General features: G+C 34.5%; 15 protein-coding genes and 1 pseudogene across 19 annotated transcripts; 10 read left to right on the forward strand and 6 right to left on the reverse strand.

The window, feature by feature from the left end:
* Positions 1-2052: 2052 nt before the first annotated feature.
* LOC120256058 (GDSL esterase/lipase At5g45950) lies at positions 2053-3886 on the forward strand. The gene is given in 6 exon segments (XM_039263822.1): positions 2053-2374; positions 2505-2635; positions 2865-2882; positions 2884-3099; positions 3188-3437; positions 3578-3886. Coding segments are annotated over 6 exon segments (1059 nt in total). The 5' UTR covers positions 2053-2115; the 3' UTR covers positions 3763-3886.
* A 2561-nt stretch (positions 3887-6447) lies between these two features.
* On the forward strand, positions 6448-7294 carry LOC120256059 (annotated as a pseudogene).
* Positions 7295-8816: 1522 nt separating this feature from the next.
* LOC120256071 (50S ribosomal subunit assembly factor BipA) lies at positions 8817-21068 on the forward strand. The gene is made up of 19 exons (XM_039263837.1): positions 8817-9137; positions 9424-9498; positions 9599-9749; positions 10173-10241; positions 10349-10521; positions 11124-11261; positions 11402-11527; positions 12356-12454; positions 13332-13455; positions 13693-13756; positions 15028-15082; positions 15164-15288; positions 16596-16669; positions 18307-18356; positions 19283-19369; positions 19463-19513; positions 19606-19689; positions 20485-20535; positions 20624-21068. Exons 1-19 carry the CDS (start codon positions 8817-8819, stop codon positions 20705-20707), a joined length of 2001 nt encoding a protein of 666 aa, XP_039119771.1. The 3' UTR covers positions 20708-21068.
* A 3166-nt stretch (positions 21069-24234) lies between these two features.
* Positions 24235-28029, forward strand: LOC120256067 (ras-related protein RABA1f-like). Its single transcript, XM_039263832.1, has 2 exons — positions 24235-24715; positions 27357-28029. The coding sequence occupies exons 1-2, from the start codon at positions 24498-24500 to the stop codon at positions 27787-27789; spliced, it is 651 nt and encodes a 216-aa protein (XP_039119766.1). The 5' UTR covers positions 24235-24497; the 3' UTR covers positions 27790-28029.
* A 909-nt stretch (positions 28030-28938) lies between these two features.
* On the reverse strand, positions 28939-34192 carry LOC120256074 (probable E3 ubiquitin-protein ligase ZFP1). 2 transcript variants are annotated; one of them, XM_039263841.1, is made up of 6 exons: positions 34067-34192; positions 31930-32898; positions 30961-31343; positions 29887-29985; positions 29470-29637; positions 28939-29269 (listed from the first exon to the last, which is right to left on the reverse strand). In XM_039263841.1, exons 2-6 carry the CDS (start codon positions 32237-32239, stop codon positions 29123-29125), a joined length of 1107 nt encoding a protein of 368 aa, XP_039119775.1. In that variant the 5' UTR covers positions 32240-32898; positions 34067-34192; the 3' UTR covers positions 28939-29122. The 2 variants fall into 2 exon arrangements, with proteins under 2 accessions (XP_039119775.1, XP_039119776.1); XM_039263842.1 differs by lacking the exon at positions 34067-34192 and adding an exon at positions 33849-33958.
* Positions 34193-35402: 1210 nt separating this feature from the next.
* LOC120256073 (28 kDa heat- and acid-stable phosphoprotein) lies at positions 35403-40274 on the reverse strand. 2 transcript variants are annotated; one of them, XM_039263840.1, is made up of 8 exons: positions 40063-40274; positions 39052-39089; positions 37935-38003; positions 37731-37814; positions 37555-37589; positions 36788-36871; positions 36165-36232; positions 35403-35642 (listed from the first exon to the last, which is right to left on the reverse strand). In XM_039263840.1, exons 1-8 carry the CDS (start codon positions 40127-40129, stop codon positions 35608-35610), a joined length of 480 nt encoding a protein of 159 aa, XP_039119774.1. In that variant the 5' UTR covers positions 40130-40274; the 3' UTR covers positions 35403-35607. The 2 variants fall into 2 exon arrangements, with proteins under 2 accessions (XP_039119774.1, XP_039119773.1); XM_039263839.1 differs by having other exon boundaries at positions 36165-36230; positions 36785-36871; positions 40063-40270.
* Positions 40275-41573: 1299 nt separating this feature from the next.
* Positions 41574-45304, forward strand: LOC120256060 (RNA exonuclease 4). The gene is made up of 7 exons (XM_039263824.1): positions 41574-41876; positions 41957-42041; positions 43737-43845; positions 43955-44043; positions 44134-44198; positions 44294-44372; positions 44725-45304. Exons 1-7 carry the CDS (start codon positions 41635-41637, stop codon positions 44899-44901), a joined length of 846 nt encoding a protein of 281 aa, XP_039119758.1. The 5' UTR covers positions 41574-41634; the 3' UTR covers positions 44902-45304.
* A 1293-nt stretch (positions 45305-46597) lies between these two features.
* On the forward strand, positions 46598-48226 carry LOC120256068 (trans-resveratrol di-O-methyltransferase-like). The gene is made up of 3 exons (XM_039263833.1): positions 46598-47348; positions 47433-47706; positions 47788-48226. The coding sequence occupies exons 1-3, from the start codon at positions 46840-46842 to the stop codon at positions 48157-48159; spliced, it is 1155 nt and encodes a 384-aa protein (XP_039119767.1). The 5' UTR covers positions 46598-46839; the 3' UTR covers positions 48160-48226.
* Positions 48227-49163: 937 nt separating this feature from the next.
* On the reverse strand, positions 49164-50183 carry LOC120256069 (protein N-lysine methyltransferase METTL21A). The gene is given in 2 exon segments (XM_039263834.1): positions 49164-49999; positions 50001-50183. Coding segments are annotated over 2 exon segments (660 nt in total). The 5' UTR covers positions 50141-50183; the 3' UTR covers positions 49164-49479.
* Positions 50184-51726: 1543 nt separating this feature from the next.
* Positions 51727-53594, reverse strand: LOC120256064 (zinc finger protein NUTCRACKER-like). Its single transcript, XM_039263829.1, has 2 exons — positions 53201-53594; positions 51727-52523 (listed from the first exon to the last, which is right to left on the reverse strand). The coding sequence occupies exons 1-2, from the start codon at positions 53283-53285 to the stop codon at positions 51748-51750; spliced, it is 861 nt and encodes a 286-aa protein (XP_039119763.1). The 5' UTR covers positions 53286-53594; the 3' UTR covers positions 51727-51747.
* A 7254-nt stretch (positions 53595-60848) lies between these two features.
* Positions 60849-63758, forward strand: LOC120256072. The gene is given in 5 exon segments (XM_039263838.1): positions 60849-61314; positions 61874-61983; positions 62148-62252; positions 62676-63033; positions 63035-63758. Coding segments are annotated over 5 exon segments (1395 nt in total). The 3' UTR covers positions 63391-63758.
* Positions 63759-64406: 648 nt separating this feature from the next.
* On the forward strand, positions 64407-68258 carry LOC120256065 (E3 SUMO-protein ligase MMS21). Of its 2 annotated transcripts, none has more exons than XM_039263830.1 (7): positions 64407-64551; positions 64636-64707; positions 64785-64895; positions 64981-65091; positions 67046-67185; positions 67862-67938; positions 68006-68258. In XM_039263830.1, the coding sequence occupies exons 1-7, from the start codon at positions 64438-64440 to the stop codon at positions 68146-68148; spliced, it is 768 nt and encodes a 255-aa protein (XP_039119764.1). In that variant the 5' UTR covers positions 64407-64437; the 3' UTR covers positions 68149-68258. The 2 variants fall into 2 exon arrangements, with proteins under 2 accessions (XP_039119764.1, XP_039119765.1); XM_039263831.1 differs by having other exon boundaries at positions 64639-64707.
* A 676-nt stretch (positions 68259-68934) lies between these two features.
* LOC120256063 lies at positions 68935-80337 on the forward strand. Its single transcript, XM_039263828.1, has 8 exons — positions 68935-69770; positions 69832-70159; positions 71514-71659; positions 71747-73464; positions 74471-74697; positions 75584-76554; positions 77195-78665; positions 79664-80337. The coding sequence occupies exons 1-7, from the start codon at positions 68935-68937 to the stop codon at positions 78375-78377; spliced, it is 5409 nt and encodes a 1802-aa protein (XP_039119762.1). The 3' UTR covers positions 78378-78665; positions 79664-80337.
* A 799-nt stretch (positions 80338-81136) lies between these two features.
* Positions 81137-89518, forward strand: LOC120256061 (guanylate-binding protein 1). Its single transcript, XM_039263825.1, has 14 exons — positions 81137-81573; positions 81880-82041; positions 83250-83315; positions 83521-83664; positions 83784-83900; positions 84029-84130; positions 84232-84417; positions 84983-85072; positions 85156-85290; positions 85825-85947; positions 87103-87188; positions 87454-88066; positions 88174-88251; positions 88326-89518. The coding sequence occupies exons 1-14, from the start codon at positions 81256-81258 to the stop codon at positions 89367-89369; spliced, it is 3264 nt and encodes a 1087-aa protein (XP_039119759.1). The 5' UTR covers positions 81137-81255; the 3' UTR covers positions 89370-89518.
* A 198-nt stretch (positions 89519-89716) lies between these two features.
* LOC120256062 (NAC domain-containing protein 10-like) lies at positions 89717-91919 on the reverse strand. 2 transcript variants are annotated; one of them, XM_039263827.1, is made up of 4 exons: positions 91902-91919; positions 91516-91730; positions 91166-91361; positions 89717-90453 (listed from the first exon to the last, which is right to left on the reverse strand). In XM_039263827.1, exons 2-4 carry the CDS (start codon positions 91669-91671, stop codon positions 89900-89902), a joined length of 906 nt encoding a protein of 301 aa, XP_039119761.1. In that variant the 5' UTR covers positions 91672-91730; positions 91902-91919; the 3' UTR covers positions 89717-89899. The 2 variants fall into 2 exon arrangements, with proteins under 2 accessions (XP_039119761.1, XP_039119760.1); XM_039263826.1 differs by lacking the exon at positions 91902-91919 and having other exon boundaries at positions 91516-91806.
* Positions 91920-95622: 3703 nt separating this feature from the next.
* On the reverse strand, positions 95623-98828 carry LOC120256070 (receptor-like protein kinase HSL1). Its single transcript, XM_039263836.1, has 2 exons — positions 96233-98828; positions 95623-96126 (listed from the first exon to the last, which is right to left on the reverse strand). Exons 1-2 carry the CDS (start codon positions 98805-98807, stop codon positions 95741-95743), a joined length of 2961 nt encoding a protein of 986 aa, XP_039119770.1. The 5' UTR covers positions 98808-98828; the 3' UTR covers positions 95623-95740.
* Positions 98829-105102: the final 6274 nt, after the last annotated feature.

Raw genomic sequence — 105102 nt, forward strand, 5'->3', positions numbered from 1 at the left:
GTGTGTGTGATATTATGAGGATTTGTTTCGTTTTGTGGGAGATCTAATTTTTTTATTGAGTGATATATTTTTTTTAATAATAAACAACAAACGTTTTTTTATATGAATATAAATAATACCGAATAGTACTGAAACCCGGATGTACAGTATATGTACAATATGAGAATAACATAAGAATCCCGGGTGAACAATGTATGAACAGTACGGTGAACAATACTTGTCGAGGGAGAGATTTGAACCCATGACTTTCCCCTTATATTTTTGGTGTTATATCATTGGGCTATCCAATGGTTGACTTAAGAGAGATATTTTACTTTTTATTTTCAATTATTTTTTTATTTCTAGTGAATTATGTGGCTGCCATCCATTATATATATATATTTAAGAAAAATAGATAAATCATTAATTATTGAAAATTAAAGCCAGTACAAAGAAAAAAACAATGCAAGGCAAAAAAATACAAAAATGAAAAGAACAAAGGAATAAAAGCATAACAACACAAGAATAAAAACAAGCCTTTCATAATTAATTTTAGTTCTTTTAGTTTTTTTATTTTACATGTTACTCTTTGGTTTGATATAAAAAATTTGAAATTCACTATACCACAACTTTTTTTAATCATGAGTTTGTTTTACAAATAAAATAAGGGTAAAACTCATAAAGTAATTTAAGTACAGTGTATTTTTTTTTTTTTGTATTAAAAAAGTGTTGGTATAAAAATATTACCAAATTACAAGGAAACTCAAAAAGATAAAACTTTGAGTAAAATAAAAATGACCAGGACAAAACATAATAAAAATCTTGTTGTTAATATATTTTTTGAAAATGCTCTGCATTGTTGATTAAATATCAAATATAAAACAATAATACGAATATTTATATTGTAACTCTGCTTTGTGTTATTCTCATTTGTTAATTAAACATGCCATCTTTTATCTCCTTCCATTTTTAGGCACCACTTATCCATAATTATTGTCATTGTATTATAAATGTTTTTAACAAAAATATTGTTTATCCACTTCGATTAATATATAATGTCATGAAATATTATATATTATGAATCAATGTATTTAATATATTTCTCTCAAGTCTTTTTCCTTGTTTTATTTTAGAGATTTTTTTGGGTCTTTTTCACTCGTCCATTTAGAAAATTTATGAAGTATTAAATATTGTTTTTTTATAATTTATGTTTTTTGTATTTAACATATTTTTACAACTTCTAATAAATTATATTTAACTACATATTTTTTAAAATATATTTTAAATAAGGGTAATTTAAAAAGTTAATATAATTTATATAAATTTTAAATTACCAACTAATTTTAACTAACTTTTTAAACTTTATATGATTTAATTACTATGAACAAATAAAAAAAAATAGAATGAGTAAATTGTAAATTAAATAAAGGAAAGAGTGCCTTCTGTTAAAATGCGAGTAAATTTTTTAGTAGGTCATTAAACTTTTGATCTTTCCACTTTGATCACTAAACTTCAATTTGCATCAATTTAGTCATTCAACTTTAATTTGATTTCATCGGGTAGTAAATCAAAATATATCGGCCCCCAAATAAATGATGTGACTCTTTATGGATAACATGGACACCTTCAATAGATTTAATAATGTGTCCGATTTTCAAACAACCATATAATCAATTAGGGGTTAAAATCCTTAATTTATTGTTCAGTGATATCAAATTAAAATTAAGCGGCTAAATTGATTCAAATTGAAGCTCGGTGATCAAAATGAAAATGAACCAAAGTTTAGATCACATAATAAAAAATTTACCCTTAATTTTTAACTAGTTCCAATTAAGGAAACCAACAATGCATTGAAATGCACATTAAATACCGAACTTTCGGGATGCATTTTAAAAATGGGTGTTAGGATTAATGAATGACGGCCACATGATGTGAATTATCATGTATTCATATAATGGCACCTGCCAACCAAACCCAACGGATAACTAAACGTGTTCTAATGGGACCATCACTTTAATAGTTTGGTCATCAATTTACATATGCATGATAAGCCAGTGAAGCAGCTAGCATGAACTTCAGTGTGTGTTGCAGTATATAAGCCTGTTAAGTCTGATAACAAAGAGAGGTTAATTTTCCATGAAGATGATCAACTTGAAGTTCATATTGGCTCTTGTTCTTCTTGTAGTTTCTTCAAATGCTAGCATGATAAATTCCGGTGAGATGACCGTGAACACGACGGCATTGCTAGTATTCGGAGATTCAACAGTCGATTCCGGCAACAATAACTGGTTGATTACGTCTTCGAAGGCGAATTTTTCGCCTTACGGTCAGAACTTTTTCGGTCATCATCCGTCAGGAAGGTTTTCTAATGGAAGACTAGCCACTGATTTTATAAGTATGATATGTTTTGTTTAGATGTGTATGTTAATTTGAAGTTTGTAAAATTTATATTAATGTGTATTTAATTCTTGGTAGATGTTAAATTATGCATGAGTGGTTAGTGAATTATGTTTGCACACATGCAGTGGAGGCTCTTGGCATCTCTAACAACATTCCAGCTTTCTTGGACCCGAGCCTTACGCCGGAGCAACTCCGGCACGGCGTTAGCTTTGCATCGGCTTCTTCCGGCTACGATGAAATGACCGCAAGTTTTTCGGTATATTAATTATTCTTATTCTTTTCTCATTCTGAAAATGGAGAGAACACATCAACTTCAATATATAGGCTTTAGTAGCATAAACATCATGTATGAATTTTCTAATTAAGTTTGCAATGAAAATTCAACCTTAATTAATGACATGTGACAGTGTTAAAAAGGAAAAAAACAAAAACATGAATTTAAAGTGAATTTTGATTCTGTGAACATATATAATTTATGGATGCAGAATGTGCTGTCATTCTCCCAAACAATTACAGTATCTGATGCACTACAAAATCCATCTTGGAAATCTCATTGGAAAAAAGAAAGCAGAAGAAACAATAAGGAATGCAATCTTTGTAGTAAGTGCAGGCACAAATGACTTCATTGCAAATTACTACCTGGAACTAAACAGATCAACACAGTTCACAGTACCTCAATATGAGAACTACTTAATCAAATCCATGTCCAAATACATCAAGGTCTTCCTTTGATTCTTTCATCATCTTTATATATTCAAATTAAAATACACAGATATGTAAATGAACTACTTCTTTTAAACTGTTGCAGACAATGCATAGGCTCGGCGGGAGCCGGTTCGCGATCGTTGGCACTCCGCCGATGGGCTGCTTGCCGGTTGTGAGAGCACTGATTAGCACTGATGGACAATGCTTCGATAAATATAACAATGTCGCAAAATCTTTCAACTCGAAGATAGTAGCACAAGTGTCTACTCTTGAGAAACTTTTGCAAGTGAGAATGGTATATTTAGATATTTACCATCCTCTGTTTGAAGCTATACATAATCCCATCAAGTTTGGTAAGTTAAATTATATATCTTGATGACCAGTAGCTACTTAGTTCAAAAGAAAAAAATTATTGATCAAAGATATATATATATATTGAAGTATTTATTTGTTAATTTTATTGATTTTGTTTATTATTTGAGAAAATTTATAGGGTTCAAAGAGACTTCCAAGGGGTGTGTTGGGTCAGGGACAATGGAAGCTGGAGAAGCTGCAAAGGGTATGAAGACATGCAAAGACCCTGCAAAATATGTTTTCTGGGACGCTGTTCATCCTACAGAGAGAATGTATAAGATTATTGCAGATGAGGCAATGAGAGACATTGTGGTGAAGTTATAATAAGCTTTTGTTATTTTGTCTCTTCATTTTTATCCAAAAATAAAGAAAAAAATAAAAAAATTTGTTAGTGTTTGTTATCTGCATTTTATTTGATACAATTCGAGAAAATTGATGTTTGTATGTATCGGGTTGATCCTTTTGTTACCATGTGAGGGATGTTCAAATTTCACCTTAAAAAATAGTAAAATCATATTATGACTTATATTGAATTAAAATCAAACAGATCACTTGTAATCGATTTAGGGTCTATTTAAATATATTTTGAAACTTTATTATAAAAAAAATAATTTTGATAAATCGAATCGCTTTTATTGTGGTTGGTTTTCAACATAGTAAATTTTTTTTTTTGTCATTGGTTTCTTTTATTATTATTATTATTGGTTATTTGTTTCAAATATATTAACTACTATGTTCAAATTAAAAAAAAAATTGTAAAAATCTCAATTGTGTGTCTCAGATATCTTATATAAAACATAATTCTGTTTATATTATTGATTTCTATATAATTTTAGAAACATTTAAAAATTATAAAAAAATGAATTATTCATTGTATGGAACTAATTTTTTAATAAAAATATTTGAAACTTATTAAAACATAAATTTATTTGAAAAACCCATCAGGACTTTGGGGATATAACCATATATTCAGTGATAACTGATAAATAATTATTTACATGTGGAAAATAATTTGTTGTCAAAGAAGGTTGGTCAAATTCAATACAAAGTTAGGTAGCTGCCTCCCTTATTTAGGAAATCTATTAAACCTCTGCTTTTCATGAACTTTGAATTCACAATAATTGATTTCCTTTTGTAAATAGGGAACCGAACTTTGGCTAAGTTTTTAAAAAAGAGAACATTGAAGACAAGAGGTTTTGTATTTGCTTGTATTTTAGTCACATATCTACTCCATTATTTACCACATGGTTTACAACTTAGGATTATAGATCATTTCTATTATTACAAAAAAATAATTAATTATTTGATATAAACATAAATGTAAAATTTTATATATATATTTTTTTAACTAATGCAAAAGGAAGAAAATAAAATACCCTGTTATATATGGATTTTTTTTAGAAAAACGGTAAGTGCTAAATTTCAGGGCATGCACACATAGGTCCAAACAACCATGGAGTTAACTTCTCTATATGAGATTTAAATTTGCGTTTCTTTTTTTAATGGGAAACCCAAAAATGGTATCACTAATTATCGATCTAAGTGGTTTTCGCTATTTTCTTCTATTGTCAAATGATATTTATAGTAAAATGATTATAACTAATTTTTTTATTAAATTTAAAATTTAAACACAATCAATCAAATCGATTTGCAAAGCCTTGGAAAGTGAAAAAATTAAGTTAATGACTTTATATCAATAATCAAATAGAGCCTCAATTGGCTTGACTTTCTCATTATTAACCATGCTGAAATGCCTCTAATATTGCTATCATTTGTCTCGTGTAACTCTGGAGAAAAGAATGCGAGGTATTTTTCACACAAAACTCTTGTAAGAGATTCAGAAAATAAATTGTAATATAAGAGATTCAAACTCAATACCTCTTAATCATAAGTCCGGGTAATTACTATTGGGATCACCCACAATTTTTTGTTTATCCATTTTTATATAAAAAAAATATTGAATGAATTAGATTGGTTAAAATGAATTTAAGCAAATTATGAAAAAGAAAACCATGCCCATAAAATAAATGCATCTAGAAGACCAAAGAACAATATTGTTGGCGGAAGGGATAGAGAAGTCCACCTACACCGCGGCACCGCCACCATCCACCCTTTGCCATTTGGGACCCACCATAACTTGTCTTTATCCTCTTGATTTCCACATAAATCAAGCAATCTCAAATATCCAATAAATAGTCCAAAGTATAAGATCTCATTGCTTACTTCATCTTTCCGTATATATATATATATATTTTAGCAATATAAATGTCACAATTCTTCATTAAATTAACAATTAAACCCAAAAAAACTAATATCACAACATATAGTTTCACGTGGGGCGGTCACTAGCAATGAAATTCACCCAAAACATCACTCATTTTATAATTTGTTAATTAAATTATTATTCTCATCAAAATAGTCCTCATATTTTTAAAATTACTTTTTTATAAGGGTATATACAAGGAATGTATTAAAATAAAAAATAAATACAAACACTAAAAAACACAAGAAACTAAACACATAAATCCACATGATATAAATCCACATGATGTAAAAGCAAAAGGGGAGAAAAAGACAAAAGACAAAAATAGAGCACAATATAACAAAATAAACACAATAAAAACAACAAATAAGAAAGATCGATCATGATAGGATGTCTATAGAACTAGATCTCCTACTCAAGTAAAAACATCAATTCTAAACTACATATTTACTGGCGAATTTGTCTCCTCAATACTAAAATCATGCACATCGAGAATTACATGCTTCGCCTGATTGCTTCAACTTTTCGTTTTATTTACAAGAGTTATATCTATCTAAAAGAAAAATACATGACTACTTTTATAAATAATTAAAATAAAAAAATAAACATTTATAATTGAAAATACATTCATTTCTGGCAAACCAAATATACCAAGAGATAGCTTTTACTGAAAGACCCCAAAACCGTGATTGTTGGATCAGTCACAAAGTTTTTCTAAAATCTCACCAATTGAATTTGAGAAATAAAAATAAAATTTAACTCAAATTTAAAAATCATAATATGAAAAATCCAAGGGCAAAAGTGGAAATATGATCGTGTTTTAATTTAACACATCAGACATCACAAATACCTTCGACTTTGGCATCCTCGACGCACACCACCTGTTCGATGAAATGCCGCACAGAGAACCAGACCAAGCTCTGCCCATGGCTCTGGCTCCATACTCCGCCCAAGAAGGCCTTCCTCTCAACGAGAATGATTCTCAGGACATGGTTCTCTTCCAGGTATTAACCGAAGCATCGGCCATGGCCGTCACCGCGCAAGCTCCACCTGTGATCTCCGCTCGCAAGTGCGCCGAGCCGGGCGGGCGCGTCGCTCGGAAGCAGTACCGCGGAGTGCGGCGACGGCCGTGGGGGAAGTTTGCTGCGGAGATTCGGGACCCGTCAAGGCACGGTGCGCGCTTGTGGCTCGGCACGTTCGAGACCGCGGAGGAGGCCGCTTTGGCGTACGATCGCGCCGCGTTTCCGACTGCGCGGCGCCAAGGCTTTGCTCAACTTCCCGCCTAGTGTTGTGATCCGTGGAGACGCACACGGCACCATGCGCGTGGACGGGGCGCGTGCTCCGGTTGGGGTCGGTGGAGATGATGGCGCCCAAAGCTCGACGAACGCTACCTGACGGTGAAGATAGACGAAATTTTTTTTTTTAATAAATAAATAAATTAATAAAAGGAATAAAATTTGGAGAGAAATATTAGTAATGTCTGTGATTAATTATAGAAAAAAAAAAGAAATCAAGTTTTTCTCCCTTTTTTAATTTTTTATGTAATAGGGTTTGCTTTCTCCTTTTGGGATTTGAATGATTTGCTTCAGAGTATATGTGCTTTTTGTGTAAATCCATTTTTGGTCCTATAATTTTCGGTTATTAAAAATAAGATTTTTTTTAATTTGTTTGGAAGAATTTAATATGCCCAGCACAATAAAAGCCCATGGCTCATGGGTAGAGAGGTGGAGGGGTTCTTCGGTGAGAATGCTATAAGTAAAAATTGTATAGCATTATTTATTGGGTCTCCAGATGAGTCATATTTTTTTAAAAGATAGTAGAGATTTATTATTGTGGGATTATGATCTATATATATTTATTTTTTTACGTCTTTTTATTAGGTTGCGTTTGTCATCTTTGTTAAAAGATAATATAAATAAATAAATGTTACAATTATATCCATTATGTGTTTTAAATTTGGGAATTCTTCTATGTATGTGCCTATATATGTACTACTTAAAGTTACCTCTTAAGATCAAAACTTTTTATTGATAAAAATACGAAAAATTAAAAAGTTAGCTGGTTGAATGAATTAATTTTTGTTAGCTTTATTATTATGTCCATAAAATTTATTTTGATTGATGTTAATTAAACGTAAAATTTAGTTAAAAAAAGGGTTTTTTAACATAGTTGCAAAATTTTAAACTTCTCTTATCCTAACCCATTTATCCTTTTTTTTTTCTTTGTTGTTGGTAAAAATACAGTTTTTTTAACTATATATATACTTTGATTTTTGAATTCAGTAAATTCATTTTCTTTTAATTTTTCACCTAAAACCATTTGTAAATAAAGTAATTTATTTACTATTAAATATGAAACATTACCTTGAACATTAATGCTAATATTTTTTATTAAAGTTGTGAAAGTAATTTTGATATACTTTATTGGAAACAAAGTGAGGGATGATAATGGAGTAGAGAATTCTCAATCTCCGTTGAGACTTAACATAAATGGAGATACCCCCATTCTTCTTTATAGATAGGGATGGAATGTGGTGGACATTGAATAAAGCATTTTTTATCTTATAAAAATCCTCACTCAATAAAATTATGTATTAGTTTTTAAAATTTTATATAATTATAAGTTAAAATTTCTATATTTTAATTTATATTGTTAAGCACATGATGGGAGTTTTTTTCAAAAGTTTCTATACAATATAGTTCGTGTTTAATTTTATAAATCCTATTCAGTTTAAATTCAATCTATACAACCAAAGAGAATCAATATTATAGATATGTATTTGTTTCTAACACGTGACTTGTCCATATATTTATACGGGGACGGGAAATAGTAAGAGCTCCCCCTCTGCTACTCCCCGTCTCCGCGCCATTATCAGTGACCAGTTACCACTCAATTAGGGTTATTATTATATTCCGCAGGAACACTGGAGCATAACAGATTCAATCACATCACAGTAATCCCAGCCGTCAAAACGCAGGTACTACTAAGCTTTCCTTTATTGGAAAGCTCCTAATTTCTTGTACCCGCGAGACATTATACCAAAGCTCAGAAACCCTCGAAGCATAAGCCCATTTCTCTGAGAAAGGAGTCAAAGCAGTCGAGCTTCTTTGTAGGAATGGCGGGCCTGCTGCTCCGCGGCCTCCGCTCCGGGGCGCGCACGGCCTTCTCCTCCTCTCTCTGCTCTTCTAGAGCTCTCTCTTTTGCCTCCCCCTTCCGTCGCTTCTCCGCCGCCCCTGCCGCGGCAGCGGCGGCGGCGTCGGCGAACGCGTTAGACCCTAGCTGCCTTCGGAACGTGGCCGTCATCGCTCATGTCGATCATGGAAAGACGACTCTCATGGACCGCCTCCTCCGCCAGTGCGGCGCTGATATTCCGCATGAACGCGCCATGGACTCCATCAGCCTTGAGCGCGAGCGTGGCATCACCATCGCCTCCAAGGTTCCTTTTTTTAAACAAATAAATCAGAAGTATATTGTTTTTCTACAGTTCGACTTTCTTTTCCATGTTTTGATTGTCGTTAGGAATTGGTAAATATTAACTCATACTGATGAAAGATTGAACTGCTAATTTATTTAGCTTGGTTATATACCACGGATCTTGAATTGTTTGCTGTCCGGCATCTTGTACTTGGATGAGTTTTTAGCTTGGCTTAACTTGCTTGTTATGGAAAACTATAGCTTTAGCATTGGTTTTTAAACTTGATTTTTGTTCCATGTGTTTTCAGGTTACTTCCATCTCATGGAAGAACAGTGAGCTTAACATGGTCGATACTCCTGGGCATGCTGATTTTGGTGGTGAGGTAAGCTGATTGATTTTTTTATAAGATCCTTGCAAGGTTTCTTTAATCTGAGTGACTAGTTGGAATGATATGATCAGTATATCTAATGTTACGTTTGTAGGTTGAGCGAGTTGTCGGAATGGTTGAGGGGGCTATCTTAGTTGTTGATGCTGGGGAAGGCCCACTTGCACAAACAAAATTTGTCCTTGCAAAAGCATTGAGATATGGGCTTCGCCCAATTCTCCTTTTGAACAAGGTTGATCGACCAGCAGGTACTATTTATTTTTTAAGTCTAAATTTTGATGTAGGATTTGATATGATATTGCAAAGGGCACACACTCATGGAATGATCACTATTTAATTTTAATTTGGTAATGCATTTACACTGTTAATGATTCAGGAAAATTCTGTCAATGTTTTCGAAATGTGGATCACATTTTTTGTGGATGGTGTAGTTCAGAAGCATTTTTTCTAAAGAAGAAAAAGAAAAAGAAAAAAGGAAAAAAAATAAAATAAAAAGCATAGTTCGAAGAAATGATGTTTAGTTAGACCATCATACTCTAACTGCAGTGTCTGCACTAGACTGGCTAGATTTTGAACACTGGTTACTGGACAGATGTCATCTTTTCAGATGTGGAGTGCACTCTATGACCCAGACTTGTTAATTATGTTTAATCTCCCTGCTCTATCTGCAGTATCTGAGGAGACATGCAATGAAGTTGAGAGCTTGGTATTTGATCTTTTTGCTAATCTTGGTGCTACAGGTGTAGTAAAAAGAGAAAATCTCAATAGTGTCCTTTTTATTAGAGAGGAATTAGTTGAGCACATTATTAAATATGACTATCAACATCGCCTTGAATTTGATTTATAGAGGAACAACTAGATTTTCCGGTTCTTTATGCATCTGCAAAAGAAGGTTGGGCTTCCTTAACATTCACAAAAGCTCCACCTGATGATGCAAGAAACATGTCAGCTTTGCTTGATGCCATCATAAAACACGTACCTCCTCCATCTGCAAGCCTTGATGCTCCTCTTCAAATGCTGGTCAGTAGCTTTTTGTGAAAATTTATATTGCAAGTATAATGCGATTTATTTCCTTTTCTGCCCTTCTACTTCAGTTAGCATTTGAGAAGGGAGGTATTTTGTATTTTAAGTAGCTTTTCTTTAGCTGTTGTCTTAATTACATTTTCTTGATCTTTCTATTTGTAGTTTGCTGTTCAAATATTGTAAGCTAAAATTTTTGCTGGGACCTCGATTGCAAATGCAAGATATTTAATGTGTATGCAACCAAGTTTTAAGTTGCAAGATAAATTTTAAATTTCACCAAATGATTGAAATTAATTTTGAAATAGTGTACCATTATTTAGATTGAGAAACTTGCTTACTTGCCCTTTCTGTATTAGCCTAATTATTTGTGTTGCTTGTAACTTTACCATTATTGGTGAAGCGGTTCCAATAAGGACTGGAACAAATTTCCTTCCATTCATTAACTGTTACATATCTTCTAGTTGAATGGTTATTGATATCATCTATTTAGAATAACCTTGTCATGTACCTAATGAAAAGGTCTCTATAAGATTTTTTTTCCTTTCCTTTTTGGTTCTTTTGAGACAAACTTTGAGATAATTATTTATAGTTTCTTACAGGTTTCTATGATGGAGCGTGACTTTTACCTTGGGCGAATTTTGACAGGACGTATATCGTCAGGAATTATTCATGTTGGAGATAAGATACATGCTCTGCGTAACACAGAAAATGGGTTTGAGAAAATTGAAGAAGGAAAGGTTTGCTATTGTTATGTATCACAGTTTTTACTTGGGTGCTCTCTATGTTTATTGATGCCTGATGATGCCACATTTGTCAGATGCTTAATGTTTAACTACGGTTAAGTCACTATATGATGTGAGTTTAATGAATCTTATAGGTGACAAAACTTATGAAAAAGAAGGGGACAAATATGGTCATGATTGATAGTGCAGGTGCTGGTGATATAATTTCATTGGCTGGATTAGCAATGCCATCAATTGGTCACACTGTTGCGAATGTTGAGGTAAAATCTTAATTTTACTTGTCTTTGGTGACAATTTCTTTATGATATTCATGTTTGATATCTAATGTGATTTTATGTTATTTGACCATGAGATGGTGAAGAAGATGTGCATTGTGCTGTTGATTTGATAATGATTACATAATCCTGTTCCTACTAGCATAGAATGATATGTAATAGAATGCTACTTCACAGAGTATTCTAGCAAGTATACCCTTTAGAGAATATTTTCTTTTATATAAGATTTCTTAGGTGCTTTCCAACGTGATTTCTTACAATCCACTTGTTACATGTCAAATCTTCCAACAAAAACTTCCTTAAAAATATTTTTCACCGTGATTAATCTCTGTGTTATGTGATTTTCTTTTGTTCACCCTAAGTGAGGAACTCCTAAGTGGCAGCTTGAACATTCAGTAAATACTAGAGGATTTTAGGTCTTGTGCTCATCCTTTTTCACTGATATGTTAATAAATCAACAGAACATCCTCTATGAGGTCCATTTGATGCTTGTTCCATATCCTTGAAATGTTCTTCTGCAAAATGTCTGTGTTTCCACATGGCATATCTCATTACCTTTTTATATGCTCGGCTTCACTCTTATATACTGCTCTTTTCTTCCAGGTGGAAGTGAATCACGAACTTTGCTACTTGACTGATTTGTTTGTTTTTGGTTAAGGCATATACTGGAATGCAAGATTTATATATGTTATAATGGCTGAGCTCTATTCCTTGTGATTATTTAGATGCTAATAAGTTTGCTTTACTCAAATTTGTAACTGTCCTAATCTTGCCATACTACTGAGTCAACCTGCAAAATGCTTGTCCCATCAGGTTATGGCTGCACTGCCGACTGTTGAGTTAGATCCCCCTACAATTTCCATGACCTTTGGTGTCAATGATTCTCCATTGGCTGGGCGTGATGGAACTCATGTAAGTTTGCGAATATGTTTTCAGTGTGTTTATTTTGTTTTGGAACTGGTTATTTTCATTTTATATTTTCACCACATAACCTTTCTCTTATTTAAGATGGAATTGATGGTTGTTAAATTCTATGTGTACCTGACGATTGTTAACTCTCAACGAAAGCACCAATATTGTGCACATAAGGGTGGGATCCACATCCCAAAAGACCGGTCCAATGGTGAGGGTTAGCCCCACCCTTATATGCACATGGCCACCCTTTCGATTAAGCCGATGTGGGACTATACATGGGTTCATTACATGCATCTCTTGCCTTAAGATGCTCATTTAGTTTTACTTTATGATTCTCTTTGTGGTTGTTTCCTGGAAAATGAAGGAGCAATTGCTGTTTTTTTTTTTTTTCATTTTAAATTAAGTGAAAATTGTGAAATGATTTTTTGAATTATTTTATTACTACATAAAAAAAAAAATTAAAAATAGGAATTGCCCATAATGATTTTGACTGTTCTTTGAATTCCAAAATTTTCATCACCTTCAATTTAAGGTTTACGTGAGGAGTTTTTTCCCCTTTGTTTTTGCAAAAAAGAGAAACTCTTGTGGATTTTCTTCTTACATCTGAATGGATAACTTCATGCTGTTTTGTAGTCTGGTTGTCTATTCAAAATTTAGAAGCAAAAATTCTCTTTATTGTACAATATTTATGTTCTGATGACACTAAACAATTGCGAAGTGTTGCTGTTTAGGTGCTTAGTGGCCAGAGGAGGGTCAGTGGCATGTATTGCTTTGTAATATGTGTTTTGTGCATGTTAATGTCAGTCATTTTATCATGTTACTTTTGGATTGTTTGGTATGCTGCAAAATTGACCAGAAATCATGAATTTATTAGTTGACTGGGGGGAAGATAGGTGATCGACTAATGGCAGAAGCTGAAACAAATCTTGCTATCAATGTGCTTCCTGGACCACTATCAGATTCATATGAAGTTCAAGGGAGGGGCGAGCTCCAGTTAGGTTTGACATAAGTACCTTGTCTTAAATTTCCATCTTGTGTTTTTCTTATATGGCTTTCCGGAAGCTTCTTGATGATCCTTTCTAGGCTTTCATGGTTGCTTTAATATTTTCAACACTGACCTCATTACCATTCTATTTAGATCTACTAGCAGGTGTTTGGACTGGACCACTAGTTTCAGGAGTCCTAACCTTAGGCAGTTACACCCCACTTATATTATTTCTTTTGTGAACCTACAGGTATCTTAATTGAAAACATGAGACGTGAGGGTTTTGAACTTTCTGTTTCACCTCCGAGAGTAATGTAAGTCTTCTGTCACATTAATGACCAGTTTTGGATAAGTGACAATTTTTGCCTTGCAATATTCTGTCATTTTTCTTATTCCCCAGCTGAATTTCAATTTCCTGTTTGTACACCATGCTTTTCTGTGTTGTCTCATAAAATCTCATATAGGCTTGCTGGCTTCATAGTTTCATAGATCTACACAGATTAGGTAAGAATTATTGGAAGTTTAGCTTCAAAGGAGCTCTTTATTATTTTCTAAACACCATAAGTGATAAAAATCAATTAAACAATAAAGTTTTCAAATCAAGGTTTCAGAATTAGGATTAGGGCTCCCTAGTTTTGTTAATGTTTTGCCTGCTTCTCTTATTGCAGTCTGGTTTTGGTTGACTTCATATACTAATTGTGAAAAAATAGCTGCAAAATCAAAAGATAAGAGCACCTGTTAAATAGGTTTTAACTGTATCTGTATGAAGGCTGCTTTAAGATGTTATATGACTAATAGCATTTAACTATACCTTCACCAGTGTTGATGTACTTGGGCCCTTATTCCATGACAATGCCATTAAGTTTTCAAAATTTCTTGCATTATGGTGATAAGATGTAGCTTTTCCCTGATCCATGATTTAATGGTTAGAACCTGAGAGATGGTTTCAATTGAACAGATGGTGAAATTAGGAAGGTGTTGTGAGACAATCAGGAAGGAAACAAAGCGAAGAAAGGGCTGCATAGGTTGAAAATAGGCTTGAAAACATCCTGAAAGGGATTTAGATTCAATGAGGATGACCTGTAAGCCTGGAAATGAATTTCACTTATGCGTGCAACCTTTTGGTTTCACTGCAATTGTTTCCTTAAAGCAAATCATGTGACTCAGAGGCCTATAAAATATAAAAATGCAAAAATAATACAAAATAAAACTAAGCAATTCTTATTACCATTAAACTATGTCTTTTATAAAAATTTAGTGGAGAGAAGCAAGACCTCACATTAAATTTGTACTTATTATCTTAATGACAGGCATGACAATTTTTTGCTCAATAATGCGTCATTTGCTTTGGGCATCTCCATCTTCAACTCTGAGAATACCATATTTCTGTTAATTTTTATGTATGTCTATATGTTTATGTTGTTGTTGTTGTTTAAGCGAATCCATAATGCATGAAGGAAAAAAAAATTCTATATTTACCAGTACTTTGTTCTTATTTTCATGTGTAATATCTTTTCATTGAAAGATTTTGTTGCTTGTGATGTTTATTCTAATCTCGAATCTAATTTCATTTCCTTGGCATCAGGTATAAAATTGAGAAGGGTGAAAAACTGGAGCCTATTGAAGAAGTGACGATTGAGGTGCTCTTTGGTATAGGGATAGATGTCAACACAACTGATTTTTTAAATGATTATTTGTTACATAATTGTTTTGAATATCAGGTGAATGAAGAGCATGTGGGTCTTGTCATGGAAGCCCTTTCGCATAGAAAGGCTGAAGTCACTGACATGGGTCCTGTTCCGGGGAGTATTGGCAGGACAAGGATGTCTTTGACCTGCCCCTCAAGGTTGGTACTATAATTATCTATTTTTGGGTTATGCTTATCCATCATTACTGTTTTACGAACTAAATGATTGGTCTTTCTTGTTTATATATTTTTATACTTATATAGAAACTCATGCATTTCTCCTTCTTGACGGTCTAGTTTTTGATTTATTTATGAAAACTTGTGTATTTTCGCATGTTCAGTTTGTTATGTTGTTGGTATGCATATTTTGTTACTTCCTGAAAGCAAATGCATATGGCTGAAACTGCAGCATGAAGTAAATAGTTTGAAGTAGAACCTCTTGATGGTAATAAGATATTTTCATTTATAGCTGAGACTCCTCAGAACATCAATCTGAAAGCTAGTTATAGAGTTGCATTTATGAATCATTGAAAACAGCTTCTTTGTTCATCTTGTGATAATGGAAGAACTTGCTTGATTACAAACAGTTCAAATTTGTTGATAAAATAGGCCCCAATTATAACAATTGAACTACTCTTACAAGCTAAAAATATAGAACTTCACTTTTGTGGGAAGTGAAATTCATGTGGCCACATAGCTTCTAATTTTTAGTTTTCTTCCTGGATGGCATTGTCAGATGTTTTAAACTTGAGATTTTTGTATCAAAACCTTTTTATAAAATTTGAAGCTCCTTAAGATTATTTTTTTCAATTGATCAGATCCTTGATATGCTAGGCACATAAATTTTTTTTTTTTCAAACTGCTGAAGAAAAAAAGAGAAGAGAAGAAAACAAAACAAAAGGAAACTATTTAATCATGCTCCTATCACTAAGATCTTAAATTGCATTTATAGATCATCTTACTTGAAAAGACGGTTCCATTGAACAGATAAAACATGAAAGTAGCAATGCGTTTCTTGCATCTGTTTCTTTGCCTTGTCTGAAACCTTCTATGACAAATATTTATATGTTCCATATTGTTTGGATTCTCTTATTATCTTGGACTATATGCTGACATGGTGGACTTGTTCTAATGAAGTTCATTTATTTACTTATGATTATATAATTTTAAGAAGTGGTTTGCATTTATACCTGTTCAGCCTGCTGCATTGTTACAGATAGGTGTTACAGATAGGCATTTACTTGCCCGTGACTTGTTATAGATCTATTATAGCTCTATCCGCTATATTTTTCATCTGATGTGTGCACATTCCATTTTATTTTCCTTTGATTTTACCTTTGTGATACTGCAGATGTCATAGTAATTTTTAGTCATGTTAGTGATGGAGATCATTTTTGGATCTCGATTTTGCTTAGTCTGTAATATTTCTTAGCTGACCTCAACCACAATTTCAAATGCTTTTGCAGAGGCCTAGTTGGATATAGAAGTGTTTTCAGTAGTGATACACGTGGGACCGGATTTATGCACCGGGCTTTCTTAAGTATGTATATTCTCTTTATGAAGTCCTTCAAACTTGGGAAATTCTTCAGGCAGGATTGCCATTTCTCTATTGATTTTCATAATTTTGCAAATTTTGATTTAATAAGATAGCTAAATAATGACCTCAAGAATAGTTAGTTTTGAATACCTCCTCTAGTGAAAAATGATTTACTTATATGTGAAATATATTTATGTACATAATTATGTAGCTCGGCAGTATAATTTTGTTTCTTTTGATGCGGATAGTAAAACCCTATCACTTTATCGCCCCTTTATCAAGCTTTCTAGGATGACTCTGTTTCGCACCTGTATTCTTTTCTGAGCTGACTCCCTGTGATTGCAATGCCTGAATATTATATGCAGAAGGAACATTGGAGGATGCGCAAGACATTTGTGATGCATAGTCAAATTGTTTTTTCTTAGGAAAAATTATAATGTATCTATAAAGAAAGCTAAGTAGCCCTCTGATATAAGATATGTACTGGGATCTATAATTTTTTTTTTCCTGTTTTAGGCAGTAGATATTTTTTCTAATTTTTATGGTAATGACATAAAACCTCTACTGCTGATTGGATAGCTTATAGGACAACTCATACTGTGCAAGTTTAAGATAATTGTATTTGAAGCTATTTGTGCACCTAGCAGACATATCTCTTCATTTTGATTCCAATGGAAGCTTTTCTAATTCATCTTGAATGGTAGAAGAGAATCATTGAAAGCTTCAAAATATGGCAATCAAAAGTGGATAAAAAACTGGTTAGTATTATTATAAAGCTGCCCGCATTCAATTTGAATTAGAAGTACTAAAATTGTCATCAATAAGGAAGATCTATTCCTTATGGTACCATAATAATAACCTATTTACTCCCTGACATCTGCAAATGATTAGGAATGAGTCAAGTCTGAATAACAGTGCATTTTTTAGTAAATCCTGTTTGCCTAAGTATTTCCTTGCTGTGTATAAGGAAAAGGAAAAGGAAATTAGACAATATAACTAGCCGTCCACTATGATGGTGTGCAATTTATCATAAATTCTAGGTAAGTTCACTTAAATGCATTCATGTGTTATAAGAGGAAAAAAGAATTTTATATATTTATGTAATGAATTAAAAGGTTACAACATGTGAAAGCAGGGCAGTTGAGATAGTCTATGCCTTCGGAACTTGCCTTGGACATGGATAAGTGGTGTGCTTTCACTTGTTTTACTGAAAACTTGCTTAACATAATATTATCCTGGTGGACTCATAATATAGTGAAGTGAGTGCACTTAAACTTCTCCTAACAATGAGAACCAATATATTAAATAGTTGTTTTTGCTCATTAAAAATTTAGAGGAGAGGATGCAGGAGGATCAAATCTAGAGACCAAGATAGAAGTGCTTGGTTTAGATGCCTTTTTCTGGATATGACAGTGTATATAATGTGATAAATCTTAATTGTTTGGCTATTGAAATTGTAAATTATCTTTTTAATCAGTTGAAAGTTTTCACCTGAATGTCTTTTTGGAGAACTACGGAATTGTGGTTAATGAGAATCAGGCATTAACTTATATTATTCTATGGACTTGCGGAATCACCGCTTGTGTGAGTTTTACTTATGATGGTCTTATTATTAATCTGATTCTGTATATTGGTTGCAGTGTATGCAAAGCATCGAGGTTCTCTTGGAAACGTTAGAAAAGGTGTACTGGTATGTCATTTATCCCCTAGGTACTTGCGTATCTAATAAATGGTATTAGCTTTAAATCTTTGTGCCATTGAAGAAGTTAATTTGGATATTCTTGAAGAGTCTAAAATTTCTAATTTAATGTTGTGTTTAATGGAAAAATCATGTGAGTCTGCTCTTTCACTTTTCTCTGTTGTGTCTTTCTGTATCTCTCTTGTATTATTTTGTATATTCAAAGGTATCTGATGGGTATTTTAGGATCCACAGAATTACCTACTCTGCACTTTTCTTTGGTGCTGGTCCCTTTGTGCTGCTTTTGTCATGTTTATCCTATCATTCCAAATGTACCTATGTAAATGATGGGTAATTCTATTGTCACTTTTTGCATATCAAGACCTTAGAAATGTTGCATCTTCTTGATTATTGCAACTGAGGCATAAGTTTAATTTTCTCTTTTTTTATTAAAAATTGATGAAAGAAAATTTCACGGCAATGTTCCTGATCTATTTCAGGCAGCAGCATATGGAAGTAAGAGTGCTATCTTGAAAATGTCAACCGTGATATCTTATGTAAATTTAGCAAATAAAATACTTCTGTTTTGGTATGTCATCACTGTTATGCTTGAAAATATTGATGAATGTCTAGGTCATAGAACTTGTGAATGTAACTAGAGACTCTAGTTTACATGGTTAGCATGCTGACTTGCTGTAATCAAAATTTTTTCATTGTGTGTTATGCTAGGCATTCAGTAGAAACAACTTGGCATTTTTACATTTATGTTTGTAGTTTTAATTTTTATTTACTCTGGTTTTTATCTTTTTATTGTTCTTAGATTTCATCTTCTAAATGAATGATAAGCACTGTCTGCATAAATCTGACCGCCTTTCAATAGTTGATGTCTTCATTTCTGATTGCAACTCATGAATTCTCTTGAATGTTTTCTTGAACAGATATCAGTAGGGCATGGTCTTATCACTGCACATGCACTCATGAGCTTAGAAGCTCGTGGGACACTATTTGTGGCGCCAGGGATGGAGGTTCATTTTCTGAACTTCACTTTTTCTGCTTTTAGTTTGTTTTCACCATATATCTAGCATAAATTGGCATCTTATTTTATTTCTTCTATGCAGACATATGATGGCATGATTGTTGGTGAACACTCTCGCGATTCTGATCTTGATGTAAGAGGGAAGGCTTGGGGCTATTGACATGATTATTTTATGTTTTCATCTTTGTATATTCATAAATTTTTTCACTTGATAATTTTATCTAGGTCAATCCTGTAAGAACCAAGGAACTGACAAACATTCGTGCTCCTGGTAAAGATGAGAATGTGCGCCTATCTCCTCCTCGATTGGTATGTTTCATTCGTACATTTGCTCATCTTTTATAAAAATGTCCTGATTTTCCCCATGCTTTCTATTTTTCTGAAGGCAATCATAGTTTCATCACTAAGAATAGTCATGCACCATGGCATCTGTTTCTCTTGAGCACATGGCTATCTATTTTCTAGTCTTAACCCCTCTAATTGCTTCCATGACTTTTCTGATTACCAAGTTTAATTGATCTGATTAGATGTTACTGTTGGCATTTTTTTTTTCTATTGAACACAAGGCTATTTATTATCTAGTCTCAGTCTCAGACCCCTCAAATTGCTTCCATGAATTTACCAATTACCAAGTTTAACTGATCTAATTTGATGTTACTCTGACTCCCTCACATTCCTCTGATTGGCCATTGAATTTGAAGCAAGAACTCCTTTCATTGACCGTAAGAGGAGCAACGTGACAATCTTTATGAAAGTTTTTTTGTTGGCTGTATTATTTTCATTTTGTTGAATTATTCCAATTACATTGCTGTCATATATGATTTTTGCCTGCCTTCTTGTCTTCCTTGAATCATTTAACCATTCCATGCATTTCTCAGAATGTCTTAAACCTCGAGCCTCTGTTCTTGTTCACTTTGCCATTCAAAGCATGCATAATAGTTATACTTATCCAAAATGCCGGACATCCAATTAGGTTGGAATGCACAAATGGCAGTTTGGTAGTTCTACAAATCTCATTTATTTATTTTTCAAAAGGATTTCTTATAATTAACATTTTAAAATATTTCTGCCCATAACTGAACTGTCTTTGAACATGCTATGCAGATGTCCCTAGAAGAGGCCATTGGATATGTTGCTTCAGATGAACTTATTGAGGTAAGTCCATGAAGAATCAACTCGGGGAATTTATATTGATAATTTTTAATTTAATGCCATAATAATCAAATATCCATGTTTACTCTAGGTTACCCCTAAAGCTGTGAGGTTGAGAAAACGGTACCTTGACGTTAATAAAAGGAAGATGATGAGAAACAGGCCTAAAGAGTAAAAACTCACTGCCGGGTCAGTTTTGTAGTCTTTTACCAATGAAACAAGCAAGCATCGATAGATCGGTTCTATTTTATTATTGTTTTTTTATTATTAAAAATTTTCATACAAGAGGAGTATCTATAATGGCACCATGTGACACAAAATGTAGCAATATTGTGCGACGTAATCAACAAGAGCTGCAATTATTTTCTAGTTGATATTTATCGAGGCATTATAAAAGGAAAGGGAGTAATAATAAGTTACATGATATCTCTGTATCACGTTTAAGTGAAGGACTCTAAATCAGAGGCTATTTGTTTTGAATGTTTATTGATCTTGCAACCTTTTGCTGTTCTTGATAGTTGATGCTTTTTGACCAATCTCTGTTGTGTTAATTATTATTCTTATATTTGTGTTTTTGTTATTATGTCTATAAAATAGCTAAGTTTGCACCTCTCCAAAATTTTTGAACATTTTTGGCAGTGTTATGTTAATGTTGTTGATGATGTTGATGATGTTGATGATATGATATTAGTCACAAATGAAAGCATGTTTATAAACTAAATGGTTGTTTTAAGAAAATTATGTTTTTATGTAACTGTTTGAGAAAGCCTTATCTTCAAAATCGAGCAGAAAAGTAGAAACTAAAAACTTTTTGGGAATGTTTATTTATTTATTTATTATTTTCCAATGTAATTAGTTTGTCATATTTATGCACAATTTATCATCATATTATGCATTGGAATTTCTATCTTGTAACTACATTTTTAGTTTATTAAATTTTATTTTTACTCTTTGATCTACAATGCTATTACTCATATGATATTATTATATCATTCTCCACTTAATTTGTTTCATGTGATGTGTCAAATGGCATCTAAAAGCATAAGAAACATAAAATTTTTGCATGCATGCTTACTTATACTATTTAATTAATTCGGATCATTAATTTGGACTTGAGGGTATATAGTACTATATATTTGAAGAATTTTAATTTTGGTGGTATTTGAGAATATATATATATAAAGTAATTGTGATGTCACGTGAGGTGGGGGCATTGAAGAAGTGCATGTGATGTTGGAGCATTGAAAGGCATGCACGTTGTGTTTAAACACGTAGTACATGATACACATCTGAAACCCGCTTTTCCCGGCCCACTTCAACATGCACCATGTGATGACCTTTCTTGAGTTGTGCCATCAATCTTATTTTCTTTACATATATTTACATTATTATTATTATATATATATATATATTAAAAACATCTTTTTGATTTGAAATCTAAAAATATTTTAAATCTAAGCCGTTGAATCATCATTCGATGGTTGATTGTTTATATAAACAATATACATTTTTTTACTGTTTATGATAAATGTACAACACTGTAGAATGCGGTTTCTACTGTTTATTATCATGAAAACTGTTAGATTATCATTCGACGGCTATTATGGACATCTCTAACCCCTAGATGATGGGTCCTCATATATAAATATATATAGTGTTTGATCATGTCATCAATAAATCTTTCTGAAACTTTGTGGTGTTAGAAGGAGATAGAATTAATGAGTGCATCTTGATTAATGAATGATCATATGTGTGAGCACAATCCTGGTTTATGGAGTATTTTGCATGGTTCTCCTCCTTTTAAGGGGGCATCATCTTATGTCTGTATTTTTTTTTTTTAAAGTCTTTTTTGTTTTTCATCTTTTTCATTTTCTGCGGACGTTAGTATTCTGTTTGTCTTTTTATTTTTTTTGTTTTTCTCCTATTTATTTTATTTTATTTTTTGTGGACGCTCTATAAGTGTCGTCTACGGAGAATATATACCCATATATATATATATATATATGGTGTCTATGTTTTAGATTGTTTAATTATATATTTCCAATCAAATTCTGTCTTCCTTGTTCTCAATTCCAATTCTTTGTTTTTTTCTAATATTGATGTTTCTCTTGGACTTTCAAACTTCCTATTCGCTCTCATTTACTACTGCAACAACCTCCTCATTAATCATTATAATAATAATGATCCCACCCTTGGCCTTGTATGTCTCCTTTGTACCCCATATTAATTTATTACACCACTTTGCTGAGAAAACCAAGTTACACTTACACACACACACATTATAATTATCTAATTAAATTTTTTATAGAGAAAATTTTATTTAGTTTGAAAACTAAGCAATTTCCAAGAAGGAGGAGTTATTTTCATGGTTTTCATAAATATCAAAACATAATCGAAGAACATGTTTTAATATTTATGGAAAGCCATGAAAATAACTACTTCTTGGAAATTGCTTAGTTTTCTAGAATTCCTCTTTGCAGATTTGTGGAATGAACTTGAAACAAACTCTTCATTAAATGAAACTCTAGTTATACATGTTGTTTCTTGGACTTTTCACCAAAATTTAAAACTCATTATTAATTTTTTTTTAAAAAAAAAGTTTTATAAGCCAATATTAATTTATTTTCTTTCTTTTATTTCATTGCTTCCATATTTTCTCAATCCAAACACAGGGTCAAATGTTGAGAAACTATTTAAGAGTTGAATACCATTGAAAAGAATATATATATATATATATATATATATATGTACACACACAATATAATAAGCTTTAAATTAAAAGGACATTTTTAAATTTGCTTAATAAAGAAGGTAATCCAATGTGACCCGGCAAATCAAATGAACTCACGAGTCATGCACGTCACCTACTTATTGCCATTCCCGTTTCCCATCTCCTTTGTAATCAATAAAAATGGTTAAGTTTTCTTCTAATAATTATTTTTCTACAATGCTCTCTCACCTGGCTGACACACCCAAAAAAATTACAGTGGCCTGTTCATGTTATTAAAAAAAAGTTATTATCATTGAAACAGAATAGTGATACTATAATTAACTTTCGATACAAAAAATTAAAGATTTATTATTATTTTAATAAAATGAATGATATTGTGATTAACTCCAATGCAAAAGATCAAGAGTTTAACCGTCTCTCTTCTGAAACATAATTGAAAATAAAGTTTATGTAAAGTGTCTCATCTATATTATTAAAAAAAGATATTAATAAAATATGAAAACAATATTTTTCTAAAAACAATCTCACATATATGTCTCACTAATTTTGTCCATCGTTTCTCTCAATACTTCTTCTATGTGTTTTTACTTTTTATTTAAATATTTTATTTTTTTTATAAAATATAAATTAATAAAATTATTGTACTAAATTATTTAAATATTTAAATATTTTTTATATTAAATAACAAATATTTTTATTTAAAATTTAAATTAAAGATGTGTACAGATGTGTGGAGCACACTCATACACTCAATACATCTTAGTCTGTTACTCCGAAATGTTGGTGAGATATTCTAATGTTTTAATACATCAGTATATATATATTTTTTTAATAATTATTTATATATAAATATATAAATAATAAAACTACTCCATATTTTAGTTATGTATTTTCTTGGGATTCGTTTCCCAGTGAAGCGGAGGCTTTAAGATGTCCCGCAGGAACAACGTAAGACGATCCGCGATTCCGCGTCGAAGCTATGTCTCGCAAACAACAATCAATAAAATGGAGTTGAGATCCTTCTTCTTCTCCTTCTCCTCTTCCTCTCCATCATCCCCTTCTTCTTCTTCTCCTTCTCCTTCTCCTCCGCCCGCCTTCTCTCCGGTGATGCCGAGCATCTCCAGGCGCCCCGCCTGAGAGCGAATCCCAAGACCATTTCTTGTGCGAGAGAGAGAGAGAGAGAGAGAGAGAGAGAGAGAGAGAGATCTATTCATTGTTGTTCGCGTTTGATCTAATGGCGTATAGGGCGGATGATGACTATGATTATCTCTTCAAGGTGGTGTTGATTGGGGACTCCGGCGTTGGGAAATCCAATCTTCTATCCAGATTCACACGCAATGAGTTCAGCCTTGAGTCTAAATCCACCATCGGCGTTGAGTTTGCCACGCGGAGCATCCATGTTGATGATAAGGTCGTCAAGGCCCAGATCTGGGATACCGCTGGTCAAGAAAGGTCTTTCCTTTTCCTGATTTCTTTGGCTTTAGATCTTGATCTGATGCGGATCATGTGCGTTTGGCTTTGGTCTTATGGTCTTGGAGCTCGGTGGTTCTTGTGCTTTTGGGGAATTTTTTTGCTTGAAATCCGTTGTGGATCTGTTTTTACTTTTTATTTATTTATTTATATATTTTGTTGCGGTGGTTTTCGTTGTTTGTTCTGTATTGTTTTCCTTGATTGTTAGGTTGAGTTTCGGCTATCCATTGTTGCTTGTTTGATTGCTTTGCATGTGATTCGGGATTGAGGTTGTGGTATTTTGACGAACATCATTTGGGTATATTACCTTGTTTTTCCATCAATAATATTCAGCTGGTTGATTTGGGTGAAGGTAAGGTAAGCTAAATGAATGTTTGTGAAATTTAGAAGGAATTCAATGTCTCTGAGAGTTCATATTTTGGAAAGTCATTGGTAAAGACATGATATTTAGGGCTAGGTATTATGGGACTTCACCCTAGCTATTATAGAGGTTGAAGTCATGGAAGGCATTAGTTTCAAACAGCAGGGCTTGGTGCAGGGGCAATGGCGGATAAGAAGTTACTCATCAATGAAGAGTTTTGAGTGTCACGAAGGTGGTAATGTGGTTGCATGATTTAGAGAACCTTGTGGCTTAAGATAGCTATATAATATATCTTCTAAAATAGCTTTCAATTGTTGCCTTTTTCTCCAGCATCTCCCTTTTGAACTGAGGTGTTGTATAGTTTCCTAATATTATATTTTGGCGCCTATGTTGTGTAACAATCATTTTTCCTTCTTTTCCATTTTCTCATATTTCTTCTTCTCTTTTGCATATACATTTTGATTGACATGATACATATAAAAACATGTTCATGTATTAGAACTTCTAGTTGCAAAAGATCTGTTATATTTTAGAAAGTTTAATGAGCCTGTTAACTTACTATTTAAGGATCAAAATGTGCGATCCACTTAGGTAAAATCTAATTCAACTTCTATAGTCATTGTTAGATTCCTTAATCCTTTTAAACTCCTTAAATTTTATTATAATAAAGCCACAACAACCTAGTGTTCGAACTCTGTATTGCGCACTTTGAAGATGCTATAAATTTAACATGATATCATTTGAACATTGTAGAACTGTAGATCTGCATCACCATAAGAATGCAGGAACTAGGAAGATCTTTTTGGTCCTATAAATCAAACTATTATATGAATTGTAAATGCAATGTATGGGAATTTTTGAGTAGTTGACGAATGCAATTGACCAATTTGAAATGGAATAGTTTACTATCTTCCATCTGCACTTCTAATGTTTGTCCATGTTTCATCTATCATTCTTTGATAAAGTTTCTGTTCTGCTGTTTCCTATTCAATATACTGTCAAGTCTCAAGCTTCTGAGACTACTTTCTCACAAGGTTCTAGCTAATGAAATGAATAGTTTTGGCACAAGTTCTAGTTTGTGTTTGCACCCTTCTCCCTTCCTTTCTGATCCTTGAATGACTTCTTTTGTAACTTTTATTTTAACTTTTTCACTTTAGTTTTGGCTTTTAACTTTTCACGAGGCTCTTTTAAGGCTCTTTATCACCTCGTTTTCTCCTCTGCTAAAATTTAATATTTGGATATTCTATTTCTTCTTTTCTACATTTTATGGCCTTCTGACTAACATTTTATTAATTATTGAGGAATTTTGATTTAATATTCCGTTCTTCATACCACACACCAGCTTTGCTAACCCAGAAGATAGCCACTTCTTCATAATCCTCACAGTATGTTTACTATTGATGAATCTCTTGAGTATCACTTTTACTAGTCAAGCTTAACATAGATTGGCCAAAACTTGAGTTTTTTGAGATTTTACATGTAAAACCTGTTCTACTATTATCATCTAATGACTATGTTCATGGTCAATCTACTATTTTTAATTATTGCCTTGTGGGTTCATGTTTAAGTTTTGTCCTTATGTGGGAACTCTATTATCAGGTCCTTCTTTAGATAGGTGCATTTTTGACTTGTGAAGGTGAAGCGCTAACTGTTCATCTTGTCTGGTGATATATTCATTATAATTCTGCAGTAAGCTTATGCTTGCAATAATTTGTGTCAGTAGTTGAAAACAAAATATTAATCATGTATTAGGAGCTATGTTCTTTAAATAGCTTCAAAGAATCCACATGAAACCAACCCCAACATACTAATAAAATAGATTATAAAAATGCTGTTTGGAAGCAATTTTGTTTTATTTTTAGAAGCAATGGAGGGTCATATTTCCATTAAAGAACAAAGGCTATCAATCATGCATACTATGTTAAACGATACTTCTGGGCTTGTCTTTTGAACTTATATTTTAAGACTGAAGATTGTCATGACTTTAGGCATAACTATAAAAGTGTTATAATGTTATTCGACTCTGCACGCACCAACTTCAAGGCATTATAATGACATGTTTGTTAGTTTATATTATTAAGTATCTGATTTAGTTAGTTAGTGATCCTCTACTCCATTGCGTATTATTACTTATGTTTGTCCACTTCCCTGGTTTGTGCTTTGTTGACTCAATTTTCGTGTGCTTTTATATAGGCAAACTTATTGTTCTTTCACAATATATAGTGTTGAAATTTTCATCCGCCCTCATTTACTTATTAATAGGTACCGAGCCATAACAAGCGCTTATTATCGTGGGGCTGTTGGTGCGCTCCTTGTCTATGATGTCACTCGTCATGTCACATTTGAGAATGTGGAGAGATGGCTGAAGGAGCTGAGGGATCACACAGACTCTAACATTGTGATCATGCTTGTTGGTAACAAGGCTGACTTGCGCCACTTGAGAGCAGTGTCCACTGAGGATGCCACAGCTTTCGCCGAGAGAGAAAACACCTTCTTCATGGAGACATCTGCCCTGGAATCACTAAATGTGGAGAAGGCCTTCACTGAAGTGCTTACCCAGATCTATCGCGTGGCCAGCCGGAAGGCACTTGATGTCGGTGATGATCCCGCAGCTCTGCCAAAGGGGCAGACAATCAATGTTGGTGGCAAGGATGATGTATCTGCTGTGAAAAAAGCTGGTTGCTGTTCAGCTTAGTTCCATATTTGAAGGACACCAGTTCTTACAATCTTCAGATAGCGGTTTTGATAGTATTTTTTTGGTTGAATTTGCTGGAATTTCACCCTGTTAAAGTTGTTCTACTTCTCTGAACAGTGTGGTAGTTAGTTTAGCACAACTTATGTGGCATATACTTTTTCTTGCTTCAGATTGTACCGAGTAACAATGTTCTTTTCTTTTCACTCTTTTTTGTTCAGTTGATTGTTTGTTCTTGTTTCACTTTTATTGCCTACTATCATTTAGAGATTTGTTTTTGAAGATTTTATTTATAAATTATAAGTTGTTATTACAGAAGTTGATTTGGTACTTGTTAACGTATCTCATTCTTGGTTTCTAGATGTGGTACTGTTAAACAGGAGAGGTTTTTCCATATTGTTTTTTTTTTTTAATTATTTGACAAAGTGGTCAAGCGACAGAGTCAGGGGCATGCACCCTCACTTGAAGACGTGGGACTCGGGTGACAAGTCTGAGCCCCGCGTCAGTGCGATTTAATTTCGGAGAAATGAAATTTCTCTATTTCACTCAACCTCAAGGTGGAATTGTGTTACTGAGCTATGAATTCATTGGTTTTTTTTTTATTTTTTTTATTTTTATTTTTTATTGGAATAAGTAAACTAGAATAACATAATTGTGTAGATTTCTTCATTTTTATTATATATATATATATATATTAATTTTGTTTAGTTTCGTTTGAAATATGACCCACCGTCGATTATAAAAAATGTACAGCAAAAGAAATTATTTCTTAAGGGAGACAAAAGCATACGATTGTCAAATATTTTGTTTATTTTTTATTTCTACTATTAGTACCAAGTGGTGGGAAAAAGAAAAGAAAGAGAAAATAGTAGATAAGATACATATGATTAAAATAATTTGAAAAGCTTGTCTCACAACGGATGCAGCCGAGATGTTGACTGAAGATAACAGTTTTGATTTTTTTAGAAATTATATAGTTTAAATTTTAAAACAAAACAATGAAATTTATTCCATAATTTCCAGCACACTGAATTCTTCCATTCAATGTCTAAAATTAATTCTTGGGTTACTCTCCCAGAGGATTTATATTCATTAGTAGAAAATGCCATACAATTCTCATCTGTCAACAATTTATGAGCATAAAGTGGGTGATGAACCAACAATTTCTGTGACAATTGAACCAAAATGTTTTCTATACACAGCAAATTTTTCACCCTCAAAATTTTTGAGGGTCAATGTATGAAGGGACAACAATTTTTGTCCACTCAAAGTATTTACAACATTTCATTGAACAAGTTCATCAAACAAATACATTAAAGATAGTTCATGAACATCTTCACTTATCTCTTTTATCTGTGTCAAGAGCTGATGTTTTGCAGATTGGGCATATGTTCTTCACCAACAGCCATTGTTTTACGCAATCCGCGTGGTACTTGTGACCACAATCCAAAGTTCCCAGTCTCTCATTTTCCTCGAACTCCACCTGACAAGCCGAAAATCATCAATCCATAAGTGAACATCAAATCATAATATAAATTTGAAGTTCATGTGGTTCTATGAGTTGTTTTGTGATACTTGGATCTCTGAGAACACATTAATTCATTCCAGGAGAGCAAGCAAACTCATATACTAGTAAAATCATCATTTCATGGGTATAAATGATCCAAAGGATTCCGGAAATACCTGGCATATAGGGCAGGTTTCATTTTCTGGAGTGAAATTGGACAATTGATCAGATTGTGAAGACGCCAACTGCGGTGTGTGCATACTTGTCTTCAAATTATTTAGAATTGACTGTTCTGTCAAACCAGTGTTGACATCACCAATCCGCTCTTCCAAGGCTAATAGTTCCTGAAGTGGTAGGTAGTTGATGGCTTCGATAAGAAATTTAGAATAACAAAAAGAGACAATTAAGTAGCTTTGTTGTGTTTCTTATGCAAGCTCGTTCTATAATCCTTAATTTGAAGTCAGAGTTGCCAGCAATATATTTGAAAAGAAATGGTACAGGGGAGATCAAAACTACAGCAAATGCATCTTCAACGAAAAACATGTATAGGCAACAAGTAGAAAGACCTAAGACAGTAATTTATTTCTGTTTACCTCGTAAGTCATATTGTCTATATCCAGTCTCATATCTCTGTGCCGATCAATAGCATCCTCAATGCCATAAATTTCTGAAAACTCTGCCACTGCAGCATCCTGCGAGAACAAAGGAATAAATTTCAACATAGGCATGACCAAGGGCACTCAATGGTATAACCTCTGGAACATTTTATTCAGTATTCAGTCACAAGCATTTAACAGTTCATTGAGAATAGTTTCACGTTCAACGGTGTTTAAACAGTATCTTGTTGTGAAGAAAGAGAAGTAGCAGTTAGTTAATGATGGTGTTGGAAATAGGTGCAGTAGCATTGGAAAGGATAGTATCCTAAATAACACTCTTGTAAATACAAGATGTAATTATTCTTTCACATGCATAAATTCCAGCCTGCTGACTACCCAATCACTGCAGCGATTCTTAGAAATCTCTCCTAAGTCTCTAGTCTATTCTCAAGTGTAGCAAACTAGAAAATCAACTTAGGAACTGAAATTCAGATTCCAGAAGATAAATTCTAACGTTGGTTTGCTGCTAGTTTCATTCATGTTTCCAGAAAGAAATGCTAGTTTCATTCATTTTTTTACATAAGAGAAATTTATTCAAATTTCAAATAAAAGCCTTCATTTTCATCAATATCACAATATGACCTGTGAACCTAACGTTTAAAAGACCTAGACAAGGAGTATTCTATGCAACAGAGACATTAAATGATACCAATTCTATTAAATATGAAGTGTAAACAATGAGGAAAAAAAATATTTGAATTGGCTAAAATTATGGAGAAAGTAAGCAGCATATCTCCATTAATAAATTAAGTAAAAAGGAAGATATAGTGTATAAAACGTTTCAGAGCAAAAGAAGGCAATGTGATGGCCGAAGGTATATCAAAATACATAAAACTTTTCCTAGTTAATGTGTAACGATGTCAAAGGTACTATATGAAGAACATGACGAATACTATATCAGAAATGATATATAATGCAAAATGAAGAAATAAGTAGAAATTTTAGGAAAGATTCAAGACATGTTTTAATCCACAAGGCATGAAATGAAAAGTAAATAAATTTAAGGTAAACCTCTGGTGATAGAATCCTCAAATTTCTCTGGTTGACTTCCACAGCTGTTGGGAGTTGCTGCCAAGAAGTCCTATATATCAGCTCACTGCTGGATGGGAAAGGCAGGAATCTGTAACTGGAATTCAGAGCATCCAATGAAGGATTTACAAGGCCAGGGTACAAATTATGAAATGGGAGTTGATATGGAGATCCAGGGATATGTGTATGATGCCCAGTACTCTGCATTTGCACATTTTGTGCAGGAACTAGTCCAACTGGATGATGGAAGTTAGGAATAGGTGCAGGATGGGGAGGAATGGCAGCATTTTCACCAAGTAGATTTCTCTGATGTCCTTGCACGTCAAAATTCACCATCTCTGCATCCCTTGAGTTAGGACATCTTCCTGAAGAAAAAGACATACCAATCAACAAAGTCATTTACAAGTGAACTTATAATTTTTTAAGGAAGTTCTACAATCCACTGAGATAATTCAGTCAGTTAAACTGAAGAACATCAGTTCAGTACAAGTGAAACAGAAAAAACCAATACTTTCTATAGATTTGGACAATGGAAGAGAGGCATATAAAACAAAAGGTCTCATTCAAAAAAATAAAAAAAAGGGCGGGGGGGTGGCAAACTTCCAAAAGCGAGAAAGATCAACAGAAGCTGCAAAGAAGTATCCTGTCCCTTTAGCAAAAGATCAATCAGTTGCTTAGCAGACACATTGCAATACCATTAATGCAAAGATGGATAACTATTTAAGGAAGGCATCAGACAACAGTAAATGACTTCAAGCAAAACTCAAGTCAGAATCTATACTTCAATTTTAAACATATCCTAAGGAGTATGAACACAACTATCTTAACAAATGATGAAAAAGCAAATTTAATGGACACCATTTTGAGTGGAGCATGTAATTGAAAATCAAAATTCGCCTGCAGGGAGACTAACAATAAGAGCAAAAGCTTTCTTAAATAAAACTTACTAACCTCGCAAATGAGTCATTAAATGAGGATTGGTCCAATTGGAATGCCTTGCTTCACCAACATAACCCCCATGAAACTGTTCAACACATGAATTGTTGGTAGCTTGGAAAGTCTGACTCATAAAATCCCCTTGAACTAAAATAGTTATTATGATGTAGTATGGCAAGCTCAGGCTGATGGCCGTCAAAGGTAGACCTGGTCCGCATACTTCTGTGAGATCTTTCTGCGGTTGGTAAAATGACATTCCCCATGTATCCAGGAGGGGTGACACAAGTGGAATTGGACAAGTTGAAGCAGTATTCATGTGTCCCATGCCACTGCGGTTGTCCAGAATTTAGAGAAAGATAAGGCGAAGAAACACTTACACTTGAGCTCATACACCTATTGATATCAGCATAGTTTCCAGGCATCATTTCTGCATTCTTTCTTTTGCAGGATCCTCTGTCACTATCAGCAAAATAGTTCTGCATACCAAAGCCACTTGCATTTACCCCAACCAATCTACTAGCACCTGAGTATGGTATGCCGTCAGCATTTCCATCATTCTGGAAGGCAGAGAAAAATCTGCTAGAGGATGAAGGATGACTATCAAAATTCGATGGAGAAGGACCAGCAAAAATCATATTTGCAGCATGACTGTGATTGTGAAGAATGCCATGAGAATTTCCATAGAGCATGTCTCTATCAACATGGTCTCGGACTTGGTTATGATTAGGATCTGGATTATGCCCTGCGATTGTCATTGCTGGACACATACTTTGATTTGGAAAGTCCACAGTACAGCTTTGAGATATGCACGTATCTTGATAAAAATGGAGTTGGCCATGCTCTGCTTCCAAAAATGGCATCTGATAAGTACAATGCATGTGCCGTTGCCCCATGCTAGGACAGAAGTTTTCAGAACTCCAAAATAGAGAAATGATCCAGCTGGAAATAGATGGTATTCTAATCTTGGAGACTTAAAGCTGCTTCCTGATGCAAACAAAAGCAAGTGACACAAGACTTAGGATGATTACTAAAGAAACATTACAAGTAAAGATATGCAGCAGCGACATTTGCTGCACCGTGTATAATTGAACCTGTTCGACCACTACAAAAGTCTTTTTATACCAATTCATAAAGTTTGCAGAAACCTAGCTCTTTGAAGAGTTGATGAGACTGACACACTAAACTTTTTAATCTAAGAGACTTCTACGGTTCTGCCATGAATATTCCACTCATTCAAATTCCTTGGCTCTATCTAACACCACAAACAAAAAAAAGACAACAACAATAAGAACACTTTATCATCACCGACATCACTGATAAACAAGGTTACACTTTACATTGAGTATCCAAGGCATCAGAATTCGGAGCTATAAAAAAATAAGGGAGTGCTATGGTTCAACTGTTTTATTGTAAGGGAATTTCTAAACAGAAGTTCAAACAAAAATATGAAAGTATGCTTTTGTTAAAAATCACTTCCTAGGCATATCATTCAAGAGCAAAACTTGATTTTTCAAGGAAGAAGGTGAAATTAAGACTTTTTCCTACTTTCATAACTAAGTAATTGATGACAAATGACCAAGAATTGCAGTGCAATAAATTTAATTGTCGCATTTTACAATGATGTTTCAATAAGAATATCTACTAAAACCATTGACAAACCGATACATAGCTGAGACACTGCTCTCAAAACCTCTCAATTATCCTATATTCTTTCTAAAACAAAAATTCTCACAGCATAGTCATCTTCATCCAAAAAAAAAACTTTGATCCACTTGCTCTAATTCAAATCACCCACAACTGAAAACACACAAACATACAACATAAGAGCACCAATTATTGTTTAGAAACACAAATTAATCCCCATTTTCTATCTACCAACCAAAACAAAACCAAAAAGCGAGGAGAACATCAATAAAAAAATTCAACAACATTACCTCAAAACAGATTCCAGTTTTCAAATGAGGCTCATTCTCAAACCAAAAAACGAAACATTGTCTCAATCATACACACATCGAGATCGCACTTCTCAAAACAAAGCAAGAAACCAAAATCTCAAGGTAAAAATAAAAAAAATGAAAATCAGACACGCAAATTTAAACAAAAAATCAAACACAAAATAACAAGTAAAGAATCTGGGATCGAGAGTACTCACGGGTTTCCTCAGCACCAAATCGCGATTTCGTGATAGCATCCCCCCCAACGAGAAACCCAAGCTGGAAATTCGTTCCGTATGGCGGGGGTGATTCACAACCAGGCAACGAAGCGAATGGGGCGTGGTTTCCAATTATTATTATTTATTTATTTTATTTATTTATTTTTTTGGGTTTTTTTAGAAAAGAGAGAAAAAAAGAAGAAGAGATTAGTTTTTTAAGGGAAACAGTGTTTGTGATTGGATAAACAATTGCATGCCAAAAGCCCGGGATTGCCACGTCGGATGAGGTGGGCCCACACAAAGCGAGCCTTTTACGTCCACATGAAAGAAATCGTGTTGTTGTTTTTCACGTGTAACAGACGGTTGGGATTGCGTCTCCAACTCCCCCGCCCATGCTTTCATGTTTCTTTTCTTTTTTTTTTAATATGTATATTTTTTTTTTGGTTGAAAGTTTATGTTTGATGGGTTTTAATTAAAAAAAAATATAGTTTTAATCAATTAAAACAGTCTCATTGTTTATGGAGATTTAAATGGGAGGTTTTCCAAAATTTCCAGAAAAAAAGTCGCTCGGAAAGCCAATTTTATCAACGAGTTAACGAACATTTGAACATTTTGCGATTTTTGGAGGGTAAAGTATCAGCTAGTAGCATGAAACGTTTCAGTAAGTATAACGTTAGTAATACATCATTTTTTTGAACGACGTGGCTAGTAAAAACTTATCTCCGGTCGATTACTCGTACCACATTTCATATTTGGAGGGCTTCCCGACGAAAGTCTCGAAGTTGACGTCCGATGTGGATGGGCTCTATAATTAGCCCACCCTCAAGACTTTCGTCGGGAAATAACCCCCAAACATGAAATCGTGGCTACTGAGATGACGAGAGTTTTCAGTCGCTACCACATCGTTATAAAAAAAGTATGTGACCATAACATTATACTTACGAAACATTTGTGGCCACCACTGATACTTACCCCAATTTTGGATGTTTCCCATATCTGTGGATTCATATTCTCCGACATTATCATCTTTAAAGAGACAAATGGACCAAAACTCATGGGATATGAGCAAAGTCCTGTCTAAATAAAGGGAGAGAAGAAGCACATAAGATGGGTGCCAAAACCAATCTATTTATTTTGGGAACAAAACATACAAATATGAAAATATATCATGAACTGCAGATGCATGCATCCTGTCAAAACAAGACCAAATGCAATGTTTGCTTATAATCATCCAAGTCTTACCAAGAGAATAAGTCATGTCTCCAGTACCAAAGCTAGGTAGGCTGTGGGGGTATTGCATTTCCTCAGCATACAAATACTAAATTAACTTGATACGTGATGATAAGTCACAATCCATGCATCATTTGTCTCGCATGGAATGTTCATATTAGCGTTTGAAATTCTTAAAAATTCTTAAGTATAAACATATTACATAAACACCATGACATTTGTCATTGTTATTTTGCAAACGGGTGCGAGCATACTGTGTTCAATACATACCCGTGATGCATACACAATGTTTTGCGCAAGGTTGAGAGTGTTCACTTGCGAGCTTCTGCCTTCTTCAGTTCTTTTGCTGGAAAGATGTAAGAAGTAATTAGTAACACATTGTGATCATCCATACTGTCATATTTTCTTATCTTTTTACTGGCTAATAAAAGCATATTCCTTGGTATAACTACAACACAAGGCTGTGTTGCAGTTATTGAGATGCCAAGATAGGCACATTAATGTGTTTAATAGGAGAAGGTTTCATGCCACTAATGAAGAATCTTCAATAAAGAATTGGTAGTTGCACCAAAATGGAGTCAAGTTACCAACTACCAAACTACATATCATGGACCACACCAAAAAGTAAATTGACATTCTATGAATATTTAGAGGATCGAAAAGCACTTACGAAAATATAGTGCAAAATAAAAACAAAATGGTGAACTCTAGTGGAGAAAACATAATGCATGAAAAAAATATCAAATCACTTACCCTATGCTAAAGGATGAAAATGGTTCATAAAGAAGTTGAAATATCATTCTTGCAAAAGGCTAAACAGCTACCATAGTACAGATACAAATGATTGCCATGAGAACATAGAATTTACCAGCTTTCTCTTCTTCTCTTTTCTTTGCAGCCTCAGCTCTTTGCTGCCTTATCAAATTCAGACGCTCTGCAGCAACAAGCTATCATCAGACAGTTGGCTCAAAATTTGGTGTTAAAATGGTACTTTTAAAAGGATACTGTAACTCAGTAATGGGCTATAATATATTGATATTGAAAAAAAAAACCTTTTAACCTCTACAGATGGGACTGACAGATTCACCCAATTTAAATAAAACCTTTTTAACGGTAGCTGTTTCTAAGCTTGATTGCTAGAGATCCAACACAAATTTCCAATCAAATTTGAACCAACACAAAGTTCCAATCAAAATTTGAATAACATATAAAAAAGTTGAATCGGTAACATAAACACTAGTCACATTAACTTGAATTAGAAGAAACTCAGCACACCAGATAATTATTTAGCAACCACTATTTTATCGCCTTCTCTTAGGTTCAAATGTTGGTAGTATGAAGACAACATCTAGTTTCAATGTATTGATAAAAAAAAAGGCCCACTCAACCTCTGAATCTGCCACCACTATTTTAATAAAACACAATATCAAACATCACACTGGAAATATATGGAGAGATGGAAAGTAAGATAGTTCCTCAATAATTTACCTAAATCTTTTACGGGCCTGTTCTGTCTTCCCTTGTTCCTGCAGCCGCATATAACGTTCATGAGCTTTTTGTTTCTCTATTTCCTCTCTGTGAAAAAAACCAGAACCAGAATGTTAATATGATTGTCTAAGCCAAACAATGCAGGTAAGACATAGCATCTGATTAAGAAATCAGGGAAGAACTCAAGTTTCTATTGAAATGCTTTTCTGAGAAATCAATGAAGTTCAACATCAAGAACAGTTCAAAGTTGCATACCAAATTGAAAGTAGAAACCCAGAAACAACCAGGTAACCTTTGCTTTTCAAGAAATTCAGCAAATAAATATTCACACCACTGAAGATAACTCCACAAGGAGAAGTCCAGGTTCCAGGTTATTCATTGAACAATAAGGATATTCATAAAAATAATTATTTCATAAGTCAGCTGGTACTGGAAACATAAAAAATTGTCAATAGCTAAAATTGATCTAATAGACCAATCACCAGCTCAGCTTACAGAAGATGTTTTGTAGGATAGCCTCAATAAATCTTTATTTTGTTTTTTAATCATTAGAATCACTGGATTAAATTTTCAGAAATAGGTTTTGGGTATTTATTTGTTGTTCTGGTGTGTGCTTGCGTTATGACTTAAACAGCACATATGGCATGGTAGCAAATGCATCAAGACTCAGGAGGTTCAGCCTAAGTCACAGTTAAACAAGGACAAACGAAATACAAGACTTTTAACACACAAAAAAGCACAAAAGCACACAGATAACAGCTTCTGCATACCTTTCACGCCTAGAGAGCTCTGGTGTTTTATCAAGCTGCAGAAACACAACATTTTTTGGTCAATTAAAAAATTATTTTCTTCTTGTAAAAATAGAAAAAATTAAGAGCCCAAAGTACTATAGGAAATCATTGAACTTCGAGTCAGAGAGAAAAAGAAAGAAGATAGTCTAACTTACATCTGCATCTTTGGCTTTCAAGTTTTTTGGTCTTACAAGGTTTGGATTTGCAGTTTCAATAATACCCTGTGTCCCTTTACTCCTCTGTAATGAGAAATGTTATCATGCAGATAGTGAGAGCGACATAACTGCATGACTGCATGATGGTAATGTATCAAGTAAAACATTGCAGGAAAACATCATGATTACTGAAAAAAAAGGAACCTCAATTTCTTCTTCTTCGGATTCTTCTTCCTCTCCTGATTCATCTCTTACTTCATCTTCTGCTTGTTCCTGTTGGATGTTATAAAAAATTAAGCCCACACCACTGCTGACATGGCATTGATAACAGACAGATTTTAAGATTTCACAAGAGAGGTATAATTAAATCCTCAGTTAGCCATTGCATATGTCGTACACTGCTCATTTTCAAAACCAAGCATGCTCTTCACCATCAACAATTAACAAATGGAATAACCTAACCGCAATATTTTTAGCAAATAAAAAAAAACATTTATCCATATATATCTCAATCTGGGAAGGAAACAAAAAAACCAGTTCTGAGTTAGATGACTACTATAGGCAAAAAAATCTTATGGTAGGAAGCATATCAGTTATTCAGGTCGGACTTGTCCAAAGGGAGACAAATAGAATGATGCAATCAAAAGTAAATGATGTTTTCATGAGCGAACACTGCTGGTTTTTCTTTTTTTTTGTTTTTTCTTTTGTGTGTGTCTGTGTGTGTGTGTTTGTAATGTACTGGTGTAAAGGAACACATTTCATACTAATCACTGTTAGAAAATTCAAGTATCTTGATGTACTATCCATAAAAGTCAATGCTCAATAGTAGGTTTTGTGTTTGCCTTCAATGGCTTGTCTAGTTATGCTAGTTAATTAGATGACCTACAACTTTTGACTTTGTTTAAAGCCACATTTTCCAATAAGCTGATGTTTTACTCAGAAGGTTCGCAAAGAGAAGTTGAGCAATTGGTTTCCATGCATTTATAAGTCATCCTCTAATGACTAATACTGATGGTCATAAATTCTTAGAGATTGCATTCACTTTGCACTTAAAACCAAATCCAAGTAATCCTGAAAATATAGCATTTAACAATGAAAGTTGACTCCCAAGTATAATACTGGCTTTTTTGAGAATCAATTCCGACCCAGTTTGACACTACTCAAGAAAGTTATTACACAAAAATTAATTATGTTATGTAACTAAAAATATTATTTTGCGGTTGAGCAAAAATACAAGCTAAGGAAATGCAAATACTTGATATCAGTCTGCAATTTCAGCATGTAGCAGTTAAGATTAATACAAAAAGATAAGAATGCTTACTTGCTTAAATGTGCGAGGACGGGCTGAAGTACCAGCAACTGCAATTATTTGTGACCATAATAGTAAAAATAAGCAAAAGGGAGCAAAGATTTATATCTAACTGAGATGCAAGAAAGGGGAATCATGTTAAAAAAAATGTCTTTCAAGACCACAATTATTTTTTTGTGTAATGAGAAAATTGGAGAATGTTTAGACTTTGTGCCTTTCATGAAGACAAAAGACAAACTTATGATATATCTTTCAAGGCATATATACCAAAACTCATAATTAAAAGAGACAGTTCAAACAAGATGGTCATTTTCTTCCTCTTTTCTTTATCTTCCAATGAGGTGGTTTATTGAATGAATTATGTGGCATCCATCAAGCCTTCTAACAATTACACTCGCCCTGCCCACTGTGCCATATATTCTGTCTAGCATGGGACTTAGTGTAATTATTAGCATGTTTTAGATACCAAGGGGCTCTCCACCACTGATAGTGGGCTCTTTGAACTCAATAATATTCCACCATAACTGAGATTCCATACCAAAGCATCTTTACTTGCATACCAAATTCCTTACCAAAAATCATCACAAATCCCCTCCACAAATCCAAGCCTCAAAAGTAGGCCCCGGAAATGCCCGAGCTTTTTCCTTTTTTTTTTTTCAATAAAATTCATGTATGCATACTTGCTCCCAAGGTTCCAAGCTCCCAATTAGTCTCGCTAAATGAAAAAAAAAAAATTTGCGAGCAAATAACATCGCCGAAAAGCACAAGCTACAAGCCGAGCAAAAACAAATAAACTCATCAAAACAAAAACATCAAATCAACCAAAATAACCATCCATCTACAAAGATTTGTCGACAAAACAACTATTCTAAGATTATCACCACAGAAAACTCAACAAAAGCAAATCCAATCCAATTGGCAAACAAAAACAAATCAAGAAATTGAGATCCAAATCAAAACAAGAACCCAAGAAATCACAGGTCCAATTCAAACAGAAATAAAGAGATTAACCAAGCATCTTACTCATCTCCTCCGGGGTAGAGAAGTTCCTGCGACCCGTGGGCTTGCCCTTGAACTTCCCCCTCCCCATTATCGAGAACTCGTACTAAAGACAAAGGATTCGAGATCAAAGAGAAGGAGGAGAAGAAGAGCTCGTCTCGCTTGGCGTCTCAAACCCTACTGCGCCTCTCGGGAAGGGAACCTCTTTCTTTTTCTCGCGCGAAGAATCTGATCCGAGGGAATCGCACGAATCTTAAAGCACTTTTCCGGAGGGTTACTAGGTAAAGTTCTGGTAATTGATAACCGTTGAGATAGAGATTGTTGGCTGATCCGACGGCTCTGATACAAAGGGAAACTTGTGACTAGAGCTATTGACTTTTGCACCGGTTATTCATAACTGAATTGATTTTAATCCATGTCAAAGATAATAGTGCAATTTTTCACACACTATTATGATGTTTACTTTATGAATTTAGTATATATGTTTTTATTATTAATGAAGAATGAGAGGTTATAAATTTATTATGAATTTATATGTCTAAAAAAAAATTTTTCAATTATACGATCGTGTATGTATAAAATCATGTGACCATTCAACAATTAAAATGATCATTATATAATAATAATCTATTGTAAAATAAATAATTTAAATATTTTTTTATTGTCATGATTTTTTTATTAAAAACATTTGGAACAATACCATACAATATGTACTTCACAAACCAATAATTTTTTTATTTATTGAAATAAGATTCATTGTATAAAATGTTTATGTTCTACTAGTGAGGTAGTTTGGAACCTTAGCTCAAAGAAAATAAAAAATACAGATATTAAGAAAGTACTTTCACATATGTTAAAGTTTTTAATACGTAATTATTCAGATTTTATCAATATACACATACTACATGCAGAAAAAAATCATTATATCTCTATCGAGCACTACAATCATTAGACATGAAATGAGTTCATTCAAGTAAACAACTTCAAAATGTATACATGCATAAAAATTTATTATATCTCTATCAAGCACTATAATCATTAGACATGAAATGAGTTCAATTAAGCAAACAACTTCAAAATGTATACATGCATAAAAATTCATTATATCTCTATCGAGCACTACAATCATTAGACATGAAAATGAATTCAATCAAGCAAACAACTTCAAAATATAATAAATATTAATTAAACTAATAATTTCTCACTAATTGAGATTACTACAAAAAAAAATATTTAATATAATTTTCTTCATAAAACAAATTTAAACTTGAATTTCCCAAATTTATTAAGATCCAATCAATTTCCAACCATTTAAACAAGAAAAAAAAAAAAAAAAAAACACCTATTCATATTAATAATTTTTTTTAATCCAAAAACAAATTCAACATCCACTTCAAACAAAATTTTCCCTCCTCTATAAAATTTTTAAATACGTGAAGAAAAAAATATATATATATAAATATGCCTTTTCCTCAAAATTTTCAGAATATTTATATATATATATATTTATTTATTTATTTTTCCCTTCCTGCCCTTCTTCCTTGATATCGATCAAGACTTCCCAGTGAAGCCAGGCGGCGGCGAGGTCTGAGAGGAATGGACAGCCGAGCAGCAGAGAGGAAGAACCCTAACCCTAACCCTAACCCTAACTGGGCGCAGCTCCAGAAGAAGCTGAAATCTCATCGCCCCAGACCATCCCCCACCACCAACTCCACTGCGGAGGAATCAGCGACCTCATCGGTGTTGGGCAAGCGCAAGGAGAGGCCGGGGTCGGAGCCGGAGCCGGAGCCTGAGGTATCTCCGGCTTCCGTTCTATCGCCGACGTCGGATGATTGCAGGTTATCTCGGCTTTTGTTCGTGATCCTTCCTGGTTTTTTAATCTTGTTTGTATTGTTGCTTATATTGTGTGGCTTGGCAGTTTGACGAAGGCGTTAGCTATGGATTGTGAGATGGTCGGAGTGAGCTCCGATGGTAGCAAGAGCGCTCTTGGGAGGGTCACTCTGGTGCTTTATCCTTCTCCCATATAAATTTCTCAGAATTCTTTACTTTTTTATTGTTTTGAGTATGATTTGGTAGTGACATGCTTTTTGAGATTGGAAAGACTAACTCGTGTTATTAGATATAAACCTGAATGTATATGTTTGTTGAAGAAGAAGGAAAGGCTATGCATTGTCTTTCTATGATCAGAGCAGCAGTAAGATGCATTTTGCAAGCCTTAAACAATGTTCGGGAATGTATTTTAATTTTATCTTAGTGACATTAGATGTTTTTTGGGATATTCTTCATCTCATGAACAATGATGTCATTGAATTTTTTTTTGGAGAAAACATGTACATTAAATGTACATTAAGCCCAAAATGGCCTTTTGGATCAAATTATCAGAGAGCAATAGCATGCTTAAGTAGCATACTGATGGTTATCTTGAGATAGGCTTGTATAAACCTATGAAAACAAAAGTTTGATGGGTGACTAGTAGGCATACAACTATCGGATTATTGAGTTAGAGGAAAATGATTTGGGACAATCTAATGTTCCATCAGAGATGGTTCTTATTTGAAGAGTGGGCTGTAATATTCAAGTGGCTTAGCGATGATAATCTTGGTTTGATTATCGGAAAGCTATGAAAGCAAAACTTACTTGTAAAACTAGAGGGAATACTATAGAATTGAGTGGTTTATGCAAGCAAAGACTAATTTGAGATACGTTGGTTTGCCGGCAAGGATTAGTGGCTTACATTTGTGTTAAAGGTGGAGAAAGAAAATGAGAGAACCAAAGTAGTGAAATAAAGGTCTTCATAAGAAGTTCAAAGAAGCATCTATAAATGGTTGTATTGGAAGGCAAAATTATAATAGCTGAACATAGTCATTAAATTAAGTTGTAATAATTGGAAGAGCCATATTGGTTAAGCTGGAAGTAGCTCATGTTAATTTTTCATTTATATGGGCGGGTATTTTCTTTTCTTTCATATGTTTGGGTTGCTTATGATAAATTCTCATCTTCCCAGTAGGGTGCTCGAGGCTGGGTCTTTATAATCCATTAAAGCTCCTTGCCCTGGTGAACCAAGATATCAATGAGTTGTTGATAAAATGCCTATGAAGGATAGGTACACTTAGAACTGTTGGTTTCAGGGTTTTACCACATAGCGATCAATTCCTTAATCAATTTGTTGCTAGTTGGGCATCCAGAAGAGTGTCCTTGTGCATTGATAAGAATCAGCTGATTTATAATTGGAAGTATATCTAAGCATTAATCCGCATATCCTCAAGAATTATCGGTATCATACACATGCATGGAGAAGTTCTGTTGCCTCCACTGATGAACCACCAATTCAGACCTCTAAAGGAGACCTTTTGCAAGGGTGAAGCATGTGATAGTTTCATGAAATTCATTGTTAAAATTTCATGGCAGTTTCCTGTGTGCATGATAATCATCAAGATTCTTTATTCTCAGGAACTGTCTGGATCATAGTGTTATATCATCCGTGTTTTGTTGCACGCCACATGTATTAACCTATCTTCATGTCATTTTACCTGCCAACTTTCACTTAAAGAAGTTTAGCAGATCATGTGGCTGCTTTTAAATATTTATTTTGAATACCTGAACTCTCCAGTTGAATTTCATTCTGTTAAAGCACTGCTTATCTGTCATTTCATTTTTCTCATGTGTTCTTCTTTGTGATTGCTCTGTTTTTCATGCAGGTTAATACATGGGGTAATGTTGTGTATGATGAATATGTCCGGCCGATCGAGCGAGTTGTTGATTTTCGTACAAAAATCAGTGGGATCCATCCCAGTCATTTGAAGAAAGGTTTAAATTCAGGGCCTCAATTTTTTTATTTTTTTATTTTTTATTTTTGCTTTGGTTAATTACTGTTTAATTCCGAGTGATCTATAATTCCTTTTTAATTTGTTGGCAGCTAAAAAGTTCTGGGTTGTACAGAAGGAAGTAGCAGACATGATCAAGGGAAGGGTCCTTATAGGCCATGCTTTGCACAATGATCTCAAGGTTGTAGTCACCTAGGTATCTTTTTCACTGTTATTCTTAGTGAGGCACTCCTAGCTGAAGTATTTATGCTTTTACAATTTTCATCTTCAGGTACTATTATTGAGTCATCCAAAGAGGGATATACGGGATACATCAGCATATCAGCCTCTACAGAGGTGCCTCTTTCTTTTAAAACATTTTTCTCATATGATATGTGAAATTTTCTCTAGGTTCCATTCTGTTTTAATAATTTGTTTAACTATCAAGTCAGGGAAGGCCGAAGAAGAGCACTCAAGGATCTTGCAGATGAGGTTCTTGGTGTCAAGATACAACGGAGACAGCACTGTCCTGTAAGTGAAATTCTGTTGATTAGTGTTCTCTAACTATCATTCTATAGTTTTACCTGATAAAGAACTCCAGTGAAGTACTCTATTACTACTATACTGTCAGAGCTCTCTCTCTTTTTAATGTATAATGCTATAGTGCATGACTGATTATTTAGTTTTACCTAGTGAAGTTCTCCAATTACAATGATTGCACTTCCAGGGCTCTCTTTCTCTCTCTCTCTATCTATATATATATATATCACACATATATATTTTTTTTCAAGGTCCTTGATCCTTATCACATTTAGCCAATTACATTTAAGACTCCTATAAGTTTTGGATAATAACTTGCCAATCTGTTTATGTGACTATTCAGATAGAGGATGCCCGAGCAGCCATGCTCATCTATAAGAAACACAAGAAAGAATGGGAGAAGAGTATTAAGGGGCACTTCAGGTTGAAGAAGAAGAAGCTTAAAAACAAGAGCAAGAAGAATCCAGCAAATAGAAACAAACTTTTTATGCAACATGATGGTGAGACTACCACAGGTTAGTAACTCAGCATGGTTTTTGAAAGATGCACCAAGCTACTCACCTTCATAGCTCAGGCATTGTGTTCAATATTAACCATTGTTCTTGCATGCCCACTTGCTAGCAAGTAGCCAAGTTTGTTTTGGAAGATGCACTAAACTATGCTCTACACGCCTTCATAGCTCAGACATTGTTTTCAAAGTTAATTATTGTTCTTGCATGCCCATTTGCTAGCGAGTAGCCAAGTTTTGACCACTGATGATTTTGTGTTTTCTGTGCCACATGTGAAAACCGAATGGTCAATTGGCATAATCCACACTTCCTAGTCATGTGTCTTTATCAGGTTGTATTTTGTAGTATCTATTAAACTCTCATAGTTATGCATTCATATCGGCTCGGAAATACTAATATATCGATACCAATCAAGTTGATTGTTATTTTGTCGTAATATTGAGGGTGTATAGTGTAAATGAAATGACTATTGACTAATCTTAGATATGTGGAATTGACAGATATAAGTGCCTAAATTGCTTATTGATCAATTCTACTGATTTAGACAATTAGTCTGTGATAACAAGAATGGTTGTATTAGTGGTCTTGTATTATTTGCCTTGGTAATCTTCATTGTTTTATATATAATATGCCAATGTTTATATGCGTATATATTAAAATTGCATGTTCAATATTCGGTTATAAATCAGTGCCATAAAATAATTTGTCATTTTTAAATTAATTTATTCAATTATTTTTCTCCAAATCAACTATGGCCTAAAAATCTTATTCTCTTCTTTGCTTTATATTTCCTTGAATTTTGTGTCTGGGTTAAGCTAAATTTGATTTGATTAATATTAATCAAAATAAGATTATATATTAATATTATTATATTTAAAAATTATTAGTTAATAAATTTATTTGTTGATTTATTAAAAATGGAGTATTTGCTAACCTACATTATTACTGGATAACCTGTGTTATCATCCAACTAATTGCACTTGTGTTTGGCCACTAGTACGACTCTTTGGTTGAAATTTTGAATTTCTTTTGTGGAATGAGATTTAATTTTTGGTCAAGTATAGCCAGCTAACTTCAATAAATGGCGTGAAGACCAGAAGTGATGGTGGGTCTGGTTATTATGTGGCTCACATTGGGCAAACTGTTAGATGATTTGAATGAATGATATGAATGAATTATTGGGTTTGAAATTTCAATTAAAACGTTTAACACACGTGGACACCTTCCGGGAATTCGGGAATTAGGGTGTTTCTCTGGAGAGAAACGTAATGCTAATAATTTGATGTTTAATGTCTTGTCAAAATGTATTGGAAAAAACTTCAAAACTGAACTTTTTATTGAATTTTCAGGTAAATAACAAATAGTTCCGGAAAATTCACTTTCACCATAAGAACTAAAAACTAAAATTAAACAAATCCTAATGAATCTTATTAACTCCTAATATAGTACACACTATAGTGGCTTAATTATTAATGTGCTCAACTATGTATGTTCTACGAACGTTTTTTTTTTTATGTTTCTTCTATATATTATATTTATATAAGATCCACAAATTATAAATTTATAACCACACTATTGACTCAGAATTAATTCAACCTTTTTTTAATTTTATATTCATCTATGCTAAAGACCTAAAAATCACTTGGAGAATATTTTCATTGTAAAATAAATTACAAATTTATAAAAATAATTTATAAAAAATATTCTAGAAACCAATTAAAAATATTTTCATCAAAATAATAGCCTCTCCACAAAGAATATTCAAACGTCAAAAAACACCATCTGGACATCTTAACAAAATTTCAGAGAACATTCAGTAACTAATCAAAAAAATTCCATACGACCAACTAAATCAAGCTACCAACTCAGTGAGCTCCACTCTATAAATACATGCACCCACTTTGGCAACTCCATGAGACAGCTTTGCAGAGCTTAAAACCATAATAACAATGGCAACACCAATCAAGAAACAAGAATTCACAGCTGAAGAGCTTCTCCAAGCTCAAGCTCAAGTGTTTCACCATGTCTATGCTCAAATTGGCGCTATGTCCCTCAACTGTGCCATTGAGCTTGACATCCCGGGCATCATCAGCAAGCACGGCGGTGAGCCAATGCCGCTTTCCAATCTCATCTCGTCTTTGCCGATTTCTGCAAAGAAGGCGGCCTTCCTTCCCCGCTTAATGCGAATACTTACACATATGGGTTACTTTGTTCAAGAAACAGCAAGTGATAAAAAGGAGGTGGCTTATACAATTACTCCCTTATCAAAGGTCCTTCTCAAGGACAGTCCTACAAGCTTATCCTCTTGGGTCATGGGAATGCTTCATCCTTATTCCAGGGTGTCTTGGCATCGTCTTAGTGATTGGTTCTTGGAAGAGAGGTATGAGACGCCGTGTGAGCTTGAGCATGGCAAGTCACTTTGGGACCTCGCCAGTGAGATACCCTACTACAATCACAGGTTTGATATTATAAAATTTGGCTTTGATAGCATGAAAATTGATAGAAAGATAATGATGTAATTGTGCAATATGACTATGTAAAGGTTCAATGAGACAATGGCGGGAGACTCACGGTTGCTGATGAAGGCGGTGGTGACAAAATGCGAGGAGGTGTTCCATGGAATGAGGACACTGGTGGATGTCGGTGGCGGGACTGGGACATCGGCAAGGACTATTGCTGAGGCATTTCCACACATTAAGTGTACCGTCTTTGACTTGCCACATGTGATTGCTGATATGCCAGAGAGCCCTCTTGTTGATGCAGTTGCAGGAAATATGTTTGAATATGTCCCCAAAGCCGATGCTATTTTTATGAAGGTATGATTTTATGCTTATCTAACATATTATCCAAGACAAAGTATGACACAATTAGAAATATAAAAATTTATTTCATTACAGTTGATTCTTCATGACTGGACCGATGAGGACTGTGTGAAGATATTGAAGAAGTGCAAGGAGGCAGTTTCAGAAAGAGAAGGGAAGGTGATCATTGTGGATATAGTTTTAGACTCGAACAAAGAGGATCCAAAAATGACTGAAACACAGCTCTTTTGGGACATGGTGATGATGGCATTCACAGGTGGATTAGAGAGGAATGAAGATGAGTGGAAGCACATCTTCAATGAAGTGGGGTTTTCAAGCTATAAGATTACTCCTTTGGGGGTGAGGTCCCTAATTGAGGTCTTCCCTTCAATTATACATAATTATGGGGCATCCAGTTCTATGTATGTCATGAATAATCTGTTGAAAAAGGCATCTAGTTATATGTAATTTTTGAATAATTTGTTGAAAAACAAATACTCATCGAGAATAAAAGTTAGGAAATTTTTCTTTTCAATCGCTTATGATATGATCAAGTTGCATGACCTAGGGTTTCCCCTATCATTTTCCATAGCCGCTTGCAGGAAAGGGATCATGACTAGTGTGTAGATTCTTTGCAGGTATCCTGCTTTACTAAATGGACAGCTGCAGCTAGGCTCCTCGACATTAAACTAACACCTTAAAATGTCTAACTTAGTGAGAATCCAATATGATTTAGAGACAAAAATTAATTGCTGCATGTTAGCATATCAATAAAAAAGATGAAACAGGCTCTATAAGCAACTATATCTGAAGCAAAATCTTTGTCTAGAAGTGCAAAATACTTGCATTGACTTTGTTTTTCCAAGAAAAAATCGTAAAATTAATCACACAGCTCTATTTCAAACTCTGAAATTCATGGTACTACTAAGAATACAGCTTACTGCCCCCTTAGATAGTAATTAACAGTTGACCTCTAATTTACACAGAAAAAGACATGCTTTCTTTGTGAATAATTAAAATGATCCCACTACTCTTACGGTAGCATTCTTTTCTGTAGAACTCTTTCACCGAAAAAGCACTTCAACAACTCATTGATAGATTTCTCCAACACCATAAAGAGTTTCCAGTAAAGATATAATGAATAATGGATTTTTTTAATAAATTTCAAGATAGAAAAGCATGCTCCTAAATGCATTAGCAAGAAAATTTAAGCCCAGTAACACTATCTGTATTGAGTTTTCCGGAAAAGCTTTGAATTTCCAACACTGGATCATAACAGAAGTTCACAACATTCCAAAACTATTCTCAATGGGAACTACATATTGCATGAGAGCAAAGATATCAAGCACTTAATAAGGCCTAAAATCAATATAACGTAACATAAAAAACAAGGATAATTCTCATGCATAACAAAGGATATAAAACACAGGCATGATGATCAACAATGATCATTCAACAACAAGAACAACATCTCAAGAAGCCAACAACTCTCAATATATATTATATAGATCTTAAAATCTGACAAAGCAACAATCCAGAGCACTCGTCATTGCAAACAACATCTGCAATGACACCTAGTTCCAATAAAATCAGCATTCTTCACAATGCTTGCAAGATAATCAAAATTTCACAACCCAAAAAGACAACACTTTGCAGTCAAACGCATAACAGGACACTCTCAAGCATCACATAATTGGAAGGAACTCAAACCTTACTAATAAGAAAGTTCCAACTTTTCATGGATTTTATGAGTAGAAATGCATTAAAAACTTCATACCTTAGAGAAATTCACTTCCTTTTTCGGAGAATAAACAAATCAGTCTCCTCGTAGGCATAGTCGGGATGGAGATCCTCATGCGGCACCTTCTCAATCACCGGAAAAACCCTTCCACAAACCTCCCAAAACAACTGATGCGCCTCCGGAGACCTCAACTGGTACCCAAGAACGACAGCCCCGTCTAGCTTCACGAGCTGCTCCATAGTGGAAACAAGAGCCTCGACGGATTCCTCCAAGTAAACGACATCAGCAGCGATGACAAGATCAAAAGGGGGTTTTAGTGCTTGAATTTGAGCTTGATTGCTCCAATAGAGCTGGGCGATCTTGGGGGTGCGGGGAAGGCTAGGGCGATTACGCTTGAGGTTACGGCGAAGGGCGGGCATGACAGGGGCGGTGTCGGTGAGGACTACCTCGAGGCCGAGGCGGGTGAGAGCGAGGCCAGCAGGCCCACAGCCGGCGCCGAGCTCGACAGCGCGCTTACCGGAGAAGGAGAGGAGGTCGGTGTAGGAGTTAGGGCTGGGTAACGGAGAGCCAGCGATCGAAGAACTTGGCAAGGATGAGGGAGCAAGGCCAGACGGAGGTGCCGACATGCATGGATCCATTGTCCTGCTCGAAGACGAGGTCGGCGCCGCCGATGGCGAGGGTTATCGCCGGCGAGTCGGTGAAGCGCATTGGCGGGGAGTGAGAGAGACCGCGATGGAGAGAGATGGAGGGAACGGGCTTTTATCGAGCTGAGCTTGTATTGGGCCATTAGCCCAAGAAAAGTTTTTGAGGCCCAGGTTTCATTGCTATTAAATTAATATTAATATTATCTAGACTACCTAAATTACGGTTATACCCTTAGTTAGGATTATATAATGAGATGTTAAGATAAATTTCAAAATTAAGGTAAAGTTTTCATGATGGTGTGGCATGCATAGCCTTGAAAGTTCTTTTTGGTAGAGAAATGAATAAATATTAACAAACTAAAAAGGTAGAAAATAAATAGTACTTGAGATTTTTAAGGGCACGATAACTATCTGTGGTTGCGATGGAGAGGTCTCAAATTTGAACCTCTTAGATTATAAATTCTGTGTGAGAATAACCTCTTGTTCTCTCTCAAAGATGCATAGTGGAGGTTATTTTTAAGAGATTAGTCAAGTCACCATAATTAGTGTATTTTTGTACCAGCTTATTTTTTATTTTGTTGTTTGTTAATTTTGTTAATTAAAAAAAAAAAGATTTTTAGCGTCTTGAGGATATGATCCATATCCGAAAAATTAAAAAAGTGTAATCAACTTTTAGAAGGATGAAAATGATGGGAGAAGGTATTGATTGAACATATGGATGTGCTTTTCGAGCCATATATTCTAAAAATTAGTTTCAGTGAGGAGATCACAGACATATATATATCCATTTGTATATGGAAGAGAACATTTATAGTAATATTAGTGCAGTGAGTTTTAACTTATCAAATACCTCCCCAAGTTCCTCTTTAGAACACTTTCTTGCCATTGCACATCATTTATTTAAGTTGATGTATGTTTGGGTTCATTTACATTCAATCTGAAATTATTTTCATGTCATTAAACTCAAAACTCTTGCACTGTGTTTCTTTAATAGATCATAACATACACTGTTTATGTGAAGATATAACTACTACACAAATAATTAAAATTCTAATATATGACATTAATTAGCTAACATCATCCCAAGTTCTAATTTGCCATTGCTCCAAATCAGTGCACACTTCAGAGAACTCAGAGACATCATGATCATCAAACATATTGGCCCCATTACTAAAGAAAGAAAAGACACAAAGAAAAAAAAAGAAGAAGAAAAAAAACAGAAAGCAAGAAGAACATGAATGACATATAAACCATGCTCATGTCCAAAGATCAAATCAAGTCAATGTAAACATTCAGACAAACTCTGTCACCATCAAAGTTTCACTTGCCCTGCATTGCATGCATGTTTTCATTAGATCAACAAAGAACTAATGAACACATACATATATATAAATATATATATATATAAACATGCAATAAAGAAAAGCAAATTAGTAATAGCAGACCTACAAAAGAGGATTCTCCTTTGCCTGCCTCCCAAAAAACAAAAGCAGTGAGCATCCTAAAGTGAGTGCCTTTTCATGGTCCCATGAGAGAGTATATGCATGGAGATATCTATCTTTCAAGATAAATAAAGCATTGTTCAAACATCCTTTCTTGCACTCATTGCACCTTTTCATCACTTCATTTTTTTACTTCCTCTTTTCCATGGATAGATAGAGAGTAGTGGTATCAAATCCATCCATTGATTGATGGTTGGCAAAGAGTTTGGAAGCCACCAACACCTAAGAAGTCCCTAGTTTGTCCTCCAAGATCATCTCTTGCAATGGCTCTCCGTTTCACCGGATATACATCATCGTCTTCGCCGCCGTTCATGAAGCCAACACCATTGTTGATAAGGCTCTCTATGTGAATATTTGAATCCATGTTCTGGTTCATGTTAAGCAATGTATCAGGCATAGTACTACCACCATGGTGACACTTCATGTCAATGCTTGCCGGAAAAGATTGAACGGTGCTTTTCGTAACGCCGATACTCGCAGCCTTCTGTAACAACGCAGTCGCCGACATGTCGGCCGATGTCGAGTGACTGTGAAGCTGAGCAGTAGTGAAGAGTGAAGGCACAGGCATGCTAGTTAAAAGATTATGTATTGTATCGGCTTCTTTGAAGCTGCTCTCCGGTGGATTGCTAACATTTGGTAGCTCACCGGAGTTCGGAGACGATAACTTATTGTTCCCATAAATCCAGCTCATGTTATAGTCGGAACAAGAAGTGAAGGGATCAGCACAAATCATGTTGTTGCTCAGCGAAAGACCGGAATCTCCAGCAATTGACGGTTTGAACAAAGAAGAGAAGTTGTGAGCCATGTTAGGCCTCATCAGGCCACCATTGTAGTTAAGATTAGTTATAGAAGGGAAGCCATTGATGCCGGCTGCGGCGGTGATTCTAGCCGTCTCTTCGGCTAAGGCATCACAGAATGCTCGGTGAGTGATGAAAGCTATCTCTCCTGTATTCAGACCAGAGACATTCATATAATTAACAATTTGTTTAAGATGGAAAGATGGATGAAGATGACAATGTTAATTTGGCAATATTAGAACATTAATAAGAAGGGGAAAATTAAGTTTGTGGGGCTTGTCCTTTTTATGGTAAAAGCCTAGTGAAATGATAGAGTTTATTAGTGGTGTTTGTCATGTAGGAAGAGAACAAGAAACACTGACTAACAACCAATGCTTACCTTTTCCACAGTTCACTTCCCATGGAGATGTTTGTAGTTGATGAGAAGATAGAGACGAATTGGAACATATCCATCATGCATCTCTCTCTCTCTCTCTCTCTCTCTCTCCCCTCATCCTTGTCTTGTTCTTATCCTTTTTTTTATATTTTATAAAAAAACTAAGTGTCTATCATGAGCTCTTATATGTATATGTACAGACAGAGAGTGAGGAACAACTAATGTCCTTCATTTAACTATCACAAATAACTTTAAAAAAATGCCAAATAACATGCCTAACATGAAGAAGAAAGCCTAAGAAGAACAAGAAGAAGAGATCATGACTTCATTAATTAATTTGATCGAGTCTAACAAGTAGGAAAAGCTTATTTCTTGGTTAATAAATAATTTGATCCTCACTGTAAACTCAAACACAGAGCTAAGAACTCAAGATTACTTGATGAACATACCTTGAGAAAAGAGTACCACAATCACAGCGATACTCACGAGTACCACAAGTTTTAGAGTGAGCTTTCCAATCTGACTGAACAGCATATCTCTTTGCGCATTTGTCGCACTTCCACTTCTTCTCACCGTGCTTCCGACAAAAGTGTTTCTTGATTCCAGTCAGATCTCCAAGAGCTCTCGACGGGTGATTATGCACACAAGTCTTCTCCGGACAAACATAAACCCGTTTTCTCGGCTCCTTCGTGCTTCGCTGCCGGAGTTTCCATGGCAAGTTATGGCCTCGACGATGAAGTTGGAGATTTTGATCTCTCTGAAAACCTTTCCCGCAGATCTCACACAAGAACCGGTTTGTTGCAAGAAGAGTTTTCGGTGATAAGGCTATCACTTCTGCTTCTGGGTCTGTTCAAGATCACAAAATCATCAATACATTAAAGGTTATAAACTAAAGCTAAACTATAATATATCTGTATATATATGTGAACTATAGTGACATTTAATTCATTGCCTGGAGTTCCTGGGAGGTTTCTCTTCTTCTTTCACAAGTGGAGGGTTGGAAATGGTTTGATCTCCTGCCATTGCTTCTTCTACTCCTTCTCTTGATGTTCTTTTCTAAATACAAAGACACCTTCTTTTGTAGTTGTGTGAAAGTATATATCAAGGAGAGTAAGGAAACCAAGAGTAGTGATGTTTAATAGACAGGAGAGAAGAACTTTATTGTTTTTTTTTTTCTTTATTTTTTTATGTCTTTGTTTAATTATTTGGGGAGTAGTGAGGAGATGAATAGAATAGAAATGGATGTGTCATGAGAGGTGGTGAAAAGTGAAAGTTGGGAGGGATTTAGTATTAGTGGGGGGAGGGAGGCAAAGGTGCATGATGACACATATGATGAGGTGAGAGAAAAAAGGTGAGTTCAATGCCTTTCCCTTAAGGAATGATTATCCCATAATTTGCTTGTTTGGCTTTTTGCCTAATATGTATCTCTTCAACTTAACCTTATTAATATATATATATATATATATATATTTTTTTGTATGTTTGTTAATGCATGGAGATTGAAAAGGGCTTTGTATGTAGATTGTCCTTAATTGGTTTGAGTATAGCTTCATTTGTGAAGGATTAGGATATTAGTATTTATGATTTAACGTTGTTGTTAATTTTTATTTGGTGTTTTTGTTGTCTAGTGTTGAGATAGAATCCCTATGATGTGTGACATTTGGGCTCATGATCTTGAACATTCACTTGGTTTATAAGTATGATTTATGTCTATATATATATATATATATATATCTTTAGCATGCATTAATTAATCAAATGGAAAAATAAATCACATATTTTTTACTATGTAAGGGTTTTGAATTTCTTTTAAATTAGATTAATAATTTATATTGCTCATTTTCATTGATAATAAGAGTGGATGATAGGATTAATGTCAAAATGTCAAGAAAATTCTAAAAGAAGCTCCTAGCTAGGTTTATCCACTTTTTCTTTAAAAATATATATATATATATTCTAAAAGAAGCTCCTATTTGTACTTTGATTCTAAAAAAGTTCAAAATTATTAGTAACAATATGCGATTAAAAATATATTGTAAAAATAATATATGCCATGGTCATTATAGTTGAGTTTAATTACTTGCAATGCCCTAAAAAGCTTTTTTTCTTCTACAAGTAAAAACACCCGTAAACGAAGAGATAAACTTTGTTTGAACATGTTTTCCAAGCATTCCATGTACCATTGAAGCCCCTAAAACATAAACATGAATAGTCTTTTGCAATAAATTGAACTAATCCATATTTAAAAGTAATTCAACCAAAAAAACAAAAAATAAAAGTAAAAATAAAAATCATACCAACAATGTCTTGGTCAATCTATTATCATAGAATTTCTTGCGTGTTTATGTTCAACCTGAAGAAATTAAAAGAATTCAAAGCTCAACTCACACATAATAAGAACACAATTACGTGGAAACTAACTTTATATTTAATTATGTACATCTTAGTATTTAATTGTTAACATTTTTAAAAAAAACACACAATCAAAATCATAAAAACTATTATGTCACTTGACAATTTTCTAAAACCTCCAAATGATTATGCTTACATAACATTATGAGAAGACCACGCCTCAAATGAGAGAGAGTTTGTATTTCATTGCTCTCTCATGCCAAAAGTCAGTCCGCACCACTCTCAACGCAAGAGATGAGTGTTACTGTCTTGTCTATATATATCAATAAAGAAAATAATAAATATATTATGAAGAAATATATATGACACTATATGGCCGGCTAATACAGTTAATTAATGAGAGATATATATGAATGATATATTTAATTAAGTTAATATTACATATTTTATACTAAACCTCAATACCAATATTGAGCATCGGGGAAGCAAGAGAGAAATACAAGGACATAATGCAACCAAGAAAGTAAAATAAATATAAATCTCTTGGAATGTGCACTTACACAAACGAGGAGAATCAAGGTGATAAACCCAAGGCAAATAAAGAGAGGATTAAGGGACAAATCATACAAGTTAATTAATAATCAACTAAAGGTATTAATACTTTAATAAACACGTACAAGATCATTGTTAACTTAGATCCATAGGAAAGACTAAAGTCTAAAGAGGAGTATATACATACTATATATTAAGAGTTATCTTTCTCTTTGGTTTTTGTTTTCTTTTTTAAGGGGTGTTTGTGAGGAGTTTGATGAGGAGTTTTAGTCCTTTTGATTCCATGCATGGCAGCATGCACGTGGAGGTTCAGTGCATGGAGACGCCAGATAAGACAGATAGCAGAGAATAACTGTCTTCAAAGGCCCACTGTGTCTCTCACTTAATTTGAACCTAGATCCATGGCTTAGATCTTCATTAGGGTTATTTCATTTCAGGGTTTATCTTTTTAATTAGTTGTTTTTTTTTTGTTTGTTTGTTTTTGTTTGTATTTGAAGTACTGCTGTATTAGATATGGTTACTGCTGGGAGTTGTTAGAAGTGTGTACTTTATTGTTGTGAGTTTCATGTTTATGTTCTTGCTCATGTTCATGTTAGCTAGGGTTTGGTGGTTGATTTGCCCTAGGAGAACACATGGCTAGGGTTTTGTTTGAGTTGGAAAGAAGGGATGACTAAATTAATAAGGGGAAGTAGTGTCTAGTGTTAATTTGATTAATGAAATGGAAAGGAATTGTTGTTTATATATATATATTTTTTCTAATAGTGGTTAAATTAAAATTTTATCAAATTTAAAAGTTAAGATGCACAAGGTGCAATAATAAATAATAAAAATCGAAAGAAGAGAAAACAAATTTAAAGATATAAGAGAATATTTTATGTTTTGTGAACTATAACTGTTTGCTTTGGACTAACTCCTCTATAAGCAAATATTTAATTTTATTTTTTTGTTAAAAAGGGTTAAAACGAAAGTTTATTAATTTGAAAGTTAAAGTCCACATGGTACAATAGTAAAGAATAAAAATTTAAGTAAAAAGATTTAAGAGTATTATTTTGCTTTGTCTCCTCAACAAAGCAAATTTAATTATTTTCTTAAAGATGGTTAAATCAAAAGCATATTAAATTCAAAGTTAAAGTGCATAAAGTATAATAATAAAAAATAAAAATCAAAGAAGAAGTATAAAAGATTTGAGTATAATTTTGTTTTTGCAAGTATACTCATGTTTGTTGGTTTTCGACCAACTTCTGTACAATTTATATATATATATATATATATATATATATTACAACACAAACTTATATACACATATACATAAAATCTTTTAGTATAATCATTTAATTCATTTAAGCAAAGATGGTACATAACTACATCTTAAAAAATATAGCAATAAACACTCAAGAGTCAAGACAACATATATAAGTAATTGCATTTATTTATTCTCTTTGTATTTCATTTTGGTATTTACTCTTTTCAATGGCCCTTTTTTTTATACCTCAACTTAATTACTGCCCTCTTAGTACTTGTTTATCAATAAATAGTTTTTAGTTATATAACATTCCACACTCCATTAACAATAACTACAAAGCTTAATTAATGAAAAGCAAAGAACAAGAAATGAAACAAAGAAGAAGAAGTGATGAAGAAGAGAGATCACATAATAAAGAATTCATAGATCTTGATGAGAAAAAGAAAGAAAGATAAACATCAAGAAATTTTTTTTCTTTTTTAAAAAAAAAATGAGTGAATTTTTGGAAGTTTGAGGAAGTCGTCTGATTGTGAGCTGACTTTTTGTTGAGAGGTTAATTATAGGGTAATGATGCTTTACTTTAGAGGGAGTTCTTTTTATACATGTGTGTTTTGGAATTTAGCTTATGAACTCTCTTAGTGTTTAGAATATTCTCTCCTTACCCAATGCTCTCTCATTGCTTCCCAATGGCTCCTTTTCCCATATCTTTTCCGACACTTTGATTCCCATCTCAAGACCCTATACTAGTATGTATATTTTCATCATTTTTATTTCTTCAATTAATTATTAAATTAAATTAAATTAATGATCCTAAGAATCCTATATCTATGTTTATATTAAACATATATTCTTTGTTACTAGCTAATAACAAGTTATAACTTGGGGAAAAGAGAACCCTTGTCACCATGGGTATGTTTGTTTCCTTCTCTAGATTTCTTTTGTTTTGGTGTGGGAGAAGTTTTGGACCTTTTCATTTCCTTCTCCTTCTCCCCTCATTTATATTATTATTATTATTATTAAGCGCTTGATTTGAAAAATAATTAATAAATAAATAAATAATATTTTTCTAATTAATAGCAAGCTTGAGGACTCCCAACTAAAATGAGGGCTCTAATTTTCATCATTAATCATTGTAAAAGGCTTAACCCCTTATTTCTATTCCACCTATAATGAACGTTCCCTATTATTTCATTGGTGTTGTTTTTTTAGCTTTAGTTTCACCATTACTTGGTTTATTATGTGGCCTTATCTGGTGTTGTTTACCTACTATATTTTATTATTGTTTTATATTTAATTTTTTTCTTAGTTAGTAAAAATTGTAGTTTATTTAATTTTATTAAAATAAATAAATAAATAATACTATTGCATTTTTTTAAGAGAGAGAGGGAGATGGAAAAGAAAGGCAAACTTTTTAATTCAAATGCCAAGATATGAATCTAAGACTTGATTCAAACCATCAACTTTGCTAAAGAAACTCAAAAAGGAACGCTTTATTCTCTCTCTTTCCTTGTGGGATCTTTTATTGTGGAGGTGGAGCATATGGGAAAAGATCCAACTATAAATAAATAATAAATAATAAATAATGCTCATATAAAAAGATAAAGCTAAATAAAGGAATACTGTGAAGGGAAATGGGTGTGTGCTTAGTGTTGAGATTAATTTTTGTTTTTTTAAACAAGTTAATGCTACATAATGCATGCTTATAATATTATATATAGTGCATCACTTTTAATTTCTTCAATTAAATACTCTTTAAATGGCCTGGCATGAGATTTCAAATCCATGGGCTCCTTTTGTTTTGTTTTGTTTTAGGTGCTATACCATCAATCATTTAATCTTATCTTAAACTATATATATTTATTATTTACTTTGTCAGTTACCAACCAGGGAAAATAAAAAGTTTTAAGTTTTAATCATAATGCACTAATTAACTCTACTGTCATATTAGAATAAAGAAATAATTAATAAGAAGAAAGATATAAATATAAATATATATATGCATTTGGATTAAGATTTATTTAATTATATAGTTCGTGACTATTTCTCTAATTTTTTTTTAAATGAATTTAGGGACTAAGTACTAGCTAAATGATGGTGAATGGTTTGAACTTTGAACCAGGGTGACATGGTATTGGTCCCAGATCGTTCACTTCAATTACTACAAAAGTGTGTTGCTTTTAGTGGGAGTCCTCCATCACACCAATAGAGAATTGGAAGTCATGCTTATGGGTAGGATCACTCATATTTTATGAACCTTTCGCTTTCATCTACTTACTACTGTCAAGGATGGAGCATCCACTTTGCGATAGATGGTTTGACAATGGTACTATAAAGATTTATAGTCTATTCTTTTTGTACCTCTAAGTTTTTTATCGACTTTGATTGGTAATTTTTTTTGTTAGATCTCCACCATCGCTGATCTGTTTTGAGAAACCTCTTCAATAGATTTTGTTGGCTCCAAAACATTTTTGTTCCGTCTTTCTCAAACGCTTAAGGTGATTCGAAAACCTCTACTCTCGAGTGCAATTAGGCTTTTTTAGTTAGATCTATATATTGCTTTTTTAATAATGACAAACTGAGGTGCATGAGACCTAAGGTCTATAAAAGTTTATTGTCCTTTTCTTTTGGTTTATATGGAATAACAAAATTGTCCATGTGACAAACCACTGCAACATGTCTTTTATTACGTTATGGTGGAGATGAAATCACTTTAGTCACATTTTTAGATTAAAAAGGTATTTAACCTCTATAAATAAGGTATGGTATTCTTGAAAGCTCAACATGGGTCGCGGGAGTTAGGACATCTTCGGACTAAAGCATATAGTTAAAAAGGAAGAATCACATATCCAATCATTGTTTTATCTCACCCATTTTGATCTTAATTAAAATTGATCATATATTTATTTTCAATTATCTACCGCCTAAAATTTGAAGAGATTTAAGTTGAGGATTCTACAATAACTACCAAATACAACCTTGATTTCTAATACAATTCTTCTAGTACTAGAGAGAGCTCTAATTTAAACATTGTGATATTTCTGTATTGATAAAGTGACCACGGGCAGATAATCCCCCTGGACAGTTACTTTCTAAGAGAATTGTTTTATAAAAATCCTCTCCTATGACTATTTGGTTATCTACCCATTTATGACGGTTTTGTATAACTCAGTACTTTTGTATCACATGTCCTCTTAATTTTTGTTCTTCAATTTATTATTATTTTTAAAATATATTTTGAGCGGTTTATCCATTATTTTTTTAAAACAAAAAAATTATTTCAATCAAAAAGGACTTGATAATATCAAGACCAATAGGAGTTTATTTACATAATTTATGTTTGGATTAGCAGGCAAGTGATTTAAAGTTCCAATATTTATATATTAAAAAAATTAAAACATTTGTTGAGAGAGGTTTAGTTGCTTATATGAATCACTACCTCACTCGGATAAGTAGACGAGTAAAAAACCACACATAAAAAAAATTTATAAACATATTTATAAAATTACCCCATGGCAATTAATTTCTCTAATTTGCATAAAGTAAACCTCAAAAATTAAATAACATAAATATTTTACTTCCTCTATTCTTTTTATCTGTCATAAGTCAATCTTTCATTTTTATTTATTATTTTTTAATATAAAAAAATATTATTATTTTTTTTCCAAAATTACCTTTTAACACTTTATTCAATTCTTTGATTGGAATTAAATACGAAAGACAAATGTGAAGATATAAATTAAGGGTAATTTTGGGAATATAACTAATTTTTTTATAAATTTTATGAAATAACTAAATTTTTTAGTATATAAAATTCGGTTAATCATGACAGATAAAAAAGAATGGAGGGAGTAATTATTTTCAAGGAATTAAAGCCTTGGTTAATCAGATTCACGTGACACTGTCCACATACCCCATGGGCCTCTTTCTTGGATTCTACTCAGACAAAGTCCATGGGCCGTCCCCTCTTGGGTTATCTCAGAGAACTTCATGGCCTCTTCTTAGATTCTCTCATAGAAAGCCCATGGGCCTTCTCCTCTTGGGCTATCTCAGAGGACTTCATTGAGAACAAGAGCCACAGAGACAGAGAGACAGAGAGAGAGATGGATCCCAAATCCCTAGCGAAATCGAAGAGAAAGCATGGACACCAGCACCGCAAGAAGCCCCAAAGCTCAGCTGCTTCGAAGACCTCAAGAAGCCTCTCCGATGCCCTCCCATCCAATAGGGATCGATATAGCGATGAGGAAGACGATGATTTGGGAGCTGAGACCGTTGTTGCGGCCAAGATACCTGGAGAAGTCTTGCCCAAAAGCAAAGGTGCTGACTTTGCTTGGTTACTGGAGCAGGCGCGGTCTCAGCCGGATGAACACCGTGAAGAAGATTCACAGTGTTCGTCGTCCTCGGATGTGATTCCAGTTAGTGAGTTTTTTCTTGACTTTGCTGTGTAGTTGCTGTATTTCTTGCCTGCTATGTTTCATCAATTGTTCCATTGCAGTGGTTTAATTGTTTCTTATTCGGCTGAAAGATGGGATTTTTGGGAGGAAATTTTGTGTTTTTGTGTAGTATCGTTTCTCATTTTGTCTATTCACCATGTTCGTATTGGTAGCTGAAAGTTTTGTTTGTGATGAAGTGATAATAGATCAATGCGGTTGAATTTCTAGCTCAATATACCATTGATTGTTATATGGGGGAACTGAGAACCATTTCATTGTGAAATTGCCTTGCGGAGCAATTATATGGTATTAGATTCTTAGTAAACAATCTCAGAGAGTGTCATTAGTTGGATTCCTGTTACTTTTGTGTTTTGTTTGATATATCCATGTTCTCGGGAACCATGTTTGAATGATGGAAACTGAAAGCTCGAAATGAAATTACGTTAACTGTGTAGTTTTCATTTCTCACGGGATACTTTGTTTTGTTTTTGAAAACCTTCATAACATGCTTTGGGTAACTATGGCTTCTTTTTTTTTTTGTCTAGATTTTATGAAGGGAGTGAGCTCCTTGCTATCGTTGAGGGGGAGTAGCCTTTTGTCTTTGGCTAATGATGACAATTTTGTTGTTGATGATGACTCTGCGTCAAGTTTTGAGGTATGGATTAATTTTCAGGAATAAAAACTAAAAATATTTACCTTGTAGTCATCCCGGTGTACTGCTGAGGCCACTTAGGCATATATGGATTGAATTATGGTCTTGACTATGCTTTGCCAGTGGTTGTCTTAGTATGATTTATACATTCTGATCCCATATGTCAGGTACCTTTTCTCTCCTTGGATTTGCACGCACTTGCTACACAACTGTCAAAGCTGAAAAGGTCACAAAGGCTATTTATTGAAGATGATCTGTTATCTGAAGAGCTGGTATGCTTTTAATTATCAAGTATATCTTAAAGTAGCTTCCTGTCATTTGCAGATACATTTTTAGTTCTGTTGAATTGGATAATTCTTTGCATGCTGATTGATGGGCTCCTGTCCTGTAGTATAAACTGGAGAAATTTCTCTAGGTGACTTGAGCATTGAGAAAGCAATGTGAAATGCTTGGTGAAACAATGGGCCTCGAAAGAGTTCCAGCACAGATCTTATAGAGTTGTTTATTATTGAACTTTGATACTCTTTCACAATAAAGTCAATTGATAACCACATTCACTGATCAACACTTTGTCATGTTATTGAACTGGCATGAGCACGAAATTTGCTTTCCTCTTATTGCTTTTGTTATCATATTCAAGAAAGCAATTTCAGGTGAGGATCATGATTAGCTAATGCATTCTGTTGTTTTGCCAGGATGGTAGTTATGAATCAGAAGGGAGCAAAGCTTCTGAGCAATCGGCAAGATTAAAAAATTATGAAGGCCAACATGATTTGACTGCACTGGCCTCTCCAAGTCATGTGCATTCCAAACAGGATGAGCACAGGGAGAGTATAGACAGCTTCCACAGTTCTATGGATTGCAAAACATCACAGGGGCCAGAAGTGGAGATTCTGGAGATTGATCAACTCCCAGCATCTCCCGCACAAGTGACTCAGGGAGAACCAAATGAGGCTTTGAAACCAATAGATGATTTTGGTGTAAGAGAAGCTCAGCAGTGCATCTCAGAGCTTCACTTGCATATTGATCAGCCAAAACAGAGCAAATTTGGTAGCATTTGAAGCAACAGCAGCAGAGGCAGAGTTGGACATTCTCCTTGACTCATTTGATGGGAACAACCTCTCTACTTCCAATGGTGTGCTCAACCATAGTTTCATTTCCAAGACTGCTAATACCACCAGTTCATTAAATTCAGTGGCTCCGTCATCTATGAAACCTAACCGTAATTCCTTGAGCACTGTAATTCCAACTTCTTTGGATGATGCACTTGATGATCTGCTCGCTCAAACTTCACATCTTCAGGGACCACAGAAAGAGGGGGCAGTGTCTTCTATTAATTTTCCTCCCCAACCAACACCAGGGCTGAGACCAATGGATGATGACTTTGATTCATGGCTAGATACACTCTGAATCCTTAGTGAGCTCCCAATGTGTGACCACTAGTTGCTCTCAGCCATGGCTTGTATAGCACAAGATTCAACACATCACCCTTCATCGCGGTGCTATCCTTCCGCTTAGCTTTGACATAGCCCTGTTGTTGCATGAATTTTAAGCCGGGAAGGGCTTGATACACCAGTTTGAATTAAGATTTGAGCTTTTTGAGGGACTCAATAACAGATATGCATCTTCCAATGTGTGATTACAAAGCCCTTTTTTACAGTTTACTCTGAAGGAAGATGACTCTTGAGTTGAAAGCATTATAGGAATGTGAGGTTTGTTTTTGGGTATATATTTCAGTGTTTGTATTCATAAATGGTTGTGTGGCAAGCTTCACTGTGGGGAATGCATACTCTTGTGATGCTTTTCATAAGCGAAGAAAAAGCTGTTATTTGAGCCAGTTCTTGCGTGTTTTAGTTTTATTAATTTAACATATTTTGCTTCAAGTGAGTTATGCTTTTAAATCAATTATTTTTATGAATCTTAGGAAAAAAAACTATATTTATAAATTAAATGTATAAATAGAATGACTTTTTATCACTCCTCAAGGGGTTTGTTTGGTTGGGGGATAAAACCCCTTCCTCCAACCAGGTACTTAACTAATTAAACTACCAATCTGGGGTTCACCAAAATTTAATCGTTTAAATAAATATGTTAAATAATTAGTTAAAAAAACATTACCATTACTCAACTCATTAGATTTCCAAGTTGTTTATCCCAAAAATCATAGATAAAAGTGAGATTTATTTTTTAAAATTTTAACCAAGACCGTCAAACGAACGCTAGTTACCCATTATTTACTAAATTTTAACTGTTGTTATTCTAGAAAAAAAAAAATATTTTTAAACTCATAGAAATAAATAGATTTGAACCTCAATTTATAATAACATAAAAATTAAATAAAAAAAATATTTGAATGTAAAAAAGCCTTTTGAAATAAATATAAATATAAAAACGTCCGCCAATTTTTACTACTCTTTTCAAGAAACGCGGGCTCGAGAAGACAAATAGGGCGGGAAGATGGCGTCCACCGCCGCCGCTTCCACCTCCGCTTCGCGCTCGGGCAACTCCGGCACCGCTAGAATCACCACAACCGCTGCGACATTGTCCTCCGACAATCAATCACTCGTCGCTGTAATCCCTCTTCTCCTTCTTGCTCTACTATCAAGCCTAGAAAGACCATCCCAAAACCCTAATCCTTGATTTATCTTGTGCCAGGAGATCCGGAAGGCAATAGGTATGATCAAAGCCGTCGCCGTTGATCTGGAAAAGGACCAGCAATCTGATAAGGTGTGAAGATTTCTCAGCTAGGGCAGAAACACCTTTGCTTGCACCTGGGCATTCAAATGGTTCTTCTTTTGTTGCAGGTGAATCAATTGGAAGATGCAGTCTTGGAGCTTCTGGCGACGTATGACGATTGCACCAGTTTCTCGGACGCCATTCAGCAGGTCGGAAGCCGGTATCAACCCAGTGATCAGGTTGTTCTCTTTCTGTGTAGGAAGAGGGGATTTTGGATTTCTTTGTTTATAATAGAATGTTTTGGATGAATATGATGAATGGCAGGTGACGGATTTTAAGAAGTTGCTGGAGGATGAGGCTGCGAGGCTCAAGGCCGCGTCGCAGAGTGCTCCCCAGAGTAATCCTCTCTATAGGCAGTTCAAGGAGGCTGTTTGGGTATGTCCTTTTTGTTTGGCACTATCAATTTTAATTTTGTTGAAGTTTGAAGTTACTAAAAAGCATGAAGTTATCTTGATATCACTTATCTTGCTTGAATTATATGCTGCATTTACCCTTTCTGGTTGAATGTGGTTAAATGGTATTGAAATCTTAGCGCCATGGTATGTGACCTTGGATGATCTCATGTCTCATTTGTGCTTCTCAATAGGCAAGGGAGCAAGGCTTCACAATCTTCATCAATGTATTTAGTTGAACTTTTGAATGTTTCCTTAAAATGTTAGAGAAGCATCTCCTGATTCTAGTGTTTCCAGCTGCTGGAATATAATTGAACTTTTGAATGCATCTCAATCATGACATGGTACTTCCTATGAAATAATAATATTTGAGTGACTTTAGCTTTGTTTGAATATGTTTTTTTGGGAAAGAGGAGCGGGGCGAACCCATTAGAGACCCAGAGACGTGCACAAGCCTCGGTGGAACAAGTGGGGACAGGGCTGCGCTCACGTGGGCGCTAGAACCACCCGTACACAACCACTATTCACAACTCCCAGAAATGTGCCCTCAGCCGAGAATCGAACTCTCACCACTCGGTAAGAGCTCTATCGGTGACCCGTGTACCAATAGACCCGAAAGTCGTTGTCTTCTGTTTGAATATGTTGAAGTAAGCACCTCTGGACATTGTGAATTACTATGTGGCCTGTTGGTTTTTTGTGGAGTTACATAGTTAACACCATTTTCTGAAACCAAGAGGAGGATAGATTCTTCAAAAGAAAAATGCATCCTTTGGAACTTGTGTGTGGTTTGGTTGTCTTCTGTTGAGTAGTTTGCTAGATGATGGTGATGGTTTGATTTGTGATAGCGAATGAAGATGATAAATTGTGGACCTTTCCTGATGGAGAAAATCACAATAATTAAATGCTCACAGGACACTCATTTGTGAAACCTAAAACTATTGGTAGTTAAGGACTTATGGGCGACTGTTAGCTGGCCTTGGCTTTATGAAACTTGAGTAGCAAGGTGTTGCAGCCTGCGAAATTTAATGTAATACCTACATGAGGGAGCAACACCAAGCAGATGAACTTAAAAAAGTCTACTATTTGCTAGAAAGGCTTACAGAATGGAATTGTCCACGTCAAGGGTATATCCTGAAGTTTCTATAAAAATACTTAACATTTTATTTTTAGAACAAGTAGGAGATGCTTTTAGTCACTATTATTCATCTATTTCTGCCGTTTCTTCTTCACATCCTCTATTGCCCAGGAAAAATTATTTTTTCTCTTTAGGAAAATATTTATTCGTTAGCAGAACTCACTTTTTAAGTGTTATGCTTTAAGAATGATGATTAGCATATAAAATCATGTTAAAAAAACTACTTTTTTTATGTTTAATCAGGCAAGGAAATAGATATGCATGACTGAGACCTTTTACTTGGGGCATTTTACCTGGATAAAAATATTTTATTGTACTGCAATCTTAGTCTGGTTTGATTAAGAATTCTCTTCATCATGATAATGCCAAGGAATTTCCTCTGACATCTTTTGATTACTTTCATAGATGGCTTACCATTCATGGTCGTACATTTGTTACTTCATTTATTAGAACATTAGTCCATCTATTATAATACTTTGGTTGAAAGTGAATCTCCAAACAAATTTGGTGGATACTATTACCTTAATATTACTGTATGCTCATTTTAGTTATTGCCGAATTAAATCTAATTTGTTTCCCCAGGTAATAAGGAACTGAATGCTTGTAACTGTTGATCCATGTTGAAATTGCACAAGCATATATTGTTATCCAGGCTGGGATTGAGTTCAAATAATTACTTGAATCTTGCATGATAGCCCTATTTTCCAAATTCAAGCTTATGCCCCTGTTTTCTTTCCAACCTTTTCTATTTGTCGTCGACAAGCTTCATTGGTGCTGCATAATTATTGACTACAGTTCACAGAATGTTCACCATGCAGGACAACCAATGCCAGGTGAAGAGCAGGAAGATATTGTCATGACCACCACTCAGACAACGTTGAAAAATTTCACATGCCCAATAACTGGAAAGCCTGTCATCAATCTGCAAAATCCTGTTCGCGGGTAAAGTAGACTGTAAACATGTTAGCTTTAGCAAATTGAAAATGAAATTTAGATTGCTGACTACTTGTGGAAGGAAGAAATAAATGCATTAAAAATCCATGCCCAATTCTTGTTCATAAATCAAGCTTCTCCTGTTGTAAGGATTATTCATATGAGAGTTTGTTAGATTAAATTTCCTTCTCTTTATGGCTCATCATGACAATTTTTAAGGGATCACATCGGTTGTCTTGCTTAATTTTTCATTTTGGAAGACTGAAGGCTGATTGTTCCTTTCAACATAAAATATCTAGCCTTTATTATTATTATTTTTAAATCCTTATCTCATATCCTTCATTGTCTTTGAAGAAATTCATGATTTCCTAAATATGCATAAATTTAAATTTGCTCAATTCTACTATTAACTTCTGGTTATATATATTTTTTTCTCTCTACTCTCTTGGATGGAATTGGATGGTATGTTACTTGGATATGCACCAACTAGTTTTACAAACCTCTTTTCAGTCTTTTTGGTATCAAATACTTTCATGTTTACCCTTTTTTTTTTGGTGTTGATTGGTAATTTTAGTCCTTGCAAAAGTTATATCCCCTTTTTCTTAAATGAATCATCTTAGCAGATATTTTTATTTGCATTCCTCATATTTCTACTCACTTTAGTACTTGCCATTTGTTGGTGCAGTATGGATTGCAGGCACATTTATGAAAAAGATGCAATAATGCATCACATTAGAACAAAAAATACATGCCCTGTTGCAGGTAATCTGTGCTATCCTTTTTCCCAGATCATAATTACTTGTTCACTAACAATCTCTGTTTCATTCAGGCTGCCCTAAGATTTTACAAGCAGGAAGGATTCTCTGTGATCATTTGCTTCTCATCGAGATCGATGAGCTTCGTTCAGCTCAAAACACCGCAGTAGATGCCACTGTGGTCGAAGATTTCACTGAACTTGACGATGATGAATGAAGAGAAATTAAAAATTGATTAATTAGTTACTCTTCTTTCAAAATGAGACAATGAGAACACTGTTAAGTCTGTAACAATGAGAACACCCTAATAATATTATGTAGTAATTATGTGCTGCTGCTTTGTGAGGGCATGAAATGAGAAGGTCATGAAGTAATGTTCTTTTGGAAAAGCCCATGTTGATGGCTTTGGTGTTCAAGACTAGAAATACCAAATGCCAAGCCAAACAGCCAACCAAAGTAAGTTATAAATTTGAAGAGATATTAAAAAGAAAAAAACAATGGGAACATTAACAATAAATAAAATAAAAACACTATAAGTGCGAGAAATAACTGAAAATGTAGAAATTTAATTTAAACTATAAAGAAAAAAAAATTTATTTTTTTTTGAAATAATTTTCAAAAAACAACCCGCTGGTTAGCCCCATAATTATTACAAATCAGGGTATGGGTAAAACATAGAGTCAAATTTTTGTGCCAAAATATCGTAATAGGATTTATGTGAGAGATGATGTATTCCTCCTATCGAGAATTGCGAATTGTATGATAGAGGATTTTTTAAATCATTTATAGTGCATCTCATGAAGTATTGCGCATCTCCGAACCTGCTTGTCTCTCGACAGGTGATCTATGGTTAAAAATCCTCCGAAAAAAAGGGGAAGAAAGCCATCTAATGAGACAGCCTCAAACTATAGTTTTTTAGCAGAACACCCATGGTTCTCATCTGAACTCTCTCTCTCTGTCTCTGTCTCTCTTATCGGGCTTAGATTCCTGGAAACCCTCGCCGATGCCGCCATCAACGCAGGCCCGCAAAAGGGGCCGAAGTCGGGCGTCGCCGAGCTTCAGGGGGCGCAAGCGGCAGAAGCGGCTCGATGCCATCGTCGACCGGGCCCCTGCCACGCCGCCTTCCGCCGCTGATACTCTCCGCCGTAGCTCCCGTGCCCGCCGGGCACCCGAAGTCCTTGACTCGTCGCCTGTGCCTTCTTGTCGAACGAGACGCGGTGGTACTGCTCGCAAGTTTAAGAAGGGGGAGCGCGGAGTGATGAGCAAGGATGGATTGAAGGAGCTCGCTTTGGGTGTTTCTGAAGTGGAGATTAGAGATTCTGAGCCGGTTTCTAGGGTTTGGTCGGCGAGGTTGCGATCGAGGGCTGGACTTAAACTAGAGTTGGGGGAGAATTCGGAGAGGAATGATGATAATGGTGAGCCTGGACTGCGGGCTTCTGGTTCCACCAGGAGGAGGAGGAGGAGGAGGAGGAGGAAGAAGAGGAAGATGGTTTCTGGGGATGAGGATAATCAGGTTGACATCTTTTTTATTAAGAATGATGAAGACGATGGTGGCGAGAAAGAGGAAAGTAAGCCAGAAGTAGAAATTGAGGCAATCCCTGATTTGCCAATGGCTATTGAGCCCGAGGCTGTTGAGCCAGATAATAACTTGCCTGAGGTTGTGGAGCAAGACGACACAGGGGAAGAAGCTGGTTTTGCTGGTCAAGAAGACCTACAAGAAGCTGAGGCTGATCAATTGATTGTGGAAGAGCATTCAGACAATGCCATTGCTGATGTTCATGTAGATGCCAAAACGGGGGATGATGATTTCAGTAGCAAGATGTTGGAAAGTGAGGATATGTTCAAAGAGAGTGATCCAAAGTCACCTGATGAAGATATGTTCAAAGAGAATGATCCGAAGCCACCTGATGAGGATATGTTCAAAGAAAGTGATCCTAAAGCCACCTGATGATATTGTTGATGTGCCACGGGTGAAAGAAGGCAGGAGGTGTGGGCTGTGTGGGGGAGGGATTGATGGTAGACCGCCAAAGAAACTTGTTCGTGAGTCCACTGATAGTGATAATGAAGCATACGAAGGATCCTCTGTCTCAGAGGAGCCAAACTATGACATATGGGATGGGTTTGGAGATGAACCTGGATGGCTTGGTAGGCTTTTGGGACCTATACATGACCGTTTCGGAATTGCTCGTGTCTGGGTTCATCAGCATTGTGCCGTGTGGAGTCCTGAGGTGAAGTACATTGGCTCAACATTTTTTTTATATTGTCTTTTCTTTCGAATAATGATTTTTTTAACTGTAGGATGACCTCAATTCATTATAACTATACTTGACCTGCGGCTTTTAAAATCAACTAAACAATAACTTGCCTTTAATTACTATTTTAACAAGTTCTGTTACTAATGATGTTAATTAATCTTTTCCAGAGTTAAGACTACAACCACCATGCTCCTGGATTATTCTTAGACCCTTTTCATATTGACTAAAGTGAAAATGTAGGTTTTGTAACATTTAGTTCAACACATGAGAATAATGCAATGAAGTTCTAGATGCATATTCAAGTACTTTCTGATGGTGGAAAGAATTTGTGAATTTTATGAAACCATATGTATGTACATAGTTATGCTCAGACCATGGGAATGGCTTTAGACAGTTTTAATGCTGCATATCACATAAAGCACAGCCAGAATGATATAAAATTCATTTTCTTCATGTAAATAATGAAGATATATTGTTTCAATGAAAAGGTTTGTGTGTGCTAGCCCTTTAGGAGGGAGCTGGTGTGATCTAAAACAGTGTAGGAGCTTGTGTTCTGTAATCAATTTGTACAAATGTAAGGGGGAGAAAAGGAAAATAGTTAAGTGTTTGACAAGTTTTCTAAATTTGGATGTAACGGACATTTTAAGTTTTCGAGAAAAAGTTAAGTTAGCCAAGTGTGTATTCTGAAATCAATTATAGAGGTGTCATAAGAACAAGTATAATAAGGGTAACATGAAGAAATACTAAGTGCACAAAAGCAGTGATTTTCAATGATAAGCCCTAGGGGTCTCGAGCTTAAATCAAATATGAATAATTCCATTTGAGCACAAATATTACTAGGAGTTAATGATGACTAATTGTTGTTGACATGCAATGCCAATAACATAGCGATATTGTGCCTTTTTTTATTACTTTTGTGTTTTTATTAGAGTGGATACACCATATGGCAAGTTCTTGTTTCTATCAACAGATTTTACATTGTTATTATGTGCAAATGCAATTTCTTTATTGAGATGTTGCTATGACTAAATGTGATAACCTAATAACGCTAACACAGGACAATACATGGTAAGTAGGCTTAACTGAAAGTTGGTGAATTTTTCAGAGTGCTCATATAGTTCTTGATAATGAGCAACTCATAAATTCATTGGGCTTTGAGAAAAAATGGTAAATGCTATATCAATCCTCTCTTAGTTGTGAAACTGATATTTTGTCCATGTATTTCTCACTTAGGTTGCTTCTTTTATTTGTTATCACTGTCGTTTGTTTGACTCTGATTGTTTATATAAAACAATTTAAAGGTCCTTGTCGTATTATACTTTTTCAGGTTTACTTTGCTGGTCTGGGATGCCTGAAGAATGTCAGAGCTGCACTTTGCCGTGGTAGGGCATTGAAATGCAGCCGTTGTGGCAGACCTGGGGCAACTATAGGCTGTCGCGTGGATCGATGCCCTAAAACCTATCATTTGGTCGTGTACTGTTTCTGTTAATAGCATGTTAAACACATTTCTTGTTTGACACTTCTTTTTTTCTTATCAATGTTCTTCTTGTAGCCTTGCAGCCGAGCAGATGGTTGTATATTTGATCATCGTAAGTTTCTCATAGCTTGCCCTGATCATCGGCATTTCTTTCACCCTCAAGGAGGTGATTATGCTCAACAAATTAGGAAAATGAAAATTAAGAAGTTTAAGATGGATTTGAGGAAGCTTTCAAATGATGCTATGTGGAAAGATTTAGAATCTGAAGAGAAATGGTTAGAAAATCGTGGAGAAGATGAAGAGTTCTTGAAACGTGAAAGCAAAAGGCTTCACAGAGATTTGGTAAGAATAGCACCTGTTTATATTGGAGGTTCTTCTGAAAATAAGTTATACCAAGGTTGGGAGTCTGTGGCTGGTCTTCAAGATGTCATTCAGTGCATGAAGGAAATTGTGATGATACCTCTTTTGTATCCTGAGTTCTTCAGTAATCTAGCTCTTACTCCTCCAAGAGGAGTTCTTTTGCATGGGTATCCAGGTACAGGAAAAACTTTGGTTGTACGATCACTGATTGGTGCATGCTCTCGAGGTGATAAGAGAATAGCATATTTTGCTCGTAAAGGTGCTGATTGTTTGGGTAAGTATGTTGGTGATGCTGAGCGTCAGTTAAGACTTCTTTTTCAGGTGGCTGAGAGGTCTCAGCCATCTATCATCTTCTTTGATGAGATTGATGGGTTAGCTCCTTGTCGATCTAGGACTCAAGATCAGACACATTGTTCAGTTGTCTCAACTTTGCTTTCATTAATGGATGGGCTAAAGTCTCGAGGATCAGTTATTGTAATAGGTGCTACGAATCGTCCAGATGCTGTTGATCCTGCTTTGCGGAGGCCTGGGAGATTTGATCGGGAAATCTATTTTCCACTACCATCACTCAAGGATAGATCTGCTATTCTCTCACTTCATACTCAAAGTTGGCCAAATCCTTTATCAGAACCTCTTCTTTCATGGATTTCCAGTCAAACTGCAGGTTATGCTGGTGCTGATTTGCAGTCTCTTTGTACACAAGCAGCAATAAATGCCTTGAAGAGGAATTGTGCCTTGCAAGAACTGCTGTCTTCTGTGGAAAAGGAATCTGGTCAGGGCATGCTTCCTTCCCTTCCATCATTTGTTGTAGAGGAGAGGGATTGGATAGCAGCTCTTTCATTTGCTCCTCCTCCATGTTCTCGAAGAGAAGCGGGAATGGCTGCAAATGATGTGGTTTCTTCATCTCTCTATGGCCATCTGGTTCCATGTCTTTTAGAACCATTATGCCACCTTCTTATATTACTTGGCATTGATGATCGTATTTGGTTACCTCCTTCGCTTTCAAGGGCATCCAAGTCTGTTAAAAACATTATATTTTCTTCTTTGCTAGAGAAGGGAATCTCCACTAACTTATGGCTGTCTCATCTTCATCATTTGATACAAGAAATAGATACTTCAAAGGAGATAGAAAAAAGGCTTTCTCTCTTTGGCCTGTTAGTTGATCAATCAGGAATCATGACTTCATACACAACGGATGATTATGATAATAATCATGATGAATTTGGCTGTGGCAAACCAATGGAGAAATATCTTAGTAAGTGGCACAACACATCTGGATTTCGTGCATTGATTGCTGGAACCCCCAGATCTGGTCAACATCATCTGGCTAGCTGTCTTCTCCATACGTTTGTGGGCCATATTGAAATTCAAAAAGTTAATTTGGCTACTATTTTGCAAGAGGGGCATGGAGACATAATTCGAGGATTGACACAAATTCTCAGTATGTTCTTTTTATGTTGTCCATATTGCTTATCATTGATTACATATGTACATAAAGAACAGGTTTATTGCTGCTCATATTGCACTCTGCATTCCTGTTAATATACACTTTTATTCTTTCTCCAAGTTTGGCCTTTTGATTGTTTCCTATTCAAGCTACCTAATTCATCTTTGACTCTTTGATTGATAGGACGTCAGAAGTATTTTTAAGTACATCAGTACATGTGCTGTTGTATAAAATTCACTGAAGTACAATTTTCTAAATGCTTTTTTGAAGTATTAGCGGACATTTAGTTTTAATCTTCTATCCTCAGATCACAATGAAGGTAGTAGAGCTATTCTTTGTTTTTGATTGTCCATGCTACTTAATTTGAAATTTTCTGCAAGTGGCATATGCTGTTTTGTTTCTCTAATGTCAAACTGATTTCCTATTACATTGCATATTTCTTGTTTTTCATCATGAATGCCTATGCACTTACCTGAGGATTTTGGTTTTAGCATGAACCAACATCCCTGCGGTCTTATCCTACTTACAAATCCTAGACTTGTAAAAGCTGTTATAGATCATTGGCCAACCGCATTCTTGTGATATTATCCTACTTACAAACCAAACAAATCAAATAAGAGAACTGGATATTCATTGAGGGATCTAGAAACATAAAAGTAGTCTTCAAATTACAAAATAGAGGCCTCTGCACACTGATAAATAGAGCATAAGAATTAGGGTTAAATATACATTGTTACCTTTTGAAAGTAAACAAGGTTAAGGAGCTAATAAGTGATAAACACAGAAGTAACCATGATCAGTAAATAGTACTGATTTAACTTAGGCAATATGTTTTGTACTCATGGGTGTTGTTGGAGAAGGATCATAAAACTTATGCCATTTTCATTCTTTGCTATTTACTTCTTCTTCAAATGGTCCACAAAATCTTTCACCCTTCCATGTTAGGCACAGCATGTTGTATACTTTATTTATAACTTTTCTATATGGATTTTTTCTCCAGCGAAATGTTTGCTCATTGGGCGCTGCATAATCTACATGCCAAGGATTGACTTGTGGGCTTTGAATGAAAATCATGTGATAAAGGCTGAGGAGGAAGAACATAGTCCAAAATCATCTGAATTTTCCTCACCTGGAATCCAAAACATGACTAAACAAGCTTCAGAAGCATGGAATTCCTTTATTGAGCAAGTAGGTTCTATGTGTGCATTCACAAATATAATTATCTTGGTAAGTGGGAGATCCTTGGAACTATGCAGTATTTGTTTATTGGCTTTTATTATATTAAAATGGATTTTTCATATCCTGAACATGGTTGTGGTTCATGACTGCAGCTTATGTTGCACATTCAGCTTTCTCACATAATCTGGCAGATTTATGTATAAATTATTACAATATTAAAAGGAAGCAACTTTATGTACTTTTCCTTTGTTGCAATATTCTATCTGGAGTTATTTGTTTAATTATATAATAAACTTGTTACATGCACTTTACAGATATTAGATATTTATGTGAATGGTTAATGGCTCTGGGATTAGTTGCTGGTATTGATGAAAATCCAATACAATTGCCATATGATATTTTTGTCTTTTATTTGACGAAATGTGATGCATTGCCTTTGATGTTGGGGAAGAATTTCTGATTGAATTTTGCTGTGAATTGCTTAGCAGTCAATTTTATTAATGAATGCTCATTTTGTATATTTGTTTCTTCTTGTTGAACGAATGGATTCTGTAAATTGTGTGATAAATGTTGCTTTTCAATGTCCATGTGTTTCACCACAAAAAGGAAGTGCTGACCTCCTACTGAAACACTGTCATGCATCCCTGGTTTGAGGCCTGTAATGTCTTTGATTATATGATGACCTTAGTTTTCTGTTCTGTGTTTTATATCTTACATAGTTTTCTATCCTTTCCCAAAATGGCCGGTATGATTGTTAATGTGTATACTGTTCTCTCCATAATCTCATGTTCAGTTCATTTTATGGGTTTCTCAAATAATAGTTGCATTAAGGTGATGACTTCCAATTTCCTTGGAATATAAGATAGTTTCTTGTTCTGTGTTCAGTTATATTCCACACTGTTTCTACAATAATGCTGTGTTGTTTGATTTAAAGGCCACCTGTGACGTTCGAGATGATGAACTACCCAATCGAGTGCGGCAGTTCTTTAGCAGTGATGTTTCACATGATCATGATTATTTGCCTTCAGATGCAATACCAAGATTTTTTGTACATGTTGATGGAATCTACAATCATGAGCTAGTCCTTGATTCATCTGCAGCAAAAGTGTCACAAGATCTTGTTCAGCAATATGTGCAATTGGTACATTACAAAAGCCATATGATAAATAATACTAGTAGTGGCGATCTATCTCCCACTGCGGTGGTTAGTCTAGATGGCCAAAGAGAAAGCATGGAAAACAACAAAACTACCAGAGTAAATGCTGCATCAACACATCTTGAACAAAGGGCTTCAAATGATCAAACTTCTTTCTGGGATAGCCAAATTCATCAAGGACTAAACAATGATCAGAGACAGTCTCCATTGTCTAACATAAGAAGCAGTGCAGAGAATGATGTGCAGCATCAGAGGCCTGAAGAATTATTCCAAAAAACTCTTCCTATTAGGTTCATGAAAGGTGGTCCACCTTCAGCAATCACCATGTTTGGCTATCAGATTCTACGATGCCCTCAATTTGCTGAACTGTGCTGGGTAACATCAAAGTTGAAAGATGGTCCTTGTGCAGATATAAATGGGCCTTGGAAGGGCTGGCCTTTTAATTCCTGTGAGATACATCCTAGTAGCTCACCTTCAAAGGTTGTGGCTGGAGGAAACTCAGCCAATCTTAAAGAGAGGGATTCTGGTCTGGTGAGAGGCTTAGTAGCTGTAGGATTATTAGCAATCAAAGGAGCATACTCATCAGTTAGAGAAGTCTCAGCTGAAGTTAGAAAAGTTTTGGAGCTTCTAGTTGGGCGTATTCATGATAAGGTTTTGGACGGGAAAGAGAGATACCGTTACTTTCGACTTCTATCTCAAGTGGCTTATTTAGAAGATATGGTCAACAGCTGGGCATACACAATCATCAGGTACTTTTTTTTTTGTTATTTTGACATTATTAAATGCAACCTTTTCTTCTTGTTTTTTTCTTGATTCTTTTTCAGGTTCTTTCATTATTTCCCTACCTTTGGAGAGTTAAAATTGCTTCAGCTTTCTTTTTGAACTATAAGTTCCTTTTTCTCTGTGTTTTGTGTTGCATGGAGATAACTGAAAAGTGGCATACACCGTAATCTTTACTTGCAATAAAGAATGAAACTTATAAATATGCATAATTAACATGTATCAAGAAGTTGTACTAAATGGTTCTCTTTAAAGCAAAGCCTTTTGTCGTGACTGGAGGCCTCAAATATTATTCTTCCACGAACTATTCATCTTAGTTTTTCAGGTGGATATAACCAAGACTAGTCTATCTTGTACCATAATTCTGTTCTTACCCTTATTGTATAGAACACCTCTGCGTCTTATTAAGCTCTGGGTATAATTTTGAATTGGATAAATAGGGGTGTATTTGTTTACAAGTATGGCACAAACTACTGTAAGCTACACGCAACTGCCTCACAAAATAATGAACAACTTTTCTTGTTTTCTTTAGGGATACTATGCGGTTTTCCTTTTAGCAAATATCCTGGAAAAGAAGCTTTTGTGATGCTCTTGTTTTTCATACTGCAGTTCACAGCCAGACAACCTGTTGGCAACATCAAACACTAAACCATCAGCGTTTGAGGAACAGTTGAAAGATGATAATGCAGGTGGCAGTGCTCTCATTGGTAACAATTCTAGAATGCCAGGGGTTCCTAAAGAAAACTGTAACATGGTGCAAGATAGATCAGATAATGGAAGTCCTCATAAATTTGCGACCAGTAATGGTGACTCTGTTAATTTCAATGAAGGGTGCAATCTCTCAATACCTGATTCGAATGCAAGCATACCAGAAATTAGGCATTTCCAACAGCCTTCTCCATTACCTCCTCCTTCCTCTAACTTACATCCCAGTTCTTCCTTAGCTGATGGTGCGTTAGTCAGTGAAGATGGCAATTGCATCTCAGGACTTACACCATGTGAAGAGGAAGGCCATGTGAAAGGCCCATTTAGTACTGAACTGGTGCAAACCAATATTCCTACCGAAGGTAGTCTTCCCAACCTAGACAATTCAAGTTTAGTTGCAGAGTCCTCTTGTAGAGATATCAGTGATAAGCGGAATGACTTGAGCAGTGTTCCATCCTCTGATAATGCTTCATTTGTTTCCGATGAAGCAGTTACAGCTACCGGATTTACCCTTAGAAAGAATAATAATCTATCAGGCACTGAAATTTCATGTGTCTATGACTGTTGCTCCCAATGTGTGCGTACACTTAATGAGTTGCTTCATACTATTCTGTCAGATTGGTGGAGATCCACTGGTAGCCATTCAGCTGTTGAGGACATCCATGATGCAGTGGTTTCATGTTCTCTAAATCTTCTGCGAGCAATTAAAAACTATGACAATTCATCAAATAGCATTGATGCTGAAGAACACCATCAGAGGGGACAAGTATGGAGAAATGCGCTTGAACACTGCACTTGCCACCAGATTAGCAATAACCAGCTAAAGAGGATGCCTTTTCAGCATAACTCTTTGAGTAAGGTAGAGTTTTCACCAACAGAATGCAATTGTCACAGAAAGGATGATGTTGATAAAGCAAAGTTTGAGAGACAACAGCGTTACCAGTCACCATGTAGATTTTTTTTCAAAGGAGGCGTATTGGTCCCTGCAAACCCCCCTGACTCAATTGTTTTTCACTGCAGATATGAGAAACTGTGTGTTTGCTTTATCACAGAGATTGTTTCAATGGTCAAACAACCAATTGTTTGATGTTAGTTATTTGTGGAGCTTAAATCACAGTGCTTAGTCAAGGGAACACCAGAATTTTACTTGTCAGCAATATGCTTGTCAGGATACACATGGATTTTGTGTTTCTTACCAATCTAATTTGGTCCTCTATAAAAGCATGGCAGATGCTCCTATATATATATATATATATATAGAGAGAGAGAGAGAGAGAGAGAGGTTATATGGATTGACTGCAGTGTCTTGTTTCTCGCAAAGCTTGTATTCTAGTTTTTGGTTGCTGGCCTTCCAACATCTTAATATACATACCAGGTTATTGTCCTTTTACTCTTGGACAATCTTTATCTCCTGTTTTTCTTGTTTTGTTATGCACAGGTGGTATCCTTAGCAATTTGATCAAGAATATGCATCTCAGTTTTATTTTTCCTGTTTATGTTGCAAGTACTTCATTTAGTCCTGCAGTGCTACATTATTAGACTGTTATCTTCAACCTTCATGTGGCTTTCAATCTTGGTCTTTTCTTGATCAACTAATGTTACATCATCTATGACTATGACAAACAATTAGAATTTAAAATTAGTTTTAAGTTGCAATTTTTCCCTAATATTCTTTGTTTCACATTTCAAATTTCATATACATTAGAAATTCAATTACATTTATGTGTTTATCATTCTCTTTAAGTCAAAAACTTCTTAATAGATCATTTAGATGCTTTTCAGTCCTCTGCTTAACTAGATGTTGCTTGCCTAGAGTTATAGTGGTCTAAAACATCAAAAAAACCTATATTTATCTTCTAGTGGATGACAGAAGAAGCCTTGCCGTTTAGTTATATGAAGCTATGGTAGTTATCAGCTCAAGCTCATTGGGTTTATATTAGGAACAAATAGCATAGAAAGTCAGAACTCATAATTATTTGTTGTGGGTGACCATATTTTTGGTTCTTCATGATTTCTGCTGACATTTAGTTTAGCATACATAGAGATTGAATTCGATGAATTGTTAATATGATTTCGCAATCTGGAAATCATGAATTCAAGGGAAGGGAGCAGTCTGGTTTCTCTGAATGTTGGCTAAAAATGGTATTGGTTCTCGTTTTGCTGATTTAGGGTAGGGCTACTAACAAGCCCATCTTAGCTGATAAGATTCTTATTTGTATAAACCAAGATTTAGCGTCATATGGTGTGTAAGTTAGTGACTTGTATCACACTACTGATGCTCATGCCAAGTTGCTCAGTTTCGTCGGCCATGGATTTGTATTTTATATCTTCTCTCGTCTCCTGTTTCTTATTTTTGTTCTTTTTTTTATGCAGACAATAATAATTCGAGCGGAACTCATCAGCACTCTGCTCTACATTCACGGTTTCTTCTGGTGGGGTGCTATGAGAACTCGCTTACTATGTTTGCTAGTGACTTCTTTCAGTATTTGGAGGTACTCATGAAATCAATTTCCTGAATTATATATTTGCTCTCTTGCTGATCCAACATGCAAATGACAAGCTGCCAGCCAAGACACATTGATACATATTTGTTATTATTCAGATTTTAGATGTTGGAGAGTTTTTCATATAACAAGACATTGTTAACTATACTCTTCTGCTTCATATCTTCTGCTGTGACACCAAACATCAAATAGTCCTGTTGCTCTGTATCATCTCTTCTCCAGCATTTGTTATAAATTGATGCTTATGTTTCCGATGGTAATTTCTGCCGGAGCATTCTCTTTTTGCAGCCAGCTGGGTTTTCTTCCGTCGAGAATCTCATCGTCATGGATGCAAATTCAAGCAATTGCTTTCGTCTAGCTATGTAACATCCCTGTGTGTAATGTTGTATCATTTTGAGAGTGGAAGCAGAAAGCTATGACAGTATGACCTGAAGTTGCGTGTACAGACTTATCTAGAAAATGGTTGGAGAAAATTTTGCTTAGATATACTTGAACAAGAATGATGTTTTTTAACAAAATGAGAGTGTTTAAACTCTGTTTTGATGACTTGTGTAGAATGTGTTCATGCATGGATGGATGCATCTGATAAATAATCTTATTTTATGAAAAAAATTTCATCAGTTTTGGTATCCATTACTAATGTGAATCACACTGTAGTCCATTTTGAATTTCCTTTTGATGCCTGTGATTAATCTTTTCAAATTATCATTTTTACAAGTATTATATTTTAGCCTTAAAAATGTTGTATAATTTCCATCTTAACCTTCCTTAGCAACAGTTCCCGGCAAGCAGAATGGGATGCAATCATTTTATAAATGAATATTAATAAACAACTATTACTGTTTTTAAAAAAATTATTTTTTCTTATAAATATTAATTAAGTCAAATTATAATCTTTTTGAATAAAAATATTTCCCAAAATCTCCACTGACCAGTAAGTTTTCTGGAATAGAGGGAGGCAACATTCCATCTGGCCTAACATATAATCTGTAATTGGCCCGCACTGTAACCCGACCTCAGACCCAGTATGTCGAGTCCGTCGGACCCGGTTAACCGACCCACACCACTCTCTATTTGGGAGTACCATTTTTTAAGCATAAATATTAAATATTGTTTTTATTGTAACTCGATCTCGAGGCATTAGCGGACGGATATAGCTTCTGCAGGACAGCGTGGATTGGCTCGCTTAGCATGTAAGCTAGTACATGAAATATCATAAATACCCTCACATTCGTCACTAAAGCACAAGAAATCGAGGGGCAATTTCGTCACTGGATCCCATTCCTTTATCTTCGAATCCCTATATAAAGTTCATCTCCCACCATCGGTCACTTTTGTTTCTATTTTGAATCCCTCCCTCTTTTTTCCCTCCCGAACGAAACCCTTGAAATCGCTTTGAAGAATCTCTAAACCTAATTTTCCAAATCGAAATCGATTGGCTGAAGAGAAAACAGGAAGAAGATGATGCAGATGTTGGGATTCCGAGGTGGATCCGCGTCGAAAGAGCGGGATCATTCTCCGATGGCGGCGTCCCCTTCGAACCCTAATTTGGATGATTCCAGCCCTGGCTCTGGTTTTGGTTCTTCTTCTTCTTCTTCCGTGGAGGTTAATGGTGTGGTTGGGGCCCCGAGGCCGCTTCGGCTGGTCTATTGTGACGAAAAAGGAAAGTTTCAGATGGACCCGGAGGCTGTCAAGGCGCTGCAGTTGGTAAAGGGCCCTCTTGGTGTTGTTTCCGTCTGTGGACGCGCTCGCCAGGGCAAGAGTTTCATTCTTAATCAGGTTTCCTTCTTTCTTCCGAAATTTAGGGTTGTACTTGCATGTTTTGAGCGTTCTTTATTTTTCGGTTGTGAAGTAAATGCGTAGTTATTTCATCTTTCAAAGAAACCAGCCTTCTTGTTACCATTTCATGTCAGAGTAATTGTAGTTTCAAAGATGGGAGATTGGTACATTATTTCGAAACAGGAATATGATCTATGGATGTAGAAAGAATTCACCTTTTGTGCCTTTTTTTTTTCTTTCCAAAAACTTAACATCTTGGTAATGAAGATTTTTTATTAAAACAAAAAATCTGCACTTGTGCTGCAGCTTCTTGGGAGGAGCAGTGGATTTCAAGTGGCTTCCACTCATCGGCCATGTACAAAGGGGCTCTGGATGTGGAGCGCACCATTAAAGCGGACTGCTCTGGATGGAACTGAGTATAACCTTTTGCTGTTGGACAGTGAAGGAATAGATGCTTATGATCAAACGGTTAGACTAGATCTTGTTACTTGTTGCATGATTGATATTCGCATTCTTTGTGTTTTTCCTTACTGCATCGTAATGCATTATGGTTTGAAAATCAGTTGAAATGCTGAGTTTTAGTTGAAATATCTGGCAACTTTGCTTGCAGCTTGTGAAGATAAAATATGTGGTTTTGATGGTCATGTTCTCACTGACAAACTCTAATGGCTATCTACATCATGAAAAGTTGTATTTTGTGTTTACCTGTTGTTGTTTGGTGACTAACCAATTGAATCATCCTCGTTGAACTAGCATTAATCCATCATTGATAAATTAGTATAGTTTTGATTCAGGCAATTGGATCTGCGGTTGTGGAAAAAGCTGCTCTGGGTTGAAGCCTGAATTCATTTTTTTGGTTCTGTTTGTGTTTATTTGCATTGATATTGGGTTGACTGATACAAATTTGCCAATAGAAGCTATAAAGTAAGACTCATGTGACTAGAATGCTAAACATAACCTTTCAAGAAACATAGGAAGTAAAGAAAGAAAGATTCCAGGGATAAAGGTATTTAGTTGTGAACTTGTGATACAAAGAAACTCATGCTCATAAACTGTGTTTGTGTATGGCTTTGTGTTTCCTACATGAGGTACATATCTGGCATCTTTTGATCCACTGATATAACTACTGAGTAGTAAGGAAGAAAATTGGAAAGGGCGAGTAGTGATGTTTCCACCAATTTGTGTGACAATTTGTTGCTTGTAATAAGACAATGTAAGGAAGATGAAATCAAAAGGGCATGTCAAAGAAGAAATATTATAATGTTGTGTTTGTTTGCGACCAAAATTAGGTTATCTCTGTTTCTTTTCTTTGATACCAGGGGCTGTGCAAGCAATCCTCCTTAAATGCTAGAGCTAACAAATGGAGGGCCACTATGTAGCCACTCAAGCCAAGAACCTTTTTTTAGCTGATCTTTGTGTCAAGCTGCTTTGGTGTTCTTAAGAACATACAAATGCAGCCATTTAATTGTTAGTACCCAAGTTTAGCTATCCTAAAGTAAGGCCATGCTAGTTATTCTCTTAGAATTTATGCATTATTCACCATTATTCTGGAATCTGTTTATTGATTGTCTAATTGTTAGTTCTAGATTCTGTTTTAAATTACAGAGGCCTTTGTCCTTTTTTATAATTTGTATTGCATATGAGATGAAGTGTGTGTTTGCTCTCTTTCTTGGCAGGGGACTTACAGTATCCAGATATTCTCTTTGGCTGTTCTTTTATCAAGCATGTTTATTTATAACCAGGTATGAATATTCTTATACATCCTTCTTTTCAGAAAGGTTGCACATGGATGAATTAAAGAGTTCTCAATTGTTCATTGTTTATTAATATATATATATATATATATTTCTCACATACAAGTGGTCTACTGTGTGCCGTTGAACTGAATGCCTACTTGGGAGTTGCTCACTAGCCCCTTTATTTTTTTTATTTTTTTGCCATCTTCAGATGGGTGGCATAGATGAAGCAGCACTTGATCGTCTATCTTTGGTCACTGAAATGACAAAGCATATTCGTGTTAGAGCTTCTGGTGGAAGGTCCACTGTGTCAGAGCTTGGGCAATTTTCTCCAGTCTTTGTTTGGCTGTTGAGGGTGATTATGTGCCATTGTTATCTTACTCTAGAGTTTTTTCATCTGTTATGTTTAATATATGATTTTTGTTCTATCTTAAGAATTATACGCCAGTAAAATTATATACCTTGTTTATGCAGGACTTTTATCTTGATTTAGTTGAGAATAATCAGAAGATTTCTCCTCGGGATTACCTTGAGTTGGCTTTGAGGCCTGTGCAAGGTGGTGGAAAAGATAATGTAACGGCAAAGAACGAGGTATTATGTGATGTTTCAATTTGGTCTTCATTTTAATGTCATGCTGTGAAATTTGGTTTTATATTGTTGTCTTTGTCTAGAAGTTAAAATCAGAATACCCATTTCTTTTATAATTTATTGGTTGGCAGATTCGAGAGTCTATCCGTGCTCTTTTCCCTGACAGGGAATGCTTTGCCCTCGTGCGGCCTTTGAACAATGAAAGTGATCTCCGACGTCTAGATCAATTACCTGTAAGGCTTCGGTTTATGTTTACATCTCTTCTCTCTTGGTTTATCATGAGCTAATTGTTGATTTACATTCTTCATGCCTGCCTATTTTTTATGCTCTGCAGTTAGATAGATTACGACCAGAGTTTAGATCAAGTTTGGATGAACTGACAAGATATGTCTTTGGAAGGACCAGACCTAAACAAGTAGGATCAACAGTAATGACTGGACCTGTTCTTGCTGCTATCACACAGTCATTCTTGGATGCACTAAACAGTGGTGCAGTCCCCACGATATCCTCTTCTTGGCAGGTTAGTTTGTTGTAATATTTCAATATTCTTGTTATATTTAGTTTGTAGGTTTATGCTGTTCTGGTCATTTTTAACTTCTATCCAGTTATGCTTGGTATGTTGTTAGTGGTGCTTCCTTGATGACTTTAGTGCAGGAAACATCTGCATGTTAAGTATTAATATTGGTTCCTTCTTTATCATTTTATTGATCTGTGTATAGGAGTAAGGTTAGAAGCCTATCTGTGGAATGGATAGAGATGCTTTTGATACTCTTGAGTTACTCTTATCCTGAAAACTGTTTGGCAAGCTTACATGGCTGGAATAAGTTGACTTTGTAGCCCAACTTGTCACTCTTTCTTTAGCAGGGCAATTTTTTCTGGCAGTTGTGCATCGCTGGTTATTTTCATTTCATTTTATTCTTGATAAAAGTTGATGCTATTGAAAACAGGTTGTATGGTTCCCCAAGTCAAATATACATGGAAAAGGCTTGTTGTTTAAATAACATTTTCTAGTAGTTAGGCTAAAATGGAATAATTTGGATCATTTATCTTTTATAGAATTGTTATTGGCGGTGTCTTTTTTGTAGAGTGTTGAAGAAGCAGAATGTCGTAGAGCATATGATTCTGCAGCAGAGACGTATATGTCTTCCTTTGACCGCACTAGACCAGCAGAGGAGGTAGTGGATCTTCCCTATAACATCCTAAGTATAAACTTATTTGAATTGTTTCCGAGTGTCAATCTGTGTCTTACACGCTTCAGGTGGCTTTAAGAGAAGCGCATGAAGATGCAGTTCAAAAATCACTTGCTGCTTATAATGCTTCTGCTGTGGGTACTGGTTCGGCGCGCTTGACTTATGAAAAACTTCTGCAGACTTTTGTCAGAAAGGCCTTTGAGGTAAAGGGCCATGCCATGATATTGATCATTTTATATCATGAGAAACCACACATTTACTTATTATTTTTCGATGCATATATATCAATTCCTTTACATAACAGTCATTTTAATTTTGTTATATTTTCCTTGTAATGTATTATTTTCTGGATAAATTTAGTAGGCATTGCATGGAATCAACAACATAAGGCATTGTAGTAAGAGATGGTTTGTTTATGAGATGTTTTATGCAGATCTTTGCAAACTCTTTGAGTTATTATTATTATTCTGATTCTGAATAAATTCTTGTATGATTGCATGTCCCAAGAGTACCCACCAAACAATAACAAAAAGATTATTTTATAGGATTTTATTGTTTAGAATATATATTTAATAATTATTTTTTAATTAAGTGAAAAAATTATTCAACTCATATAAAAATTTTCCCTTCAACCTAATATTTGAAAAAGATTCCCTTTAACCCCATTTCTTATCCTCTAATCAAACAACCCTAAAGGATATAGGCCGGGTTCTCACTGTGAGGGAATGTTGATGCAGGATTACAAGAGAAATGTCTTTTTGGAGGCAGATTTGCAGTGTTCAAATATCATTCAGAGCATGGAAAAGAAGTTGAGGGCCGCTTGTCAAGTTCCTGATGTGAAATATGATACTGTGATCCAGGTTAGAGCTCATGCTGTTATCAAATGCCCAGTTTATGTATTCTTTCATGAGCATGATTGTGTCACAAGGAAATATCAGTGCAACTGTTGTGGTCTTTGTTGTGAATTTTATTCAGTTTGCCTTGATTGCATTGTACTGACATTTGTCTAGTTTTCTCTTAGTAAAACTGCTTGAGGCAATAAGCTTATGGTGCTTATCCATATATGTTCATGTTCAGTTTGCTTTTAATCATTATGCCAATGTCTTATTATACTTGCCCTCAATTAAATCCAATATCATTCTTATGACTCAAATGTATTCAGAGCTTATTTGTCTCATCTTTCTTTTATATTATAAATTACAGGGTTCAATTCTTTTGATTGTCATTGAAATTTTATTAAAATGCAGTTGATTGAATGCTCCTAATCTCTGACATCTAACGAAGTTGCAAACAAATCTTTTTTGACTTGTTGTTTCTAAATAATTTTGCAATGCATTCTTCATAAATATTTTCACCGTATAGTTATTGTCCATTTTCCTCCATTTTCCGGCAAATTTCAATGTTGTCTTTCCTACTTTTGGGTATGGTGTGCTATTGAACTTGGTAGTAATTATGAAGTATGGACATAAACCTATTGCATTACTTTAGGCGGTGGGCCAGTGAAGTCATGGTGTTGTTTTCCTGTTTCTGAACAAGAATGTCTTGATACATCTTCACTTGTCTGAATTTCACCTTTTTTTGGAATAAATTTTGCTTAGTATGACTAAGTTACTAACTCTCCCATTCCAATATTTTGAGCTCTCTTATTTTACTGGATGGTGAACTACATTTTTACCCACTGTTGGAGCCCTTTTGAACTGATCATCAAATTGAGTTTCGCCCATGAATATAGTATGAGGGACTACCGATTTCTGCTTAATTAGAAGTAATTTATGTAGGACCAAGTATCTGACTGGAGTTTATTTGCTTGACATTTTCTTCGGTTATTTTTCCTCCACTAGACATATCAGGTTATGAATTTGTGATTTGGGTTTGCTGCATTTAAGTTGAGATATGTCACATTGTGCTAGGTAATATGTAGGATCTCAGCTGCTGTCTTTTTTCTGTTGATGTACCTTTTATGCCTGATTTCATATTGCCAATAGCAATGAAGTTTTCTGTGAAAATCTTTGCAGGAATTGGAGACCTTGATCTCTGAGTACGAGTCATCTTGTCATGCTCCAGGCAAATGGAAAAAGCTCGCTGTTTTCCTACAACAATGGTTTGTCTTTTGTGCTTTTGTCTATGGCTGCTTTCATTTTTTTATTTCCTGGGGAATAATATGATGGATGCATCCCCTGTAATTTTCCTAATACATGTATACATCACTGGGTAGAGGATCAGGATCACTGTGTGTTGGAACTCATTTTCTGGTTCGGTTTGGGTTGATGCCTTGCTTGCTTTGCTATGTTCTGGTTATAGATTATATTATGCATCCCAATACTTATTCTTCCTTTTACCCATTTCCATTATTTGGTTCTTTTCAGCCTCGAGGGGCCAATCTTGGACCTTTTCAAGAAGCAACTTGGTCAGGTGAAATTGGAAAGACGCAGTCTGCTGTTAAAATGCCAATCAACTGAAGAAAAATTTATAATGCTTGAAAAGCAACTTGAGGCAAGTGAAAAGCACAGTAATGATAACTTGAAGCGCTATGAGGATGCTATTGGTGATAAGCAAAGGCTTTCCAAGGAATACTCCAATCATGTTTCTAATTTGAAAAGCAACTACAGCACATTAGAGGAGCGACATCAGAGTACACTGAAAGCTTTGGAAAATGTGCAAGCTGAGTCATCTTATTGGAAGCAGAAGTATGAACAGAGATCTTCAGAAAAGAAGAATGAGGAGGAGAAGTTGTACTCTGAAGCTGCGGCCCTGAAAACCAGGATAGATGCTGCTGAAGGTAAGCTGTCTGCTGCTCGCGAACAGGTGAAGTCTGCTAATGAAGAGGCATCAGAGTGGAAACGCAAATATGATGTTACTGTTAGAGAAACTAAAAGTGCTCTAGAGCGGGCAGCATTAGCACAGGAGCGCACCAATCATAAGACACAGGAAAGGGAGGATGCTCTAAGGGTTGAGTTTACTAGCCTATTGGAGAACAAGGTAATTCCCCGTGCTGATTTCATTTACATTTTGGAGAAATTATCTTGAGCACACTTCAATTTGCCACTTGTAATCTGCGTATTTTATTAGCTAATTGCCATTTCCAGGAAGAGGAGATCAAGCATATGGCTGTCAAGATTGAAAATTCTGAGAACCGGATGAATAATTTGATGAGAGAATTGAAGGTAAAAAAATTATCTACTCTGTTTTTTTGTTTTGTTTTTGTTTTTATGCCAGGATGCCGTTGATGTGCGTGCAGGCTGCTGAGTTCAAATTAGAAAGCTATGACATTGAGGTTACTGGCCTGAAGGATGAGATTAAAGTTTTGAACGAGATGTTGAATCCCCTTAAAACTAAAGTTCAGTCACATAAAGAGGAGATGACAATACTGGAACAAGATAGGGATTTTCTACAGGAGAAACTTATTTCCGAGTGTAAGAAATATGATGAAGCAGACCAAAGGTTGAGAGATGCTGAGAGGGAAGCAAAAAGGGCAACGGAGTTGGCTGATGCTGCTCGAGCAGAGGCTGCCGCTGCTCAAAGAGAGAAGAGTGAGGCCCAGCAGTTGGCAGTGGAGAGATTGGCAACTATTGAAAGGACTGAGAGGCGTGTTGATTCTTTGGAAAGAGAAAGGCACACACTGCAGAAGGAAATTGAAAGGTTACTGAAGGCTGAAATGGATGCAATGTCCAAGGTTGCAGAACTTGAGTTAAAGGTTGGTGATAGGCAGAGAGAGATCACAGATATGTTGAACCAGAACAATGAGCAAAGGTCAGGCACAGTCCAAGTGCTCGAAAGCCTTTTGGAAACAGAACGTACAGCTCGAAATGAAGCCAACAGGAGGGCAGAGGCATTATCCTTACAGCTGCAGGCAACTCAAGGAAAACTTGATACACTCCAACAACAGCTGACATCTGTGCGTCTTAATGAAACTGCACTGGATGGTAAACTTAAAATGACACATGGTAAACGATCAAGAGTCGATGATCTTATTGCAACTGGATCAGTCCAGGACATGGATGTTGATCAGGTGGTGAAGGGAAAAAAGAGATCCAAGAGCACAACCAGTCCCTCCAAACACAATCAAACTGAGGATGGGGATTCTGTCATTAGAGAAGAAGATGATAATAACCAGAGTCAGGAAGGCAGTGAAATGGGGTCAAGCAGTTATTTTAGGTTCACCATCCCAAAACTGAAGCAAGAGCTTACAAAGCACGGTTTCGGCGCGCAACTTCTACAGCTTAAGAATCCAATTAAGAAAGATATTCTTGCTCTATATGAAAAGCTTGTCCTTGAGAAATAGATGAGATTTTTTTAAGTAGTTAATCATCAATTGATTGTGATAAATATGTAATCAAGTGATAGCTTAAGATGTTATGCTTTTGATTTTGCTGCCTGTACTCATATCATATCTGGTTTTATTTTTACTGTCTGGACGTCTATGTACACTGTTAACCTACACTGTAATTATGCTGTACTTTTTTTTTCGTTTTTACTAGTTTTGAATTGAAGGTAGTAACGGTCTGATGTTGGGCTTTCTGCATTTATATTACTTCAATTAGGAAACCACAGCTATTGAGATTTAAGATAATCAAATTATCATTAAAATCTAATTTCAAGCATAGAGCAAACATTGTACAAACATCAGAATAAAATAACACGAAAAAGAAATCATTACATTATGTCAATATAAAAGCACCATTTGGAAATTTACAATCAATATGTTGTAAGAAAAGAAAAAGAAAAAAAACAAACTCTATCATTCCCCAAACTGCTCCTTTCCTCAATCGCTCACTATATCTGTACATGCATGTAAAATAGTCAAGACTAAAACTAATTCTCATTCACAAGGAATGAAGAAGAACCATGAGCATGCACAGCAAAGTTAGAAAGCACTTGGTGAGCTGAACTCACTCTATTATCCACTCCCTGGTTATATCCTACAACTGATGAATTATAGTAATCAACAAAGTTACCACTCTTGTGGATAACCTTATCCACCTCATTGACACCATTTGCATTCACAGGGATGAGCAGATCCTTGTTCACTGAACCACATTGTCTAGGCTGAGTCTGGTAAAACACTTTGGAAACAATGAGCTCGCCGTCTTTCTCGTCTTCGTCGAAGCCAAGGTGATACTGGTGCATCACCCAGTTAGTTTTTTCAGGTTTTCGGTTTCTTCCGTAATTTATATAAAGGACTAGTATCTTCTTGTATCCCTTCAATTTGCCATTGATGAACACTGGTCTTGTTTTGCCTGTTTTGTGCCACCTTGTCTCATCTCCTTGTTCATCTGTGTGCACTTTTCTCCTTTTTCTTGTTCCTGTTGTGTAGGCCTTGGATGGACGATGAAAGAAGTGCCGGATAAGACCATCTTTGCTCACACCTTTAATTTGCATGTATTAAAAATACAGAATATGAACTAAATTAATATATATATATATATATATAGCAAGAGAGCAGTGCACAACTATATATAAAATAAATGGTGTAATTAGAATTATGTGTGTATATATATATATATATATAGAGAGAGAGAGAGAGAGAGAGAGAGGATTGATTATTAATTTAATTGGTTAAAGGACAAAGATATTGAAGAGATAAGAAGGGTGATAAACTGATGGTGAATATAAAGGTTAAAAAATGAAAAGAAGTTGGTGTTGGAGTTGGATTGGGATGGGTTCAAGAGGATAACTTATATTTTTCTAATTAGCCTAAATAACTTTTCCTAAAGTATCATGATACCTTATTCTAAATAAACATAGTGATTATTAACCATCTTTAACCTTTCCCTATCTATAATTTAGAATAAATCAAAATTGAGCATCTGGATACATTGAAGAGATAAAAATTAAGATGTGAATGCTTTGAATTAAATAGAAGAGAAATCGTGTTGGATAACAATGAGTTTGGAAGCTATATATGATGAATGCATAGGATTAAATATTGCTTTTATATGTTTTTTCAGATTGAGACTTATTGTCCTGATCGAAGCAATTCCATGCATGTATCTAAAACTTTAACCATACAAATATATACATAATTAAATATAATAATAATAATAATAATAATAATAATAATAATAATAAAAGGCAAACCTGGGAGGTTCTCAGGATGGGTATAGCAAATGCCATTCTCTCCTTCAATTGTTGGAATGAATTGATCAATTAGAGGATGAAGTTTTTTTTGAGCTTCTGGTCTTGTTTTTGCTTCAAGATGCTCAAGCAACTCCTGATCACTTGGATCAAACTTCACTCCAGCAGGCACCCCTTTTAAGTCTGAAATTCCTGCATTCTGACCACATCAACCATGTTATATATATATATATATATATATATATATGTATATCATATAAAATTTGTTCTCATGTATGCATGTCTAATTAATTTCAATATAATAATTGCATGCATGCATTCAAAGGAAGAAGAGAATAGTAAATAGCATGCACCTTATCCTGTTGATCTTTGATAATTTGGCCACAAGAAGGACATGTTGTTGAAGTGCTTTCATCTGATCTCTTACTATCAAACTCTGTTGTTGAAGAAGAAGATGTTGTAGCACCACTAGTGATATTATTGTTCTTGTTCTCCACACACCATGTCATCTCTCTAATTCCTTCTCTAATCTCATACCCCAATCAGACACACAGCTAAAGATGCAGATCTGAATACAAGAATATAGAACAAATGAAAAACAAAAACAACAAACCAAATTAACAAGGATTTCACAACCTTCTTAGTGTGTATGTATATATATATATATATATATTGAAAAATTGAAAGATCAACAAAGACAAGGAAATATGAAGGATTTGTTGAGAGGGAGAGATGTAACTTGTTGGGAAGAGATTAATGAAGGTCGCTTGACCCTCACGTTTGCTCATTCTAAGTTTATATATATAAATATATATAAATATATATATATATATGACACATGGAACAAGAATATATATATTTATATATATATAAAGATGGTGCAATATATATGGTTGAGTGCAAATGAGGCAACCTCAATGTCAAGAGACCTTCCACCATACTCACATAACAAGGTTTGATGTTTTAGAAGGAAAAGAGAGAGTTTAGCTACAAGGTCACCGTAGAGTGTCTTGAAAGACATGGAGCAATAATAAAGTTTCTACTATATTTAACATTGATACAACTACATGACCAAGTCATATATATTGTCTTTATTGAATTATTGATTTTCATGTCACTATCTGTCTTTAATTTTCCATGGCTTTCCTTAAAAAATATTCTTGCTGATATTTAATATTTATATATTTTTTTTATTATTAATTTTAAAACCCCTTGAAAAATTGGCATTATTGTACTAAGGATCAAAAGAATATCTTTCTAATTAGAAGAATAAAAGGAATGTGGAGAACCATTTCATTTAAAAATACAAAAAATACAATATATATATATATATCCTTGTGGTTGTCAAGTTTTACTATATAAGGATAGGATTTTTTTTTCGATTCTATGACATATGATTTTCCAAATTTCAGACAAAAGAAAAGAAAAACCGTTATCATGCCATTAAGGGTTTAATTCATATTGCCAAAATCATCATTTTATTTGAAAACCAATATATATGACATAAAAAATATATATTATTTAAGTTTATTAATATCACTCAAAATTTCACTAAAAAAATAAATTCCAAAAATCAAACAAAAGTCATGTTTTTCAATTTTGTTTTTATTTTATTTTTTTAAAAATAAATAAACTACATCCACTAACATAAAAAAAATTAAAAAAAAAGAAAAAAAAAAAGAAAGAGGACGATACAGAGATGTATGGAAGGACCAAAAGATCCAGGACAGTACAAACTCCACTAACAGTGAAGATGCTTGCAATTTAAACAGAGATGAGCAAGGGCATGTTATACATGGGGAAATAGGAACAACACAAACTCAACTTTGTTCTTATAATTTCTAAATTTTTGCATATGATATTTGTATACATAACAAATCATATTTGTTCATTTAAGTTATTATTTTACCAATAATTTTTAATCAAAGGGATTAGCAAGTAATTTAGTGGTGTTTAAGAGGACAAAAGGCAAGATTTGCATTCAAAGTTGAATAAAAGCTTCAGTCATTGTAATAATAATACCAAGTTTAAAGTTAATGGAGGTCTATCTTTGCTTTGATTTGGAGTCTTTTGGCTTTGCAAGCAAGCTCGAGTGTTGCTTAGAGCTTTGGAACTTTCAAGATCCGGATCCGATAATGAGAGCACTTGATCCGACCCGAAAACATGGGATGTATGCTTGTTCCTCTGTTGGATGGTGATTGGTTAATAAATTCTTAATATGTATATATATACACACACTAATATATGTATGTTAGGATAGATGAAATTAAGAAAAAAGTTGTTTTTTTTTTGGTTTGTTTTTGTATATTTGTTTTTCGAAAATGTGCATAAGCCACAATGTGCATCTTTTATTATTATTATTTTATCTTAATTATGCATTGGAAGAAAGTTGAATTCTCAACTTTTCTATATTATAATCAAATATCTATATATTATCGGCTATTGCAACTGTCACCTTTATATATGTTTTTGATAAGTCATTATAATTTGGATATTACATTAAAAATGATTAGGATTATCTTTATAAAAAAAATGATTAGATTATATAATTATCTATTCATAGAAATATAACATGCACAAAAAATATACAAGACAATTAATAACCACATGTTAGATTTTATAATAATTTAGTTGAGGACGATCAATAATTTCCCTTATAAAAACTCATAATACAACATGTTTGTAAAGAAAAATAAAAAATTGAGTAAGCTTCACTCATAAAAGGACGATATCACATGAATTTTATTTTTTTGTATTTTGATTTTGATTTTGATTTTTTTTTTATCTCAGTAGATATGGTTGTATTATATGAAACCACAGTAACAAACCTAATCAATAATATTTATGTACTTAAACAAAGGAACAGTACCATTTTGACAATGATATCTAATTTATCTAAAATACTATGTTTATTAGACTGATTTTGAATAAGCATTCCTCATCATGTCATCACAAGTTGTCAACCATTGAATAGCCAAATTCAGATGACATCGAAAAGTGTAAGTGAGGTCATGGGTTCAAATCTCCCCAAGCAGATCTTGTTCCGTCATCTGCTCATACAATCGCTCACCCGGATTCATATATTATTCATACATCGACATCCAAAGTGTAAGGGGAGTCGTGGGTTCAAATCTCTCCCCACAAGACTTTGCTCCCGATCGTTCATACAATCGCTCATTCGAGATTCATATATTATTCTCATATTGTACATCCGGGTTCCCATACTGTTTAGTACTATTTCTATTCATAAAAAAGAGCGCTTGTCGTCTATTATTCAAAAAAAAAAATGTCATCACAAGTTCAAAATTCAACTATAATTAAGTATTTCAATGAAATTAAGAATTCAAATCATTTTGAATTTTCAAAAGTTTTTTTGGGTAGTAAATTTAAAACATTAGTTCAAAATCATGAAGAATTTCCCACAAGAAAGAAGACATAGTCAAACTACAAAAGCAAAAGTTCATATGGATCTAAACTTACAAACTCTGATTCAACAATGAATATGAATAGAATACATTCAATAAGCTTTGAATTGTCCAACCATTTGCATGTCCTTGAAATAAAAGCATGACCATGGTCGCTCTCTACAATTAATTAAATTTCACATTCATTTATCCTCATACTAATTGCTCTCTTGATCTCTCTGCAATGTTAGTTGTATTGAAGTTGACCTTAATAATTTAAAGGTATCCTATCATTTTCATTTCTTTGGATACTTTATTTTATAAGATAGATATTTCGTGACACTAGTTAAAATATTTTGACTTGAAACTTACAATCAATTGCTCCAAGATTGATGTATGAAATCATATAAGACCATGATCTGAATGGGGAATTTGAGACTAACCTTTATTCAAAAAAAAAAAATTTTGGTAATTGAGAGCTAGTAAAAAGTAATTATTCAAAAAGACTGTTTGAAAAGCTCTAGATTCAAAGAGACTTATTTAATTTTTGACTGTTGTTACACCCCTATTTGCTCTCCACTTGCCTCATTTAATTTTTGTTCATCTATATTTTGGTTTTTTTTTTTTTCCTCTTTGTTTTGATGCTAATCTTCCAGTGTTTTATGTTTATCCACTTTTATATAAAAAATAATAATAATAACTTTTCAACCAAAACAGTATGAAGTCTTGAAGAGAAGGACAGGAAAAACATTAAGGTTAGTTTTGCATTTTGGATACTCATTTTAATGAAAAAAAATTAAAGATGCTTCAAGTTGATGTGTTAAAGCATTGCTGTGAAGACTAGAAAACAAGTAGTAGATATGAACTTTGGAAGTGATATAAATACTAAGTTTGTACCATTGTTGGGGTACTTTACAAAACCAGTTAAATGCCCAAAAAAACAGAAACCTTGTTGTCATCTTAATAAACGCAATGAATTGCAGACAATTCATATAGTACTTTAAGCACAACCATCTTCTTAATTTTGTCTGTCTGCAATTATGATAATCACCATCATGAATCAAATAAGATTTCATAGATAAAAACAAATCTAAGATTACATCAGGCTTCAATTGTTCAGCTTCTAATTCCTTTACATTAGAGATGTGTAATACTAGCAGAATACATTGAAAGTTCATGATCCGGCGACACTATCATTGTCGTCGAAGTAATACGGTGACATCTTGCCATCTTTCGAGACCTTAGGCTTGCTCACAGGACTCACATCGAGCAGCATCGTGACAACCCGCCTCATCGAGGGGCGATTTATCGGTAGGGAGCTTGCGCAGAGAATGCCGATGCTTAATACCTTGAGTATCTCTTCTTTGAAGCATAAATCAAGCTTTGGATCAATCACATTATCCACCCCTTTATGCTCTAATGTGCTACACACCCATTTCACTAAATCTTTCTCACCGAATTCAGGATCGACGGGAAGTTTCCCGGTCACTAACTCTAGTATCACCACGCCGAAGCTGTATATATCACTCTTCTCGTTCACTCGCATCGTGTACGCATATTCTGTGTTCAATTCGAACTCTTTAGCGATATGCATCAAATATAACAACATAATCCTATCAGAGAGCAATGAATTTCAAACAACAAGAACAGAAATAAGAACACAAACCTGGAGCAATGTAACCACAAGAACCAGCAATGACAGACATAGACTTGGGCGATTTCCCGGTCACTGCTTCCACATTCTTTGCGACGCCAAAATCAGCCAACTTCGCGCCGAACTCCCCGTCCAACAGAATATTATTCGACTTAACATCTCGATGAACAATTGCCGGCACACAGTCATGATGCAGATAAGATAACCCCTCTGCAGCATCCAAGATGATCTTATATCTTATAGGCCAATCCAAAATCCCTGCCTTAGTACCATGCAACAAGTCTCCCAAGCTCCCATTAGCCATATACTCATAAACAAGAAGCTTACAATCCTCATAAGTACAACAACACCAAAGTTTCACAATGTTCTTGTGCCTGATCTTGCCCAAAGTAGCAACCTCTGCATTGAATCCATCATTTGAATCATTTGCCAACTTTGAAGCTCCCCAAAGCTTTTTAATGGCCACCACTTCACCATTACTGAGCTCTGCTTTGTAGACTTTCCCTGAAGCTCCACTCCCAATCACATTGTCTTCATCCAAGCAACCAAAGATCTCATACTCACTGAAACCAAGCTTGTGGAATGATGTCAATGTCCATTTTGACTTGTCAGTGATCAGGTTGGAAGAGCTATTGAGGTTCTTGTATTTGTAGTAGAACCATAGCACACCGGCCATGAGGAGGAAGGCAGCGAGGATGAACATGAAACGGAGTAACCAATTGAGTGATTTGTGATTCAGTTGCTTGTCGCCGGAGCACTGCCCCTGCATGCCGGAGCAGAGGCCGGGGTTTCCGATGAAGCTGGTCTTATATGAATTAGTTGCAAAGAGAGGAGGAAGTGATCCGGAGAGCTTGTTGTATGAGAGGTTGAGTTTGTTTAGCTTCAAGTTTTGGAGTTGAACGGGGACTTCTCCGACGAAGTCATTGACGGAGAAGTCGAGATAGTTGAGCACCGGAAGGTCGCCGAGCTCCGGAGGGATTGAACCAGTGAAGACATTGTGGGCGAGATTCAACTCACTGAGCTTTTGCAATGATCGAACGCCTTTAGGGAGCTCGCCGGAGAGTGAGTTGTTGTGAAGATCGAGCTTTCCGAGCTCAGCCAAGTTCAAGAGCTCGGAGGGGAGGTCGCCGGAGAGCTGGTTATCGCCGGCGGAGAACTCGTAGAGTAAAGAGAGAGCGCCAATCTCCGGTGGAATGCTGCCACTGAACTGGTTCCCAAAAATATCTAGTTTTGAGAGGTTGGCAGCCGTGGAGATCGCCGGAGATATTGAGCCGGAGAAGTGGTTACCGGAAAGCTCGATGAGGGAAACGTGAGGGAGACCCCAGAGAGAATCAGGAACTTCACCGGAGAGCTCATTGTTAGCGAGACGAAGACGAGTGAGAGTCCGGCAACGGCCGAGACTTTCCGGCAAGCTCCCATTCAATGAGTTATCAAGCAAGAGAAGCTGTTCCAGGCCACCACCATCGCAAATGCCGGCCGGAACAGGGCCGGAGAGATGATTATCAGACAAATCTACAAACACAAGCAGCGAGCTCCGGCCGAAACCGGCCGGAAGTGCGCCGGTGAGTTGGTTGGTGAAGAGGCGGAGATCAGTTAGACTTCGAGAGCGCGCAACGCCGAGTGGGATCTCTCCGGTGAGCTGGTTCTCATACAAGTGAACACTATCAAGCAAAGGAGCATCAAAAAGGTCTTGAGGAATGGAACCAGTGAGTTCATTGGTGGCAAAATCAAGCCTTTGAAGCATTGGGAGTTTGCCAAAGCCATGAGGAATAGGACCAGAGAGCTTGTTGACATAAAGCTCAATTTGAATGACAGAAGAGAGGTTGGAAAGAGAAGCAGGGATGGAACCGGTGAGGTTATTGGTGGAAAGGTCAAGGTTTTGGAGTTTGGAAAGAAGGCCGAGAGAAGAAGGGATAGGTCCGATGAGGTTGCAGCCGGCGAGCCAGAGAATTTGGAGGGAGGAGAGGGAGGAGAAGGAGGGAGGGAGAGGGGAAGGATGGAAAGGGTTGTAGGAGAGATTGAGTTGGTGAAGAGTGGAGATGTTGGAAAGGAAAGGAGGGATAGTACCAGTGAGAAGGTTGCCGACCAAGGAGAGAGCTTTGAGGTTGGGGAAAAGGGAGAAAGATGAAGGGATAAGGCCGGAGAAGTTGTTGGCGGAGAGGTCAAGGTAGGATAAGGAAGGGAGAGAAGGGAGAGAAGAAGGGAGAGGACCGGTGAAGAGGTTTTCGGAGAGATCTAGTAAGGAGAGAGAGGAGCAGGGGAGGAGGGAGGAAGGAGGGATGGAGGAGTTGAGGTTGTTGGAGGAGAGGTAGAGGGAGGAGAGGGATGGGAGATGGCAGAGAGGAGAAGGGAAAGGACCGGAAAGGGAGAGATAAGAGAGGTTGATGATGGTGATGGTGGAGGAGGAGGAGCAGGTGATGCCAGTCCAGTTGCAGAAGTTGGGGTGGAGGATAGGGTCCCAGTTGGAGAGGGCGTTTGTAGGGTCGGAGAAGAGTTGCTTGGTTTGGAGAAGGAGGTGGAGCTCGTCGGAGGAGGAGGAGGAGAAGGGGAGGAGGAGGAGGAGGAGGATGGAGAAGGGGAGGAACATGGTGGAGATGGTGGAGAAGTGGGGGAGTGTGGTTTGTTTTTAACTTGGTTAGTGGAGGGAGTTGCATGGAGGAGGGATTCAGTAACTGTTTTTAATTATTATTATTTTTAATTTATATTATATATATATATATATATATGATTATCTGAATTTATTATATATATAATTATGTTTTTCTAGGTCGAAATATCGAAATGGTCCTCTATTTTGTATTTTCCGCCGTTTTAGTCTTTTTAATATAAAATCGGTTTTTTTTCGTTTTCGTATTTTTTATATTTTTTGTCTTTTTGGTCCCTCTAATTAACGGATCTGCCCTTTTGGTCCTTCCCGTTGATGAATTAGAGGGACAAAAAAAAGATGAAAAAATGCTAGAAATACGGTAACTAATACGACTGGATTTTACAATTAAAAAACAAAAATGTGCAAATATAAGGACCAAAAAGGCAGATTTTATATTAGAAGAATTAAAAGAGCTAGAAAACGAAAAAAATAGATGGGATCATTTTGATATTTTTTTAATTTTTTTAATGAATTTGTGGAGTTTTTGGGCTTGTTTGGCACTTTGGGATGGTAGGATTTTACTTGATGTTGTAGTTTTTTAAAAAGGAGTGATTTGTAAGTTGCATGAGTAACTTATTTTGAAGGTGTGTTCTTCATGACATTGGTAAAAAATGGCTGTTGAGTGATTTTTTTTAAAAAAAAGAAAAGAAAATTTGATGTAAATTATATAGATCTGAGTTTGGGTAGGGAATTGAAATGGGTTAAAATTGAAATTGAAATAAGTTTGTCATTATTTATTGGAAATTTAACTGATTTATGGTAATTAAAGTGGGGGTGTTTTGATTTATTTTTTTATTTGTTTTAAAAAATTAGAGACAATGTCCTTTTGGTTTTGGAGGTAATTTCAAAGTTTTAAAAAAATAAAAAAATAAAAAAAGGGGTTGGTTTTTGGTTTTTGAGTCATGGAATTTGCATGGAAGTATGTGAGACACTGAGACAGATGGAATGAGTGAGTGAATGATTGAGTGAATAGTATAGTAGGCAGGCAGAGGGTGTTTTTTTTAGGTGAGAAAGAGACTTGATTTTTCACAAGATTTGGATTGATTTTGTCTTAAATGTATGTTATGCCCAAAATGCTTATATATTTTTCTATTATTTAATTGGATAAATCATTTAATAATATATCTGAATAATACAGATAATAATCAAATATTTAAACATAATAAAAATATACCGATTAAATTGACATCGGATCTCTTTGTGTAGACAATTTATTTTATAAATAATTTAAAATTGAAATCTTAAACTCATGTATATAAATTTATTTGAGTTTGCTCGTATTTGTGCATATCTTCGACTTTTTGTAAATAAAAAAATATTTAATATTTATTTCTTTAAAAATATAATATTAAGAAATTGGTGTCAATCACAAACAGTGACTACTGCTAGATGATCTACACTACAAAAATGGGGGAACATGATAAAATAAGGTATAAATATAAAATTATTAATTAAGAGAAAAAATAGTGTGAAAAAAGGATTGTTGCTCCATAGTTGCTCTATTGATCTCAATTATTATATTTTTGTGCATAAACTTTATTCTAATATCTCAAGATTAGGCTTGAAATGCATGCAAGCACTAATGCATACATATATATATATATAACATTAGTGGTAAGTTTGGTGTGTCTTTATTGCCTTCTTTATTAGGCAAATTTATTCATGGATCCAAAGCATTTATTTTAATTGATTTTTTTTTTGGCATTTTACATGAATTATTTTTATAATTTTAAAAGTAATCATCATGAACTATTAAATGAGAAAAATTTTGAAAAATAACACTCTATAAAAGTTTCACATAAAATCAACTTTATTATTACTTCGGGTGGTAAATACAATTTTGACTAAATAAAATTATTTCAGTTTGGCAATGTTGACAACTTTGCTTTGATTAATTAATGATTTCTTCAAACACGTGTACATTTTAGCAAGATATGATTCTAAAATAAGAATGGAATGAGCTTTCAATCTAATAAAAGAGCTTACCGATCATGTTTATCCTTATCAAAGAGCCCTTAAAAATTAAATTAATTCATAATTAGTGAACTCCACTAAATCTTCTAGATTGATGTTAATGGAATAACACCACAAACTTTATCAAACTTTGGTCAAAACATTGATGTAATATAGGAACTAAACATTAATTTTAATCAAAACAAAAATAAAAATTCTAAAAAAATATTATATTTTTAATAAAAGGATAAACCTTAATTATATTAAGAATAAAAAATATAAAAAAATAAATAAATACATAAACCAAACTTTATCCACGATAGTAATTAAAAAATTGAGTTAAAAAAAAAGAATGTGAAAAAAATATTTTTGAAAAACAAAGATTTTAGTAGGTAAGTAGTAATATAGATGTAGAGAACATTGAGTTTCAAATAATAATTATAAGAATTTTGAGATTCAAATACCGGTTTTTATTAAAACTATGAACAGAGAAAATCAAAATTACAATTGATTGTAAACACTGAAGCTTTTTAAGATATTTTTCTTCCAGATTATAACTTCTTTCAAGAGACTCTCATAAATTATATTTCCTACATCCATTTTTTTATTTTTAAAAAAATCTAGATGCATGGAACCAAACCAAACACATCAAGTTGATAAATTAAAATTCAAAGATGAATGAAGAAAATTTTGGCACAAAGTGAGTGGGTCTTGTCAAAAGTATTCATCATAACAATGCATACACTTTGTGTACCAGTTTATAAGAGAGCATCACAAAGTTTTAAGAAAAAACAAATAAGTAAAGCTGTAGTTAAAACCATGTCTTTCATCAGTGTTCATCTTCTTCTTAGTTATTTAATTATGTATTTATTTTTCAATCTCTGTTTGATGGACATTCACTGATGTTGTTCTCCATTGTCATCTATCTATCTGTCTAATCAATCTTTCTATTAACATGTGAAAAGAAATGCTTAAAGCTTTAAGATAGATTTATTTTTAGTACAACAAGCACTGCCTCAAAATCCAAGTTTCATAATGGGGAATAGAAGATGGCTTTTGGATTCAAACATCTCCCTTTGAAAAAGAACCAAGGTGTCAGTTTTGTGACAGAGAAAAAAATATATATATATATATAATAATTAATAATAATAATAATAATAATGTTTTTAGAGTTTGAACTCATGATTTGTTTATGTTAAAGTTGATAAGCAAATTTCTCTTAGTGAAATCTTTATATAAATCCTACTTCTCATGCTAAATTTTTATTATTTTATTTTATTTTATTTTATTTATAATGGTTTTATGTATACATAATATATATTTTTAATGGGTTTTTCATATAAAAATATTCTAATTTTGATTTATCATGTGAGAGAGACCAAGAAAAAAGTGAGGGATTTAAATAGTGAATATTCTCTCTATTGAAGAAAATAACTTAAATATTCTATATATTTCAATTAGTTTATGAAATAAAATTTTATTTTCTGTATATTTACATATTTTGAGTTCCTATGAGTTTTGATTTATCTCACCTAAAATTTTCTTTTATGCATTTCATCTAATTTCAATATAACAAACTCTTTAGAGGGACTAATTAAAACAAATACATTGATATTAATAACAATTGTTTTGATTGGATGGTTTCTAAAAGGAATATATAAACTTTTTTTTTTTAAAGTTATCAATGAACAAGTAAAAAAAGCATAGTTAATGTGTATTTGACCATGGTCAAAAACTCAGGTGGACTGTACTATAGAAGGGTAAAATAGCATTGAAATGGGTAGGATGGGAGGCTACATACACATAATTACATGCATTAAAAGCTTGAAGACCACATTTTATTATTAAATAAATAAATTAGGACTACTTCCAGTCTAAATTGGTCAACTTAATTAATTAAAAAAAAAAAGTGGACGTTAATTAATGTTGCAATGAAGATCATCAAACAATGCAGAGATGAGTCCCATCCTTGTTGTATTTTGTTTAATGATCTACAATGTTTGGAGGTGGGTTTGGTACTGTTAATGTTTTTAGTACTTGTTAGAAAAATATGTACTTTTAAATAAATTAAATTTAAAAAAAAATGCTTACTAAAAAATGCTATCCCATGTATTCGAGTAAGATGCACACCTAATGAATTTCATGAAATTTTTTTAAAATTCATACATTTTTAAATAAAATGGATATATTACAAATTTATTAGTAATAACATATCAGAAAACAAACAGATAACTTTAAACAGAAAGAATAAGATTTAAAAATATTAACAGAATAATCAAAATAATTCTCAAAATGAAAATAAGTTAAACTAAATAACTCTATCATTTCACAATTAAAATTATTTTGATTTATTTAGTTCTCTCACCACCGATTTTTATGAAATAACATTGAAAATCAAAAATGGTCAAAACATTGATATCTATTCAATTTAGTGTCACTCAATATAAATAATTCGCTTCTGAAAATTAGCATCTTTTATTACCTAGTCTATCATTTTTAATATATAAATATATAGTTATATTTAATAAGCTTTTACTTTACCTATATTTTATTAAATAAATAAAATAAAATCTAAAAAATAAAAAAATGAACCGGTTTATATTTTTCAAGTTTGTCTTTAAAACATGTATAATAGATAACTACATTGAAATTATAAATCTATGAATTTAATTTAATTTTACACATATGATAACAAGCAGACATAAATTTTTTACATTTTTCTGTAACCTTTATTCTTTATGGAAAAAAATAATAATTTCAAACTATCTACACATAAAATAATTAAAAAGTGGACCCATTTTTTTTTAAAACTTTTTGTTTTTTAAAAATATAAAAGTAGACACACACAGTAACTTTCACTGAAATTGGAAAGTATCCATGCATTCTCATGTGTGAAGAAGGCTCTCAGCACTTTCCAATGTTTTCCAAATTGTCGGTCAGTTAATATGGAAATATAAAGGAATATAATATTTATATATATGTATATATATATATATATATATATATATTGAAAAGGAAAGAGAGAGAGAGTAATTAATCAAAGAGGAAGGCAAGTCTCATCAAGGTCAGAGTCCGGGTCATGTGTCTCATTTAAGAGCGGGCAAAACTCAAACATTTAGCAAGTGAACCAGCTCATGCCAAACATTTTGGTGGGACCTAATTAATTTGATTTATTTATGGGAACAAGTATTTGGCGGCATACTTCATAATCCATTGGGACCATTTTGATCTTTGGTTTTATCCTAAATCAATGCCAACAGATGTGAAATTATTTTTAAAAAAAATTGTAACGACCAAAAAGTAAAGAACTCATCAGCATTTGTCTCATTACGAAAATTAAGTATTCATATGAGAAGTTGAAATTTTACTAGAGATAATAATGATAATAAATTCTCGGTTATAAGTGCGGGGTTACAATTTAAACTTGTATCATCATATAAAGATATACAGATTAACGATCAATTCAATTTGTACATATGCCTCTTAATTACCCTTGTCACATTTGTTATATATATATAAGCGAAACTTACCTAAAATTCTACATTTACAAGCACTAATATTTTATTTAGTTTGAGCCAGTTTAAATTACATTTGGCCTCTGCAATTAGATGGAGATGGTCAGCAATTTGATTTGTAATTTTTTTATAAAACGAAGCCAGATCAAAACTTTTATATATATATATATAAATTTATGTCAGGATTTTAATGTAAATAAATTAGAATTTTAATTTATGATTTTTAATAAAAAGAAATGATAGACCAAACTAAATAAAAGTTAATAATGTTTAGTAAAACATGAAAAGAATACACATTGTCAATTTTCCTACACAAAAAAAGAAATGCTGGTTTCAATCTCTCTCAACTTTTTAGGAATTTCATAATTGATACAACAAAATAAACATTAGTTAGGGACGAGAGAACTAGTGATTAAAAATGAGACAAATGGATAAAAAAAATCTACTTATTTATATTCAACATAAATAATAAATTCCAACTGCCACCATCCCCTCAAGCTACGTTTTTTTCAATGAATTAATGAGACTTTTGTTACTTGTAACCATTTCTTTAAACAAGGTTAAATAATTTTGTTAATTCTTATATTGTTATTACCATATTGCGGAAATTATATTAGACACATACACGTTAAATATATATGCTTATTAAATGTTGCCTTCATGCATTATTTAAATAACGGGACATCATTTGGGCAATTAAAATATGCACTTAATTTGCATCCATGGAACATACCAAATTATTTAGGTGTCATTTGTATTAAAATTAT

Source organism: Dioscorea cayenensis, unplaced genomic scaffold (genome assembly GCF_009730915.1).
Source record: "Dioscorea cayenensis subsp. rotundata cultivar TDr96_F1 unplaced genomic scaffold, TDr96_F1_v2_PseudoChromosome.rev07_lg8_w22 25.fasta BLBR01001280.1, whole genome shotgun sequence".
NCBI classification, from domain to species: Eukaryota; Viridiplantae; Streptophyta; class Magnoliopsida; order Dioscoreales; family Dioscoreaceae; genus Dioscorea; species Dioscorea cayenensis.

Coding starts and splice junctions, on each gene's coding strand:
- LOC120256071 (XM_039263837.1), top strand. CDS start 8,817: ATGGCGGGCCTGCTGCTCCGCGGCCTCCGCTCCGGGGCGCGCACGGCC. Junction 9,750..10,172: donor CAAGGTTGATCGACCAGCAG/GTACTATTTATT, acceptor CTCTATCTGCAG/TATCTGAGGAGACATGCAAT. Junction 13,456..13,692: donor GAGGGGCGAGCTCCAGTTAG/GTTTGACATAAG, acceptor GTGAACCTACAG/GTATCTTAATTGAAAACATG.
- LOC120256067 (XM_039263832.1), top strand. CDS start 24,498: ATGGCGTATAGGGCGGATGATGACTATGATTATCTCTTCAAGGTGGTG. Junction 24,716..27,356: donor GATACCGCTGGTCAAGAAAG/GTCTTTCCTTTT, acceptor ACTTATTAATAG/GTACCGAGCCATAACAAGCG.
- LOC120256074 (XM_039263841.1), bottom strand. CDS start 32,239: ATGGGACACATGAATACTGCTTCAACTTGTCCAATTCCACTTGTGTCA. Junction 31,344..31,929: donor TTTAATGACTCATTTGCGAG/GTTAGTAAGTTT, acceptor CTTTTTCTTCAG/GAAGATGTCCTAACTCAAGG. Junction 29,638..29,886: donor TAGACAATATGACTTACGAG/GTAAACAGAAAT, acceptor CTACCACTTCAG/GAACTATTAGCCTTGGAAGA.
- LOC120256073 (XM_039263840.1), bottom strand. CDS start 40,129: ATGGGGAGGGGGAAGTTCAAGGGCAAGCCCACGGGTCGCAGGAACTTC. Junction 36,233..36,787: donor GAACAGGCCCGTAAAAGATT/TAGGTAAATTAT, acceptor GCTTGTTGCTGC/AGAGCGTCTGAATTTGATAA. Junction 35,643..36,164: donor AAGAGAAGAAGAGAAAGCTG/GTAAATTCTATG, acceptor ACATCTTTCCAG/CAAAAGAACTGAAGAAGGCA.
- LOC120256060 (XM_039263824.1), top strand. CDS start 41,635: ATGGACAGCCGAGCAGCAGAGAGGAAGAACCCTAACCCTAACCCTAAC. Junction 43,846..43,954: donor TCCCAGTCATTTGAAGAAAG/GTTTAAATTCAG, acceptor ATTTGTTGGCAG/CTAAAAAGTTCTGGGTTGTA. Junction 44,044..44,133: donor CTTTGCACAATGATCTCAAG/GTTGTAGTCACC, acceptor TTTCATCTTCAG/GTACTATTATTGAGTCATCC.
- LOC120256068 (XM_039263833.1), top strand. CDS start 46,840: ATGGCAACACCAATCAAGAAACAAGAATTCACAGCTGAAGAGCTTCTC. Junction 47,349..47,432: donor ATACCCTACTACAATCACAG/GTTTGATATTAT, acceptor GACTATGTAAAG/GTTCAATGAGACAATGGCGG. Junction 47,707..47,787: donor CCGATGCTATTTTTATGAAG/GTATGATTTTAT, acceptor ATTTCATTACAG/TTGATTCTTCATGACTGGAC.
- LOC120256064 (XM_039263829.1), bottom strand. CDS start 53,285: ATGCTGTTCAGTCAGATTGGAAAGCTCACTCTAAAACTTGTGGTACTC. Junction 52,524..53,200: donor TGTGGTACTCTTTTCTCAAG/GTATGTTCATCA, acceptor GTCTGAATACAG/GAGAGATAGCTTTCATCACT.
- LOC120256065 (XM_039263830.1), top strand. CDS start 64,438: ATGGCGTCCACCGCCGCCGCTTCCACCTCCGCTTCGCGCTCGGGCAAC. Junction 64,896..64,980: donor GGTATCAACCCAGTGATCAG/GTTGTTCTCTTT, acceptor GATGAATGGCAG/GTGACGGATTTTAAGAAGTT. Junction 67,939..68,005: donor AAATACATGCCCTGTTGCAG/GTAATCTGTGCT, acceptor TGTTTCATTCAG/GCTGCCCTAAGATTTTACAA.
- LOC120256063 (XM_039263828.1), top strand. CDS start 68,935: ATGCCGCCATCAACGCAGGCCCGCAAAAGGGGCCGAAGTCGGGCGTCG. Junction 69,771..69,831: donor ATGTTGGAAAGTGAGGATAT/GTTCAAAGAGAG, acceptor AATGATCCGAAG/CCACCTGATGAGGATATGTT. Junction 76,555..77,194: donor TGGGCATACACAATCATCAG/GTACTTTTTTTT, acceptor TTCATACTGCAG/TTCACAGCCAGACAACCTGT.
- LOC120256061 (XM_039263825.1), top strand. CDS start 81,256: ATGATGCAGATGTTGGGATTCCGAGGTGGATCCGCGTCGAAAGAGCGG. Junction 83,665..83,783: donor TCTTTGTTTGGCTGTTGAGG/GTGATTATGTGC, acceptor TTGTTTATGCAG/GACTTTTATCTTGATTTAGT. Junction 88,067..88,173: donor CTAGCCTATTGGAGAACAAG/GTAATTCCCCGT, acceptor TGCCATTTCCAG/GAAGAGGAGATCAAGCATAT.
- LOC120256062 (XM_039263827.1), bottom strand. CDS start 91,671: ATGACATGGTGTGTGGAGAACAAGAACAATAATATCACTAGTGGTGCT. Junction 91,362..91,515: donor TCAAAGATCAACAGGATAAG/GTGCATGCTATT, acceptor TGATGTGGTCAG/AATGCAGGAATTTCAGACTT. Junction 90,454..91,165: donor CCATCCTGAGAACCTCCCAG/GTTTGCCTTTTA, acceptor TGCAAATTAAAG/GTGTGAGCAAAGATGGTCTT.
- LOC120256070 (XM_039263836.1), bottom strand. CDS start 98,807: ATGTTCCTCCCCTTCTCCATCCTCCTCCTCCTCCTCCTCCCCTTCTCC. Junction 96,127..96,232: donor TTGTGGTTACATTGCTCCAG/GTTTGTGTTCTT, acceptor AATTGAACACAG/AATATGCGTACACGATGCGA.